Source organism: Delphinapterus leucas, chromosome 16 (assembly GCF_059928025.1).
Source record: "Delphinapterus leucas isolate spDelLeu-1000000601 "Yukka" chromosome 16, BTC_Dleu_Yukka2, whole genome shotgun sequence".
In the NCBI taxonomy this organism is placed as follows: Eukaryota; Metazoa; Chordata; class Mammalia; order Artiodactyla; family Monodontidae; genus Delphinapterus; species Delphinapterus leucas.
The window spans coordinates 56,814,500-56,933,309 of NC_143144.1; the positions used below are offsets into that span (position 1 = coordinate 56,814,500).

The 118,810-nt window shown below is 43.0% G+C and overlaps 3 protein-coding genes and 1 pseudogene across 3 annotated transcripts; 1 reads left to right on the top strand and 3 right to left on the bottom strand.

Moving 5' to 3' along the window:
- Nucleotides 1–16,857: 16,857 nt before the first annotated feature.
- On the bottom strand, nt 16,858–74,813 carry ARHGAP19 (Rho GTPase activating protein 19). The gene is made up of 13 exons (XM_022569193.2): nt 74,716–74,813; nt 53,785–54,050; nt 52,386–52,466; nt 50,362–50,571; nt 47,922–48,148; nt 46,119–46,205; nt 35,004–35,069; nt 33,557–33,748; nt 30,112–30,210; nt 26,006–26,116; nt 25,364–25,442; nt 24,284–24,302; nt 16,858–21,158 (listed from the first exon to the last, which is right to left on the bottom strand). Exons 1-12 carry the CDS (start codon nt 74,769–74,771, stop codon nt 24,289–24,291), a joined length of 1,488 nt encoding a protein of 495 aa, XP_022424901.1. The 5' UTR covers nt 74,772–74,813; the 3' UTR covers nt 16,858–21,158; nt 24,284–24,288.
- LOC111172447 (large ribosomal subunit protein eL33 pseudogene) lies at nt 28,531–28,989 on the bottom strand (annotated as a pseudogene).
- Nucleotides 74,814–89,408: 14,595 nt separating the features above from the next.
- FRAT1 (FRAT regulator of Wnt signaling pathway 1) lies at nt 89,409–92,313 on the top strand. The gene has a single exon (XM_022569194.3). The coding sequence runs from the start codon at nt 89,914–89,916 to the stop codon at nt 90,751–90,753; it is 840 nt and encodes a 279-aa protein (XP_022424902.1). The 5' UTR covers nt 89,409–89,913; the 3' UTR covers nt 90,754–92,313.
- Nucleotides 92,314–99,996: 7,683 nt separating this feature from the next.
- On the bottom strand, nt 99,997–102,582 carry FRAT2 (FRAT regulator of Wnt signaling pathway 2). The gene has a single exon (XM_022569197.3). It carries the CDS (start codon nt 102,092–102,094, stop codon nt 101,396–101,398), a length of 699 nt encoding a protein of 232 aa, XP_022424905.1. The 5' UTR covers nt 102,095–102,582; the 3' UTR covers nt 99,997–101,395.
- Between the last annotated feature and the right edge of the window lie 16,228 nt (nt 102,583–118,810).

Here is a 118,810-nt window from a genome sequence, read left to right on the forward strand (position 1 = left end):
GACATGTGGGATCTTAGTTCCCTGACCAGGGATCAAACCCACGTCCCCTGCATTGTAAGGCAGATTCTTTACCACTGGACCACCAGGGAAGTCCCCGGTGATGTTATATAGGTTTTTGCTCGGCATCTTCCCAACCATCTGGCCTCCCCACAGCTACTTCCCACGAGGAGAAGAGCTGGTGACTTGCTGCCCTGCTCTCCATCTCTGCGACCAATTACGAGCCTCCTGTGGGACGGAGAGAAAGTACGACACACGTGCTGGGACAGCGGAAGTGCGGCAGGTCCCAGGGCAACCCGTTCCTGATGGGCAACACAAACCCAGTTCTCGCCATCTCTGCTCATCGAGAACGGCATCCCCTTCCGGCTCCAGCTGAGGTCCCAACCAGGAGGCCTGCAGAGGCCCAAGTGGCTTCTCAGGCTCCAGGGTCTCCCAAGCTCCTTCCACTGGCCCCAAGTCAAGCCCTAAATGAAGGAGTGCTGCAGAGAGATTTCCTGCGTAACAAGCCAACTTTCCACTCACCAGGGCCAGGCTCTGCTATCTCCACAGCTCCTGGCCAGAGGGATGAGGGCCCTGCCCTGCCCCAAGCCACGGGGCTGTATCAGTTTCCTGGTGACCGCCTCTGGAGGGACCATTTGCAAAACTCTTAGGGATCCAAGATGTGTCTGTGGAACACACTGTATCGCCACCAGGCCCCTCTGGGGCTCTCTTCCCATCCCTCCTGTACAGATGTGCTGTTTCTTTAGGGAAGAAGGGCTGAGAGCTGCTGGGTTGGATTAACTGCCACAAACACTGACTCTGTTCCTGCACCCCCATTGCCACCACCCTGATCTCAGCTCAAGGCCTCATGATCCTATTCAGGACCCCAGTGTTAGCCCATCCAGTCTGCCGGCCCCCTGGCTCTCATTTCCCACCATGGATGGCCAAAGGGGCTGCCTGGAGCACACGTCACTCCTCCGTTTGCCACCTTTGATGGCGCCTGGATCTGAACAATCCAAACCAGTCCCCTTGATGTAGCTGGCAGGCCCCTGTGCTCTGGCCCCCACCTTACATTTCCAGCTGTGCCTTCTCAGCAAGCCAAATGTATCATGCAGGCTTTGCCCAGAGTGTCATACACTCTTTTCATCCAAGATTTTCCCAATATGTGCCCTCCTTGTGCATTACTTTATTCATTAAATAATGAATGCCTACTATGTGCCGGCCCCTGTGCTTGGCTCTGGGATGTGATGGTGAGCCACACAGCCACTCCCCAGGAGTTCATGGTCCAGTGAGGGAGGCAGACATCACTGAAAAACCAAGAATCACCAGAGTTCATAATAATCACCCAGAGTAGTGAGAGCTGTGAAGGAACCATGTGGATGCTGAGGAATTAACAGAGAAGTGTGACTCTGCTGGGAGTCCAAGAAGGTGTCCCTGAGACGATGCTCACCCTGACATTGGATAAAGAGTAGGTGCCATGCGGACAAGGGCTTGGGGGAGGGGGAGAGCTTCCAGACAAAGGCCCTGAGGCCAGAGGGCACCTGCAGGCTCTGGGATCTGAGAGCCTAGGTGGCAGGTGGGCAGAGAGCGCCGAGATGGGCTGGAGAAAGAAGTGGTTACAGCCAGCCAGCCAAGAGATTGCCCTTGACCCAGAGGGCCTGGGGGAGCCCTGAGGGCTTCGAGGAACTCAAACAAGGCTCGAGCCCTCTGGACCAGGAGGGGTAAGAATGAAAACAGAAAAGCCCGGTGAGATATGATACAGGCTGGACTGACATCACCACAGCAGAAATGCTGGGTCAAAGGGGACTTTATTTTTAAACTTTGTATTATGGAAAAATTTTCTAATATATAAATGTGGAGATAACAGTATAATGAACTGCCCTGAACCCCTCATCCAGCCACTTCAGCAATAATCAACCCAAGCTTGCTTCAGCTACACCCACCCACGCCGCTCACCCCCACTGGATTATACTGAAGCAAAACCCAGATGCCATATATTTCACCCATAAATATTTCAGTATGTATCTCTACAAAAAAAGGACTCTTTTCAATCATAACCACATCATCACACCTAAAAAAAATTAATGATAATACAAAGGGAAAATTTTAAGGCTTGATACTTATTGCCAAACTACCATTCAGAAAAAAAGTCATCCCCCCCATCTCCTTGCACCTTTGCCAGCACTGGGTGTTAGAAGAAAGCGATTTCCTCACGTGGTTCATCCTAAAACCTGAGAGCTAAACCTCCAGATTCATTTCATGAAAGGAGGAAGCTACATTAACAAGTCTGTGGAAATCTAATGCACACAGCCAGCTGATAGCCACATGTGGACAGCAAGCAGGGGTTCTCAGGACAGGAGATGGTGCATCTCCACAGCCCCTGCTGGCTTCCCAGGGCAGGCCTGGTGCACAGCCTTCCTCTCCCACATTTGCCAAAGTGGTCCTGAGCCAATGCAGCAGATTGAAAAAGGGCTTCCTTAGAAGTGAGAGAGGGACTTCCCTGGTGGCGCACTGGTTGAGAATCTGCCTGCCAATGCAGAGGACAAGGGTTCGAGCCCTGGTCCGGGAAGATCCCACATGCTGCAGAGCAACTAAGCCCGTGCGCCACAACTACTGAGCCTGTGCTCTAGAGCCCACGAGCCACAACTACTAAGCCCATGCACCGCAACTACTGAAGCCTGCGTGCCTAGAGCCCGTGCTCCACAACAAGAGAAGCCACCGCAATAAGCCCGTGCACTGCAACGAAGAGTAGCCCCTGCTCGCCACAACTAGAGAAAGCCTGCACGCAGCAACGAAGACCCAACACAGCCAAAAAAAAAAAAAAAATAAGTAAGAGATTCCAGAAATGGTCAGGTCTGCCCACCGACACCTCCACCCAAGGTTTTCCTATTTGAGCTGAAACCCAGGGACTCCCTGTCTTGCCCGTCCTCAGGTTTGTTCTCCCCCCTCACAGTGAATCACTGGCCTCACGTTCACTCAAATATACAAAATATACAACCTGCACAGATGGATTTCCAGGTTCAGGGAACGGTTCTATCTTCTGCAGTGCAATGGCAGCATGCACAATTCCAGAACTCTCTGCCTAGTTCCCTGAGCTGCCTGAGCCCTGGCGTTATCCAGTCAGGGTGGACCTCCTAGTACAGCCATCTATCCTCAGCCCCCGATAGAGGCAGCTTTCCTTCTTCCATGCTCTCCATCTATTTACTGAGCCCTGCTATGTTCCAGGCATTGCGCCAAGCCTGGGAGATGCAAAGGTGAATTAGACCCAGGCCCTTCGCGGAAGGGGCTCACCATCTCCGAGAGAGACAGTCATATAAACACGGTGCAATTTGATCAGAGAGAGAGATGCATTCAGGGTGCTGTGGGAGTTCAGCTGTGGAGCAAAGAGCTCTGTCTGTGAGAGGAAGGCTTCTTGGGGAACGTATCTTTTAAGCTGGGTCTTGAATGACACTGGGGAAAGTCAAGGTAGGGGAACTTGCCCCATGGATCCAAAGCAAATAATGCTCTTTGGACACGAGCAGCAGAACTAAATTACGAACGCAGAACATTGTATTTCTTTGATCCTGCAATTCCACTTCTATAATTTACCTAATAGATTTACTCACTCACATGTGAAATGACATATGTTCAAGGCAACTTAATACAGCATTGTTTGCAAAGCAAAAGATTAGAAATAATCTAAATATCCATCAGTGTGAAGATTCATTTCCTGTAGCTGCTGTAACAAAATCTACAAACTTGGTGCTTAACTCAACAGAAATTTATTCTCCCATAGTTCTGGAGGCCAGAAGTCTGAAATTAATATTGCTGGACTGAAATCAACGCAATGGCAGGATTGTGATCCCTCCAGAGACTCTAAGAGAGAATTCTTTCCTCTCCTCTTCCAACATCTGGTGGGGTTGCTGCTGGCGTCCCTTGGTTTGTGGCCACATCACTCTGCCTCTGTGATCACCTGCCTCCTCTTCTTGGTGTCAAATCTTCAATCTCCCTCTTTACAAGGACACATGTGATTGCATTTAGGGTCCACACAGATAAGCCAGGACACTCTCCCCATCCAAGAGCCTTAATTTAATCACATCGGCAAAGTTCTTTTTTGCCATAAAAGTAATATTCACAGGTTCCAGGACTTAGTATGTGGCTATCTTCTTGGGGGCCATTATTCAGCCAACCACCAGATGCACCCACACAATGGAATATTGTGCAGACATTAAGAAGAACGAGGTATCTCTCTGTGTACTAATGTGAAATGGACTCCAAGGTATATTTAAAAAAATTAAAATTTATATAATTTAAATATATAAAGTTTAAATAATTTTTTAAAAATTAAGTGAGAAAAGCAATGAATTCAAGGATTGTGAGTAGCTCATAGAATCAAGAAAAGAAAAGCAAGTACAGAATAGTTTGTATGGTGCACTACCAACCTACATAAAAACTACGCTATGTGTGTGTGTGTTTGTGTGTCATCTCCAGCAGCACACACAATACATTGATAATAACGGATACTGCTGCGGGAGGGAATGGGGAAGTGGGGGAACAAATGCAGGGCGAAGATTTTTCTCTGAATATCTTTTTTTTTTTAAACCAGCCTTATTGAGATATAATTTACGTACCATACAATCCACCCATTTAAAGTGTACAATTCAGTGGCTTTTTAGTATATTTGCAGAATTGCACAACCATTACCACACTCAATTTTAGAACATTTTCATCACCCCAGAAAGAACCCCCTGACTCATCAGCACTCACTGCCCACTTCCCCCAGCGCCCTGCCTCCAGCCCTAGGAGACACGAATCTACTTTCTGTGGATTCTCTTGATGATAGATTTACCTCTTCTAGACCTTTTATATAAGTTGAATCATATAGACAAAGTCCCAAGAGTCACTGTATCCATGTCCGGCCAACAGTCACAGTTTCCATCCCTGAAAGGGTTAGACTACTTCTCAAATTCAATGCCAGTCCCCCTTGAGTACATTTGTAAAGTGAACTTACAATAATACCCATATATAAAATAAGAAGAAAAGAGGAGAACAAAGAAATTAGTTAATACACTAACAAACACACAGAGCAAGTAAAGGAAAAAAATGTGCATGGCTGCTACATAGAGTCCCCAGTCTGCAGCTGGTCGCAAGTCCATAGTTGATATTCATAAATTCCTGCTTCCTTTACTCATTCATTTAGGTTCCCTTCGCTGCCTACCAATACCTCAGCTGGTCAGGGTCCTTTACTTGGCGGACCTTCATTGCTGAAAGATCTGAATCCTCAGTGGCCCCATCTTTTGTTGGTTGCTATAGTTTTCCATTAACTTCTACAATTTATGTGGAAGTACTAAGAGGTGCCCCAAAGTTGCAGATATAGTTGTTCTGCCCCGTTGCATAGCAGCACCCAATTTTTCCAATTTTTGGTTTGAGGAGCCCAAAATGGCCAAGTGGCAGACTCAGTTCAATGGAATCATTGTGGTGTCCCCTGACGGAAGCATTCTGCCATCAGAACTAAGGCCTTCAAACCAGCAGAACTCAAAGTTACACAGACAGGGGGAAACAATTCTGCAGGTAAGTTATTAGATGTAACAGTGAGAGGAGACCCTCCCATTTCCACCCCTTGACTACTGCGGAGAAACAGCCACAGATTCAAAGCACATAGTGCATCCCGTAAGACAGAACCCCAACTTTTCAGGCCAACTGGTAACATAACCGAGTCTTCAGTAGGCCATCCCATAGTTCCATCAGGCCAACTGCTTCTGGGTTTCATGGCATGTGGTGGGACTAGTGAATTCTTATGTGTATGAATCTGTTGCTGCACTTACATTGCTCTGAAATGTGTTCCCTGGTCAGAAGCAATACTATGTAGAAAGAATACCAGGACAGTGAATGAAGTTTGCTGTGAGCACACAGATGGTTGGGTTGGCAGACGCATTTCAGGAAGAGGTAGCAAATCCATATCCAGAATAAGTGTCTATTCCAATGAGGACCAAATTGATGCCCCGCCATGATGGAAGAGGTCCAGTATAATCAATCTGCCACCAGACGGCTGGCTGACTGATTCCCTCACCTCCAGGAATGGTAAGCTTCTAAAATGTCTGGAGGGCATTTCTTTCCTTTTTTTCCTCATTCACTCAACAATTTTCTGAGCCCCCCTGGGCCCAGTCTGTAAGTGGCACTGCAGGGGCTGGGCTCTTGGCCACTGTGTCAAGCTCAGGTTTTTTTTTTTCTCATGTACAAAGGGATATGAGAAACAGTATGGCTGCAACTGTCTCAAACAGAATGGCACAGCGAAAAGAGCACTGAACAGGGAGTCCAGAGCACCTGACTTCTAGTTCTAGGTTGGCCATCAACACCCATGGGATGTGAATTGCAGCAAGTTGCCTCACTATGCTCAGTTTCCCCATCTTTGAAACAGAACAAAAGCCCCAGGATAGCAGGTACCACTGGTAGACCAAGGGTGTGATGGTTGGACCAGCTCCCCTTGGATGCAGGCCACAAGGGAGTCAGTTGTCCACAGAGGATTTTTTAAATTGTCAACTATGGGGAAGGGGGAAGGGTAAGCTGGGCCGAAGTGAGAGAGTGGCATGGACATATATACACTACCAAATGTAAAATAGATGGCTAGTGGGAAGCAGCTGCATCACACAGGGAGATCAGCTCTGTGCTTTGTGACCACCTAGAGGGGTGGGATAGGGAGGGTGAGAGGGAGGGGAGATGCAAGAGGGAGGGGATATGGGGATATATGTATACATATAGCTGATTCACTTTGTTATACAGCAGAAACTAACACAACAATGTAAAGCAATTATACTCCAATAAAGATGTTTTAAAAAATTATCAACTAATAGTTGATCTGCTTTTTATTATCGCCATATACCTGCAGTTCTAAAGAATGTCAATGAGAAAATACTCCTCACCAAAAATGCCTTTTGTTTGCCTAAGTTCTAAACAATTGCTACCATTACTATTGTTTTACTAACATATGTATAAGCTTTATATTAGCATGCTTTTACTACTTATCCTTTAATAAACATATTTTACATGGATATTAACTTGGAGAACTCCCAATTATTCAATTGCCCCAGACACACATGGACCCAGCTACATGTGTTTATTTCTAGAGTAAGTTTATAATGGAATCTTTTCAGCTTACTTCTGGCTAAAATTTAAACAAATAAATTAAAGACGGAGATTGAAGAGTGGTTCCCACCCACCTGATCGCTAACTCCTAAGGCATTAACTGGGGGAAGGTCACCTGCGCCATCTGGTGGCCGAAATGGTGATTACAGGCACATGTACCTGGACGGTCTTATCCCCGAAGGCAGCTCAGGGGAGTAGTGTAGTGAGATGTGGTGGCTATTGAGCTCTTGAAATGTGGCTTATCAAAATTGAGATGTGCTGTAGGTGTACATAACATACTAGATCTTGAAGACTGAATGCAAAAAAACGTAAAATATTTCACAATTGTTTATAATGATTAAATATTGGTTTTATATTTATTGCATGTTGAAATGATAGTATTGGCGCAGGGAAAGCAGCAGGGAGGTTTAATTAGACAAGCCAGGCCCAGGGCTGATTGCATCCCAGGTCTGTCTAGACAACAATGAGCATGTCCCTTCACTTCCCAGGGCCTTATCACATTTAATCATCAAAATCATGGGATTTTGATGATTAAATGTGATAAGGCATGTAAAACTCCTCAGGTGCAGTGGGTGCTCAATAGAAGTTGGTTTCCTTCCTCTCAGAGCTGATCAAAGTGCCAGGAAAACTAGAGGAGGTGGCCTCCCCTGAGCACCAACAGAGGCTCTTGATTTGCTTCTCTTTTCCCACATTATTGCTAAGTTGCAGGTGCCTTAGCTGAGTAATCAGGCTCCCTAACTGTGGAGGACCAGCTCCAGCTGTGGCCCTCCTGGGCAGCCCCCAACCCTTGGCACCAACTAGGCACTCTGCACCCTTCCAGGCAAGGCCGAGTCTGCCTTTCTGCCTAGGTGTCTCGCACTCCACACACCTACTCCTCCCCTTCCCGCAGTGAGCTGCCCCTCCCCTCCAGCCCCTGCATTCCACACCCACGACTGGTCGGTCACAAAGTGCTCACTCACTGCCACCTCTACATCAGCAGTTCTCAGTGTTGTCCCTGGTCCGGCAGCATCAGCATCACCTGGGAACTTGTTAGAAATGTAAACAGACCAACTGAATCAGAAACTCCAGGGGAAAAGCCAGCAATGCTGCAACACATCCTCCAAGTGATTCTGATGGTCAAGTTCAGAGCCACTGCTCTACAAAACCCCGCTCAGCCACCAGGCCTGTTCTCAGCTCCTATGTCAGGTCTCACCTTCTCCCCTGCCACCCACTCCATCCTGTGACCCCCATTCTATTGTGGAGAAACTCTCCCGATACTTGAAACTATCCTATTCTCTTCCCCTTCACCACCTTGCCCACAGTAATGCTGACCAAACCTCAGTCATAGCAAACCTCTGTATTTCTGTCACACAGGCAGGCCACTTTTCTATTTCTTACTCAACAGTTTTAAATTTGACACTAGTTCAAATATACACTTTAGGGACTTCTCTGGTGGTGCAGTGGATGGGACTCAGTGCTCCCAATGCAAAGGGCCCAGGTTCGATCCCTGGTCAGGGAACTAGATCCCACATGCATGCCATAACTAAGAGTTCACAGGCCACAACTAAGGAGCCCTGGAGCCGCAACTAAGGAGCCTTCCTGTGGCAGCTAAGACCCGGCACAACCAAAAGTAAATAAATAAACAAATATACAGTTTAGCCTGGCCCTAAAGAATCTATAAATTCAGACAGAATACAAGTTATATTTTTCTGTTGCACATTAAAATAGGCACTATAAAATTTGGAGAGTTCATCCAAAGTACCACCTAAAAGTCGTTTTGGGGAAACAGTGCCTTAAGTGTGGCCTGGCTCTCCCAAAACACACTCTACCCACCCTGCCCATCCCCCAGAGCCTCAATTTCTCCTTTGCCTCTCATCTAACTCCACACTTCCATCAGTACTACCTTCCTGGACCACTTAGTCCCACCCTTTCATCCACCCACCCATGACTCTGACATCCCTGAGGACTCCCCATGAAACATCACCAGCCCAATAAATACATACGGGATGACTGAACTCTGGGCCACCAAGATGTCCACGTCTGCTCCACAGCACCCCAGACCCCCATCCTTACATACTCTGCTCTATGCAGTACCTCCAGGAAGTGTCCCTGGGCCTCCCTGCCCCAGTCTTTTCACCTTCTCTCTAAGAGCTAAACCCTTAAATCATTAGTACACAGTTAAAAATAATTTCCTTCATGCCCCTCAAAATCTAGTCCAGGCTGATCTGGACTAGACACACGCACACACACAGATTTTCTATTAGGGTATAATATACATCGAGGAAAGAACACATAAGTGTACAGTTCAATGAATTTTCACAAACTGAACACACCTCTGTAACCAGCACCTGAGAACTTCCTCTTTCCCACTTGCCATTAATTACTGCCCACCGTCCACTCCCACCCGAGAGTGAGCACTCTATCTTCTAGTAGCATAGATTCATTTTGCTCATTTTTGTATTTATATAAATGAAATCATATGGTATGCACTTTTATGTCTGGTCTTCAGCCATATTGTTATACATAATTATAGATCATTTGTTCTCATGGCTGTGTAGTATTCAAAATTCCACTATTACTTTCCTATTCCTGCTGTAGCAAATCACCACAAATTTAGTGGCTTAAAACAACACAGACTTATTATCTTACGGTTCTGGTGGTCAGAGGTCAGAAATGGGTCTCCTTGAGCTAAAATCAAGGTGTCGGCAGGGCTACATTCTTTCTGGAGGCTTGAGGGAAGAATCTATTTCCTTGCCTTTTCCAGCTTCTAGAGGCCACCCATATTCCTTGGCTCATGGCCCCTTCCATCTTCAAAGCCAGCAATGACTGGTTGACTCTTTCTCATATCACATCACCCCAACTCTGATCCTTCTGCCTCCCTTTTCCACATTTTAGGAATCTTATGACACTTGGCCCACCCTAGTAATCCAGGATAATCTCTTTAAGGTCAGCTGATTAAGCCCTTAATCCATCTGCAACCTTAATTCCGCCTTGCTATGTAGGATAACATATTCACAGGATGTGAACATCTGGGCGGTGGCCTTATTCCACCTGTCACATCCACCACGCATCTGTCCATTGTACTGTTGATGAGCATTTGGGTCCTTCCAGTACGAGACTGTTGGTGAGCATATTTCTGTTGGGTTTAGACATATCAGTGGAATAACTTACTTACAGGCTAGGTGGCCAGCTTTAGCAGACACTGCCGATTTTTCCCAAAGTGGCTGAACAAATATAACACTCCCACCAGCTACATATGCATTCTACTTGTGCTCTGTGTTGCAACACTTGCTATTTTCCATGGCTCTCACAGACACCAGATGCTTCCTTGCCCCTCTGCCTTTCTTCATGTCTGCAGGGCCCAAAATGTTTCACCCCCAACCATCCATGCATTTCCATTGCTGTTTCCAGGAAGCAAAACATTGTTGGATAAAATCAGGCCATCTTCTGACCCAAATTACAAATTTGTGTGGCTACCTGTGGGCACTTATGGCCATTCAACAAGCCTATTACTTATAGAATCTTACGATGACAGCAACTTCAGGGGCCACGTATACTCCATCCTCCCACTCAGAGCAGTTATATCACATGCACCATGATTGGTCTCTCATGTGCCCTCCAGAAAAGCTTCCCCAAATCTCTCAGCTGGACTCTGTGCCCCGCTCTCTGCTTCGACAGCACTCAGCTCTACCTTGCCACCTCCCACATCACATTAGAATCCACTGTCTCTCCCAGTGTGCTGTGTCACAGGGGCAGAACCCAGATGATTGGACACAGCTCCTGCCCTTGCATCTATCGCTCAAGGCAGGAAAGCTCAAGTTCTCCTGTGTTCCTTAGTGACAGGCACCACCACTCTCAGCACATTTTCATCCAGGAAGGAACCAAGCAGCTTCTCCAACAGATGATCTTTCTATTATTGGACAGGTCTGATCCAGTTCAGTACATTTACTAAGAGCCTCCACTGTGCCAGGTGTTGTATGAGGCATTGTAGAAACAATATGAAGAACAGCTCCTGCCTTCAAGGAACTCAGGTCTCCAAAAGCCTCACTCTTCTCATTTCCTGCCATGGGCCCCAAAAACAAGGGTCCTCCCTCCTCCACCTCAAAACAGATACAGTCAGCCAGGGAGTGAAAGGAGGCAGAGCCAACACACTAACTACAATTTAGGAGATGGGATTAGTGACAAAAATAATCTCCAGTGATAGAAATGAGATGGTAGCCTGGGGCAGGCACAGGGGGACTGACTGTAAAGTGGAACAAGAGAACTATCTGGAGTGATGGGGATGTCATACCACTTAATTGGGGCGTGAGCTACGGGGATGTATACATCTGTCAAAACTTATCAAACAGTACGCTTAGTAGAGTTGATTTTAAAAGAGAGATGGTTTCAAGTCTCCACACTGCCTCTCACTGCCACTCACTGGATGGATCATCTCAGCCCCAAGTCACCATCTTTCCAAATCTGTTTCTGTCTGTAAAACGTTGTTTGTGAGCTAGTTCAATGATTTTCAGGACTGATTTTTAAAAATCTTACTCTAAGCCAGAGACAAGGGAGCTCCCTGGCTGAAGCGGGCGTGGGGAACCTAGTGTCCTCAGACCCCCTTCCCTCCTCACAAGGACCCTGAGGGGGCACCATTACTGCTAAGTCCCAAACAGATCTGACTGGCTCTGATTCTATGTCTGTCTCTGCTTCAGACTAAATATATCTCCTTTTCCTCCAAACCAGATGGTTTCCAGATTCCTCTGGAAAGAGCAGACTTGGGAGAGGGAAGCAGAGACCAAGAAGAGGACTATCCTCTCCTCTCCACTCTCCTCCTCTTTCCTGGTTCATTCAACGCAATACACACAGCAAGTGTTCAAGAAGTGGCTGCAGTACAAGACCCCTCATTAATGGTCAATTTCAGCTACATTCAAGGACTTCATAAAGCCTGGATTACTGGGGCATGAGGTTTCCACTAAATCCCAGGGGCTTTTCATCAGGGAGAGGCAGAAGGCCCTGGCCCTGGGCCTCCCAAGCTGAACAGAATGACTAATGGGTCCTTATGCCCAGGACAGTGGGTCATGGAGGAGGGAGGTTACATTTTTAATGTTTTCTCTCCTTTTCTGATTAGCACAGCTTCCCTTTCTGCTTTCAGTAGTTCTCTGCATCTAGGAATAGAAAAGGCCTTTTTTTTTCTTTTCATTAGACCTTGTCAGTTTTATTCCAGTGGGTTTTTTAAAAAATGAAATAACAACTTTACTGAGATATAATTCATATACCATACAATTAACCCATTAAAAATGTACAATTAGGGCTTCCCTGGTGGCGCAGTGGTTGAGAGTCCGCCTGCCAATGCAGGGGACACGGGTTCGTGCCCCGGTCCGGGAAGATCCCACATGCCGCGGAGCGGCTGGGCCCGTGAGCCATGGCCGCTGAGCCTGCACGCCCGGAGCCTGTGCTCCGCAATGGGAGAGGTCACAACAGTGAGAGGCCCGCATACCGCAAAAAAAAAAAAAAAAAAAAAAAAAAAAGTACAATTAAATTTTTTTAATATATTCAGAGTTGTGCAACCATCACCACGATTGATTTTAGAACATTTCATCATGCGCAAACAAAACTCCATGCTCATTAGCAGTTATTCCTCATTTCCTCCCAACCACCCCAGCCCTTGGCAACCAATCACGAATCCACTTTCTGTCTCTATGGATATGCCTATTTTGGATATTTCGTAACAATGGAATCATACAATATGTGATCTTTTGTGTCTGGCTTCTTTCATTTAGCATGTCTTCAAGATTCATCCATGTCATACAGTATATTAGTACTTTATTCCTTTCTATTGCTGAATAATAGTCCATTGCATGGCTATACCACATTTTGTTTATTCATTTGTTGATGGACATTTGGGTTGGATCCACTTTTTGGCTATGATGCATAATGCTGCTTTGAAGGTTTGTGCACAAGTTTTTGTGTAGACATGTTTTCATTTCTCTGGGGTATATATCTAGGAGTGGGGTTGATGCATTATATGGTAGCCTTATATTTAACCTTTTTTTTAAAAAACAAGCCTTCTTAATACCCACAAATTTCAGTTTCCACACTTCATAGCTACATTTTCATCCATATGAAAATACAGGACACACACACTACCTACAGTAAATTCATTAACTTAAAAAATATTTTGATGGATCACAACATAACAAACACTAAACGGCAGCACCCCTCTGGGAGAGAGGCAATGCTTGGCATACACCCTGACAAAGTCCCCTTGCAGGAACCCCACCGCCCCCAGGGCGGCAGCCCACTGGTACACACCTGTGAGCTGGATCACACTGAGGATTCCCAAAGCCAGCCATGAATGGCAGGAGCCAATCCCAGAGAAGCCAAAGGATAAACCTGTCACTGCTTTTCCTCTGTCCTCCCCTCTCCTCTCCAGGGCAGTCTCAGGACTAAAAGAAAAGAGAAGATGTGGCCACAGAAGTTGATGGAGTTGAGGAATAGGTTCTGGGGGAGAAAGGACAGACTAGGATTAGAGCCCCAGGGGGTGTGGAAAATAGTAATAAAAGGCATATATGTAATTTAATATTTTCTAGCAGCCACATTAAAAAGATAAAAAGAGATAAAATTAATTTTAATGGTATAATTTTATTAACCCAATATATCCAAAATGTGAAGAAGTAATCAATATAAAAATTATTGAGACATTTTTATATTTTCCTTTTCTTAGGAAGTCTTTGAAATCTGAGTGCATTTCACCCTGAGAGAACATCTCAGTTTAGAATGGCCACATTTCAAGTGCTCAATATCCACATGTGGCCAGAGGCTACCATATTGGGCAGTGCATATGGGAGAGCAAAGAAATGAGGAGACTCTCCCTGAGTAGTGCCCAGCAGTCAGGGGGGTGCAGGGAAGTGTGTTTCAGTGGACGCCCACCCTCCTGTGTCTGGACACCATTCCTGGAAGGCACACAGCTGCTGTCATCCCAGGGCCAGCACTGAGCAGCTCTGGAGAACGTGCTGTGCAGAACTGGGACCCAGCCAGAAGCAGCACAGCAGCGTGCAGATGCCACGTGGGGCTCATACGCCAGATCCCAACCATGGAGAACTTGTGCTTGGCTCCCATGTGTTTTTAAATCTCTTGAAGTGGTTGTCGTTTTCATGACTTTACATTTCCTTCCTGGCTCCTGTAGACATTGGGGTACGTAACCCCTGCATAAGACCACGGTTCCTGAAGTCGGGCAGCCCTGCATGTTAACCTTGACTCTACCACTTTTTAGTTGACAACAGATATATTAAACTCTTCATATGTGTCTTTTACTATAAAATTGGAGGTAAGAATACTTCAGAGATGTATGATTTTAATGAGACAAGGAATTAATTGGCTAGTACAAAGCTTGGTGCATAATAAGCACTCAATAAATTGTGGCATTCATTTCTCATTCACAGACATGAATTCCTTAGAGTCCATACTATTTTCCTCTTCCAGTATTGGAAAACTAGGAAGTACATGCACAGGAAGAGTTCTTAAAAGCAGCCCCCACTTCTATACATTGACATTGAGGAATGGCTTCTGTGCTCACAATTTTAAGGCAGTCTGTTTCCCTTCTCTGTTGCCCACCAGTATGGCTCTACTGAATTAAGCATTCTTCAGTACCGAGGCATTGAAAAGACTGATTTCCAGGAATAAAAGGGGAAAGCTAACAATGACACCAAGGGCCCCTCCTGCTAACCTCCATGCTGGTTCCAAGGTCGAAGTCTCTGGGGATCTGGGCATTGGATGCTGCAGATAAAGGATAAGATATTAATGAACAACTTGGCCATTGTTCAACCCTAATTTTTGCTTTCTGTTTTTGCTTTTTATGGGGAAATTAAGAGGCTGGGACTTAAAAGAAGCATCTAAACAAGCTTGATGGTCCCATCATGACCCTCTAGCCTGGGGCTCAGGCTTCTTCACCATTCCTACCCGCCCCATGCAGTGTGCTTCTAATTCAGGAATGTAAGTGGGAGCAAAAGTGGGCAGCCCGCCACAGGGCACAAAAGCCCTGGAAGGGGGGAAACTAAGGAAGATTCTTTCTTCCCAGTTCTCTCTTTTCCCATCACCCCTTCCCACTGTTTTTTTGTTTGTTTTTGTTTTTTTGCCACACCGCGCGGCACATGCGATCTTAGTTGCTCAACGAGGGATCAAGCCCACGCCCCCTGCGTTGGAATCGCAGAGTCTTAACCACTGGACTGCCAGGGAAGTGTCCCACTTCCCACTGTTTAATGCACGTCTGCTTCTTCATTCCTTTCTGTGATTCATTATTAATGATTATGTGCTCAGCACTGTACCAGGCATTTTGATCCTCTTTCTGTTTTCCAGAATAACTCCTGTCCCTCCACCCCTTTTTCTTTTGCATTACTCTTGTTTCCCGTGTACTATCTCTAAGAGTCACTCCACATTTCACTCTAAAAGAACAGAACTGGCTCCTTCTTCTATAGTAAATAATACAAGTTGGTCCTTAGGGGATGAGGAGAAAAGGGACAGTTTGAGCAGCACCTAGGGAGCTAACACAGCTCAAGAGGAGCACATGGGCGGTAAGGGAGCAAAGACAGCAGCAGAGTTTTTATTTCTATTCCGAATTTAAGTAATTCCTTTGTTATCAAAAATAACTATGTCAGCATCAATAAGCTGCTGATTATAAAATGTATCCTTGGCAGAGAGAGAAAGAATTAACATTGAATGGATACTTGCCATCTGCCAGGCACTGTGTAAGGCTAGTGGTTCTCAGTATTTAGTGGTCAAGGACTCCTCTGGGATTCTTGTGGAAGCTCTGAAATCTCTCCCTTAGAAAAATTCAAACATACACAAAATTTTACATAGAATTACAGGAGCAAAAGATTCCTGAAGCACAATCACAGCCTCCAGATTAAAACCTTTTATGCTAAGTCCTTACCTCTGAGAGCATGGCATCATTGAGACGATATTGTTATCCCCACCTTACAGAGGAGGGAACATGCCCAAGCCCATATACATAAGTGGCAGAAACAACATTTCAACCAGAGTTGTCTAAACACTACAACTTGCTGGCCTAGATGAAAATGTCACTTGGTTTTTACTGTTACTATAAATATCACTCCTTATTTTTAAACGAGGAAATAAAGATTATGTGTGAAACTAAAATCTGTGCAAAGCATTCTAGACTCAGCCAAGGGAAATCAGGAAGCTCAAAATTCCCGGAGGTTCCAATCCCATTTCCTATCAGCCAAAAGCCCTACTCCCCCTGAACCCACCCACCCAGCTGGAAAACAAACCAAAGACGCACTTTTCTTAGATTTCATATTCCTCAGAACAAGAGGCAACCTCTATAATAATAGCTCAATTAAACTCAAAAAAAAAATTTTTAAGAGGCAACCTCTCTTTAAAATAATCCATCAGGGACTTCCCTGGTGGTTCAGTGGTTAAGAATCCGCCTGCCAAGGCAGGGGACACGGGTTCGAGCCCTGGTCCCAGAAGATCCCACATGCCGCAGAACAACTAAGCCTGTGTGCCACAACTACTGAGCCTGCGCTCTAGAGCCCACGAGCCACAACTACTGAAGCCTGCGCACCTAGAGCCCATGCTCCACAACAAGAGAAGCCACCGCAATGAGATGCCCACGCATTGCAACGTAGAGTAGCCCCCGCTCGCCATAGCTAGAAAAGCCCACACGCAGCAACAAAGACCCAACGCAGCCAAAACTAAATAAAATAAAATAACTTTATTAAAAAATAATAATAATCCATCAGTCAAATGTGAATTAAGAGACCAGTCAAAGCCTATAGATATGAAACAAAAGAAATTTAATTTCAGAATATTACATGAATATAAAAGAAAAACAACACATATGTTTCTTTACAGTTACATATATATATATAAATATATATATATGATATAGTTGAATAAGAATGAAAAATAAAAAATGGTTAGACAGTTAAGAAACCTTGTTTCTCTTGTTGAGCAAGCTTGGGGATAGCGAAAAGGCAATCCTTGCTATGAAGAAAGGACCCTGGGGCAGGAGTGTTTTTCCCAACCAGTTCTGCTGGTCCCCAAACATGTCTGGGGGAGTGCTCAATGGCTCTTTAGCACCTGCTGTGGCCACGCACACTCCAGTTTCCATGGTAACCCAAGCACTCAGGCTATTAAGTACTTACTCCACCTCCTTGCTAGCCCACGCATCCACTCTCCACCTGTGGAAGGAGTTCAGCATTACCTGTCTAGGAAAGCCAGCTCTCCTATAGTGAGTTTTAGATTGGATTAATTACCACTGGTCTGAAAAGATTGTGCATCTTAGAAACCCAAATCTTCCCCAAATTCTAGAGCAATACTGCCAATTGCTAGTATCCAGTTTGGATCAAGGTCCTGTCTTCAGTACCAAGGTTTCCAGATGCAGGAGGGCAGGGATGAGGCTCTCTCCTGGGGAAAGGAGTTCTACTTAGAAAAGACTTCAGAATGAGAGCCGTCAGTTTCAAGCATCTGTGCGAGGCCCTGTATGAAGGAAGCAGACAAAGTCTAGAGAAGTCATTCCTAAGATGGCTTCCCCAGTTATGCATGGCCACATAGCTAGTCACTCTGGGACCACAGGTTCTCCTAGAAAGCAGTGTTTTAAACCGTATCCTAACACAGGTTTCTGTGAGAAAAGCTGAACAGAAACATTGCTGTTCCAGAGAAGAGAATGGCCCTGCTCTGACACTCTGGAACCACTGGCTTTCTTACAAGCCAGCAAAACAGCCACCTCTGGAACACCCAGTGGTCAACAGTTAACCCTATACTACTCCATTTCCCAAGGGTACCGCCTCGTCATTCCTAACTCTGGAAAGACATTCAGGGTAACGAGCTTGTGGAGGATCAACTGCGGTTTCAGTTATGATCAGATACCACCTCCTTTAATATGTTTTGGCACTCAGGTACAATCAGTATCACCTAATCCTCTATTCACTGCTGCAGTGGAGTCTTTCAAACCAGATTCATTGGTCCCAGTGCAAAAGTCAACCATTGTAAAAGGTTAGAAACTCCAGTGCCCATGGTTTTCACTGATTCAACCAGTATAGCTCGCCCAGTACAGATGTGAATCAAGGAAGTGGTCTGCATTTTTTATGCTTGAGCCCTCTGGCATAAATACACTGCCCCATATTGATATCACATCAAAACCCATTGCAACTGACCCCAGAAAGAAATGAAATTTTAAAAGCAACAAGAGGCATTTCCAAAGAGATTGTTCCAACACAAAAAATAAACATAGAAAACAGAGTTTTAAAATATTATAGATTTTAAAAATTGTTAAATACTGGCTCAAAAATATCTGCCCACCAAGTCAGAAGGGCAACAGTACCCTCCTGTTGCAAATGCTGAAGGGTTTTTGTTTTTGCAAAGATTCCGCAGGATTAGAATAGTTACATATTATAAGGCAGAAGGTTACGCTGTTTATTTCTCAAATTTGGATTCCAACTAGTTCACAGCTTCTGTTAAAAAAGAAAAAAGAAGGAAAAGACCTATCATACCCTTACAGCAAGGGAAATCATATTTAATAAATACTTTAATGAAACACACATACCCAAATACCCAAATAAACTGCCCAAGGGGGCAAGCTATATAAAAGCATGTGACAGACATCTCTCACCACCCCAGCCCTGGAACACGAACCTGGATCACCAGTTGCATTCAACCAAAGAAAGTCTCCTAAATCTCAGCTACCTCCCTTAAACAGAACCACAGAACAAACTCGATGACAAGGAGGTATCAGGTCACTGCTCTGCTCTCTCCACCTATGGCAGACCACGTTTAACAGACCACACCACTACGGAATGAGACACTTAGACAAATAAAGAAAGCAAGTATCAAGTTAAGGGAGAACACACTTTAGCCTAGGGGCTTCCCTGGTGTCGCAGTGGTTGAGAGTCCGCCTGCCGATGCAGGGGACACAGGTTTGTGCCCCGGTGGGGGAAGATCCCACATGCCACGGAGCGGCTGGGCCCGTGAGCCATGGCCGCTGAGCCTGCGTGTCCGGAGCCTGTGCGCCGCAACAGGAGAGGCCACAACAGTGAGAGGCCTGCGTACCGAAAAAAATAAGAAGAACCCTACACAAATGAACTTGCTAATAAGTATTTTTAAGAATTATATAAAACTGCTCTAGAGAAAGGGGCTTCTGAGCAGTTTTATACTCCTAACCATCTATTGTTCACAATCTATCAAGTTGGACAGCCAAATTTTACATTTTTCTCTACTACTGCTGTTACAGCAGCAGAAGAAACAGAAAATACGGAAGCCAGGACTGACATCCGGATGCAAAACCAAACTGTGCTCCCCAGACTCATCTTTTGTTTCAGCAACAATACAGCATTTCAACTGTTTAAAAATAGGTCAGCAAGTCATGGTTTGCTGGGCAACTACCCCCCAACTGAGGCCTGACTCAGTTCCGGCACACAGGGTGAGAAAGGTTACACACCTAACAGAGCAGGCACAGACTAACATTCCCACCTGCCCTGATGCTCTCTGGGCAGTGAGTTCTCACACTAGATCAGAGCCATGCCACTGCTCACCTCAAACACATGTGAACATCCCAACACGGTCAAAGCTCCAGCCCATCTCCGAACAACTCCCTATGCCCATCTTGACAAGGAGAGGGGTGGGCCAGCAGCCACCCTTGAACATGGGTGATAAACCACAACTGCTTCCAAATAAGAGCATTGTCTACTTTAAATCTCTCAGCCCCATGGAGACTGATGCTCACTTCCTCCCTCTGACTCCAGCTGGCTCTCAGGAGACGGTCCAGCCTGCACACCTGATCCCTTAGAAGGATGCAATATAATCCCACCCATCAAGAGTTGTCCTGGCCATAAAGCCAGCCCCATCCTAGTCCCTCTCCAGAGCTTCCACTACATACAGGAGTTTCAGCAAGTCTCAAGTAAGCTGTTGATGATATTCCTTGAGTCCCAGTGATTTGTCACAGAAGTACTGGCACCACACTGGCACCAGAGATGTTTTAGGCGAGAGGAAACTGAATGAAGGAAAGGAGTTCAGCAACCACACAACTATTTTTTTTGCGGTACGCAGGCCTCTCACTGTCGTGGCCTTTCCCGTTGCGGAGCACAGGCTCTAGACGCGCAGGCTCAGCGGCCATGGCTCACGGGCCCAGCCGCTCCGCGGCATGTGGGATCTTCCTGGACCGGGGCACGAACCCGCGTCCCCTGCATCGGCAGGCGGACTCTCAACCACTGCGCCACCAGGGAAGCCCCACACAACTATTTTGACATCACTGAGGAAAGGGGAAGAGAAGAAAGGAGAGAGAATGGAGGGAGGGAAGAAGGGCCACAGTTTAATATTATTTGTTTAAATATTGTATCATTCTGAATTTTCCTTTTTTGATACTGCAGGCCAAATACCTACAATCTCAGGCCCAAGAAATAATAAAAAAATTTCCAGGAAAGCTATAAATTCTTTGGACAAAAATAGGTATTGAGGAGTAAAGCCTCATAAGTTAAAGAGCTTTCCCAAAGCTTAAGGTGAAAAAGAGAGGAAAGACATCTGGCTTAGAGCCCATTTTGATTTTTTACCTTTTAAAATACACAAACAACAAATAAACAAGAAACAATAACCAAAACATCCCCCAAAACTATCGAAATAGAGAAAAGCCCAAGCTATCAGTTAAAAATAACATCAATCCACCAGGACTGACAGCACTTTTTAAAAAAATCACTGGCAGTTGAGCACAGATTTCAAATGTTTTAAAAATAGAATCTGCCTAAACAAATACATGGAATGAGCACAGGAGTCTGCCTGGTTCTACTCATTTACTGTGCTGTCTAAGCCGATTTGGCTGGTTAGTGGTTTCCCCATAACGTTTTTTTTAAAGAGAGAGAGAGAGTCGCTAGCACTGGTTCAGCAGGCAGAGTCTGTAGATGTCACCCACTGAGTGGGGCTAGAGGCGTCAGTCAAGTCACAGGATTAGTTGGCTTTCACAATTCAACATGCAGCAAGCAAGCTGCAAGTCCAAGCTTCTCTGTGAGCAGTAATGGCACCTGGCCCACAAAAGAGAAAATTCTGGGTGGACAACAGGAAACCTCTGGATCCTTCAGAGGAATCCTAGGCTGAAAGAGAAAAAGGAGCATTAAACACATTTATAAATATTTATTTCTGCAAACATTCCACCCAAAAGCTAGAGAAATCTATACTTATTATTTTCTAAACTGAGGGAGAATTGTTTACTCTCTACCAAGTACACATCACTTTGTCCTCTTGCTCTAATCTCAGTTCATTAAATCATCTTAATGGCAGTAACAGCTACCTGTACTAAGTGCATAATTTGTGCTAGGTGTTGCTCTGAGTTCTTTATGTATATTGCCTCATTTACCCTCACAACAACCTGTGCATGAGGTAATGCTCTTGCTAGTTTACAGGTGAAGAATGTGAAGCCTACACAAATAAACTTGCCCTAAGATATACAGCTATTAAGGCTGGGAACTGAGGTTAAGAATCCGCCTGCCAGTGCAGGGGACACGGGTTCGAGCCGTGGTCCGGTAAGATCCCACATACCGCGGAGCAACTAAGCCTGTGCACCACAACTACTAAGCCTGCGCTCTAGAGCCCGCAAGCTACAACTACTGAGCCCACGTGCCACAAGTACTGAAGCCCGCGTGCCTAGAGCCCGTGCTCTGCAACAAGAGAAGCCACTATGATGAGAAGCCCGTGCACTGCAATGAAGAATAGCCCCGGCTCACCACAACTAGAGAAAGTCCGCGCACAGCAACGAAGACCCAACACAGCCAAAAATAAAAACAAATAAATTAATTTTTTTTAAATTTTTAATTTAAAAAAAAAGGCTAGGAACTGAACTCAAGCTTAACTGAATGCAAAGCTCATGTTCTTACCACCACTACACCTCACCAGCGAATGTTTACTAAATGCCTACTAGATGCAAGGCAGTCATTACTGGGGGGAAGAGAAGAAGACGGGGGCCACGAATATATTAAGTCTGGCCTTTGTCTTCCAGAAGAGAAACTAGCTACAGCGATAAGACAATACATGTGAAGCAAATATCTATGATAAATCACATTAAATGTCAACATTTCAGTAATGTCAATAACAGTTCAAAGGAAAAGCTATATCTGTCTGGGTTAGCCAAAGAAGGTTTAGAAGAGGAGGTAGGGTTTAGGCTGGGCTTTGAACAATGGGTAAGATTCTGACTGTTGAAAATAATGCCCATTAATAAGGAGGTGCTGAATCAGCAGTTCTCATCAGGGAGTGATTTTGCCCCCTCCCATGAAGGGGACATTTGGAAATGTCTGGAGGCATTTTTGGTTGTCACAACTGGGGGAAGGGTGCTACTGGCATCTAGTGGGTAGAGACCAGGGATGCTAAATATCATACAATGCACAGGACAGCTCCCCACAACAAAGAATTATCTGACCTAAAATGTCGATAGTGCCACTTGAGAAACCCCATGCGAAATAAAATGTCTTTGGGAGTACACTATTGATGATAATAAAATTGCATTATCTTCTTCAAAAAATACTTGTTCCTGGGCTTTCCTGGTGGCGCAGTGGTTGAGAATCCGCCTGCCAATGCAGGGGACACAGGTTCGATCCCTGGTCCAGGAAGATCCCACACGCCGCGGAGCAACTAAGCCTGTGCACCACAACTACTGAGCCTGCGCTCTAGAGCCCGTGAGCCACAACTACTGAGCCCACGTACTGCAACTACTGAAGCCTACGTGCCTAGAGCCCATGCTCTGCAACAAGAGAAGCCACCACAATGAGAAGCCCACGCACCACAATGAAGAGTAGCCCCCGCTCGCCGCAATTAGAGAAAGCCTGTGCACAGCAAGGAAGACCCAACACAGCCAAAAATAAATAAATAAAATAAATAACTTTTTTTAAAAAATACTTGCTCTTTTTATAAAATCACCATCAAAAAAATCTTGGATTGTATTCTTTATGTAAAACAAATAGATGGCAGGCACTTGGATCTCGGGGCTTGGAGACTGAACAGAGATATCAAACAGAGAACAGAACTGAGCTGCAGAAGGAGACCAAACTGCTAAGAGGGGGACAAGCAAGAGCAGGAACAAGCAGAGAATTTAAGACAGAGCACTGAAAAACATGAAGAGGTGGAGGGGGAGGCAGACAATAGTAAAGCACTGCAGAGATGAAAAAAATTAAAGAGGAAGGAGGAGAAGGAGAATAGTGTGAAGTCATGACAGCCACAGGTGTTCCTAGTTAGAGGAAGTGGGCAGGGAGAGGGTAACGTGAAAATGCCACTGCTTAATCCAGTGGGAGGTCATGCATTATCTGTGGGCCTCCACTTTTCTGAATCACTATCATTTTTAAGAATCTTATAAAAACTATATAATCTCTCCTCCAGAAAAATGTACATATGCACCTACACATAAAATTCCATCAACAATACCAGGAACTTTATTAGAGCCCTTAGCAAGTCCACAGTTAACAGGAAGAATCCTGCTCTAAAACGTCTTGGTAAAATATTAAACTGACTTTTTTTTTTTTTGGCTGCGTTGGGTCTTTGTTGCTGCGCGCGGGCTTTCTCTAGTTGCAAGCAAGCAGCGGCTACTCTTCGTTGCAGTGCGCAGGCTTCTCATTGTGGTGGCTTGTTGCAGAGCATGGGCTCTAGGCATGCGGGCTCAGTAGTTGTGGCACACAGGCTCAGTAGTTGTGGCACACGGTCTTAGTTGCTCTGCGGTATGTGGGATCTTCCCAGACCAGGGCTCAAACCCGTGGATTCTCAACCACTGCACCACCAGGGAAGTCCTGACTTATTTTTTTAATGCATTTCTTTCTTCCAAAAGTAGAGCTGTCGACATAGAAAGACATTTCTTATCTTCAAAAATGAAAGCAAGAAAAGGTGTAATTGATACAATGTATCCTTCAAAAATAACTTATGCTGGGACTTCCCTGGTGGTTCAGTGGTTAAGAATCTGCCTGCCAGTGCAGGAGACACAGATTTGAGCCCTGGTCCGGAAAGATCCCACATGCCGCAGAGCAACTAAGCCTGTGCGCCACAACTACTGAGCCCGTGTGCCTAGAGCCCGTGCTCCGCAACAAGAGAAGCCACCGCAATGAGAAGCCTGCGCACTGCAACGAACACCCAACGCAGCCAAAAATAAAAATAATAAAAATAAAAATAACTTATGCTTGGTTTTGACTTATGAAGATACAGGTAGAAATATTTAGACACAGAATCCAAACGCCAAACTTACCTCAATCAGACAGCCCAGCCTAGAAGCCAGAGGCAACAAGGAAAGAAAAGAGAGTTCAGATAATTCATTCAAGGATAAGTAAGAAGACCATACTGAAATCTAACTTCCTAGAAAAGAACAAAGATTTATCTATAAGGATTGGGCTTGTGTTCTCTTTCTATTGCTGATGTCTCAAATAGTAATTATGCTCATATCTCTGGTAAAATGAGCATATCACACCAGAGATCGCTTCATCTGCAACACAGGCCTTATAAAACAAGACCAAGCCTCACCCAGTTTTCTTCAGTAACAATTACTACTACTTGTTAATGCTTTAACAATCACAATGTGCTTCCAAAACATAATTTCAATTGAGCCTCATAAGAAGTCTGGGAAGTAGATATAACTATTATCCCCATTTGCAGAGGAAGAAGTAGGCTGAGAATGAGTGGTTTTCCCAGGCCAGAGGAATGATGCCTCAAATTAGGTCTAACTACAAATCCCCTGGCCTTTCCAGTTAGCCACATGGCTTCCTCAGAGGAAAGCACAGCAGCCACTGCACTTCACCAACTGAGCCTCCGACAATCAGCAGTCCCAGCACTAAATAATCCTTTTTACCCTAAATATCCTCAAAAACATGTTGTATGATATGATTTCCAGGGTCCTTCAGCATGAGCTGTTTATCTGGAAAGCTTTATTGAATAAACAAAGCTAAAGTCTGCGCAGAAAAGGAACATAACTGTTCCATGTTTACTGAACATCTTCTCAGCACTCCTGTACTTGGTTTCACAAGTTAGTTTACACTTGCTTTTAATTTGCTTAACAAGTATTCTTAAGATATTTTTCACGTGTCCCATCTGTCCAAGAATGCAGGGACCGTGTGGGTCTGTGTTCACAGCTCTGCCCCTCAGCACCTGGGACAGTGCTGAGTAGTTGCTCAGTAACCATCTGCTAAATGAACTCAAGGGCAGGACCCAGCCTTATAATTTTTACATCTCTTCTGACTACAACCATACCACACTGGGGATTCAAAATATGCTACTGACTAGAGACAGAAAGGAACTACATTCATAAGACACACAGAATAAGTACAATTAGTACCTTTTTTCCCCTCTTTCTTCCCCTCAGACCATTTCAGTCTTGTTGGTGTCATCATGACAGCTGGAGAGCCAGAAAATAACTGTAACAAGAAAATTTTATAGTGGCTTAAATGTCCTAATGTCATTTCTATAGACAGGCTTTACTAACAGAGGAATTATTTACTTTTTCAATTTCAATATGAAGAGTTTTAAAAAAAAAAAAAAAAAAGAGTTTTACCAACGTATTTAGATCTCATTAATCTTAACTGTTTTATTTCTGGCTTAATGAAGTAACCATTCCTGGGATAACTTGAAGGACCACTCCACATGTACTGCAGTGCCGAGCAGGCCTGGCTCAAATGTTACCCACCCTGTGGAGTCTCCCAGTAAAAACTGCTCCCTCGAGCACTTTGTGTGTGGAGCTATTTCACTGCATTTGTCATTTCTGCTTATGACTGGCTATATCTTCCTTGAACTCAAAATGTTTGTTGAATGAATCAATGAAAACCTACAGAAAGAAGTCAGCATAAATGAAAAGACTGGGGAAAAGGCATAGTTGAATATGGCCCAAAGAAACACAGTAAAACAGACGACAGTATATTAATTTTCTTCCTTTCTATAAATGAACACATACAAAGAGAAAGTACAAAGAATAGTATCTTACTAAATTTATATTTTCTTTGCTGGCTCTCTTCAATTCATCAATGGCTACAGATTCTGGAGTAGGGTACTTGTTTTTCTTTTCTGACATCATCTGATTTCCCAGGACCTTCCGCTGATTTAGGAAGAGAAAATATTTGATTTATAAACATCTACAATATCTATATTATAATTATACTGGTCTTCAAAACTATAGTTTCTTAGGTTAAAAAAAATCTCAGCTCTTTGATAAATTCCCCCAGGCATCTTATACAAGAGAGGTCAAAGCATGTTACTAAAAAACCTGAGATCACTGCCTTTCTTTAGGTGATCACTATTCCTCTTTAAACCAATTAAAGGGCTAAAATGTTAAAAGCAACTTTATAGTTGATTTAAACCAACTAATACAGGCCAATTACAGTGCTCCTGAGGCCATAAAAGAAACACCAGTTACCTACCAGTATAATTTTTTCCCTAAAGACATATTGTCTCTGGCACCTTTTAAGAGTCCCCTCCTCCCCCTCCCCACTAAAAGACACTTACACTGGGTCCACTCAAAGATTCTGCTTCCCTGTCATGTCCTCCTCACACAGGATTGGAAAATTTGGAGAAATTCTCTAAGAGTTTCTAGTACAGCCATAAAAGGGTACGGGCCTTCTTAAAAGGGTCACATGATTATACAGATATTCAGAGCAAGACTAAAAGCCCTTTCATCTCTGAACAGCTTAAAAGCTAATGTAACCTACTGTATCAGTTGACAGTGACAATTCTACCATCTTTGAAGAAATCTTTCTTTTTTCCCCTTAGAGAATAAATTTGAATTCCAAAAAAAGGAACATATCAAAACTAGAACATTAAACTTTAAAATATAAATATTAGTAGGAATATTCTGTAATAAATCATTTACATGAGACGAATTTTGGAGGAAAAAAAGTCTAGCCAAAAACAAAGTATCAAAGCAGGATAGAAATCAAACAGCTAAAACACAGAAGTGCTAGAAAAATAAGGCCAGTACATCTTCCTTTCAGAAGTCAGATATCACCTCAGAGTAAGCTGAACTGGGGATACCAGGAGCCACAGGACTAGCTATAAAATTCAGCTTCCAGTGAATTTTTTTAACAGAAATTTCATTACTCCTTTGCTATCGAGCAGAAACCTGCATCTATTATTAGCTTGAAAGTCTCTTCATTTATAATGAAAACAGTTTACCCTTCTGTCCTATAAAACTTGCTAACATTGTGTTTAAAATTATTTTTCTAAAATGTTTTCTCCTGATACAATTATAAACTCTTTTATAACTCTAAAGTTCTAAATGCTCTGAAGAGGGCAGCTGCCAAGAGGATACTATATTTTTACATTTCAAGCAATAATTAGCAACACTTCTAGAACCAACTGCAGGAGAAGAGCTCACTATGAAGAGAAAACTATACCCATCTAACTTCAGTTAAAGAAACATGTTTGACTAACACACAGAGAAACACTTATTGGACTGTAACTTTTCTTGTTACCAACCATCTCTATGACAGGAAGTCAGAGGGAATGACAGACTTCCAAGTAAAATGAACCAAGGATGCTCATTTTACTTGCCACGTCTAAGCAGGTGAATACACTTTTGGGGTTCTAGCAAAGGGAATTTTTTTAAATTATGGTAAAATATACATAACATAAAGTTTATCATTTTAACCATTCTCTGGTGTACAGTTCAGTAGTGTAAAGTACAGTCATATTGCTGTGCAACCATCACCACATCCCAGAAATTTTTCATCTTCACAAACAGAAACTCTGTACCCATTGAACAATAATCCCAATTCCCCCCAGACCCTTAGTCCCTGACAACCACCATTCTACTTTCTGTTTCTATGGATTTGACTACTGTAGGTACCTCATATAAGTGGAATAATACAATATTTGTTCTTTTGTGACTGGCTTATTTCACTTAGCATGATGTTCTCAAGCTTAATCTATGTTGCAGCATGTGTCGGAACTTTCTTCTTTTTTAAGGCTGAGTACTGTTCCATTGTTCATATATACCACATTTTGTTTATCCATTCATCCATCAACGAACACTTGAGTGGCTTTCGCCTTTTGATTGTAAATAATGCCACTACAAACATGTATACAAATATCTGTTCATATCCTTACTTGGAATTGCTTGATTATATGGTAGTTCTATTTTTAGTTTTTGAGGAACTGCCATACTGTTTTCCATAGTGGTTGCACCATTTAACGTTCCCACCAACAGTACACAAGGGTTCCAATTTCTCCACATCCTTACCTTGCTATTTTCTGTTTTGTTGATAATAGCCATCCTAGTGAGTGTGAATTGTTATCTCATTGTGGTTTTCATTTGCAGTTCCTTAATGATAAGGGATATTGAGCGTTTTATCTTCTTCAGAAAAATGCCTATTTAAATCCTTTGCCTTTTTTTTTTTTTCTTTTGGGCCATGCTGTGCAGCATGTGGGATCTCCGTTCCCTGGCCAGAGATCAAACCCATGTCCCCTGCAGTGGAAGCGTGGAGTCTTAACCACTGGACCACCAGGGCAGTCCCTGCACATTTTTTTTTTTTAATCCACACTTTTATTTATTTACTTTTCAGTAAGTTTAAATCCTTGAAGGGTACAGCATCACATGGATTCTGTGTCCAATGGCCTTAGCAGGAAGGTTGCTTTGGAATTTGGCACAAACCATGCCACTGTTTCCATGAGCACGAGTTATCTTTCCCCAGATTACTCTGGTTTTGTTAGGTTTTCCACCAGGAGTTACTGTGTTGTTCTTTGCTTTGTACACGTAAGCACATCTCTTGACTAGATAGAATTCAGTTTCATCTCGAGCATATACACCTTCAATTTTCAGAAGAGCTGTGTGCTCCCTCTGGTTCCATAGATCCCGCTTATAGCCAGCAAAAATGGCCTTGGACCACAGCCTTCCAGACATATTTGTCATTTTAGAAGTCCTGTTCCCAGCAGGCCTCCACAGGGTCCAAGATGGCTGAAAAAAGCCCTGCACATTTTTTAATATGGATTGATTTTCTTTGCTGTTGTTGTAAGAGTTCTTTTTATATTCTGGATATTAACCGCTCATAAGATATATATTCTGCAAATATTTCCTCTCATTCTGTGAGTTGCCTTTTCACTCTGTTTGATGTCAAGCAAACCTAATGTCCCAAGGCTACTGGCCCCAGTGGATAGGATTGAGTGAATTCTAAACTGCTATTAATGATAATAACCACAACCAAAATTAGAGTAAGATGAAGTTGCAACTGCTAACAACTACAGTTTTAAAAATATACACACACATATATATATATATATATTACAAGGTATTTTTTTTTAAGAGCACAACTTTTAAGCAAAGATCTCCTTAATGTCGCTGGATTTATAAATGTTAATAATGTTAAACAATTTTAAAAAGAAAACTTGTAGAACACAGAACAGTGCTAATCTCTCTCCAAGTTAACTAGTTAGAACCTTGCCTTTGTTTATGCCTGGAAATTTGAACCCCATAATCAGCTATCTACTGCCACCTGCTGGCAATATTCCTTAACTACAAGTTCAGATCATCAATGAAGACTCAAATAAATTGAACCTACAGACAGCGATGGTAGCAACATCACAGAAGTACATATTGCATGTTTTAAAAACAAGATTTTTAAAGAATTTGAGACAAAGGAAGAGAACAAAACAACTGATCAAAATATTAAGCTCACAAAAATCTGAGTTACCTAAAACTCATTAGCCTATTAGAAAATCCATTTCCAGTCTCTGTCAACTTTCTCACTTTTCCATAACTTTAGCAAATTGCACAATGAAGTATGTGGCACAAAGCAGGTCATGAACCAAAAGAGATTCTCTACTCAGGGATGAGGACTCTGTCCTCAGCCCCAGAAGAGACAAAAGGACCTTTATTTCCTTTATCCCTTACTTCTCCAATCATAGAGCCCCTTCTCTGATTTGAAACACAGAAAAATGCTTTGAAAAATAAAAGCTTTTCCAAATTCTATTCTTTTCCCCTTACAAGTGAAGCCTTCATAGAATCCCAAAGAACAGAATAAAACTGTTTATGCATAAGAAGAGTCAGGCTGTTAAATTTTCTCACGATCAATGCTGAAAATGACAGCACAGTGTACCTACCTTAATAAGGCCACTGAAGGACCGTGAACGGGCCCTCTTCTGCACCCGGAGGGTAGAAGGTTCTCGTCCTGGTGTTTGGGTCTCAGAATGCTTATTAAACTAGAAAACATAAAGAACATTTTGTTAGTAGTCTCCCATCAAGAGATAGCATTCTGTGACAATCAATAGCTAAGTGGAAATACCCAGAAAAGCCCAGGAATAAGTGAATCTGTACATACATGGATTAGTAGGTTGGCAAGCAAATCACAAAGGCAAAAATTATGCCACCAAGAAGAAGTCAAAATGTATTAAACTAGCCTGAAGGTAAATTAAATTAAATTAAATAATACACACCCCAAAACAATCAAATTGGAATCAGATCAAGCTTCTGGAATCAGATCAAGCTTCTAGAATTAGATCTAACTACCAGTTTATAGCAAATACAGAGGACTAAGAAACATCTTAAGTAATACCACAGGGATGCAATCAGCAAAATCCAGACTGTGGGAGACAAAGAATCTGGTTTCTTTCACAAACAAAGTGCAAAGAGAGAGGATGGTTTATGTGTGTTTAAATGCAATGTGCTATCTGTATTGGATCCTAGAACAGAAAAAGATATTAGTGTTAAAACTGGGAAAATCTAAATAAAGCCTGTAATGTTACTAGTAATGTACTAATGTTAATTTATTAGTTTTGACAACGTTAGCATTAGGAGGAACTAGGTGAAGGATATGTGGGAATTCTGTACTTTCTTTGCAATTTTTCTCCCAACCTAAATTATTTCAAATTGAAAAGTTTATTCAAACAAACTTCAGCAATTTTTAGGGAGGAAAAAAATAGGAGGGGAAAGAAGGATGGACCTATATATTAAAAGAAACCTAGTAGCTGTAACAGCTCCAGAAAACGCATACCCTTTGGTCATGCCACTTCTAGGAAATAATCTGCAATAAGAATACTTATGAACAAATATGTATAAACTGAAAAATGACCTAATTTCTTTTTTTTTAAATTTATTTATTTTTGGCTGTGTTGGGTCTTCGCTGCAGCGCACGGGCTTCTCATTGCAGTGGCTTCTCTTGTTGCAGAGCACGGGCTCTAGGTGTGCGGGCTTCAGTAGTTGTGGTGCGCGGGCTTAGTTGCTCCACGGCATGTGGAATCTTCCCAGACCAGGGATTGAACCCGTGTCCCCTGCATTGGTAGGCGGATTCTTAACCACTGTGCGACCAAGGAAGTCCCCAAAATGACCTAATTTCCCCTAATATGTCCAGTAGAGGACAAACTGTATATATATATATCAGGTTATATACAATAAAATATATGCAACCATTAAAAATGTTTACAGTCTTTTAATGACATGGAAAATGCTCTGATATAATGTTATATGAAAAGGGCAGGATAGGGCTTCCCTGGTGGCGCAGTGGTTGAGAGTCTGCCTGCCGATGCAGGAGACATGGGTTTGTGCCCCGGTCCGGGAAGATCCCACATGCCGTGGAGCGGCTGCGCCCGTGAGCCACGGCCGCTGAGCCTGCGCGTCCGGAGCCTGTGCTCTGCAACGGGAGAGGCCACAGCAGTGAGATGACCGCGTACCGCAAAAATAAAAAAGGGTAGGATATTTTAAAAACTGCATATGTATTATGATCTCAATAAACAAAAAAAATATGAAATACATATTCATGGAAAGAAATACAAGAAGGAAATACTCCAAGATGTTATCAGTGGTTATCCTGGATGATAACAGGTGATTTTTAATTTCTTCTTGACACTCTTCTGGAGGTTTCAATGTTTCTGTAGTGAGTACTCATTATTTTTATAATCATGGAGAATAAATTATGTATAATCATCAAGAACAGTAAAAGTATAGTTTCTTCAAAAATAAATGGCAATATTTTAAATGTATGTGAGGAGTTTGTAAGCATGCATGAGAAAATGCTTAGGCTGTAATGTTTAATGAAAAAGGGAGAAATAAAAGAAAGTATATGGTATGATCATAACTACGTCAAAATATTGCCTTGGCCAAAAAGTTCGTTCAGGTTTTTCCGTATGGAAAAACAAACTTTTTCCATATTCCAAAATATTGCATTGGCCAACTAACTTTTTTGTCCAACCCAATATATCCACAGGAAAAAGACTGAAAGAAATACCCAATATGTAAGCACTGGTAGGATGAGTGATTTATTTTCTTTTAATCCTTCTCTATAATTTCCTATTTTTCTAAAAAGAGCAAAACTAATGTTTTTTCCTTTGTATAATCTTTAACCCTCAGTGTTCTTGATGAGGGAAGTCATTTACACCTGTCCTACCTGAATTACTGGCTTAGTTTCTACCAAGAATTAAATCACTACACTGCTTTAAATCTGTTAATACTACTTGGCCAACACCCTCTAAAATTCCAGTCATAGCACAGTTTGCTAGATCTCAAAGTAACTTCAAAGAGAGTGACAAAGGGAATTCCCTGGTGGTCCAGTGGGTAAGACTCCGTGCTCCCAATGCAGGGGGCCCAGGTTCAATCCCTGGTCGGGGAACTAGATCCCACATGCATGCCGCAACTAAGAAGCCCACATGCTGCAACTAAGACCCAGTGCAGCCTAAATAAATAAATATTAAAAAAACAAAACAAAGAGAGTGACAGAAAATTTCTCTTAAAGGACTTTGTCAATTGTTAAGAACAGCTCAGTTCAACATTTCTAAGCACTTGTTTCTGTCTGGCCCCATGCTTGAGGTTAGATATAAAAAAATAAATAAAAACACAGACATCCCTCAAGAAAGTTCCAGTCGAATAAGAAGTAAGCGGCTGACCTTGCCTGTTTAGCCAAAATTCAAGAGGGGCTGAGACAAAATAAATTTCCTGAGAAAGAAACTAACCAAGTCATCAATATTTACTCAAGCTATACTTTGAGTCTCAAGATAGCAAATGAGAGACCTAATTTTGCTCCCATAGCTCCAAAAAAAACAAACTCAGCCACTAGAATTCCTATTTCTAGTATCACACTAGGCCCTTGATTTAGTGTTTTCTAACTGCAAACAATGTCACTAGTAAGAACTACCACTTTTTCTCTGCTATGGCAGCCACTTTACATAGATTCTTTCTAATCTTTACAACCATGAAACATGGGCATTCCAATTACCATTTTACAAACAAGAAAACTGAAATTCAGCAAGATTAAGTTATTTGCCAAGAAAATATGAAGGGTTTAAATGTCATACATGACCAAATTAGAGAAACTAACCACATTGGATCCTTCTGCTTACTCTAGAAATCCAAGAGCCTCCACCCCTTTCTCTAGTGGGGCAATAGTACAGAGATCACCACTGAGGTTCCATAGACAAGTTTGCCTTCTTGGCTAAACCAAAGCTTGGACCAGTAAGAGACAAAAATTAAATGAAATTCTTAATAATATTCCCTAGTGATTCTACAAGCAAAAATCACATTCCTAAAGCCCCGTCACTGTCTCCCTGCATTTGGCACCTGTCTGATAAGCTGTTTCTTCTTTGCCGACTCTGGCATATTGTGAACATGTTGGAACAATTCTCTTAGTGCCTCTCCTGTACGCTGCTGGGTCTCCTCCTGATGAAGGCAGGAATCTCGCCGGTTCCATTTCTGAGATCTTGTCACTTGGAAGGAGCTGGTATGACACGAAGCTATCAGATCAAGATCATCCTATGGAAAATTTAAAAGAAAAGTGAATTAATATATCCTGCCAGCTTTGTTTCCAGATTCCCACCACACTGGAACAAAAAAGGGGAAATGTGGGAAACATGGTATATACTCTTACATGTAGGAACGAGAAAAATCTAAATACTATCATCAGATAAGGAGAAACCTACAATTATAGACTATATCAACAGCCCATTCCCATGACCTGCCCAGAAAACCTAAATTCATTTAGAATATTGTCACCAAAAATTATATTTATATAATAGTCCAGTTTTCAGAGCATCCTTTAATCTCACGTAATTTTCATTGGTATCCTATGAGTTAAGCAGTGAAAGTATATTACTCCCATTTCATTGAAGAAGAAATTGAAGTTAAGCTATAAGTTTAAAATCATCTAAAAAATCATCTAGATACTAACGTGACAGACCCATCTTAGAGACCAAGTACACTGGTTCTTGGCTGGTGCTCACATGACAATATGTGATAACTACACAGCAGTGGTAGAGGAACAAAAACAACTCTCTAAGAAAAACCATACTCCAGTTAAACTAGCTGAAATAAAATACTGTTTTCCTGGTCACACCAAATATTTGCTGAATGAGAGGTAGAAACCAACAGGAGCAGAAAAAAAAGCGTAAGATGACAGCTTAAGTTTCTAATCAAGACAGACTAAAAAAAAAATCATCAAAAAGTGCTTGTGATGTTTTTTTAAACTTCTCACTTTTAAAACTCAATAATCATGTAATCTTGTTAATTTAATAAGCATCACACATTTGCTTTCTAAAGCTCATAAGGTCTCAAGTCTTCTAGACATTTCAGAGTGTTACCTTACCACCAAACTTGAAAGAATGTATTACATAAAACTACTTTCATAACTAAAAATATTTAATACATTTGCTATTTACAGACTGTTTTTTTCAACTATAACACATTTTATCTTCTTATGTCTTTACTTTGATTTCATACTTTGTTTTAAAACTCCACTAATTTGGGCTTCCCTGGTGGCGCAGTGGTTGACAGTCCGCCTGCCGATGCAGGGGACATGGGTTAGTGCCCCAATCCGGGAAGATCCCACATGCCGCAGAGCGGCTAGGCCCGTGAGCCACGGCCGCTGAGCCTGCACGTCCGGAGCCTGTGCTCCACAACGGGAGAGGCCACAACAGTGAGAGGCCCGCGTACCGCAAAAAAAAAAAAAAAACTCCACTAATCTTAACTAGCTCTCTCCTTGTTTGGGCTAAGAGCAAATTCCTATTCTTACCTTTGATGCTTGCGTTCTAGAACCCAAATAGTTCAATCTGGCACATTCCCGAATATAAGCAGGAGCCTGGGCAGGATATAAAAGAAAAACAAGAACAAATGGTTAGCAGAATCTAAAATTCTTTCAGGTCATAAGGACAGGGGTTCTTAAAATGATCTGACTGGCAGATTACTCTGGAAAAACAAAAGATCCTCAAAATACCCTATTTCATAGTTTCCTTTTTCTTGCCACCAAAAAGATAGCTCAACAAACCCAACAGGAAAACTGTGACAAGACACTACTGTAGTTTTAAAAATCATATATGGCATATGTGTGTGTATATATATAATTTTTTCAAATTAGCCACGACAGACATTTGTAGTAATGTTTATATTTGACAGAAACTACCCCCAAATCCTTACAAATTTCAAGTGGTCCCTAAATCACATTTTAGAATCACTGTATAGAAAATACCATTTAGAATTACTATGGAGTAACAACAGACAAGGAGGAATTTAGCTTATTGGTATATTACCCAGAATCCTGTGATAAGTATCCTGATACAGTCCTAGTAGAAGTGTAAATAATGCAACCACTATGAAAGAGAATTTGGCAGCATCTAAAAAAATTACATTTTCATTTACCCTTTAAACCAGAAATTTCACTTCTGAAAATCTATCCTGAAGATATTACTCCAGAAATACAAAACATACTTGCATAAGATTAATCAAAATATTAGACACAACCGAAATGTCTATTAATAGGAGGATGGTTAAATAAACTTTTATACATCCATACAACACAGTACTATGCAGTTATTAAAAATGAGAGAAGGGAGGGAGGGAAGAAACACTTTACGAACTGATATGAGTGATTTCCAGGATCTGCTGTCGAGTGAGAAAAGTTACAGAGCAGTGTATAAAGCACTTGTGTAAGGAAGAAGAGGAAATAAAAATATACACACATATACACAATAATTTGTTTTTACAAAAAGAAACACAAAGAAAACACTAAGAGAATAAACCAGAAAACAATGAAAATGGTTAGGGAAAGGACTGAAATTTCTCTAAATATACCTTTTTGTGTAGTTTTGACTTTTTAACCATATAAATATACCAGAGGTTCAAAATATAAAATTAAACCCAAAAGGAAAAGAGGCAAACACTAAACCTGTACAACAACAACAAAAAAATATATCTGCGTATCAAATTGAAAAAAAAAAAAAGGGACTTCCCTGGTGGTCCAGTGGCTAAGACGCCATGCTCCCAATGCAGGGGGCCAGGTTCAATCCCTAGTCAGCAAACTAGATCCCACATGCCAAAACTAAGAGTTCGCATGCCGCAATTAAAGATCTCGCATGCTGCAACTAAAGATCCCGCATGCTGCAATGACGTTCCCGCATGTCATAACTAAGATCTGGCACAGCCAAATAAGTAAATAAATATGTTTTTTTAAATGATAACATAAGCACAGAGAAAGGAATTATTCCACCTCACTTTTGAAAACTGTATTCTGACTATACAACCTTAGTGAGATATATTCAAGGGAAAAGGAACTGTAAGGAAATCCTAAACTTCCATCAACAGATTTACAGAAGTTTATTGTTAGTAGTAATAGTTGTATTATTTTGAAATTAATTTATTATATTGTAGGATAAAGCAATTAACATATATAAATGCTATTAAAATCTGGAATTTACAATGTAAAAATTTACATTTATACAAATATAAAGTAAAAGAAGTCAAGAAAAAGCTCTGTAGTGTTAAATTATACTCCAATAAACATGTAAAAAAAAATCCTCTGAACAACTATTTTAATCCTCTATTTTACTTTGAGGAAGATATGAAATTATTTTTTAGGATGTCTCAAATAGAGGGAAAAAAAGAAACCCTGATAAAGATTGAAGATGTATCTAAAACTACTGTCTCCATCAACAAAATCCATGTAAATACCTAAAATTCAGTGGAATAGCCAGTACATACCTAATTCACAGCCTGGAACTTCTGAATACATCTGACCAATATATTTTTTTAAAAAACCTTCAAAACTATGTCAACAAATCCTGTTAATGTCTTGAAAATCAGAGTCCTGCTGTCAAGTCTCTTAAGCTATCCCTTATCTCTTTCCACTCAGCCTAGTGTCAAATATAGATGAGAGAAACATAGTCATTGCTACTAGCCTAAGCACATGTACTTTCTCTTCACAAATGGTATGTAATTATTTTGAGCTTAAAATAAATGAATAACAATATTATTTTTAAAATTTTTTAAAAATCTGAATTGGAAATACTAATATGAACTAATGATTTCTTTTTAAAAAAATTTTAATTCTATTCCTTGCCCTCAAAGAGTCTAGAAGCAATGACACCCAAGAAACAATCAGTACATATGCCCAGTGTCAGTGGAAGAAACTAGGGCTCCCTGAAGAAAATAATTGATTCCAGGCCCAGGGTAGAGCAAGTATAAAGTAAGCTGGGGACATTTATGCCAGGATGGAAACACTCAAAGACTAATGGAGTCCTGTCAAAAAGACACAGCAGGAAGCAGCTTACAAGGACTATCACAGGCCAAATTTGGTACAATTTGAATATCAAAATTAACAACTGAAATTGACTAACACTTTGAATAACTAAAAATCCATGAGTCTACAGAGACTCATAATAAAAGAGACTAAGAGAGAGAAGGAAAGCTCTTCTCCAAAGAAGAAAGTCAGCTAATAAAGATTAATAATATAATTAGAAAATCACTGTTTTGTGATACACAATATAGTTATACTGTCCAGCAGGATTATCAGTGGATGCTAAACCATTATATTAGTTAATTGCCCTGCAGGTTACTTACTACTTGCAAAGGGGAAAATGTACCTTTATAATTGAGAGATGTGGCAAGTAGCAAAATTAGCATTACTGAGAGAAAGACAATCTACATTCTGTGCCTCCTAATGTGATGCAATATGATGTATACAAACATCACCTATGAATCTTTGCCAAAAATGCTTAACCTGAATCTAATCAAGCCTCTAAACCTAACTTGTGGTTTATAGGAACTACATAGAAAGGGATAAAGGAACAGGTTAAATAACCTTGAAAAAACAGTAAGACAAATTTAAAATGTGGAATATTCTACAATAGGCCTGAATGCTTCAACAAATCAATGACATGAAGATAAAGGGTAGTAATTATTCCAGATTAAAAGTGATATAATAATCGAAAGCAACACATAAGGCTTGATCAGTTTATGTTTTGTTTTGGTTTTTTACATCTTTATTGGAACATAATTGCTTTACAATGGTGTGTTAGTTTCTGCTGTACAACAAAGTAAATCAGCTATATGTACCCATATATCCCCATATCTCCTCCCTCTTGCATCTCCCTCCCACCCTCCCTATCCCACCCCTCTAGATAGTCACAAGGCACCGAGCTGATCTCCCTGGGCTATGCGGCTGCTTCCCACTAGCTATCTATTTTACATTTGGTAGTGTATATATGTCAAGTTTATGTTTTTTATATATTTTTAAATAAATTTATTTATTTATTTATTTATTTTGGCTGCATTGGGTCTTCGTTGCTGTGCACAGGCTTTCTCTAGTTGCGGCGTGTGGGCTTTCTCTAGTTGCGGCGAGTGGCGGCTACTTTTTGTTGCAGTGAGCGGGCTTCTCAATGCTATGGCTTCTCTTGTTGTGGAGCAGGGGCTCTGGGCGCGCGGGCTTCAGTAATTGTGGCACGCAGGCTCAGTAGTTATGGCTCGCAGGCTCTAGAGTGCAGACTCAGTAGTTGTGGCGCACGGGCTTAGTTACTCTGCAGCGTGTGGGATCTTACTGGACCAGGGCTCAAACCCGTGTCCCCTGCATTGGCGGGTGGATTCTTAACCACTGTGCCACCAGGGAAGTCCAAGTTTACATTTTTTAAAAAAGCAGCTATGAAATACATTCTTAGGACAACTGGGGAATTTAAATATGAACTGAATATTAGCTGATATGAAATTCTTGTAAATCTTCTTAGATGTGATAACAATACTGTGACTGTTAGGAGAATATTCGTATTCTTAGGAGACGCATGCTTAAGTATTAAAGGACAAACTATCATGATATCAGTGGTTCAGGCAAAAAAAAAAAAAAAAAGCATGAATATATAGAGGACTTCCCTGGTGGTGCAGTGGTTAAGAATCCACCTGCTGACACAGGGGCACATGTTTGAGCCCTGGCCCAGGAGGATCCCACATGCCACGGAGCAACTAAGCCTGTGCACCACAACTACTGAGCCTACACTCTAGAGCCTGTGAGCAGCAACTACTGAGCCCGCGTGCCTGGAGCCCATGTTCCGCAACAAGAGAAGCCACTGCAATGAGTAGCCCACGCACGGCAATGAGAAGCAGTCCCCGCTCGCCGCAGCTAGAGAAAGCCTGCACGTAGCAACGAAGACCCAACGCAGCAAAATCAATCAATCAATAAATTAATTAATTAATTTTTAAAAATATATATATAGAGAGAGAGAGAGATAAAGCAAATATGGCAAGTGGTGACATTTGTTGAATCTGAGAGTTATCTGTTTCACTATTTCAACTTTTCTCTATATTTGAAAAACTCCACAAAGAAGTTTTCAAAAAAGAGTCTCATGACAAAGACATTATGCTATATATATAGTTTAATTTTTACCTTGGTAAATTATAAAGCAGAGCCAAAGGAAATTTCCTCCAAACAAGAATATGACAGCCCACATCACCTATTCTATAACTTCATTTAAAAACAAAACAAAAAAAAAACCTCTGCCCCAAAAAGATACTATGAGCTGAAGGGATACTCAGAAAGGGAGCCAGAAGCAGACAGGTTTAAATGAAAATCTGAGGGTCCGAGGTATTTTACAGTTCATAAGACTTCCCAGATAAAATGGGAATTGGCCTCAACTATATATACGTCATAATTCCCTAGGAAAAGATGTGGTGACTCCTATTGAAAAGAGAGAAAACCAGACTAGGTCAGATGGACTGATAATAGTAGAGGATAGAACTATAAATAGTTAGGAATAATTTTAGAGAAAAAAAATTCAAAGAACACAGAATGAGGCAACATAGAATCTGAGGATTAGGAGGTAAACTGTCCACCCAAGGAAACCTGAGAACAAGAAAAAGACAACAAAGGGACTTCCCTGGTGGTCCAGTGGGTAAGACTCCACGCTCCCAATGCAGGGGACCCAGGTTGGATCCCTGGTCAGGGAACTAGATCCTGCATGCATGCCGCAATTAAGAGTCCGCATGCTACAACTAAGAAGCCCACACACCACAACTAAGAAGCCCGCATGCCGCAACTAAAAGATCCCACACGTGGCAACGAAGATCCTGAGTGCCGCAACTAAGACCCGGCGCAGCCTAAGTAAATAAATGAATAATTTTTTTTTAATTTATTAAAATAAAAAGGAAGACAACAAAGCACAAGAAGAACAAATCTGGGGTAAAGTTGGACCTCAGAATAAGTATAGAGCACACAGAACAATCAACAATTTTTCATCCAGGAACAGCTCAGGGAAGAACCTACTCAGCCAAAGTGGTGAAGCAGATGCCCACAAGGACAATGATTCTGACTCAAATCCAAAGAGAAAAGTCCTGAGACTAAAATAAATCTCAAAAAAAAAAAGACATTCTTTGTCTCCTTTAGAGATAAACAGAGGCTCAAAGAGTGCTCACACTAGCCTGGAAACGAAGGTAAATAGCAAATAAGAATCAAAACCCCAAGGATGAGGAGCTAAAAGAGGGATCTATGGAAGAGAAAGGAAGAGTAAAAATAGAGAATGTCTGAAAGAATCTAATAATTAGAACTTGTACCAAGCCAAATTACATCTAGGAGACTGTACTCATGTTTTATCTCTAAGGTTTGTACAATCTGTATTCTCAAGATCCTCCACAGTGATATGTTATCTGACATAGTAAAAGGGACTTTGCTGGTGTGATTAAGTTAAAGACCTTGCAATGGGGAGAGTATCCTAGGCTATCCAGGCAGGTCCACTATAATCACATGGGTCCTTAGAAGCAGAGAACCTTTCCCAGCTGTGGTTAGAAGGAAACATCACTATGGAAGAAGGATCAGAAAGACACAACATTGCTAGCCTTGAAGATGGAGGTAGGGGACTATGATCCAAGGAATGTGGGCAACCTCTAGAAGTTGGAAAAGGCAAGTAAACGGATTTTCCCCTAGAACATCCAGAAAGGATTGCATCCCTGCCAACACCTTAATTTTAGCCCAGTGAGACTCATGTCAGACTTCTGACCTACAGAACTGTAAGATAACAAATTTGTGTTGTTTTAAGTCACTTTAAAAAAATCCTTCACAGTGAAGTACAACTTCATTGCATATTTGAATTGTACTGGACAATGAGCAAGACAGAATGGGCTCTACAGGTAAACAGATCAGAAGGTGGAAAAGCTAGAAACCATGAGATTCAATAAGATCTCTGAGAACCCACCTCTCTTTCAACTTGTGAGTGGTGGGCTATGAAAAGTTAATCTCATATCAGTGGTAACAAGAGAACTCAACAGAAGGAGAGTTCTATTAGGAACTGCACCTAGAAATTCCCCATCTTGATTCACAACTACTGTCAGTTAATTGCACTCTCCGTACACACAACTCCTCTCAACTTATTCCTATAAATCCATGCTTTGGAACTAGCTCTTCCCCTAAATGAGAAGTATATAAAGAACTGGTTTTAAAGATCTTTGTTCATCATTAAAAACCATTCTTTCTCCTGTTGTCCTATGTCTACTGCTCTAATTCACTTACCTAGATCTTGATTCTAATTGACCATGATCTTTGACTTCAGCACCTAAGCCCCAGATACATCCCTGACCCTTTGTTTTACAGCCTACTAAATCAAAGATTCTGATCTGTCATTTCTAAACTCTGGACATTGGATCACTTGCCATCCTGTAGTGGGTAAATCCTACGGTGGCCTCCATGTTCACATTCTGCATAATTCCCTCTTCCTGAGTGTGAATGGACTTGTGACTTGTTTCTAACCAACAGAATATTGATGACTGAATGTTGCTCCTGTGATGATCAGGTTATATAATATGCTAAAGTGATGGGATGGCATAACTGTGATTAAATTATGATATATACATTTATAATACATTATATATATAAAATATGTATTATATATAAGATATATATAAAATATATCTTTATCTGAATCTTGTTAGCACATACTAGAGAGACTCTCCTGTTGGCCTTGCAGAATCAAGCTACTATAAAGTAAGAAGAGAGACAAATTGAAGGAAAAACTATGTTAAACAAAAAGGAACCAAAACTAGCCAGAGCAACTAGGCAAGAAAAAGAAATAAAAGAGAGCCAAATTGGAAAGGAGTAACATTATCTCTGTTCATAGATGATATGATCTTATATGTAGAAAACTCTAAAGATTTCAAAGAAAAATTGTTAGAACTGATAAACAAATTCAGCAAAGTAGCAGGATACAAAGTCAACACACAAAAATCAGTTGTATTTCTATACACTAACAATGAACAATCCAAAAAGGAAATTAAGAAAACAATTACATTTACAATAGCATCAAAAAGAATAAAATACTTAGGAATTAACTTAACCAAGGAGATGAAAGATTTGTACAATGAAAACTACAAAACATTGCCGAAAAAAATTAAAGTCAACATAAATAAATGGAAAGACATCCCCTGTTCATGGATTGGAAGACTTAATACTGTTAAAATGTCAATACTACCCAAAATAATCTACTGCAATCCCTATCAAAATCCCAACAACAGTTTTTGTAGAAATAGAAAAATCGGGACATCCCTGGTGGCGCAATAGTTAAGAATCCGCCTGCCAATGCAGGGGACACAGGTTTGAGCCCTGGTCCCGGAAGATCCCACATGCTGTGGAGCAACTAAGACCATGCACCAAAACTACTGAGCCTGCACTCTAGAGCCTGCAAGCCACAACTATGGAGCCCACATGTCACAACTACTGAAGCCCGAGCACCTAGAGCCTGTGCTCCGCAACAAGAGAAGCCACCGCAATGAGAAGCCCACGCACCGCAACCAAGAGTAGTCCCCGCTTGCTGCAACTAGAGAAAGCCCACGCACAGCAACAAAGACCCAACGCAGCCAAAAATAAATAAATATATAAATAAATTTATATATTAAAAAAAAGGAAATAGAAAAATCCATCCTAAAATTCATATGGAATCTCAAGGGACCCCCAATAGCTAAAACAATCTTGAAAAAGAACAATGCTAGAGGACTCACATTTCCTCATTTCAAAACTTACTACAAAGCTACAGTAATCAAAACAGTATGGTACTGGCATAAAGCTAAACATATAGACCAACTGAATAGAATAGAGTCCAGAGATAAACCCTCAAATATACGGATTTTCAACAAGAGTGGCAAGACTATACAATGGGGAAAGGACAGTTTTTTCAAAAATGATGTTGGTAAAGCTGGATATCCACATGCAAAAGAATGAAGTTGGACCACTACCTAATACCATATACAAAAATTACCCAGAATAGATAAATGTAAGATGTAAAACAATAAAACTCTTAAAAGAAAGTAAAGGGCAAAGGCTTCACAGCATTGGATTTGGCAATGATTTCTTGCATATGACACCAAAGGCACAGGCAACAAAAGAAAAAAATAGACAAATGGGACTTCATAAAAATTTTAAAATTTTGTGCAGCAAGACACTATCAACAGAGTAAAAGGCAATCCACAGAATGGGAGGAAATACTTGCACATCATAAATCTGATAAGGGATTAATATCTAGAATATATAAAGAACACCTGCAACTCAATAACAAAAAAGCAAACAACCCAATTCAAACATGGGTGGGAATTCCCTGCCGGTCCAGTGGTTAGGACTTGGTGCTTTCACTGCTGTGGCCTGGGTTCAATCCCTGGTCAGGGAACTAAGATCCCACAAGCCGCATGGTGCAGCCAAAAAAAAAAAAAACGGGCGAAGGACTTGAATAGACATTTCTCCAAAGAAGATACGCAAATAAGCAACAAGCACGTGAAAAGATGTTCAACATCACATCACTAATCATTAGGGAAATGCAAATTGAAACTACAATGAGTTACCACCTCACAACCATTAACACAGCTATAATCAAAAAAATCCCCAAAACAAAGTAACAAGTGTTGGTGAGGATGCAAAGTAATGGGAACCCTTGTGCCTTGTTGGTGAGAAGGTAAAATGTAAGCATTATAGCAACTATGGAAAACAGTATGGCAGTTCTGTTAGAATTACCATATGATCCAGCAATTCCACTTCTGGGTATAGAGTCATACCTCAGGATCCAAGGTTACTGGTTCCAGGATTTCCCCATGGATACCAAAATCCACAGATACTCAAGTCCCTTATATAAAATGGCACAGTATCTGCATATAACCTATACACATCTTCCTGTATACTTTAAATCATCTGTAGATTACTTATAATACCTAATACAATGTAAATGCTATGTAAATAGTTGTAAATACAATGTAAGTGATATATAAATAGTTGCTGGTGTGCAGCAAATTCAAGTTTTGCTTTTTGGAACTTTCTAGAATTTTTTTTCCAAATATTTTTAATCTGCCATTGGTTGAATCTGTGGATGGGGAACCCACAGATACAGAGAGCCAACTATATACCCAAAAGAATTAAAAACAGAGTCTAGAAGACATATTGTATGTCCATGTTCAAAGAAGCATTATTCACAAGCACTAAATGTGGAGGCAACCCAAGTGTCCTCAACAGATGAATGGATAAGCAAAATGTGGTATATACAGTGAATGAAATGTCAGCCTTAAAAAGGAAGGAAATCCTGACAAATGCTACAACATAGATGAACCTTGAAGACATTATGCTAAAGGAAATAAGCCAATCACTAAAATTGATTGATTCTACTTTTATGACATACTTAAAGTGGTCAAAATCGTACAGACAGAAAGTAGAATGGTGGTTGCCAGGGCCAAGGGGAAGGGATGAATGGGGAGTTATGTTTAATGGGTATAGCGTTTCAGTTTTGCAAGATGAAAAGAGTTCTGGCGATGGATGGTGGTGATGGTTTACATAATAATATGAATGTAATTAATGCCACTGGCCTGTACACATATAGTAAATGTTGTCATATGTATTTTACCACATTTTTCTTTTTTTTAATTGAAGAAAGACAAAAAAAGAACCAGAACTGAGTGATCTTAAAAATTCTCAGCCTTGGGCTTCCCTGGTGGCGCAGTGGTTGAGAGTCTACCTGCCGATGCAGGGGACATGGGTTCGTGCCCCGGTACGGGAAGATCCCACATGCCGCGGAGCGGCTAGGCCCGTGAGCCATGGCCGCTGAGCCTGTGCGTCCGGAGCCTGTGCTCTGCAACGGGAGAGGCCACAACAGTGAGAGGCCCACATACCGCAAAAAAAAAAAAAAAATTCTCAGCCTTTCCAGATGGCAAAAGATGCTAAAATTAAGAAATTCACCATCAGGAAAGTATACTCTAAAGAAAAGGCCAAGGATGTGACTATGCAACTTTTTGCTAAAAATCTTAGAAACATTAAAAGGTCAGAATATTCAGTTACACAAAGGGCCCTTTCAAAGAGTAAAAGGTATGCCTACCAGATACTCTCAATCCAACCAGAGGGCCTCCAGGAAGCTTAAAGGTATTGTCCCTCAGCCTTCTCAGCAAGAGTCCAAGAAAGAGATGGGTTTATCTTTAAATTTATCTTCTGAGTGAATCCCACTAAAATCCACAGAGACCCACTAAGTTATTGAGAAAATCATGTTGACAGACACACTGCTAGTTTGTACTAAAAAGGACAATAAATACAAGATGAAAGGAGGCTGTCAAAATTCTACTGGCTGGAAGCAGACAGGATAAAAGTACTCTGCTTCCAACATCTGCTGTCTTTCATGAAAAAGGAAGGATGACTCGGGCATGGAGCCAATTGCCCAGGGGGCAGAGCCCTACTCAGCTTCTAGGTACCTCCATATTCTTCCCCACCTTAGTTGTTCCCTCTGAGTTTTACCACTGTCCGATCTGGTTTCCATTTCCAGTCAGGGCCTTTCTTATCTAGTCATCTTTATAGCCCTCTCAGGATCCCACCGTGTTCCATCCTCCTTGTCCTGTCACTACCCAAATCCCATTCATTACCTACCTTAAAAAGTTTCTGAGAGTGTTTAATCATAAAAGTCATCCCATTGTTTAACTTTGTGATATTCTCTTGAAGGTCATTTGCAGTGACCTATTCAGAGCAAAAGAAACCAAAAAAGGGAGTTGAAAAGCTGGGAGGTAGAAGGCAGATATTCCCATTTACTTATCAGTAAGCTAATTCTTTCAAACATATGATAGTTTCTATCTCCAAGAAAGCTGACTCTAATACAACATTTAATTCTGGAAAGGTTTTTTGGTTCAGCAGGTTTCCACTAGAGATGATATAATCTAGGAAGAACCATGTGTCCCTGAAGTGATCAGGAAATCCTTGAGAACCAATCTTCATTTCCTAATTCTGCCTGATAATCAGACATACATGCAGAGTTACTAAAGAAGATCTACCCTGGGAAAAGGGGAAAGAAGAATAGAATCTGTAACAATCACCAAGGACATTGCTCTCTAGAGAAACTACAGTTTCTCCAAAGACGAAAGAGAACTGTCACTACTAATTGATACCAGAGGTGACATCCGTTTCTTAAAAACACAGTCACATGGTCACTGATTACCTTCTGTTGTTTCCCCTGCCTTTTTTTTAAGCACTTCAGCATATCTACTATCCCAAAGCCCGCATCCTCAACATGTATCTTTGTTACTTAATGTTTGCTTATACTAAGACCTCTCTCACAGGCTTCTCTTTACAGTCAATGCTTCTCTTTACAGTCATAGATCACTCACTCCTTTTCAGTCTCAGTGAGCTCGTTCTAAAATTCTTTCACTATGAGGCTTTATCTCCTTAACATGGACAAATGTCGGTGTGTCTTTTTCTTCTCACACACCTCCCCCTCATCAACCTTTCTCTGGGCAGAAGCTCTTCCTGGCCCAGAACTTTATATTATTTTTTCACTAGTTGCTTGTTAGGCAAAACATCTTACACAACCTCTCTCCTTTATCTTCCTTTTCTCATTTCCTATAATCCCCAAAATCTTTTATAAGTCACTATATCCCATCTATTTCTATTATCTTCCCAACAATCCTGTCAAGTAAGTGGAAAAGGTGCTATTATGCCCAGCTTACAGAGGAGGAGCCTACGCATAGAAAGAGGAAAGGACACAGTTAACAGGGGTTTGCAGCTTCCAACCCAGTTATCCTGACTCTAATTCCATCATACAGTAAAACCTATTTTATGAATGGACAGGAATATGAAGCTATGTGCTTCCAGGCCAAGAATTAGTTCAAAAGCCTTTAGATAATGTACTTCTCGTGTAAGTCACTAAGAAGGGCATGGTCTCAGTAATAAGAAGCATATTCAGCTTTATTTAAGGAGAGTATATCTATAGGATATAGAAAAGCTACAACAAGGCAGGATTGCTCTCTGTGTCATTTTATCTAAAAGCTCAGTGACACTATCCTGTAAGATCATACAGCTCTATTCTAAATTTATACCATTCAATCTTCAGAAATCAATTTGATTTCCCAAGAAGGCTTTCATGTTAAGAAGGAATTTACATTGACCAGCCAAAATCAGTATTCTAGTTTATTTAGTAGCTATATTTTCCACTAAGAATTTCCACTAATAAATTGCTAATCAGGTCTGTCAAGAGATTGACTTATAATTTATAAGCAAGATTAACAGGAATTGGCCCCCTCAGGTTTAATAACTCTTAAATGAACTAATAAAGGAAGTTCCTAGCCTTATAAAGCTGAAGACTAGACCTTGGGCCCTTGATAACCTCACCAAGGTACAGCCATAGGACGAGGGCCAGCCCAAGAAAACCAAGCAGTCTTTCCTTTTTCCCTCAACACTTACATTTTTTGGCCACAAGACATGGGGCGCAAACATAAGGGCAAGGTTATAGGCAGACATCTTATTCTTGTCTTGTTTCTTTGCTGTCTGGTACAGGAGATCAAGCAATAACTTCAGCAAGTTACGATTGGGTGGAGGGAGAATGAGGAATAGCAACTGAAGAGCCTCAATTTGCCGCTCTTTATCTGGTACATTGGTCTTGTTTCCTTTATCATCAAACTGCATCAAATCTTGAGGACAAAAGAGGCGATTGCAAAGGAGGGAGAAAATACAAGCAAGAAAAAAAATCAATGCTCCTACTATTTATTATAATCAAAGAAAGAAAAAAAAAGAATCAAGCATAAATAGAGATTATAGCAAAATATAATAACAAAATAATGTCAATACAACTCAATAATTAAAAGAGAAAAACCCCATCAAAAATGGGCAAAAGACTTAAATAAACATTCCTCCAAAGAAGATATACAAGTGGCCAGTAAGCATTTGTATACTCAGTATCATTAGCTATCAGAGAAATGTAAATCAAAACCAAAATGAGATACTACTTCATAACCGGAGGTGTGGCTATAGTCAAAAAGACTGACAATAACAAGTGTTGCCAAGAATGCTGAGAAAATTAAACTCTCCTACACTGCTGGTGGGAATGTAAAATGGTGTGATCACTTTGGAAAACTGTCTGGCAGTTCCTCAAAAAGTTAAACATAGAGTTACCATATGACTTAGCAATCCCATTCCTAGGTATATACTCAAGAGAAATGAAAACATGTCCACACATATCTTTAATAATGCCACCCCCTTCACATTTCCTCACCAAGATATTTTACTGCTAAAAAAATATGAGAGTGAATTATGCCCTGATAACAGGATGATCCAGGCAGCTCCTTATGGAGTCAGAATCATTGTTTCTCCCCTAACAAGCTACACAGGTTATCAATAAAAACAGTCCCCTAGATAATCAGAATTTCAAAAGACACTGAAAACCATTTGGGTATAATTCATATAGACCTGAAAATGATAACAACGTGTTGTTGAAACTGTTTAACTTCAAAAATAATTCCAGGTTTAGGAAAGGCAGATAATATTTCTAGAAACTGTTCCCTGTTAATATGAAATTGAAAACAAAAATCCCTCCCAGTTATCAGCAAGGGGTACCAAACGATACACCTGTGCCATACCTCAGTATGATATCAAAGAACAGTGAATCATGGGGTGGTGGAGGGGCGGTTTCAGATACTGCACTAAATAAACTCAACAGGAAAGCAAACAGAACAAGCATTCTTCATGTTAACCCTTATAAAAAGAACTTATCAATATTTCCCATATCTTTTTCAAATATCCAACAACTTTATTTCTCCCCCAAAATAACTGTAAAGTTATGTAACATTCTAGTAATATTTTCTCGTTTGTATCATCTAAACTGTTCCTGAAAGTGCTAAAAAAAAATCTAATCTTATTAGATTTTAGAAATTCAAAACTCGGTTTTTATTTTAAGTAGTAAAAATTATTCAAAAGAAAAAAATTTTCTATTTATTTTCCTTAAAATTAGAAGCAAGAGTAAAAGACTCAAGGGTAGAAAACTAAGTAAATATAGTATGGATGTGGATGCTGTGTGCACTTAGAGCCTACTGCAGCATAACAGCTGTGCAATTTAAGAATGAATAACACAAGCACAAAGGAGAAAGAGGAAACTATTTATGAGCTGAAAATGGAACATTCTCCAAAACACAGTAAATGAAAAAAGCAAACCACAGAACCATGTGTATAACACCCTACCATTACATAAAAAGAAAGAAAAAGAATATATGTAGGTGTTTGTAAGTGTCTAAAATATCTCTGTAAGGATACATTAGAAATCAATAGCATTGGTTCCCTCTGGGAAGAAAAACTGAGTGCTGGGAACAGGAGTGGGAAAGAGGCTTTTCACTGTATACTCTTTGAACCTTTTGAATTTTAATTCATGTGAATGTATTGCCTATTTAGAAAACAAGTAAAATTATTTATAAGAAGCAAATTTCCAAGAGTAGAGATGATCTCAACTGAGGCATATTAATACTTAGCAAAAGCCTCAAACTAAGGCAAATATACAAAACTGTGAGTACTGATTTGGGTAATTGATTTGGGTGTGTCAATCAATCCAGTGAAAAGCATACATTAATTAAGCAACTAAAATGTTCACAGCACAATGCTAGGATCCATCAGGAATACAAAAATAGGTAAAACCCAGACTTTATCTTCAAAGAAGTTTATTCCACAAAAAAAAATTTTGACCAAATCAACCATAACTAGCCAATGCTTATGAGTATTCAGAGAGCCCAGAAATATCATGAAGTCAAACAATATTAACAGAAGCATTGCTGTGGGTTACAAACAACAGAATATTCCAGATGACTTTACTAAATTGAAAGAAATGTATTCACATCTCTTTCTCACCTCCTATACTCACCAGCAATTTTGAGGTGTGCATGGAAATGTTTATGTGTCAGCAGGGGCTCAGGTAACTCTCCTAGAAACATCTTCAGCAAGGTAGCAACATCATTTGAGTGAAACTCCCCTGATTCCAAGTCGATATCAGTTCCATTATTGAGAGCATCCCTTAAAATCTGCTGTCGGACACTATTCCCTGGTACTCTAAACAAACCCTCTACTCTCAAGTCTGTTCAGCATGGAAGAGAAACAGAGGACATGAAAAAGGAAATAAAAAGAGGAATTATGATTAAAATAAGTCATCTAAAAGACTACTTTATACTTGAAAGACCCTTTACAAAGAACTTGAAGGACGTTTCTGTCTTTCTTCCCAGATTAGTTTAGAACCTACTGGCCCCTGAGGAAACATATCTGAACATTCCTGAGTACCCAGAGATCTCCCAGACTGAGACGTGGTCCACCCAGGAGTCACTGAACCTCCTGAGGCACACCTGGAAACTGAATTTAACCTTTTTTTTTTTAATTTTCTGTTGAAATATAGTTGATTTACAGTGTTGTGTTAGTTTTAGGTGTACAGCAAAGTAAGATATAGATAGATATATATATTCTTTTTTAGATTCTTTCCATTATAGGTTATTACAAGATATTGGGTATAGTTCCCTGTGCTATACAGTAGGTCCTTGTTGGTTATCTATTTTATATATAGTAGTGTGTATATTGTTAATCCCAAACTCCTAATTTATCCCTCCTCACCCCCTGAATTTAACCTTAATAGTCAGAATGGGCTTGAAAAATAAGTTGGAAGAAAGCCAAATCTCCCTGAAGGCCCCTTCCCGTGGGTCATCTCAGACTTTGCTGGAGGGGCCGAGTTCATCTGTGGGGGTTCATTGCTCCTGTAAAACAGTTTCCCAGCCTAAAATGAATCTAGAGTCTCTGTGCTGCCCCAGGAATTAAAACTCTAACCTATCAGATCACCTTTCAGTCTAAGAGATTCCCAGAAGCTCAGGGTCATCCCAACTAAACGATTCTTCCCTCCCACCTATATTTTAAGCTAATCTAAGGGGATAAAAAAGATGAGACATATTGTTTTGGTTTGACCTGGAAGAAGCATGAGAGTTATGTTTTCAGCTTAGGTCCATATTTCTTTGTATAACCCCCTAATTCAGGGGTCCAAGTTCAAATGCCTACAAGGCCAGGCTGGTAACAGTAAATGAATGAACAGGAACCCTAACAAACTGAGGAGCACCTACCTGTGCTCCAGCTGACTGTGTCCAAGTGGCAACAGGGCCCAAGGATGCTAGATCTTCCTATTATTTCCTATTATCCAAAGAAGTTGAAAACCTGGACTGTTTCCATTTTAAAAGACTGATAAGTTATTTTATTTTTAATTTAATCCTTTGCCAAACAAACAAAATATGAATATAGATGACTTAAACTCTTAGGCTGTCAGTTTGCAACCTCTGCTCTAGCTCCTAGCACAATGTCCCATATAGAATAAGACATAAATAAGTGTTAGTGTCAAATTTATCAAGACATCACATAAAGCCACACATTTCATATACACTCAGCTCTGCCAAACACTTAGAGCAATGAAATAACCAGTATGACTACTAAAAAAATGAAAAAGGAATTAAGTGAAGAGTATATTTTAATCAGAGAATTCTAGAGATGAAAAGCATCTTTGGCAATAAATTATGCTCCCTGGAGTAAATGTTATAAAGGAGCAACGTTTTTTTTTTTTTTTTTTTTTTTGAGCAACGTATTTTTACAGAAGAAATGTCTCTTTCAGTCAAGGGGAAATTGTGATTTCATAGACACTATCTAATGTATATATATCTTTAAGAGTATAAAAGAAATCAATACATGAGATGAAATTTAAAAGGAAATATATTTAGAAACATACCACCTGAAATTATCATTGATTAGTGTCTTTGTTGATGGTTAATTGTCACCTAACAATTGCTAACTCAAGGATGTTAGCTCCCAGTAGAAGACTGACAATTCTTCATTAACAAAGAATGACAAAATTTCAAGTAGTCTTACTTTTGTGTAGATATTCAATCAGTTGGTATATACGGGCAATGCCTTCCTCTGTCAGTGGGGATCCAAATATTACTCCTTTTTCTGAAAAAAACCATACAATAGAACAAAGCTATATTTTCCACAAATAGTACAAAATCAGCATACTTAAAAGCAACATACCCCTCAAGTATATTATGTTACAGTTTAGCAAGTATTTTCACAGGGTCAGTAAACAAAAACCTTAAAGTTGGAAGTGTACCAGAAAATGTAATCAGAAAACTCTCAATCAACTCTCTGCGAGTTTAATCTTAGATGGTAGGTTCCTTGAAGGCAAAGACCATCTTCTTATTTAAGTAACAATACCTAGAATATTGATATGTAATTTAAAAACAAACAAAAAATAGAACTTAGACCCATGATTGTCAGAGCATGATAGATTATCCACTAGAGTTGGTATAGGGTCTGATCTGTTATAATGTTTAAACTTTTTTTGCTGCCCTCAGGATTTCCTAATATTTAAAAAAACAGGGGCTTCCTTGGTGGCTCAGTGGTTAAGAATCTGCCTGCCAATGCAAGGGACATGGGTTCGAGCCCTGGCCCAGGAAGATCCCACATGCCGTGGAGCAACTAAGCCCGTGTGCCACAACTCTAAGCCTGAGCTCTAGAGCCCGCGAGCCACAACTACTGAGCCCACGTGCCACAACTACTGAAGTCTGCGTGCCTAGAGCCCGTGCTCCGCAACAAGAAAAGCCACCGCAATGAGAAGCCTGCGCACCGCAACAAAGAGTAGCCCCCGGTCACCGCAACCAGAGAAAGCCAGTGCACAGCAACGAAGACCCAACACAGCCAAAAATAAAAAATAAATAAATAAATTTATTTTAAAAAATAAATTAACTAAAAAAAATTAAAAAACAAAATAGTACCTCTTTAACATCTTATCAAAAGCAGTGTTAATAGTCATAATTTATTATATATATCACTAATAACTTATTTCTGAGAAGGCTTTTTTTGGGTGATTCATAGGTATTTGCCTTATCAAAGCATTCCATGGAATGAAAACATTTGAGAACTACTGCAATAAAAAAATGTTCAAACTTTCTTTACTGTACTCACCAGCTGTGAAACGTTGTATCTTTAATATTATTTTAGTATAGTATTAATAGGGCATGAAAATCAAGGTGCCCCTGATAACTACCTAAACTAATCATGTTATGTCTTGGGGACTGATATATATGCTTTAACTTATCTAGACCGTTTTTATAATTTTTATTAATATTACTTAATGTTTTACTACTCATGTAAATGAAAAATGACAAAAAGTGCTTTATAATAATAGAAACTCCTCCATGAACATGCAGATGTTCAGAATGAAGCCCAGGGAGCAGCTGAGACCTGCCCCCTTCACAGATACATCTCCTACCCTTTCGCTTGAGAGACATTAGAGACCGGAAGAATCCTGATGCCGGGCCGGCCCCACCAGGCAACTTAAGGTCCACTTCTCCCATCAGCTGAGCCAACTCAGTTCCAGGCAAGTCGATGAGCCTTGTGATATTGCTGACCACCAACTCGGTGAACACCTCAGGTTTCTCATGTCGGAGTTTCTCCACAAAAAAGTCAGGATTGAAGATAATGGGCTGACTTCGAAGGGAAGAGTCATTGCAGATAACAAAATTGCAGATGGCATCTCTGAAAACAAGAAACAGAAGAATCTTTGGGGGGATAATTTTTAATATGGGTTTCGCATTCCCTCTCAACCATACAATTATTCATTCTTTCTGTGGGCTAATCTACAGACTGGTCTTTTGAAAACCTAATCCCCAATCTGCTGACTGCATAAAAGAAGACAATTTGGGCTTGTTGCTGTTTAGGTTATATCCACCTAGATACTTAGAATTTTAGTTTAAAGAAAAGACACCAAATAGCCTCTATGATATGACCTGAATTTGCCTCTTAATTTTAGGCATTCACTGCAAGAAGATAGAGATCCTTACAGCCTCCTGAGTCTAAAAGTATATTAGAACTGGCAGTCACATAGACCACTTTCCTTATTAAAACAGTCAAACCCTAAACTATTACCATTAAATTCTTGTAAAACATCAGACCTGCAGCTGTTCCCCCAACACAGCAATGGGTAATCATTAAATTAAGGCCTTCCTGGGAGTATAGCCAGCACTGTATGGTATTTTCCATCCAGTGATTAACTGCTGACAGTAACACAGGCTAGTCGCAAATGCCACAGAAACCATGTGACAGTGAGCATGAGACTACTGAAGAGCTAAAACTATATCTAAACAGTATAGTAGACATTTTGAAAACATTTACTCTACCCTTAGGCTTCTTTGGTCCCTGGGTCCCTACACAGGCAGGTGTTTCCTTATAATCAGTCCCCTTCAACTGAGCCAGGCGCTTTGGATTCTGTTCCTCATAACCAAAAACCCTTCACTAGAATGGAAGGCACTTACAGGTACATAAAATAGATATTAATTCAGCCTTGCCAAGGTTCAGAAACGGGTTTTATTTTAAAATCCTTCATTCTGGATGGCTTTGGCCCATCGTCTAAGTCCAAACTTTGCTCAGACAGGTTCTTCCTCTCTAAGGCACTTAAAAATATTCTGTATTTTGCTTCTAATTTTACTCTTCTATCACTGAGTAATACTCAGCAGATATGTTCTGTTGGCCCCTGATCTTAGCTGGTTTTCCACTCCTAAATTATTTGGGCTATACTTCTAGCAAAGCTCCTCTGACTCTCAGAAATATTTTCTTCCCTATTGTTTTCTAATTTTAACATGTTACATATAAGAACTGTATTATTCCATCTCTTGTAGCAGACACATCACCACTTGTTTGTATCCATTATCAATCATCTCTAATGGCTTATTCTAATTTTCATTATATAAACAGCCATCTATTATACAACCAATGAGTAAATGTAACACAAGCCAGAAAGGACAAGTCATCACATCTGTCAGACAAAGCTGAAATCCACCTGACTCAATCAAACATTCCCACAATAAAAACAATCACAACTTAAAAGTTTCCACAACACCCCAGGTACCAAAGCACTGTTCCAGGAAAAATGATATCTCTAAACATTAAATATAACTAATCTTTAACACACTTTGCCAATACTACATGGAACTTTTTTTTTTCTGGCCACACCACATGGCATGTGGGATCTTAGCTCCCCTGCAGTGGAAGTGCGGAGTCTTAACCACTGCACCGCCAGGGAAGTCCTACATGGATCACTTTTAACATGGTATAATGAAAACAAGGCATGGGTAAATTTCAAAGTTCATCTCTACTTCCCTGAAAAGTTATTACATAATTTTATTCAACAGCCCAAATCTTCAGTTGGTGGCTACTAAATTTCTTTTCTCTAAAATGATAACACAAGAATTTACATAAAAATTATGTGTATTTTCAAGCCAAAAAGTCATTAAAGAAAGAGAACTTAAAATGCTGTTTCCTCAACCTTTTTATACACTAAGGTTATTTTTCCTGTATAAATTCCTGTATAATTTTCCCTGTATAATCACTGGCAAATGATTATAATACAAGCCAAATAAAATCAAAAGCAATTTCATCCTAAGCATTGACAAAGCCTTTCTTTTTAATGTCAGCTTATTTCAGTCAAGAAATGAGTCAATAGACAACTATTACTTATAATCACTGCCAATGAGAAATTACTACTCTACTGAGAGAGCCAGAAAATCATGAAATGGGTTAGCACCGAAAAGAGTCTTATAATTTATCAGATCTAAGCTTTTATGGATGTCACATCCCTTTTAATTCTGAAAAACAGAATTCAGATCAAATTAATTCTAACATATAAATGTACATGAATAGCATCCATTATATTCTTAAAGTAGAAACACATACATACATATAACCTCCAGATCTTTAGTTTACTAATATCCAGAGTAAGACTCAGTTGAGATTCCAAAACTTATATCACAGTTGACCTTCAGGCACTAAACTGGATCAAATAGACAAGTAGAAAGGAGCCGGAGGCACAAAACCCTACTACATCGTTTCTCAACAGAATCCTTTCTACCTTGCGGTCTGCTCCCTCCGAAATAGGTAGAATAGGTAGGAGAATAAATAAGTTCAAGGCTGCCCCCACCTATTCACAAGGAACACAAGAAAGAGACACCTTAGGAGTCCTAATACACAAGTAACAAACAAGCAATCTCAGTTTCTTTTCCCCTTCTGCTTTTTCTCCCCTTCATTCCCATAATCATTCACTTTTGTTTTGTCTCACTTTAATTTCTTTAACCTAGTTCTTTTTTTTTTCCTCTCCTTCACTTTTTCTGAGTGGAGCATGTGGTAAAACAAAAAGTAAGGGAGAGAAGTGGTTAAGAAAAGGAAGTAAAATGGAAGATAAGAGATGGAAAAGACAGATATAGTAGGTTATGTTTTTAAATTATCCCCATATCACAAAGTCCGCTAATCTCTTTCCAAGGAATACATAGTACCACAATATAAAGCTGAGAATATCACAGAACATGGTCAAGAACTTAAGAGAAGGGCTAAAGAAAAAGAAAAATACTATTTTTAAGCAAAAACAACTTCCTCCTCTACAGTATCTAATTTTAAAACAAACTCTAAGTTTGCTCAAGTTTAAGAAAAAAATTAATTTCTTACATAAATGCTGAAAGCTTCTGATGAGGCATTGGTAAATCGAAGAGACAGGAAAAAAGCTTTCTCCTTGTTCGTTGTAACAAAGAAACCCTCCTTTCCCTGCCCCATCACAGCCTACACAAATTCCAGACATGTTAGAGGACACAAGGGCACATTATGGGGCCTGAAAGGCAGTACTTATTAGGACTCTAAGCACTCATCTGCAAGTAGGAACAAAACAGAAATTAAAAACTGGACCAAGTGAATTGTATTTGCCAACACATAGATGAAACGCAAGAGCAGTCTCCCATCACACTGAAAGTTGTATTAGACAAAACAATCACACAATATAAACAGTATAAGGACAAGCAGTTTTATAATATAAAAGGAAGGGTGATCCCTACCTCACGTCATACACAAAAAATAAATTCCAGACAGAATAAAGATCCAAATATGAAAAGCCAATTTTTAAAATTTTTATTGGAATATAGTTGCTTTACAATGTTGTGTTAGTTTCTGCTGTACAGCAAAGTGAACCAGTTATACATGTACATATATACATTCTTGTTTAGATTCCCTTCCAAAAAAGTCAAACTTTAAAAAGAATAAATTAATGAGGCAGAAAAAAGACTTCTTAAACATGACATAAAATGCACAATCCACAAAGAAAAGATTGAAACATTTAACTACATTAAAATTTTAAATGTCTGTTCAACAAATAACATTATAAACAAAGTTCTCAAAAAATGAAGTCACAGTGCCTCTGGAGAGAGGAACTGGATGAAAGAACAGGAGTGGGAGAGAAACTTTTCACTGTATGCTTTTTTGTATTTTCTGGATTTTTGACTCGTGAACATACTACCCATTCATAATAAATAAATAAATAACAAATAAATGTAAAACTTTAAAAGTAATAATAAAAGACAAGCCATAAACTGAAAAAAAATTTGTCAAAAGATAACAAAGTAATTCATAGAAGAGGGGTCTAAATGACTAATAAACATGAACAGAATCTTAACTTTAGAAGTTATCAGGGTAAAGAAAATTTAAAAATGGTATCTTTCCCCACCCATCATTTTGGCATAAACTATCAAATTCAGGCGATATCTTCTTATTCTTAGTTTGCTAAGGGTTATTTATTTATTATCATGAGTCTGTGCTTAATTTCATCAAAATTTTTTGACAATCATATAATTTTTCTCCTTTATTTTGTTTATGTAGTGAATGAATGATTAATGTTAAACCAGCTGGGCATTTCTAGAATAAACCCAATATTATAATAATGTATTATCATTTTTATATATTACCGAATTTGGTTTGCTAATAGTTTGTTTAGGTTTCTCCATTTATGTTCATAAGTGAGATTATCGTGGAATTGTTCTTTCTTATATTGTCTTCATTAGGTTTTGTATCAAGGTTGTGCTGGCCTTACAAAGTGAGTTGGGGAGTGTGTCCTATTTTTCTGTTTTCTGAAAAAGTTTGTGTCATTTCTTCTTTAAATGTTTGATGGAATTGGCTGATGAAGCCATCTGGACTTAAGAGTTTTCTTTGTAAGGTTTTTAATTATATATACTCAATTTATTTTGTGTTACAGAACTATTCAAATTTTCTATTTCTTCTTGTATTAATTTTGGTAAGCCAGATATGTCTAGGGTTTTGTCTATTTCACATAAATATTCAAACTTTACTGGCATAAACTTGTTCATAATATCCTCTTAGGAACTTTTTAATGTGTCCAGGTTCTGTAGTGATGTCCTCCTCCTTGTTCCCGATATTGGTAATTTATGTTTTCTCTCTTTTTTAATTTATGAATCTTATTAGAGATTTAGCAATTTTTATTAGCTTTGTCAAGGTTCCAGCTTTTGGTTTTACTGAACTCCTCTATTACATGTTTGTTGTTTATTTCACTAATTTCTGCTCTTATCTTTATTACTTCCTTTCTTCTTTACTGGATTCAGGATAAGGTGGCACTGCAAATCAATGGGGAATGAATGACTTTTTCACGAAATGGTGCGGGGACACATGGACATCTATAGGGGGAAAAAATGAAAATTGACACCTATGTCACTATACACAAGGTCAATTCCAGGTGAATTATAGATCTAAAGGTGAACAACAAAACAATAAGCCTACTAGAATGTAATATAGAAGAATATATTATTGAACTCAGGGTGGGGAAATAATTTTTAAATAACACATAAAAAATGTTAACCAAAAAGAAAAAGATCAATACAATTGACTTCATTAAAATGAGAACTTGTGTTTATCAAAAGACACCATCAAGAAAGTGAAAATGACAGGCACAGAGTGGGAAAATATATCTACAATACATACAGCAAAAAAATGGCTCATATCTTGAATATATGTAGACTTCGTATTAATCAATAAGAAAAAATAAATAGCCTAATAGAAAAACAAGCATGAGATTTCCATAAAATCTCATTTAAAAAGCTACTCAATATCATTAGACACCAAGGAACTGCAAATTAAAGAACAATGACAGGGCTTCCCTGGTGGCGCAGTGGCTAAGAATCCGCCTGCCAATGCAGGGGACACGGGTTCGAGCCCTGGTCCGGGAAGATCCCACATGCAGTGGAGTAACTAAGCTCGTGGGCCACAACTACTGAAGCCTGCACGCCTAGAGCCCATGCTTCGCAACAAGAGAAACCACCGCAATGAGAAGCACCGCAACGAAGAGTAGCTCCCACTCGCCACAACTAGAGAAAAGCCTGCACGCAGCAACGAAGACCCAACACAGCCAAAAATAAATAAATAAATTATTTTTTAAAAGACAAAAAATTGGGCTTCCCTGGTGCGCAGTGGTTGAGAGTCCGCCTGCCGATGCAGAGGACACGGGTTTGTGCCCCGGTCCGGGAAGATCCCACATGCCGCGGAGCGGCTAGGCCCGTGAGCCATGGCCGCTGAGCCTGCGTGTCCGGAGCCTGTGCTCCGCAACGGGAGAGGCCACAACCGTGAGAGGCCCGCGTACCGCAAAAAAAAAAAAAAAAAAAAAGACGAAAAATACAGTGTTTAGAGATACAGTCTCCAACTTACAATGGTTCAACTTACGATTTTTCAACTTTATGATGGTGTGAAAGCAATATGCATTCAGTAGAAACTGTACTTCAATTTTGAATTTTGACCTTTTCCCAGGCTAGCAATATGTAGTACAATACTCTTTCGTGATGCTGGACAGCAACCATCCTGTACCCATACAACCATTGTTTTTTCACTTTCAGTAGAGTAGTCAATAAACTACATGAGATATTCAACACTTTATTACAAAATAGGCTTTGTGTTAAATGATTCTGACCAATTATAGGCTAATGTAAGTGGTCTGAGCATGTTTAAGGTAGGCTAGGCTAAGCTATCATGTTCAGTAGGTTAGGTGTACTAAATGCATTTTCGACTCCATCATAAATCAAGGAAGATCTGTACTTGCTTAAGTAGCAAAATTGTAAAGAGAAGCAAAGATGTATTTACCATTCAGGATAATGGTTACCTTTGGGGGTTAGTGATTATGAGGAGGCCAGAGGGCATAAGGGGAGTTTCTAGGGTGTTAGCGCTGTTTTTGTGATAAAGTATTCAGCTGGGGGAAAGGGGAGTGGTTCATTTGAGGTAAATCTGGAAAATGTTAACATTTGTTGAAGCTGGGTGTTAGAAAGAGTACTGATTATATTATTACTTGTATATATAACCAACATCCTTGATGACAAATTTTTTTAAGAAACCAAGTATTTTTGACCTAAGTCTTGCTACAACTTGATGTAAATATCACAGAAAATCTAAGTACAGTATATACTAAAGGTTAATTTCCTCATCATAAAGGTTTTTGCATAAATGTCTAGAACCAGGAGAATTAGTAGTTAAGTATACAGGCATACAGAAATAGCAAGGACTCCAGTATTTAAATGCATATACTAGGCAACTATCCCAAAGAGTAATAGAGGCAAGACCTACCCCTCAAACAGGGTATTTTTTATTACCTATAGTCTGCAATGATTACTTTTACCACTAGATGGAACTCTACATGTAAGGTGATATGCTTAGTGAAAGGACTGGAAACAAAATTCACAGCTGAAAAATCAATTACATAAAAATGAAATGCAGGTGCTTTTGAGGCATGTTGAACCCATGAATCTGCAAAATTCAAGGCAGTGGGAGAAAAAAACAAAACCTGTATCCTGCAGATGTATCTTTTGGCTGACTACTACCAAAACTCCATACCCACAAAACTAAATGTTTCCTCCCTAGTGAATTGCTTAACTTGATTTGTTCTCCAAGAACCACAATCTTGGCAACATCTATCAAAATATGAGCTATATTTAAAGTTGTCTAAACCTGACTTACCACCCTGAGAGAAGTATGCACTCTCTTACTACTTTTTCAATCTCTGGCTCTGAAACATGGCTTTAAATGTGTCACTTTATTGGAAAGCTGTTAGATATGAATACAAGTATTAAAGAAGAGGCTATTATTCTTCCCTTTTTCTACATGCCAAAGTTAAACTGGTATTATGAAAGTTGTACATAAAAAGAAAGGATAAAAGTAGGTCCCGTGTGTCCAAGCTGGCAGGGTTTTTATAACAGAAACAGTTTAAAGTTGATAAGTAGTACCACAGTTTTTCAGGAAATAATATACAATTTCTTAAACAAAAATTTTGAAACACTTACATCCCAAGATCTGCCCTTAAGAGTAGCTGTCCAAGGTTTTGTAATATGGACCTCTTATCACTAATTTAGACTCCAATCATCTACAAAAATATATTTGGGGCTTCCCTGGCAGCACAGTGGTTAAGAATCTGCCTGCCAATGCAGGGGACATGGGTTCGAGCCCTGGCTCAGGAAGATCCCACATGCCGAGGAGCAAGTAAGCCCGTGCACCACAACTCCTGAGCCTGCACTCTAGAGCCCACGAGCCACAACTACTGAGCCTGCGCGCCTAGAGCCCGTGCTCCGCAATGAGAAGCCATGATAATGAGGAGCCCCAGGCACTGCAACAAAGAGTAGCCCCTGCTCCCCGCAACTAGAGAAAGCCCGCGCACAGCAACGAAGACCCAACACAGACAAAAATAAAAACAAATAAATAAATTTAAAATATATATATATATATTTGGCCCCTATATTTATTTGATCCCAACTTGAACTAATTTCAGACTACTAGAGCAACTTGATCTGAATTAAAGTGGCAGATGAAGGAATTCCTGATTGCTTACCCTCTTAACCTAAACATTCTGGAAATGTGATCAAGATTTTGCCCTATGAAATGACGATGAAAACTTCTCAGTCAAGAAGGCTAATTATTCTTCCTACGAGCACCAATAACACAAGTTTATTAACATATATTTAACTTGTCAATTTTTATCCCTTTGGGTGTCACAAGAATTAATATTAATTCTGTTGCTGCCACCTCCCTTACTTTTTCTCCCCCTTTCTTTGGAAGAAAGTTTACTTGTATTAGAAAAGTAACAGCAAAATTCCCTATTCATTTGGAGAAAGTTCTATAGGAATCTTCACTGACAGCACAGTGTCTCTCGTATCATTATCTTAAAGCTGTTTACCCCTCAAAAAAGTATAGTCAAAGCTTCAGGAGACTATCTTTTCCTACAGACTTTAAATGCCATGAGCCTCAAGCAATTAAAACCAAAGTATTTCTACCTAGGGTCAGATTAGGTTCCAAAAGACTACTTCTAAATCCACTTGTTCCAAAGTCCAGAGTGATATTAATACTATCCAAGAGACAGCTAATGCTTTTGCTCTGGCATATGACTTGTTCATATCTATATAACTTCACATATTGAAATTTTTTAAGAGCTTTAATCTCTTAGTCAGTATTCTACGAAACTAATCGTAAGTCTCTTCATCAACCATCATAAGAAGGTGAATTGCTTTTCTGAGGCACATGTTAGCCAAACAAGAAATCAAAGCCACTCATATGTCATTTAAATTCAAACTAACCGTGATCTACTGAGTGCTTTATAATTTTAAGAAATTGTAAGGTACAGGAACAAGAAACTAAACTAAGTCTCTGGCATCCAGAAGCTTAAAATTCACTAAACACTACAAGATACTATGTTTTTTCCACTATGTCTGTTTTCAAAAATACAAGTGGTCAATTACAGGTGCAATTAGCACATGGGCACCCAGAAGACCCCATGAGATGACTTTAAAAATTGGGTTGCGGGGCTTCCCTGGTGGCGCAGTGGTTGAGAGTCTGCCTGCCGATGCAGGGGACACGGGTTCATGCCCCAGTCTGGGAAGATCCCACATGCTGCGGAGCGGCTAGGCCCGTGAGCCATGGCTGCTGAGCCTGCGCGTCCGGAGCCTGTGCTCTGCAACAGGAAGAGGCCACAACAGTGAGAGGCCCGCGTACCGCAAAAAAAAAAAAAAACATTGGGTTGTGAACAATTTTTCTTTTATTGCATTTGCACCTAAATGTTAGTCTTTTAAGTGTCATTATTTTAAAGAGATCTTGGGCATTTTGCTAAAACTCCTTTGAAACTGGAAGCAAGTATGAGACTTTTTTCACTGTAGTAAATCTTAAGCAACCACCACTTTGGGGAAACACAATACAATACGCTTTCCCACTCAGCACTGTGAGTGACACCAACTGTTGAGATGATGAGATATTGAAAAGACAGATTCTAATATATGAGATTTTACGGTACATGAAGTATATTAATACTTTTGAAATGAAATTTTTACAATTTAAATATTCAAATTTCTTTTCAACACTTTTATTTCTTAACACCTAAAAAGAATCTATTGTGTCAGCTAAAATATTTATGCTTTAATAAATTTAGGCTTTATCCTCTGTACAATCTTTTTTTTTTTTTTGCTGAGTGCAGGCTTTCACTAGTTGTGGTGCGCAGGCCTCTCATTGCGGTGGCTTCCCTTGTTGCAGAGCACAGGCTCTAGGTGCACAGGCTTCAGTAGTTGTGGCTTGCGGGTTCCAAAGCGCAGGCTCAGTAGTTGTGGTGCACGGGCTTAGTTGCTCCACAGCATTGGGATCTTCCTGGACCAGGGATTGAACCCATGTCCCCTGCATTGGCAGGCAGATTCCTAACCACTGCACCACCAGGGAAGCCCCTCTGTACAATCTTTTTTTTTTTTAATTTATTTATTTTTGTCTGTGTTGGGTCTTTGTTGCTGTGTGCGGTCTTTCTCTAGTTGCAGCGAGTGGGGGCTACTCTTCGTTGCAGTGCGCGGGCTTCTCATTGCAGTGGCTTCTCTTGTTGCAGAGCACAGGCTCTAGGCACGTGGACTTCAGTAGTTGTGGCACACGGGCTCAGTAGTTGTGGCTCACGGGTTCCAGAACGCAGGCTCAGTAGTTGTGGCACACGGGCTTAGTTGCTCTGCAGCATGTGGGATCTTCCCGGACCAGGGCTCGAACTCATGTGCCCTGCATTGGCAGGTGGATTCTTAACCACTGCGCCACCAGGGAAGCCCCCCTCTGTACAATCTTAATATACATACCCTGGGTTCAAATTTTCAATGAAAGTTTAACACAATGACATAACTGTATGTTTCACATTGGTGTACTTATTTTTAATATTTAAAAGCCATGTTTATTCGATGAAAAACACGGATTGAAAGATGATTGATCTCTTGCTTAGGGTCATCCTAACAAATGAAGCAGATTGAACGGCAGATCTAATTAAGGAGAGCTTGGTCCCAAGGACAGCAGCCACAAAATGACGTGACCAAAAGAAAAAAATAATGTAGACCTTGTTACTTGAGTGAAGAAACTATTAGTGCAAGCAATGCAGGGACTGTAGGGATTCCAAAATTCAGAAAACTTAAAAATGCTAAATAGACTTAAAAATACAAAAGCTAGCCACATTTCAAAGGGCTTATTATAGTGCATGTAGTGTTCTCTGATTAAAGTTTGACTTTCTTAGAGAGCAGAAAGTATTTGATGATAACATCAAGAATGTTACTAGGGCTTCCCTGGTGGTGCAGTGGTTGAGAGTCCGCCTGCTGATGCAGGGGACACGGTTCGTGCCCCGGTCCGGGAAGATCCCACATGCTGCAAAGCGGCTAGGCCCGTGAGCCATGGCCGCTGAGCCTGCACATCCAGAGCCTGTGCTCCGCAATGGGGGAGGCCACAGCAGTGAGAGGCCCGCGTACCACAAAAAAAAAAAAAAAAAAAAGAATGTTACTAAATGATATTCCTGTACACTTTCTTGGTTTCTCATCTTCCCCTATTTGTTAGTTTCCTGTTATTTGGTGAGTTTTTCTTTGGTGTCATTGTTTTTACTTACTTGGTTTTATCCTTGTAATTGTGTTCAGCATAAAAATAAAACAAGTGGGACTTCCCTGGTGGCACAGTGGTTGGGAATCCACCTACCAATTCAGGGGACATGGGTTCGGGCCTTGGGCCAGGAAGATCCCACATGCCGCGGAGCAGCTACGCCCGTGCGCCACAGCTACTAAGTCTGTGCTCTGGAGCCCATGAGACACAACTGCTGAAGCCCACGTGCCGCAACCACTGAAGCCCAGGTGCCTAGAGCCCGTGCTCCACAGCAAGGGAAGCCATTGCAATGAGAAGCCTGCGCACCGCAACAAAGAGTGGCCCCCCGCTCGCCGCAACTAGAGAAAGCCTGCGCGCAGCAACGAAGACCCAAAGCAGCCAAAAACAAATAAATAAATTTAAAAAAATAAAAAATAATAAAACAAGTGAAGACCTTCATTATGTAATCCCAATGTCATTCTTTAGTTACAATTCCTAAATTAATGAGGTTCCCCCCTCCCCAAAGGTACAATTAAAACACATGTAGCAATTGTAGCTGTCATAGGGCATGCAATTACAAATTTAATATTAAGAACCACGTGATTTCTATATTTCATTCATGAATTTTTTTTCTCTTTTCATTGATACTGATAGAACCCAACTGAGACATCTTTATCTCTAAACGGATAACATTATTTTAAAGCATGTCAAATAATGTTTTACTTCTTTATTGTAACACATTTCAGAAACTTGGACAAAGATCAACCAAATCATTTTAATTTTCTATGGTGAAAAATGAATGGAGCAAAAAAAGAAAATTAGGATCATATAATCAGGAACATTTTTGAAATAGATGTAGCTTTACATGGTATGTTGGACAATATTTTCTGTTGAAGTAGGGAAAGTTTATCTGTTATAGCTTGGCTCAGATCATTATCATACTTTGTAATCTTACTGAGTCCCAAGAAATTTGTTTTATGCTATGTAATATACCCTGGTCAGTAAGCAAAAGAAATAAGGCCCAAACTTAATTAAACTTATATGCCTAATCTATATACCTTTAAAGGAAGCATCTCATTTTCATACTTTTGAGTATACACAATATTTTAATTACATATTAATTTTTCTAAAACTTAAGGGTTAATAAATACTACAGCATAATAAAACTCAGCTGGCAGGAAACTGAATTTTTCTGTGATTCTAACTGTTTCATTCTTGCAATAACAAAAAACTGGTGTCTAGCTCTCAGGTAATAGTTCAGCTTGACAAATCATCTGTATTTAATTTCATAACTGATATTGTTATTTATGTTTTCATCTGATTATCTTAAAAGCTATGGCTTTATACAGCGTTACAGTTTGATACTAACACATTTCCCATTATAAATGTACTGTCATTAACGCACTCCATATTTAAATAATTATTTATAAGGTAAATCACAAAACTTGTAAGCTTCTGACAAACTCACTCTTTTTTTACCCATCACTATAGTTTTATACTTAACTACAGAAAAGAACAATGGTTTTCCTACAAGATTTTAAGTAGTGGCTAAAGACTGTAACACAAAAGATGATACAAGATCATTAACTGCCACATGCATGGTACAGTCAATGAAAGCTCTAAGAGTTCAGAGTTAGGAGAGAATTTTTCACCCTTATACAAGAGTTGAAATTTGAGGTACGTCTTAAAGATGAGAAGGGTTTGACAGTGGAGGAAAAAAAAAAAAGATAGGTAGTACTTAATTAAAGGGCTTTTTTGTTTGGTTTTTTATTTGGTAGGTTTTTAGGAAACATAAAATGCTTTCTCCACACATTAGTGGCAAGCCCTTTTCAAAACGAAACTTGAAGCAAAGGAGGGTGCACAGGGGAGTTATGAAGATGGGTGTAGTGGACAACTGCCGTTTGAGCTTCCCACATCTGTTTTCCCGTTTCCCCTTGAGCAACAACCTCTTCCGATCCTTTAATTTATGTAGTTTGGTGGGCTGACCCTACTCCCTGGCCACCAGTGTGAGCATATGACCCAAGCTCACCTCATCGGAACATTTTATCCTCCTCACTGATTCAGACAAAGGCCCGCAAGTCAAACCAGGACAAAAAGACTCAATTCCAAGACTCTTGCTAGATGCTAAGATTGCTAACCAGATGGAAGATTGAAGCTGTTGGTGGTCCATTTCTGCCACCTTTTTGTGAAGAACCTGCCCTTTTATAAAGCAAATACAGAGATCAGATCTAAGAGAGTAAAAAGCAGATGCCTGGGACATTGAGATTTGAGATCTTCAATACAGATTGAGCTGTGCTTGATCTACGCCCTGGACTTTTGTTTCCTGAGCTAAGCAGTGTCTCTTTGTGCTTAAGCTAGTCTGTTTCTGTCACGTATGCCTGAAAGAGCCCTAACACACAGAGATGTGTAAGAGTGTCTGCCCACAGTACGAGCCCTCCTTTCCGTGCCTCCACCTCCTGAGGACAGAGCGGGCTTCTTGAGTACTCTGCCTCCCTCCTCCTCCTCTGGAGCCTCAGTTCTCCAAGATCAGTCTTGCAGGCTTCATCACCGCTGCCTCCAAAGCCTGCCCCTGCGGCCGTGGCTGGCAGCCTCTACTATTAAGTCACCCTCTCTTCTTCATATTTTCCTTTTTTAATTTTTGTCTTTTCCCTTGCACTTCTCCCTTCCACACCATTTTTCCAATGCTTCCTAGTTTTTCACAAGCCAGTCCTGTTTTTTTGTACAAATTGGAACTTTTCAGCCAAATCACAGCACATAGCATGCAGCCTTTGGTTCTTCAACTGAACTCATTTCAGCTATTTTCACTGTTCCACGTTACTCAGATTCTTTAAAAAAAAAAACCAAAAAAAACATAAAACTTCCAAACTTAATGCTGTTATGCCAAATTTAGAGCTAAATTCTGGAAAAGAGGGTATTACTCCAACTGATAATTACAACTGGAAGCTACTCTGGTGCAAAAGATCCATGTGCAATACCCAATCCTAGAACTAGACCAAAAAAACATTACTGTACGTTAGACCTTGGCAGAAATGTAGTAACTCTTTTAAAATTATATATATTTCCCATCATTACAAACACAAATTTCTAAAACCTCATATAACTACATGCCAGTAACCCCAAGTAAAAAGATATGAAAAGTTAAAGTAGCTTGCTCAAAGGCACGTACTGCTTTAACTGAGGGAAAAGTATCAATAAACAACGTACCTGCTGGAATCTTTGCATGTTTGAAATTACAAAGACCAATAAGGTAATACTATATATCTTAGACATCAGCCTCGCTCAAAAAAATAAAATCAGATAAATTATACTTAACCTAATAACTATTGTTTAACAGTCTTGCTTCAGGCTCTTTATTCCAGAAAACTGTCATTCCATTTGGAATGCATATAGACCTTTACAAGATTACACACATAAGTTTGTCCGAGCAAATTTAAGCACCAATCACCTTCTTGTCCTCTGACTTGTTTCTGTCCCTCCTCATTCATTCAGATCCTACACACACCTCATACTTTTCTATAGAATAGACTTACGTAGTGTTGAAGCAAAGGGAAGCTAGGAACTTGGAGATAAGATGATTCTCCATGTGCCAGTTATCAATTTATTGCCTCTCACCCATCATTGCCTACTCTGCAAAAATGGAGCCAGAGACTTTTAAGTTTTCCTTTTCCAGCTGGCACAACGTTAAGCATTATGAATAAAGAACACTGCAGAGACAGTGTAGGAGGCAGGGCCTTTCCCTTTCCGGTTCCAGGCTGCTCGTCTAGGCAAGCTCCTGCAGCACGCACAGCTTCTCCACTGATAGACTCCAGTTTACAGCAGCCAGCAGCACCCACAAGCCAGTTACTTCCCCGCATGACACCTCCCTATTAACAGCTTTCCCCAGTGTCCTAAAGTGTTCTGGCAGGTTCCATAAGGTGAATTTCCAACAACTTCCACCACAGCAACTTCTCTGCCATTCTGTGAGCCACAGCCATGCCTTCTCCAATAAGGTGGGATCTCTGCCCTAGGGTGCCTCTTCTTAGTACATTCTATCTCAGCCCTGTGGATAACAGTGGATTCTTTTCTTTTTTTCAGCTTTATCAAGCTATAATTGGCAGACAAAGTTATAAGATATTTAAAGTGTACAACATGACGACTTGGTATACACAGCTGATTCTGATTTCTCCCATTTGTATATTGTTTAGAGAGCTCTTTACTTCTTATTAGCCAATCCCTTGTTACTCCAATCCCGTTATAATCAATAATTCTTTATACTAAACTTTCTTTATTCAAATTACTGTATAGTTTCTGTGTCCTAGCTGAACCCTGACTGATATAGCAGGTAAAAACTAGCAAAACATCAGCACAAAATAGATGGGCTCTGGCATTTCTAGAAACAGCCCATTCTAAAAGATGTTTAATAAAACGTAATTAAAAGGGTTCACTCCAGGTAGCCAGACAGTATCTTCAGGAAGAAAGTACTGATAAGTGCTGATTTGAAAAAAAAAAAAAGGGAGGGACTTCCCTGATGGCTCAGTGGTTAAGAATCCACCTGCCAATGCAGGGGACACGGGTAAGAGTACTAGTCTGGGAAAATCCCACATGCCACGAAGCAACGAAGCCCATGCGCCACAACTACTGAGCCTGCACCCTAGAGCCCGTGCGCCACAACTACTGAAGCTCATGCACCACAACTACTGAGCCCACGTGCCACAACTACTGTGCACCTAGACCCCGTGCTCCACAACAAGAGAAGCCACTGCAATGAGAAGCCCGTGCACCACAATGAAGCGTAGCCCCCGCTCACTGCAACTAGAGAAAGCCCATGCACAGCAACGAAGACCAATGCAGCCAAAAATAAAATTTAAAAAAAAAGGAGAAAGCAATAATCTAATCAATCAGCTGTAATGTGTCTCTTTCAAGGATGAAATGGGAAAACCTGACATACATATCAGGTATATTCTTTTTTTTTTTATTGAAGTATACTTGATTTACAATGTTTCAGGTGTACAGCAAAGTGATTTAGCCATATATATACATGTATATGTATATATACTCTTTTTCAGATTCTTTTCCATTATAGGTTATTAGAAGATATTGAAGATAGTTCCCTGTGCTATACAGTAGGTCCTTGTTGGTTATCTATTTTATATATAGTAGTGTGTATCTGTTAATCCCGAAATTCCTAATTTATCCCTCTCCCCCATCCTTGCCTTTCCCCTTTGGTAACCATAAGTTTGTTTTCTATGTCTATAAGTCTATTTCTGTTTTGTAAATAAGTTCATTTATATTCTTCATGCAAATTACCTAAATTGCCTTTATCGAATGGCTTGTAAGCCTGAATAGAGTCAGTCCCCAAACCCATCTAACGGATAAAATAGTTTCTGGACTTGCAATAACAAAAAAGACTGCCACTCTCTGAGGACTTCCACACAACCACCCAGCAACCTCCCTCTTTTGCACTGTTTAATCTCACAAACTCTACAGCTAAAGGTTAGAGGCAAAGAAAGGTAGGCCACTGACCAGTTTATACAGATTAACTTTAAAATTCTATTTTCTTCTTCCCCCCTCCTTCTACCAAGACTGGCCTTGTCTATAAATATAATGGTCAAACTCTCTAAGCCAGATAACTGATAAAAATGTAAAATAAAAAGATTCAGATTCAAGAAAGACCCCTGAAGAATCTATTCCTCATTACCATTCATAGAATTTCACAGTACAAATAAAACACTGGATTCAGGGAGTTCCCTGGTGGTCCAGTGGTTAGTTAGGACTTGGCACTCTCACGGCCATGGTGCCAGGTTCAATCCCTGGTCAAGGAACTAAGATCCTGCAAGCCTCCAGGGTCGGCCAAAAAAAACCACAACAAATTGGATTCAGACATTTAAACCATGTTTTCCGCTTGTACAAGCGAGAACAGACAATTTTTCCTAAGATCAATAGATTCCATCTACCACTTTTCTCAAAGGACCACACTGCTGTCTTATAAGAGAAAGAACAATATAACAAAAAAGACTTCAGGAAATCTACGGGGTAGGTAAATCAGCAGGATACAGGACACTTTCCCCATCTTCAGGCACCTTCCTTATCCTCCAAAAACATTTCCAAAATGGGATGTAAGTATCCCAAAGTCTGTTCCAAAGCTCCCTAAGTTCCATGGGCAGGCTTGGGCTCCAAAACTTAGACGCTGCCGGCCTATTAACTGTCTCCAGCTTTTCACAAGTGCTATCACTTCCACGGCTTGCTCTGCCTCCCTCCACCCCTATATGTTCCCGTTTGCTTTTTCTGGTTCACAGTGGGTTTCTTTTTTTCCAGTGAATATTGAGGTTAGAAAGCCTGTGACTCTTTGTTATCAATTTCCCCTCTTCATCTAATAATAGTTAGTACTTTCTTTTTATGTCGTTTTTCAACTCAAAAAGTACTGAGCTGTATTTCCCTACTGCCGATTGCATGGGGAGGTGGCTATATTTCTTTTCCTGCTTTAGCTTTTTCTTTTTCTCTCTTTGGCCCTTAAGAGTCTCTATTATTTTTATACCACTACTGGTAGAGTAGACACCTTCTATTTGTGGATTCTCCTTATTATTAGGTGCAGGCTTAAAATAATAATGAAGAAATAGAAATAGAAAGCTAGACAGTTCTGAACAGACGATCATATATTCTCCAACATGCAAATATGTGTTGATCTGTGCAAATCAGACTCTTTCCTCTTCTTTATGGAATACAAGGGGCCACACCACCAACAGAATATTAGAAAGGTTAATATCTGCAGAACATAAAATAATTTGCATGGCATTTATCACCACAAGGTAATATTTTATATCTTAAAAATGACAAAAACTATTATTCATTCATTATTGACCACCTAGACAAAGCTAACTGTTGGGAATTCGTAATAAAAATGTACGTGTCTCGCCCTAAAAAGTTTTAGAAAACTCAACTTCTCTTTTACAATATGAACAGTTTCAGGTTCAGATAAGATTCTGGGAATATCTACTGATCATGTAACTAATACTATAGCCCAAAATTTAAATTCAAACAGCAACTTCCTTTAAAGAAATTCAAACAGTTCCCACTACAGAAAGGTATTTTGTCTTCAGATTTTCATCACAATTCAAGATTTGAGAGCAGGCTGAAGGATGATCTAATCAAATTTATCAACCCCCTCTATGGTTTCTGGGCAAAAAAAAACGATCAACCATTTATAGGCAGCTCCAAGAGGAAAAACCTCTTCCCTATAAAATAGTAAATAACGCATTCAACCACTCCCATCTCTGCTAAGGAGGGATTCCAGTGCCCACTCACAAACCCAGCTTTCCAAGATTTGGAATCTCCTATTCAGTATAAACAGCACCAACAGACACAAAGCCGAAGCACCAGGGCAATGTAAATAAGCTCACTCTACTGAATTCTAATATACATTTACTCAATTAAGACAACTGAGGTCTCAAAGCTGGGGTAAGACCACCTGGAAATTCTTTCTAGGAAAAGCTAAATTTCAGTGTGCCTGCTTAGGAGAAAACACTCTAAAAATAAAGTAATGATTTCCTAAACTGCAGATCCCTCTGATCTGGTCTTTAATTATTCTACTAGGAGAAAGAAAACGTATTACATATGGAGTGGTTATTATCTACTAGGCTCAACGCTAAGAGCTTTAAAAGGATTGTCTGATTTAATTCTGACATTCTCTGGAATAGACATCATTATGTCCATTTACAGATGAAGAAACTGAAGCTGAGAGAAGTTTAAAAATTGGCCCAGGGCTTCCCTGGTGGCGCAGTAGTTGAGAGTCCACCTGCCGATGCAGGGGACACGGGTTCGTGCCCTGGTCCAGGAAGATCCCACATGCCGCAGAGCGGCTGGGCCTGTGAGCCGTGGCCGCTGAGCCTGCGCGTCCGGAGCCTGTGCTCCGCAACGGGAGAGGCCCCAACAGTGAGAGGCCCGCGTACCGGGAAAAAAAAAAAAAAAAATTGGCCCAAGTATTTTATTCTTTTTGGTGCTACTGTAAATATGATTCTTTTCCTAATATACTTTACAGATAGTTCATTCTATCTGTATAGAAACACAACTGATTTTTGTAGGTTGATTTTGTGTCCTGCAATTTAAACTTGTTTATTTCTAACAGTTTTTTTGTTAGTGTCTTACGGGTTTTCTCTATATAAAATCATGTTGGGACTTCCCTGGTGGTCCAGTGGTTAAGAATCCGCCTTCCAATGCAGGGGACGCGGGTTCAATCCCTGGTTGGGGAACTAAGATCCCACATGCTACAGGGCAACTAAGCCCACGTGCGGCAACTACTGAGCCCGCGCGCCACACCTAGAGCACCCGCATGCCGCAATAAAAACAAGAACAAAAGACAAGTGTTGGTGAGGATGGGGAGAAATTGGAACATTTGTACACTGTTGGTAGGAAAGCAAAATAGGGCAGTGGTATAGCAAATAGTATGGAGGTTCCTCAAAAAAATTAAAACTAGAATTACCATATGATCCAGCAATCTCACTTCTGTGTATTTATCCAAAATCGCTGAAATCAAGATCTCAAAGAATTATTAGCACTCTCACGTTCACTGAGGCATGATTAACAACAGCCAAGATGTGGAAACAACCTAAATGTCCATGAACATACAAACAGACAAGCAAAATGTAGTATACACATAGAATGGAATACTACTCGCCTTTAAAAAAGAAAATTCTGCAATATGCGACAACATGGATGAACCCTGAGGACATTATGCTAACTGAAATACGACAGTTGCAGAAAGACAAGTGATTCCACTTATATGAGGTATTCACTTACATGAAGTATCTAAAATAATCAAATTCACAGAACTAAAGAGTGGAATGGGGGTTGCCAGCAGCTGGAAGAGGAGGAATGGGGAGTTACTAATTAACAGGCATAAAGTTCCAGTTAAGCAAAATGAACAAGCTCTTGAAATCTGGTGTACAACACTGTACCTATAGTCAACAGTACTTATTGTACTCTTAAAATTGTACCAACAGGGTAGATCTCATGTTAAGTGTTTTTACTACAATAAAATTTTTTAAATGTTTAACTGGCCCAAGGACTCAAACCCATTTCCAACTGACACTCAAATCTGTGCTCCGACTTAAACAACACAAACTGCCTCGGAAGAGATTAAAAAGTACTGACTGACAGCGTTCTCTCTGCGCTGTTAGACGTTAGGAAATTCGCTTAACAGCTCTGGGCTTGAGTTTCCTCACCATCAACATGAGTCTCAGGGCAAAGGCAGGCAGCGCTGCCACCACCAACTGGTCGGTTTGCAGCCAACGCCGCTGGTAGTCCCCCAACGGGCATCAGCAGGACCAAGCGGGGGCCCAGCTGGAGCCCAGCGTCGCGGCCGGACCACCGCACCTCAGCTCCCGCAGGCGCGAAGATGAGAAACGCCGCGGGAGAAAGGAACAAAGCCCGGCCCCGCTGGGTCACCGTGACCCGAGGGAAGGGCATCAGTACGACCAGCCCACGGCCTCGTTTCCAAGGCAGCTGGACCAAGAGCTTGTCTCACCTCCGGCCAGATTCGCCGGCTGGCACCTCCCCTTCACTCCGCGCCTCAGTCGCCATCTTAGTCAGTAAACTTCTTTCACCACCCCCATCCCCGACCCCGCCCCCCTGCCTTTGGATTGGCTAAGGTGTTTCCCCATCTTTTACACGATTGGATGACTTGACCGGCCCTCCTCAACTTAAACAGCTTCATGATATTATAGGTCTATTCAAATAACTAACCGTCCTTGGTCGCCCCCAGTCTTGGCGGAAAAGAAAGGAGGGGGGAACCCAGCCCCGAGGCCTGCCGGGAGTTGTAGTTTCTCATTTTGATTAACCCTTCGGATTCCACCGACTTTTAGGTTCAAGTCAGAAATACCAAGCCAATGCTCAAACTTTGTCCTGATGTATAAAACTCAGAATTACAGATCTGTTGAACTTGAAAGTGACTTTAAGAGTCACTTTCTAAAATGCAAGATTCGTTTTCTGTCCTGATACAGATTGATATACCCAGAATTGTAGGTACAGAGTGGGAGCCAAGAAGTACCTATTATATTTAGTTCACAGCCTGCTTTCTTTAGACAGCATACCGGGGGGATCACTTCTTCATTCCACCTACTCCCTTCCAGCTTCCCAAAGAACCCACAGAGTTTGCCTCTCTGATCTGAATCATGGAGATAAAACCTGCATAATTTTGTCCCTGGCTGAGCTTTAATCCTCAGTGGGAGAAATAACCATAATTATGCTTGCCCTCCCTGCCTCACGGGCTTCTGGTGAGGATTAACTGAGGCAACAGATGCGAGAACATTGTAAACTTAAAGCATTAATTTTTTCTCTGTATTATTTTTCTCTGCTGGATTTTTCTAGGAATATTTTTCCTGTTGTTCCTTCTGCATCCTTTCACCTGAAGATCTCCCAGCACTCTCCTTCTCTTTTACTAAGCTCTATCCACATATATTTTAGTTTCTCAAAAGCCTTTGCTCTGTTGTTTTTCTGGCTGGCCTGCTTTATTACATTTCACATCTCAGTTTAAAAGTCACTGGTTCAGGGAATTCCCTGGTGGTCCTGTGGTTAGGACTCTGCACATCCACTGCCAGGGCCTGAGTTTGATCCTTGGTAGGGGATCTAAGATCCCGAGAGCCGTGTGGTGCAGCAAAAAATAATAATAATAAATCAAAAAATAAATAAAAGTCACTGGTTCAGATGCCTTCCATGCCCCCCCCGAATAAATCAGTTCCCCTACTAAACTTTCACATAGCACTTGTACTCTTCCTCATAGTTCTTATCACAACTTATATAGTTTGTGTGACCATTTGTTTCACGGGAGTGTTCCCAACTAGACTTCCTGCCACATGTGGGTGGAGGCTACATCTATTTTGCTCCCTGTGGCATGTGGCACATAGTGGCCTTCAAAAAATATTTTTTCAGCAAATGAATAAGTAAATCCTCAGGCTCTATTATCCAAATCAAAAATTGAATCAAGTATTCTAATAGATTATTTCAATTGATGAATTTATAAGTTTGGTAAAAGTGTCTAAATAAAATTGCATTTAGTTTTATGTTTAATAAATTGTCCTTATTGTACAAATGCATGGAAAGAAATGCAAAATTCAACAAATACATATCAGTGAAATTTTTCACTGAACCCCAGACAGCCTTGGAAAATCCAGGTTGCATAACTGCTGTATATACAAAGCAGGGAACCCAAGGCTCAAATTCTGCCCTTTCCCTGAAGTGTGAACAGGTTTCCCTCCCCCCCGCTGGCCCCATGACACCCAGGACATCAATTAATCGACTGACTGAATTAAACTGATGCTTTCACACAGAAGAAATATTCAAAACTTTAAACTATTACCACTACAACTAGGAAGAACACCATATTTCTGGTTCATCTGTTTTGCTGACATTTTTTACACAAAGTCCTTCATGTTTGGGGAACTACACACCGTAGTTAAAGAGCATGGGCTCTGGAGTTAGTGAGCCTAGGCTCGAATCTGGCTCCATCACTTCTAGCTGTGTGACCCCAGACAAGTTACTTAACTTTCTGATTCTATTTCCTTTTCTGTAAAGTGAGGACAATGGTAATTCTCAGAGGCGTATTGTGAAGATTAAGTGAGATAACCTCTGAGGAGCTGCTTCACAGCAGAGTGTCTGGCACACACTAAGTCTAGATAAATGTTCAAGGTGAGATGATGAATATTAAGAATGCTAAACTCCACGGGAATTCCCTGGTGGTCCAGGGGTTAGAACTCCGAGCTTACACTTCAGGGGACACGGGTTCGATCCCTGGTCAGGGAACTAAGATCCTGCATGCTCCGCGGGTGAGGCCCAAAAAAAAGAATGCCAAACTCCCTTCTCAGATAACACTTCTATCTCCATTGCTGTGTGATAAGGACCATACATTACACTTGAGGTTACAGTTTAATCGGTTAGCCTGGAGAGGGGAGTGTCCCTCCTCAAAACCAGCTGTCCTGTTGTGACTTCTGATTACAAGAAAGTATCACTGCTGAGTGCTCTAAAAGTACCCCCCAGCTGACAAGCCTGCACACCCTGTTTCTGCGAGGATGTCACGGCTCCCCTGAGATCATCTTCCTTACCCGGTCTAGTTATTGATTGTTAGAGCGACGATAAGCACAGCTGTACAGCAGGCATTCTTGAAAGTTCAGAAAGTCCTCTTGTTTCCAACAGCCTGGCTGAACAAAAGGTCACAGAAAAGTGGCCCCAGCCCTCAAGGAGTTTACAGTGAACTCAGGGAGACAAAATGGACACACGTAAGTCACATACAACAAAAGACAGTTTAGAATTATGAAAGACTAAATACCAAAGTAGAGAACAGACTCGCAAGAATTCAGAAGTGTGGAGAAGGGAAGAAGGCCAGGGCTCTAAAGGATGGTTGAAGAGCAGAGGCATGGACGTGAGTCTGCCACAAATGTGACTGCAAATCCATCTACCTACCCCAACAGACCTGGAGCTTTGGGCAGATGTGGTATTTGAATCTTCTTTGTGTTTCCAGGCCCTGGCCTCAACGGGGGCGGTGGTGGGGGGAAGGAGGAGGAAATATAGGAGGAAAGCAAAAGAAGGAACAAAATGGAAGAGAAAGAAAAGAAGGATCTGCCCATGACCCCAGCCCCAGCATCATCCTCTCCCCTCCCCACCTCTAACCCCACCCTCCAACAATGCAAGTGACTTGGAGTCCCCAGATGCATCTGTTTGCCACTTTTGTTCTTGCTGTTCCCTCGGCTTGAATTAAAGCAGGACATTTTGATGCCCACACCAAAATATAAAAATATCATATGTACAATAAGCATTTCTGAGCCTTACATTAGTAATGAGCCTAGATAGGGATAGGGTGAGGGTGCTTATTGAACATTAAAAAAAGAAAAATGTCTAAAAAATGCAATGATTTGTTCTCTTGTCAAAAAGGCCAACAGTCCCACCAAAATATCATGTACTCACCTGTAATATCCCTTTCTTTCTTTCCCCCTTTCCTTTGCCAGAAAACTTGTATTTGTTATGATAAAGTCTTTGGAATCATTATTTTAATGTCTTTTTCATCATCTGTTAATATTTAGCTCTTTTCTTTTTATATTGTTTAATTACACAAGAAATACATGAAGACATTTTCCTTGTTAAAAAAAATTCAAATAATACAGGTAAAATCTCCTTTGTTGACCTCCCCCGACATTCTAGTCCCTCCTCTAAGAAACCACTATTTTCTGTTTGTGTCTGTTCAGATCTTTTTCTATACAATACATTTATTCAACAAATATCTATTGAATGCCTACTACGTGCCAGGCACTGTTCTAGGCCTGGAGATACACGCATAACAAAACATCTCTCTCTCATGGTGTCTCATTCTAATGGTCATACGTACATACATAGAGAAATGCATAATTTTAATTTTTAGATAAATGGTGAAATGCTGTACATATTATCCTTATACATGCATCTTAGAGATTTTTCCGTGTTCTATACCTAAATCTGCCATTACTCTTCCTTTTTTCTTTTTTTGGCCACGCCACCCGGCTTGTGGGATCCTAGTTCCCTGACCAGGGAGAGTCCTAACCACTGGACCGCCAGGGAATTCCCTGCCCTTACACTTTGAACTGCTGTGTAGTATTCCACATTACAGATGCTCCCTGGTTTATTTTAACCATCCCCTCCAGGTGTACATTTAGATTTATGTCAATCTGGGTGGCAAGCACTGGAAACTGACTTTGGCTACCATAACAGAAACTGGATTTGTTGGAAGGATACTAGGTTGAAGAGCTGGCAGGAAAGAAGGGGACTAGGGAGCTGGAAACCCAGCCAAGGTCAGTCCATTCAGTGCCACTTGACTCTAAGCATAGTCACCCCTCTGCTGATTTCCCACCTGTTCGTGGGTCCCCACGTCACCCCTGGAGAGGCAGAGTCATCAGGGAGAACATCTGATTGACTTGGCCTAGGTCGCTTGCCTCTACCCTTCTGCCTGGGGGAAGCTCTGTCTCCCAACAAAGCTCTCCCAGTGGGGAATTACCTACAAAAATGGGAAAAAATTAAAGGACAAATGTGTGCTACAAATCATTCCCAATTTTTTACTTCCTGGGGCACCTGATTATTCTGGGCTGGGGCAGAGCTTAACCCTTCAGTCTCCCTCAGACACAATAAAGACTAACATCTACATTATTCCACATGTTGAAAAAAGAAAACTGTCCAGCTCTGCTACAGAATCCTCTTCGAGATTGGCCACAGGGCCGGAGAGCGGGGGAGGGAACTCAACGAGATGAAGGAAAGAGGAACCAGTTCTGTGCAGCTAAAAGTGACCGAGTTCAGGGCTGGAACCTCAGAGTAAACGTTCTGGGGTTCATTTTCCCCAGCCAGGATAACAAGCTGGGAAACAGCCAGGTCAGTGGCCAGAGGCTGGCCGAGGAGGACTGGAAGCGAGCGCAGCCCCGGGGCATTTCTGATTGGAAGTCACCATCTGTCAGGTACTGGGCTCAGCGCTGGGGCTACAGAGTTGAATGGCCCATGAATCCTACCTTCCAAAAGCTCAGACTGTAGTTGGAGGGCAAGGGGGCCAGGCTCTCTGGGCCACAGCAGAGGCAAGGACCAAATTCTCTGAAAGCCTGAAGCTGCCTGGCCTGACGTGGGGCGGGGTCTGAGGGAGGCAGCAGTGGTCCTGAGTCTTACAGGGTGAGTTGGAAGACCCGCAAACCGACCAAATCGTTTTGAATTGGAATCTCTCTGGTGCTCTAATCAAAACCCCCAAACCTCAGGTGAGGAGGCCCCATGTGCTGATGGTAAGTTTCAAAGCAGTAACATACATGTGATGTTCAGGAATGGGCCAGTACATTATGAACTCTCCGTGCTGGGTGTTATCTCCACTGTCATGTGAGCTGAAGCCTGGAGGGATCCTTTTTTCCTGCCACTATAACCCATTCTTGTGGAGGCTGTTTCGGTATAGAGAGAAATTTTGCACATAAAGTTTCTACAGCAACTAAGAAGGGTAATGAGTACATTATGAACTCTCCATGCTGAGTGTTATCTCCACTGTCATGTGAGCTGAAGCCTGGAGGGATCCTTTTTTCCTGCCACTATAACACATTCTTGTGGAGGCTGTTTTGGTATAGAGAGAAATTTTGCACATAAAGTTTCTATAGCAACTAAGAAGGGTGAAGGTCAGCAAAGGCCCAATGGCTTCCCCACCTCTCTGTCCTGTAGACAGGAGCCTTCAGAGGCAGCTTCAAAGTGTCCCCCAATCAAAATCAGAAAGGAAAGGAAATTGTCCTTTAGCCCCCTTAGGCCTCTGCAGTCATCCTCAACCATAGGATCCATCTTCTTTCAAGGCTGTAGGAAGAGAGGGCTGCCCTGCTCATTCATTCACACTTCAGTGTGAATTAAACCCAAAGGTACCTCTTCTGGAACATGCAAATTTAAAGGACCACTTTAATTGTGAAATAAAAAGCTTGTCACCCAGTTAAAATAATTTACACAATCATGTGGATTAGGAAACCTGAAAACCTTCTCGGGAGGATTCAATAACCGTGTCTCAGATTACCGTTTTATATTTGCTGCATTTCTAGATTTGTTTATATGATTGATTCGTTTTGGCTTCTCCCACGAGACTGTATGTTCTGTGGGTTAAGGAGTGTATTTGACTTTGCTCACTCAACTATTTATTCAATGAATAGAGGATCAAGTGAATCAAATAAATCAAAGAAGTAATAAGTGAAATAGTGAGGTCACTCGGGTCTTGAAACTACATCCCACCACTACTGGACATAAGTTTTTGTTTCAATGCACCCAGCATCACTTTAGGGGTCCTCTGCTCTTCTATCCTCTGTGCGTTTTGTGTGGCATTGATGCCATCTCTGGCTAAAGGAGTGGGCAAAATAACTCTGGCCAATCAGAGGACTCTGGATTTTACAGCCTAGGCCAGCCCAAGTAAATACGGAAAGGAAGTATGCAGTAAGAGCCCCACTGGGGGAAATGAATGGGGTGGGAGGGCAGAGGGCAGGAGGAACCACTGCCCGTTGGAGGAGGTTTGTAGCTGGACTGAGTAAGATTTAGATGGGTAGAAGTTTGGGGGGATGACATTCTCTGCAAAAAGAACAGGACTAAACATGGGGAGACAGGAACATATTAGATGCATTTGGAAGCTGGCAAGGGCCCAGTGTGACAAGAGCAAAGGGCTTCTGTAGGGTCAAGATAAGGTTGGATGAGTGGACCAGGGCCAGGCCTCTGAGTTCTGAATACCATGTTAAGAAGCTGAGGGTTTTACTCAGGAGGTAATGTGGACCTATTCAGAGTGGGGGTGGTGAGTAACCTGAGCAGGGCTGGGCATTAGGAAGTTGACCTGCCAGAAGAGTGGATTAAAGGGAAAGAAGCTAGGGCCCAGACACAAGTTGCATGAGCCCAGTCAAGGAAACATGAAGAGCATGGGCAACGGGACCAGAAATAAAGCATGAAAACTGGCAGAGGCACTGGAGGAAAGAAACAGACCTTGGCGAACAAGAACCAGGCAGAGTTAAAAGACCAGATTGCAGAACCTGGGTAACAGCACCTGGGTAGTGGTTTGAGAAGGTCAGGCTTTGGCATCAACCAAAACTGAGTTTGAATCCTGGTTCTGGCTCTGGTAGTTTGTGTGACCTTGCACAATTTTTCTTAACTCTGGGCCTAGGTTTTCTTATCCATGAAAAAGGATAATACTAAACTCAGAGGTTATTGGAAGATTAAAGAAAATAATATCTGTAAAGTGCTTTTCTGTATAGCTAATGGATACAAAGTTTCTTTGGGGGGGGTGATGCAAATGTTCTAAAATTAGATTATGGTGATGGTTGCATAACTCTGTTAAATATACTAAAAAACATTGAATTGTACATTTTAAACGTGTGAAATTTATGGTAAATTATATCTCAATAAAACTGTTAAAAAATTAATCAATATATGGTAGTTACTATTATTATCTGCTTCATTTCCTGATCTGAGTACTTCCCACAGGCCTTGCCTGACTGGCGTTGCCCTCCAAATCACCTTTGAAGATTTTCTGATTATATTAGCATTGTCTTTTAAAAGTTCCTGGTTGACTTAAACAAAACAGAATGTTGGACTTCCCTGGTGGCGCAGTGGCTGGGAATCCGCCTGCCAATGCAGGAGACACGGGTTTGAGCCCTGGTCCGGGAAGATCCCACATGCCGCAGAGCAACTAAGCACCTGCGCCACAACTACTCCGCCTGCACTCTAGAGCCCGTGAGCTACAGCTGCTGAGCTCGCGTGCCACAACTACTGAAGCCCATGTGCCTAGAGCCCGTGCTCCGCAACAAGAGAGGCCACCGCAATGAGAAGCCCGTGCACTTCAACGAAGAGTAGCCCCCGCTCGCCGCAACTGGAGAAAGCTCGTGTGCAGCAACGAAGACCCAACGCAGCCAAAAATAAGTAAATTAAGTAAATAAATTTTTTAAAAAAGATAGAATGTTATTTCTTTCTCACATAGAAGAGATCTGGAGGCAGGAAGTCTAGGACTGTATTTGTGTCTTCAGACCTCGTTTGAGATTCCTTCAAATTCACTGCTCTTTCATAGTTCAATATGGCTGCTAGAGCTCTAACCATCACATCCACATTCCAGGAGACAAGATGAAAGAAAAAGAGAGGCACTTGGCCCCCTTCCTAATAGCGAGATTTTCCAAAAATACCATACACTTCCCACTTACACCTCACTGGCCAGAACTTAATCACATGGCCCCATCTAGCTGTAGGAGAAGCCGGAAAATGTGGTCTATGGCTCTGGTGCTGCTACAACTTGGTGTTGAAGGGAAGGATAGTAACTGGGAGGCAACCTGCAGCTTCTGTTAATAACTACTATTTAACGAAGGCAGAATATAGAAAATATATATGTAAATGCATAAAATATATTTGAAAAGAATATACAACAAATGCTAATATACTTTGCCTCCAGGAAGGGAAACTGGGTGGCTGGGGACAGGAATGGGGGGAGGGCTTTCTTTCACTGTACTCATTTTGATCTTTAGAATTCTGAACCACGTGGCTGTATTATCTATTCAAATAAATAAAACTAAAGTCTTTTTTAAAAATTCTGAATTATACTACCTGACCATGTCTCTCCTGATTTCCGATTCTGTTGACACTCAGGCATCCAGACAGACACAAAGCCTCTGCAGATCCGAGACTGTCTTCCCTTGACACCTATAGCCAATCACTCTGTAAGTTCGAGTATCTACTTTTCCATTCCCACTGCCATGGTTTGGCAAGGGCAGTACAGTCTTTCTACAGTCCCAGAAATAAAAGCGTTAACTGCATCAGCCTATGTAGGATCATCCTAATAGTCCCTGTAGAGATGTGTTCCTGACATGGCCATTTTTTTACCCATGATCAACATACAATGAGTGTGTGGGGCGGGACTTCCCTGGTGGCGCAGTGGATGAGACTCCACACTCCCAATGCATGGGGCCCAGGTTCGATCCCTGGTCAGGGAACTAGATCTCACATGCATGTCGCAACTAAGAGTTCACATGCCATAATTAAGGAGCCCGCCTGCCACAACTAAGGAGCCCTGGAGCAGCTAAGGATCCTGTGAGCTGCAACTAAAAAGGGCCTGCCTGCCACAACTAAGACTGAGCACAACCAGATTAAAAAACAAAAACAAAAACGTACAACAATGAGGGGTACTTCCCTGGTGGCGCAGTGGATAAGATTCCACACTCCAAATGCATGGGGCCCAGGTTCTATCCCTGCGCAGGGAACTAGATCCCACATGCATGCTGCAACTAAGAGTTCACACACCACAACTAAGGAGCCCTGGAGCCGCAACTAAGGAGCCCGTCTGCCACAACTAAGACCCGGCGCAACCAAATAAATAAATAAATATTTTAAAAGATACAATGAGGGTGTAGTGGCCCCTTGTCTTTTCATCTCTTCATTCTTTTTTCCTGTTCTAATGGTAGATCGGGCTGGGCCTAGTATTACTCAAAATCCATCAGAGAGGCTCTCAGGCCTTCAGTTATTCCATTGAATCTCCATAGCTTACACATTTTAAACAATTCCTTGAAACTGCTTGCACTAGGTTTCCCAGGGCTGCTGTAACAAATTACCACAAACCTGGTGACTTAAAACAACAGAAATTTATTTTCTCACAGCTTTGGAGGCCAGAAGTCTGATATAAATAAGGTGTCGGTTGGCAGGGCCAGTTCCTTCTTGGGGATTCGGCAGGAGAAGCTGCTCCATGCTCTCTCTTAACTTCTGGTGATTGCTGGCAATCCTTGGTGTTTCTTGGCTTGTGGCAAACATCACTCCAATCTCTGCCTCTGTCCATACATGGCATCCTCCCTGTGTGTCTCTGTGTCCAAATTTCCCTCTTTTAAAAGGATACCAGCCACTGGATGAGGGCCCACCCTAATCCAGTTCGACCTCACATTACATTGATTACATCTTCAAAGGCCCTATTTCCAAATAAAGTCACATTTACAGATTCCTGATGGCCATGAATTTGAAAGGGAGCCTATTCTACTCAGTACATTACTCCAGTCTCCACCTCTGGGGCTGCATCCCTCTAAACCTTCTTTCCAATCTTGAGTCCTTTCTACTTTTATAAATGGCAAAATACTCCACACTGTTGCACCAGTGTTAGCCCAATCCTTTAATCCATTTTAACTACTGAGTTACAGACCTGACTATTCCTAGCACCCCGTTTAACCAGTGGACAGTTATCTCCCCTGCCCCATAAGCAGTCTCTAAGACATTTTCAACTTCTGCCTTCCCAGTGTTTCCAGCTTTCTGTAGCTGCTACTCTACAGAGAGGTGTTTAATAACTCATTAGCACCTCTTTGCATCTCAGTGTGAATCCCCTAATCTCTTAAATTCTCTCAGTACAAATCCCTCCTCCCCAACCAGCCCAGCTCCTAGAGCCTCCCTGTCTGGGAGCTGGAAGGCAATGAAGGGAGGGGAAAAGGAGCAAGCCTGTGTCTGCTTTGCTGCTTCCAAGGCCCATCACTCGGGGATGCTGCTGGTCTCTAAAACAGTGGCAAGCCCCAATCCTGCCATACAGTTGGAAATCCTCCACATTGGGCAAGAATTTAGTCGACGCGCAGCAGATTGTCTACATCTTTTCAACCCTGGAGTGTGAATCCACAGGATTGCCCTGTCAGGCATTAGGTAACATGCCAGCAGGGTGTACAGTTTCTCCCTTCCTTCCCAATAGTCAGCCTGGAGCCAGCCCTCTGCGCCCTGGGCAGTTCTAAAAGCAGTCACAAAAGTAATCACCCCCTTTCTGTGGCTTATTTTTTTCTAACATTTATTTTTTTCTAAAATTTTTCAGTCAACAAAATTGAAGGAATTTGACAATGAACAATCCTATTACCCAGCACCTAATTCTACCCAGATTCTACCATTAACATTTAAAAAATTAAGCTATACCTCACAAAACATAAAATTCACTTTAAAGTGAATTTTAAAGTGTACACTTTTGAAGTGTGTGCTTCAGTGGTTTTAAGTGTATTCACTGGATTGTGCAAACATCACCACTAATTGCAGAACATTTTCATCACCCCAAAAGAAATCCCACGCCCATTATCAATCAGTCCTAATTCCCCTCTCTTCCCAACCCTGGCAACCACTCATCTACTTTCTATCTGTAGATAGAAAGATTTGTCTATTCCAAACATTTCATATAAATGGAATCATACAATAGGTGGCCTTTTGTGTCTAGTTTCTTTTGCTTAGCGTAATGTCTCCAAGGTTCACTCGTGCTGTAGCATATAACACTATTTAGCTCCTCTTTTTTTTTTTTTTTTTGCGGTACGCGGGCCTCTCACTGTCGTGGCCTCTCCCATTGCGGAGCACGGGCTCCGGACGCGCAGGCTCCACGGCCATGGCTCACGGGCCCAGCCGCTCCGCGGCATGTGGGATCTTCCCGGAACCGGGGCACGAACCCGTGTCCCCTGCATCGGCAGGCAGACTCTCAACCACTGCGCCACCAGGGAAGCCCTATTTAGCTCCTTTTAATGATGAATTATATTCCATTGTAGGACTAGATAACGTTTTATCATCCATTCATTTGCTAATGAACATTTAGGCTCTAGCTTGGAGCTATTATGAATAATGCTGCTGTGAACACTCGGGTACAAATATTTGTGTGAACATGTTTTCAAATCTCTCATGTATATACCTAGGAGTGGAATTGCTGGGTTATACAGTGACATTAACATTCTACTATACATGCTTTATCATATACCTACCTGTCCTAACCATCCTTCTATCTATATATCAATCTATCTCACATTTTTATGCACTTGAGAATAAATTGCAAACATCAGTATACTTCACCCAGCATGTCTATTAACTAGAAATCAATATTTGTGTAGTTTTTACTTTTCATGTAAAATTTACATACAGTGAATTCTAAGTGTACGATTCAATGAGTTTTTAACACATGCATACACCTGGGAAACTTGGAATCAAGATATCAAGATATAGGACTTGCCTGGTGGCGCAGTGGTTAAGAATCCACCTGCCAATGCAGGGGACACGGGTTTGAGCGCTGGTCTGGGAAGAGCCCGTGCACCACAACTACTGAAGCCTGCGTGCCTAGAACACTGCTCCGCAAGGAAGACCCAATGCAGCCAAAAATAAATTAAATAAATTTTTTAAAATTAAAAGAAAACAGTATGACATCATTCTATATCAATAAACACATATCACTGTAAGAGGAAGCATCCACTCAACAAAATAAAATCAATTCTTTTTCTTTATAGTTGTGGAGAGCAGGGGCTACTCTTTGTTGCGGTGCATGGACTTCTCATTGAGGTGGTTTCTCTTGTTGCAGTGCATGGGCTCTAGGCACACGGGCTTCAGTAGCTGTGGTGCGTGGGCTCAGTAGTTGTGGCTCGTGGGCTCTAGAGCGCAGGATCAGTAGTCATTGGCAGGCGGATTCTTAATCACTGCGCCACCAGGGAAGCCCTGAAATCAATTCTTAAAAAAAAAAACAACTGTCAGAACTTTTCCCAATGTGGGTGTACCATTTTCACACACACAACGATGCATGCATTAGCTTACAAATTTTGAATCAAAAAATAAAAACAAAAATTTTAGACTGCTGCTAATTATTTTCATCTAAAAATTTTAGCTAATTAGGTTCAGAATATTCTAGCTAATAAGTGCTGCTTTGACCACACTCTCAAATGAATGACTGTAAATGAGGGGATGCCTTAAATTTACACAAGGTTATATGTCAAATATATTTCAAATAAAGAAATAGAGAGGATGACCCGTTCATAATAAAAAATGCTCAACAAACCAGAAAAAGAAGGGAACATCCCCAACCTGAGTAAGGCCATCTATGAAAACCCAGAGCCAAGGATTTCCTTGGGGGCGCCATGGTTAAGAATCTGCCTGCCAATGCAGGGGACACAGGTTCAAGTCCTGGTCCGTGAAGATCCCACATGCCGCAGAGCAACTAAGCCCATGTGCCACAACTACTGAGCCTGCACTCTAGAGCCCATGAGCCACAACTACTGAGGCTGCGTACCACAACTACTGAAGCCTGTGCACCTAGAGACTGTGCTCTGCAACAGGAGAAGCCACCACAGTGAGAAGCCCCTGCACCACCCCGAAGAGTAGCACCCTGCTCGTGGCAACTAGAAAAAAAAAAGCCAGCAAGGGAGACCCAACGCAGCCAAAATTTAATTAATTAATTAATTTAAAAAAAAAAAAAACAGAGCCAACATCAAACTTAATGGTGAAAGACTGAACGCTTTCCCCTAAGATCAGGAATAAGACAAGGATGTCTGCCCTCACCACTTCTCTTCATCGTGGTTCTAGGGGTTTCAGCCAGGGCAATTAGGCAGGAAAAATAAAAGGCATCTAGATTAGAAAGGGAGAAGTAAAACTTCATCTCTGTCTGAAGATGATGTGATCTCACATACAGAAAATCTTAAGGAATCCACTCAAAGGAGGTGATGATTTTTATGACACCCTGTGGAAGTCTCGATCCCCAAGATTTAAAAATTCATTTGCTGGGGACTTCCCTGGTGGCCCAGTGGTTAAGACTCCACACTCCCAATGCAGGGGGCCCGGGGTGCGATCCTTGGTCAGGGAACTAGATCCCGCCTGCCGCAACTAAAGACACAGTGCAGTCAAAAATAAATTAATTAAAAAAAATTCATTTGCTTTCTTCAAACTGCCTCTTCCCCTTTTATTCTCACATTCTTCCCTCCACACCTGACAAAAATAAGCCCAACTCTTTTTTTTAACAACTTCCCACCTCTTTCCTCCATCCCATTCTTCCCGAAAAGTTTGCTCCTGTAATTATCATCTTGGAACTGCCCACCAAGACCCTTGTTTCTACTTATCTGGATCCCCAGGCTCCAGTCTCTCTCTTTCTAAATCATGCTACTCCCCTGCTCCATATTTTAAAGTACTCTCTACTGCCTGGTTTCTGTGTGCATGCTTTGCAGCTAATTGTTAAAACAGCTTTATTGACATATAATTTGCATGTCATAAAATTCACTTATTTTAATGATTTTTAAAACTTAATGGTCCAACCATTACCATAATCCAGTTTTAGAATATTTCCATCACCCCGATACTATCCCTTCCCTGTAAAGGTTGGTCCACCAAAAATCTACCTACAAGTGTAATGTTTGGAAGTTAGGCCTGAGGGTTTGGGATCTTGAATAAAGATTTTAAACCTCCAGGCAACGTGACGGTAAAGGATCGTTTTCTACCTCTTTCTTTTAAAAAATGAAGTCTTGGTTAATCATTAAGCTAACCATGATATCATGAAGGGTGACGGTGGCCGTATCTCCATTTCCATCCAAATAGCTGACCATTTTCTTCTCTTGCTACCCCCTCAGAAAGGATACTCCCCTACTGGGCTGAGGCATTCTTCTTAAAAGAACTTTCTAGCTCGCCGCCCCTCCCAAGACAAGCAACATCCTCTCAAGTAATGACAGCCCCAGTCCAGGTCCCCACATGCCCACACTCCTGATCAAAAAAACATTAATCAGTGGCCTTTCTTTGCCAATTCCCAATCCTCCACCCCCATCGCACCACAAGGTCTCCGTCTTCCTTTTCATCTCTTTCAGCTTCGTTTGCCTAATCTCCAGACAGATCCCTAGCCTGACGCCTTCTCCTCTCCGTCACTCGCTTCACTCGCTCTGCCATCACTTCCCAAATTGCCAGCATCCCGGACCTCAAAGGTGCAAATGCCAAAAAGAGATGAGTTGACGCGCCTAAGGGAGAGAAGTGTGTGGGTGGGTGGGTGCAAGTGTCCTTGCTTGTGTGTGGAAGAAACCAACAGAGGCCACGCCGGTGTCCATCTTCTGGAAATACCGATCACGCCCGGCCGAGAGAGCGAGGATCGGCTCCCCAGTGCCCCCCGCAGACAGCATTCAGGGCTGTAGAGCTCAGAGGTATCAAGGCTTCACCCGGGACCCCTGCCCAGAGGGCGCCCCGCCCCTCAACGGTACGGCGCAACCCCTCCCCGGCGCGGTGGTAGGGGCCGGCTGCAACGTCACCCTTTGTTTACAAATCAACCCGAGCCGGTAGGATTCCGGCTCCCGCGGCTGCTGGCGCGCGGCGAGAGTGCCTGGCGGGCTCCGGCTTCCGCGTCCGCCCCGGCTCCGGCTTCGGCCTCAGCACCGCGCCCGGCTCCGCCGCGGCCCACCGAGCCCCGGGGGCAGCCGAGCCGCCGGCGACTCCCGCAGAGCTCCGGGTGCCCGCGCGGGGGGCCATGCCGTGCCGGAGGGAGGAGGAAGAGGAAGCCGGCGAGGAAGAGGAGGAGGAGGAGGAGGAGGAGGACAGCTTCCTCCTACTGGAACAGTCGGTGACTCTGGGCGGCTCGGGCGAGGTGGACCGGCTGGTGGCCCAGATCGGCGAGACGCTGCAGCTGGACGCGGCGCAGGACCGCCCTGCCTCCCCGTGCGCGCCCCCGGGGCCGCCACTGCAGCCCCCGCGACCCCCGGCGGTGGTGCGGGCGGACAAGGCCCGAGCCCCGGCTCTGCCGTTGCTTCTGCCGCCCGCCTCGGCCGAGACTGGGGGTCCGGCGCCCCCGGGGGCCCTGCGCTGCGCCCTCGGGGACCGCGGCCGGGTGCGGGGCCGGGCTGCGCCCTACTTTGTGGCCGAGCTCGCCGCAGGCCCCAGCGCGCTGTCCCCATTGCCCCCTCAGCCCAGCCTTGATGGGCCTTCGGGAGCTGACAAGCGAGGCGCCCCGCAGCCGCTGTCGGGTCCTTGCCGGCGAGGATGGCTGCGGGACGCCGCCGCCTCCCGCCGCCTGCAGCAGCGACGCGGGCTACAGCCTCAAGCCCGCACCGGCGACGACGACCCGCACCGGCTTCTGCAGCAGCTCGTGATCTCGGGGAACCTCATCAAGGAGGCCGTGCGCAGGCTTCATTCGCGACGGCTGCAGTTACACGCAAAACTTCCCCGACGCCAGCTCGTGGGCCCTCTGTCGGCCCCAGTGCATGAGCCCCCTTTGCCCCGCAGCCCTCGCGCGGCCTGCAGCGACCCTGGCTCATCTGGGAGGAGGGCGCAGCTCAGAACTGGCGACGGCGTTCTAGTCCCCGGCAGCTAACACCCCGAGAGTGGCCACAGCGCCAGCCTGTGCCTGGAGGGCAAGGGGTTCCCCCTGAGGGCTGCGTCTCTACTCAGACTGGTGGACTCGCGCTTTTGGAAGCGTGAAAATAACTAATGAAGACGAGGAATCGAAAAATCGCGAATGTTTTCGTGGGAACTGAGGTCGAGGGCCCCGATGTGGTTGAAAAACAAGACTTCGTTGGTCCTATTTAAGGCAGATTACAGAGCGCACCCCAAGCTCACAGTCAGCAGGACTCCTCATTGGCGTGACCAGTCCTGGTGGCGCAGCGTGCAGTTCCACGCAGCCTCTCCGGGCCGTCCAGCCTGACGACCATGTGGTCACAGCCCACGCTTCTCAGGATCGCCGAACGCCCAAAGGACGAGGATGATCCCAGTTACTTGCTTTACCTTTCCAGGGCTGGTTCCTGATCCACTTTGGGGGAGAGGAACCTGTGTAAATCCTTTCAGGGAGTACCTCAAACTGCCAGACTTGAAATTTTACGACACGTAAAAAAACCCATCTCGTGTATTTTGGGGTGCTGGTTCTTGATACAAAACACGCGGCACCGGGAAAGGACGTTTTGGGGAATTGAATAGACGTAACCTTTTCTCTGCCCCCGCTTTGCAACTGCCTGAAGTTCTCTGAGTGGCGGGGGAAGGCGGTGCGCCTGTGATGCTGATGGGAGGTGGGGGCGACAGGTGCTGGGGAAAGGGGAGGGCAAGGCGCGGAGTTGAACCCTCGGTCCCCTCGAAAGTGTATTTTCACAGCCTGTCCGCCCCTTCTCGGGTTCAAGATCACTGTTTCCTGGGGGCACACGAGATTGCGGGGCTCCAGCAGGGGAGAGTCGCCAGGTTCCGCCTGTACTCGGAGTAGAGCGCGGGGTTTTGCAAGTGCTGGAGTCTCCTGAGGACACGCGCACCGCTGCCACCGCGGGTGTGAGGAGGCGGCGACGTGCTGGGCGCCGGTGCCTCCCGCGGGCGGCCGCGCCCCGGGCTTTCACGGAAACTGCCCTGAGAAGTGGCCTCGGGTCCCTTCTCTTCCCCTCGGCTCTGCTGTCCTACTCTAGCGGGTGGCGCTGGCGCTCCTGGGGGCCCCGAGCTGGGGGCTGAGGAGACACCACGTGATGGGGCACTCCAGGGACACACAGCCTAGCACAGCAGCTTATAATGGGCTCTCCGGGGCCTTTTGCAATAACAGCTGCAATTCCCTGGATAGATGGAGTTGATTTCCTCCCTTTGCCCCTCCCCCAGCCATGCCAGCTCGCCTTTGTAAGTGAAGGAAACCGAGTAGAAAATGTGACCCTCCAAATGGAGAAGCTGCAGGCTTTGCCATTGTGAACCTGGTGAAGTGCTTGTAACATAACATTCACTCAGTCTGAAGGATCTAAGACGGTATTGTTGGTGTTTTAGTTTTATAAGATTCAATGGCATGTTCATCATCCAGATGTGGCTATTGACATACCTACACTTCGCAGCGGAGTGTCTGGAATTGTGGCTATCCTGATTATAGGATGTTAACTTAACTGAAATATCTGTTTTCAATAAATGCGTTGGGTTTTTTGTTTGGTTTTATTTTATACTTGTCGTCGGTGGGAAAGATGCACAGAACACGTTTCTCTGATCTCCATAAACATGAAAACACTTGAAATCCTTGTCAGCCTGGCTTGTGGATGGTAATTAGAGCGCCTTTGTGTCTGAGCAGCTCACTAGTTAGACAGGGCCTGCGTGGCTGGGTGTGTATTGGTGCTGGCATGAAATTAAATGAAAGCGAGGTCAGGTTTTGGACCAATCCCATTCACTAAAGCCTTAGAGCCTTCTGGATTACTAGTCAGTGCTGGAGAAGCTCCTTCTGACTGTATTAACAAAGGACATCAGATCAGTCAGTCACTTCAGACTGGGAGGCTTATCACTTTTTTCTTTCTATGGCCATTAAGTGGACTTGTTCCACAAGGTGGCCCTTTAGGCTGGGGCAGCCCTTGGTTAGGGACTGCTCAGGATGCAAACCTGCAGTGGGAAAGCCAACTGGGAGGGTATGAAAGGACTCCTCTCCTCTCTTTGCCCTTGGCACGTTCACTCCCATTCTCTCCCTAAGCAGTGACGGAACAGCCCATCTCTGTCCCTCCTGTTCTCAGTTACTTTGGTCTGTTTCCTCCAGGAAGGAGCCATGCTGGCAACAGGATATCCAGGGTTCAAGTCCCCTTATTAAGTGGGGACCTTGGGCAAGTTGCTCAACCTCTGTGAGCTTCGGTTTCCTATCTGTACAACAGATGAGACATGAGATGATGAGAAAAAGGCTCCTTGTGACTGGCACATCCTAGAGATGAGTGGTCCAGTCCCTACCCCTTCCTTCCCAGGACTGTCCCTTGGCAGCCAATCGACTGGGTCCTCGGTTTCTCATAAAACAAGGGCATGCTGTGATCCCACAAGTGCTTTCTGGATTGAGTGCTGTATGATTTAGAGACCTGATTTTCTAACTCCCTTTTGGACTCAATGCCTGTTGTTTATACCTCCCCATTCTCTCTCTTCAAATACACACACAGACCCTGATGGTCTCTGAGAAGTACCTCCAGAACACACCAAGCCAGCCATTTCCCACAACCTGCCCAGGAAGGGTTGTGGAAGACTCAGTCCAGTGCCACCCAGCAAAGGAATGGTGACTATGGAGGCTCTAACACAAACTGAGGAAGGGGGGTCCTCTAACAATGCAGTGGGCTACCACCTCTGAGCTCTGAGCGAAAGGAAAGTGGTCAGGTGCCGACTTCCCCTGGCATTGGAGGAGCCCTGAAGTCCTCACTTAGATGAGGTGGGATTTCTTGGAGGGCAAAGAGTTAGGAGCAATCCAGGGCCAAGATGGCCATGATTCAATGCCACTGCCCCAAACGTGCTGGCTTCTTGTAATGATTGGTTAAGGCTAGACTCAACCATAGGGTTCACGTAATACAACCCCCTCCTTCAAAAAGGAAGACTGGAGAAAACTAATGCCTACTATGAGGTGCTTTAACTGCACTATAACCCTGTAACCGCCACAGGGTGTAAACCGTCCATCTTTAAAAATCCTGCAAGATCTTACTAGTCACCCCCAAGACATATTTTGGAATAAGTCAGGGTTTACATTAATGATTTTAAAAAGTTATTAGACCATTTTTCCTTGGTGGTCCAGTGGCTAAGACTCTGCGCCCCCAGAAACTAGATCCCACATGCCGCAACTAAGAGTCCGCATGCCACAACTAAAGATCCTGCGTGCTGCAACTAAGACCCAGTGCAGCCAAATAAATAAATTTTTTTTTTAAAAGTTATTAGACCATTTTATAGGTGGAAAAATATTCCAGGAAGGGGGCAGTGCAGAGTGACCTACAAAGTCATTTACGAAGTCAAAGACCTAACAGAGCCTAGAACCCAGGTCTCCAGTCATCCAGCTCAGGCCTCTTTCCAATAGCCTGATACCATCATACATAGTCCAATATTGTTCACTGCAGAAGTCCACACATATACTACAATGTAAACGATACCCCTGCAGTTGTCCAACATGATGATCCTGCCATTGGAACCCTGGAAAACCATGCCCCAGAACCCTAGGCTGAGCTAGGGAAAGCCAGGTATGCGGTAACCATTTTCTTACGTTCAGCATCCTATGAAGACAGCTGGCCACAGAAAATGGCCTGGGTAAGATAAAAGACCACAGCTATAAACTCAATGAAAAAAACACTAAATAAACTAAAAGACGGAAATTGACAAATAAGTGATTTGGAGAAAAGAATGCCACACCTCACAAAGAACTCCAGAGTCTGCCACCCCAAGATTTCATTCTAAATTAGGCATATATGCTACAATATTTGAATTCTGTTTTACCCTTTTTTGCTCTTTCCTTTTCCAGCTCAGAAGCAGAAATATGGAGTGCACATCAGACACCACTTTCCTATCCAGCAAAGTCTGTGTCAAACCCTGTGATCCCTACCTTCCAATCAGGAAAGAGTTACCCTGGCAACCAAATTACTAACTCACTCAATTAGCTCCCCCCTCTTCCACTGATGCTCAGTAATCACAGAATGTCAGCCCCGGGAGAGCTCAGCCTTCAGTGGTCTAGTGCTACCCCCTCATTTAGAGATGGAAGCACAGGGAGGTTTCCACTCTGAGGTGCACTCCATTTGAACACCAGGAAGGCTGGTGCAGACAAAGCAGCAAAACTCTCCCATGCAGCGCTTCCTCCTGGTTTTCCATCCATAACTGAAGGGAAAACAAATGACCTGCCCATAACAATGTGTCCCAGGAGGTGTAATACATAAGAGCGTGGGCTCTGCAGGCAGCCCTGCATTGTTAGCTGTGTGATTTGGGACAGGATCCTTAACCTCAATAATCTCAATTAACTCACCTGCTAAATGGGGATAAATATAGCACCTACCTTGAAGAAAACGGTGAAGGTGAAATTAGATCATGTATGAGAAGCAAAATAGCCAATAAACACTCTTATAAAACAAAACATCATTCCTGGAAGCTACCGCATTAAGGCCACTACTTTAAGTCTTTTGTGGAAAATCCTGCCTTTTATTGACTTCTTCAATATGTTTCTTAAAAGGCATAAACCTGTTTGCTCTGAAGATAAGACGTTTCTTAAACATGCACCCCTGTTGTATAAAGTGCGAAGGGAAGTGTAGAGGAAGGGAATAATCAGTCTAGAAGAGGTTTAATCAGAAAAGGGTGGAGGTCCCCTTCAAGCCAAATCTTGAAAACAGCTCAGGACTGGGACTCGTAGAGTAGGGGCAGCAGGAATATCACAAAGGGGAGGGTTGGGCTTCCCTGGTGGCGCAGTGGTTGAGAGTCCGCCTGCCGATGCAGGGGACACAGGTTCGTGCCCCAGGCCGGGAAGATCCCACATGCCGCGAAGCGGCTGGGCCCGTGAGCCATGGCCGTGGAGCCTGCGCGTCCGGAGCCTGAGGTGATCTTCAAGTTCATTTTGTTCTCACTCTTCATTTTATTTACTGTCATTATAGGGTTATCTCAGGGGCTCATACTTTACTCAGAGTTTAGGCACCAGGTGATAAGGGTCTCGGCGCAAAAAGACAGAAAAAGACAAGAAGGGAGACATTTCGAAAAGAAAACCCGTAGTCCTCAGTACAGTACCAGGTAGCTGTTAAAATACAGGCTCTGGAGCCAGACTGCCTAGGTCGCAATCTCAGCTCTTTCCTTTAAAGCTCCTTCCTGTGACCTTGGGCAGGTTACTAACCCTCTCTCACCTCCCATTCCTTGTCCGCCAAGTCTGATAATAATAAAGTTCCTGCCTCATCAGGTTGTGACGATTCATTGAGCTAATGCTAGTAAAAATGCTTAGGCCACTGTCTGAAACATGGGTGCATTTAGCAACAACACCTGGGTATTGGCATTTAGTAAATATTTGCAGAGCAAACAAACGGGCAACTTCAACAGACTTGTGGAGGCTAAGAGAGTGCTTGGGGCACAAATGATGAATTGTGGTGCCTAGAGGAGAGGATGGGAAAGGAGGGACAGCAACTAAAAAGGGAAAACAGAACCAAAGGAAGGTTTGCTCAAGCAGGAGAGACCTGCGCTCATCCCACTGTGGTTGGAGGACAGTGGCAAAGGGTGGAATTGAAGGGAAGATGCTATAAAGGATAAGGCTCCTAGAGGGGGCACGAAGGGATGGGGCACTCAGTCTGGGTAGGTTTGAAGGGCAGGGCTCAGGGAGACCTTAGAGCTGGTTGTCCCCTGTGACAGCACTGTAAGTCACAAACTGTCCTACCACAGGGAGGCCAGGGACCAGTTGGCTGTTGAAACAACCTTGTATAACCCTTCACGCCTGAGATGGCTGGGTATGTTTTCGTGTGAAGGAATCCTTCTTCTCTGTACCTTATGCTACAATAGAATGAAATCTAAATCTGATACCAAGGGGTTTATTAACTGCTCCGTTTTATCAATTAACTGACTCACAGGAGGTAAAATTCACCACCCACAATTGATAGGCTGTTCAGGGAGTTTGTTTGACTTATTGATTTGGGTGGGTTAAAAAAGAATCACAAGCTGGTTATCATCTTGTTACCTTTGCCCTGCCTTTTGCCCGTTTCTTTTTTTACTGTCTAAATTAGATTCGGTTTCCTAGGTTTTCCTGAAAATCCTCCCCAGACACCGGAGTCATAATCACCTTTCTCCAAATGCACCATAAATAGTTCTTCTCTTCAGCTGGGTTAAGCAGAGCAAGAACTCACAGTGCAGATGTTCGAAACACTGCTTAACGGTGCTGATAAAGAGAAGCTGAATAACTTCAGGATTAAAGAAAGACAGTGAAGGTCACTGAGCAAGCTCTGATTCCATATACCCTGGACCTGACCACGGAGGGTATACACAGTGATCACATAGCTATAGCTCTGCGTTTGTGTGTGTGCACCTGTGCATGTAGACACACATACCCAACCATCCCTTACAGTTCACCCTTCAGCCTCCCTTGGCTTCTCTGGGTTCTACTATTGGTCTTTGTAAAGTGCTTAGCACAGAGCCTGGCACATGGTAAGTGCTACGTACATTGGCTAGTGTTTTTCCTTCCCAACTGACAGCATCTCCCAGGCTCCGTCCACCCCTCTTAATCCTAACTGCCAAGTCTTTATCTTCAGCCCTGATCTCTCTTCCAACTCCTAATCACTTAGGAGGCACCAGGCTGCGGTCCCTGTAACTTCCCACATGAAACTCCTAATCAAGCCCCTCCCCGACCACACACACTCACACAACCAGCTCCTTGCAACTTCCCTATTACTCTTGTCCTTCTGGACTCAAGACTTGCAGAATGTTACCAGGGAAACCTAGACCTTGGATCCTTCAGAAGATGGAGTTGTCTCAACTCTGCCCATGCCCATGTCCTCAGTTCTGTGCCCATCCACTCCAAGGGACTAGGGATATCCCAGCCACAATCATCCCTGGGCCAAGTACTAGGAATGGGCTATCCCAAGCCGCAACACCTTGAAAACGGCCAATGCCTCCTTTGCACAGACACCTCCCCAGGCCCAGGACTCTGCTCTCTACAGCCTTTGCAAATGGCTGATCGGTAGCTGGGGCTGAGGTTCGTGAGGAAATGTGTGGGTAGGCTCAGACAGGAGGTAAGAGGTTCAGCTTAAGAGTCATGAGTTCAGATCCTGTTCGACCACCCACAATTCCTACCCCTCCCCATTGTAAAGAGTGAAGGGCCATTTTGTAGAAGGTGCCTACCAGGGCTTCCCTGGTGGCGCAGTGGTTGAGAGTCTGCCTGCCGATGCAGGGGACACGGGTTCGTGCCCCGGTCCGGGAAGATCCCACATGCCGCGGAGCGGCTGGGCCCGTGAGCCATGGACGCTGAGCCTGCGCGTCCGGAGGCTGTGCCCCGCAACGGGAGAGGCCACAACAGTGAGGGGCCCGCGTACCGCAAAACAAAAACAAAAACAAAAAGGTGCCTACCAGGGTTCCTGCCCAAACAGGGCTCAGTCCCCTTTCTCCCTCTCTCCACCTCGCTTCTCAGCTCCTGAAGATCTTCAGGTCCTGTCAGTCTACAGTCACCACTCTAATTTCATTCCTGAGTGCTGTCCTGGCCATGTTGCAGACCCAGAAGACAGCTGCATTGGGTGAGACCTCACCATCTTGGCCCTATGCCCTCATCTTACAGACTTGAGGTTCTAAAAAAAGCAGCCATCTACCATTTGTTATCTGTGCCTCTCTTATGCAATTCCTATTACCTTATGTGAAGGTCTCGGCCCCAAACCTGCTTATGGGTTCTTCCAGGATGTCTGAAACCCTGCCTCATCCCAGATCCCCAGCACCTTGCACATATGTGGCTGGCCTGCAAGAAAAGTTTGAAAATGGTGATGCTATTGTGTTGAGGCATTTATTGGGTCAAGGTTTTTGTGGGATGCTCTTAAGAACTTTAATAAATCCAACATGGGAGAAAATGGTGTCAAGAAAGTCTCATGGAGGTGGTACAGCATGACTGGAAGCTCTGGTTAAGGAAAGCAGGAGAAACTAGAGCCACACTGCCTGGGTTCAAATCCCAGCTCCTTAACTTAAAAGGTGGTGACTTCAGGCAAATCACTTAATCTCCTGGGCCTCGGTGTTCTCATTTATAAAATGGAGAAAATAGTGCCTACCTCATGACGAATAAAGCCATGACATAATGAGATAATGATTTAAAACACCCAGAACAGTACCTGGCACGTGTGTCAAGTGCCAACCCCCGGAATGATGACAGCAGAGACAGACCATCTGGAAGGTGTGTGGAGGTGGCCTTCTGGAAGTTCAGGAAAAGGGACTTATATGATACAGAAGCAAAAGAGGTGGCAGTGACTTGTGCTCACAGTGGAAAGGAAAGGGTGGCTGAAGTGTTAGGGCACGTGGGGCACGGTGAAGAGACAGATGGGGGCCACTGAAGGAAGAAGGGCCAGTGGTGGCAGCAAGAATCAGCAGCTGTCATTTTTTAAGCCCTTAAGTGTCCCAGACACCTCAGGTCCTCGTTTTACCCTCCCAACCAACCTATGAAGTATTATTGTTTTATACATGAGAGGAGGAAAACGCAGAGAGCTGTGACTTGCCTACTATGACACAGCTGCTGAAGAGCGGGGCTGAGTCAAACTGAGTCACTGAGCAGCCTTCCCCTGCAGCCCGTGTGAGAAGGTGCTGGGCAGGACAGGTGCCCCTGGGGCTGGTTAGCAGAGCTGGGCTGTACCCAGAAAGGTTTCCTTGTGGGAAAGGGCCCCAAGCCTGGGGAAGATAAGACTGAGGGCAGAACCAGGAGGGCCACTTAATTAACTGAACCCCCATCTGCTCAAAACACCCCATTTTACAACTACCAAATACACTGCTATAAAACCCTATTGTCTTTCCCTAGGCCACAGCTCAAGACTGGGTCAGTCTCAAAGGAGAAAATAGGCAGGCTCTGTCACCATTCTTCAGACACAAAAAAATCAGAAAATTCACCTCCCTCCACCCTCCTCCAGATACAGCAAATTGCTTGGCCTCTGCCCTCCAGCCTAGAAAGTTTCTGGACTATGTTCTTATTCCACAAAGGGCGTGAAAGCCCACCTAACATGTTTTTAAAAACCTGGACTGAATTTTCTGATCTTGTGGAACATCGACCCAGAAGCACTCATCGACTGCAGCTCCACCGGTCTCCATCTCACACCTCGACCCCAAAGTCCCCTCTCCATCACGACTTCATTATGAAAGGTGTCCCCTCTGTGCTTTTTCCCCCACCTTCCACCAAAAAGCCAAAGCATGCTCCAAAACAAAAACCAAATTTATTCAGCAGACACTTTAATTAAGAAATCCTATAAATCAGGACCACCACAATTTCAGACACTCCGGTGCGAAGTGTACGTCAATAGCTACATCTGGAGGATGAACAAGCCATTGAATCTTTTTAAAAAATTAGTTTAGCTCCTTTACAGTTTGGGGGTGGCACCTTACTTAAAGCACCGTCAAGTTTCATACGGGTAAAGCCTGCGGTTTCTCCTCTTGGAGAGTCCCATTTAAAAAACGGTTTCGGTCACTCACAAAGAGCTGGTGGCAGAAGGAAACTGAGGGGTGAAGACCCACGGAAGCTCAGGCCTATGGCTCCACAGAGGGCCAGAACAGAGCAGAAAAACAGCCGGGGTCTCATCCATGCAGTGAAGACATCAGAAAGGGTGGAATAAGAAAGGCCAGCCGGGAGGACAGGAAAAGAGACATAAGACATTGTTTATGCCTGTTTCTGAGAAAGCTCATGGCACGGCCAAGAGTGGCCTCACGGGAGGAGGAGCAGCCCTGGACAGAAGGAGAGAACAGAGAAAAAAAAATAACTCTCCTCGCACAGCCCTCTCCACCTGTGTGTCCTCTGGAGACGCTAGGAGGTGGCGAAGCACAGACAGGGCTCTTCTTGGAGCAAGAGAAAAAAGACACAGCGGTCAGTTAGCTCTCCCAGGAAGCCCACAACCTTCGGTCCAAGCACACCGTGACCTTGAAACACAGGTGGCAAGGTCAAGTCATTTAAAAGTCCACATCCACCTCGACCCACCTTCAAAATTCACCACCTCCCTACCCCCGACAACTGGAGCTCACATCTCCCACCTCGACCAGTCACCGATGTGATGGGAGAAAGGGGGCGGGCGATGCCAACACACCCACCACCAGGCTTTTACATTCTTCTTCCTTCCGGAATTTCTTTGCACAGCAATTGTAGCACCATTTTCACTAAGTTCCTCCACCGGAAAATAAAATGTATTCGTGTCATCAGTTTTCAAGTATTCTTACAAAGCCCTCGCGATTCTCGCCCCTTGGAGCCGTATCTTTAAACAATCCAAGCACACGACACCCCCAAGGGTTAAGTCAGGTACAAGTTGATGCAAATAGCTGCCATAGTTCTCCCAGTTTTACCCCAGGTTCCTGTCCCCGAGGTGGCCGGGGAAATTCTCACGCGACACGTACGCGCCCTGGCCCGTGCATTTCTCCACGCTCAAGTTTTCGCCGACAGCCTCGCCGGGGCGGGTAACTTCTCGGCTTGAGGTCTCTCCCCACTAGCTTCCTTGCAGCCTAGGCGGTCGCTCCCAGGACGGCAACGGCGGCTTCAGCTCAAGGTTGGGGAAGGCACAGGACGCCGTTGGGTCCCCGCAGCGGCTTCTTCCTCCTCCAGGGGCCCTGGGTCAGTGCAAGGCGCCGGAGGGCTGAAGGGCGACAGGGTCCGGTCGGCTGCGGCTGCCCCCGGGTCCGGGGGGTGCCGCGGGGCCCGTGGCTGCCACCGCGGCGACGGCTCGCTGGAGCCTCCGCACGGCCTCCTTGATGAGGTTCCCCGAGAGCACCAGCTGCTGCAGGAGCCTGTGCGGGTCGTCGTCGTTGGCGCGCGCCCCGGCTGGGGGCCATCGTCGCTGTTGCAGGCGGCGGGAGGCGACAGCGCCCCGCAGCCATCCTCGCCGGCACGGCCCGGGCAGCGCGCTGGGGCTTGCGGCGAGCTCGGCCACAAAGTAGGGCGCAGCCCGGCCCCGCACCCGGCCACGGTCCCCGAGGGCGCAGCGCAGGGCCCCCGGGGGCGCCGGACCCCCAGTCTCGGCCGAGGCGGGCGGCAGAAGCAACGGCAGAGCCGGGGCTCGGGCCTTGTCCGCCCGCACCACCGCCGGGGGTCGCGGGGGCTGCAGTGGCGGCCCCGGGGGCGCGCACGGGGAGGCAGGGCGGTCCTGCGCCGCGTCCAGCTGCAGCGTCTCGCCGATCTGGGCCACCAGCCGGTCCACCTCGCCCGAGCCGCCCAGAGTCACCGACTGTTCCAGTAGGAGGAAGCTGTCCTCCTCCTCCTCCTCTTCCTCCTCTTCCTCGCCGGCTTCCTCTTCCTCCTCCCTCCGGCACGGCATGGCCCCCCCGCGCGGGCACCCGGAGCTCTGCGGGAGTCGCCGGCGGCTCGGCTGCCCCCGGGACTCGGTGGGCCGCGGCGGAGCCGGGCGCGGTGCTGAGGCCGAAGCCGGAGCCGGGGCGGACGCGGAAGCCGGAGCCCGCCAGGCACTCTCGCCGCGCGCCTGCAGTCGCGGGAGCCGGAATCCTACCGGCTCGGGTTGATTTGTAAACAATGGGTGACGTTGCCTCCGGGCCCTACCACCGCGCCGGGGCGGGGGGGACAAGCGAGGAGGTGGCGCAGCGCGGGCCGTCACGGGCAGCGCAGGGCCGCGGCCGGAGCCTTCTTGTGTCTGCGCTGGGTGTTTGCTTAGGAGGGGATCTGGGGCATGGGGAGAGCTTCGTACTTCCCCGGCCGGATTAGCAGCACAGGACTATGGAGACTCTGAGGTGGCCACGATTGGATTCTCCCACTAACGGACACACCCACCCACACACCCAACCACTCATCCTCCGACGCTTCCTCCCTCCCCACGTGTCAGCAAGACTTGGGCGGCCCTGCTCCCCCTCCCGCGCACCCGCAGTCAGCGGGGCCCGGGAGTGGTGGGGGAGGGGCGGGCCCTGCGACCAGCTGGCTTGGGAGGGGTGGGGCTGGGGAAATTGGGGGCGGGGAGGGGGACTTCGCAATGGAGGGCGGAATCGCCCTGAGGTGGAGTCTCGGTGCCTGCTCCCTCCGCCTAGTCGTCAAGCGCTACGACCCAGCGCGAGAGAAAGACGCGCCACCGCCTGGCTAAAGAAGAGCTGACTTTGTTCATTAAAAAAAAAAAAAAAAAGCCGCGCGGCCAGTAAAAAAAGATTTAAATAGAAATATAGGGCGATGAAAAAAACCTCTCTAATCATAGGATTCAAACATGCTTCACATATTAAAAGTTTTTCTTTTCCAGCCTTTTTCTATAAAAGTGTTATACAAACAGCCACTCGTATACAACGTTATACACTTTTCCACTAGCATTATCCCGTAAACGGTGTTCGTGTTATTGCATGCGCCTTGAGAACATGTAATGATTACGCAAGTTTCCATTAAGTGGCTGTACCATAACTTACTAAATAATTCCTTTAACGTTTGCGGTTTACCTCATTTCACCGTTGTAAATAAGTGCGTGACTAACATTTTTGTGTGTAAAACTTCTTCCGTGTTGATTCTTTCCTAAGAACATATTCCCAGGAATGGGAATTCAGGTCAAAGGATATGGATATTTTAAAGTTTCTGATAAATGTACCAAATTGCTTTCCAACAGTTGGGTAAATTTACTCTCTCATCATTCATGTGTAAGCATACATTATTCGTTGCGCCTTCACTGGTATTAATACTTGAGTATTATAGTTATTTTTCTGATTTTGTAGGTGAAATGGATCTCATTTCAGTATTTATTTCTTTGCCTTTAGTTAGGTAGAGTAGTTTTCTAAATGTTTGTTAACCAACTGTACTTCCTTTTTTTGTGAATAGTTCTCTAATAAGTTTTTCCTATTGATTTTTTTCTTTTGTATTTGCATGACTCCTCTACATGCCAGTTCACTCTTTTCTTTCATATTTTGCTGTGAATATTTCTTCGGTTTTTGTTGGCCCTGTGTTGTTTTTTTTCACTAAAACTTAAAATTTAATATAGTCAAATCTACATAAAGTACCTTCCTTTGAAACTTCTAACACAATGCTAAATTTAGTCTTCTTGCCTCCAGAAAGTTATTAAATATTACGTTCTATTTTCCTGAGATTTTTCTAGTACCTTGATTTTTTTCAAATCCATCTGGATTCATTTTGGTCACTGGTGCAGGGAGATGATACGATTTTTTTCCCACCACAGAGCTTGTCACGCAGGGCTGTAGTTCTTCAGGACAGAGGTGTTTGGGCACTGTAAACACAAGCTCTGCCCTGAGCAGCTCCCAGCTGCTGGTTAAGCCGAAGGTTGTAAGGACTGGGTGGGGCTGGGAATATTATGATCAGTCTGTGTGCGGAAGTCGAGAAAAACCTTGAACAGGTTGTACCAAGACCTAAAGAGATTCACGTCTCATTCCTGCCGCGTCTGGGTGTGTGACTCCTGGCAAATCAGTTTACAAGCGAAAACACATGTAAAATGGAAAAAATAATCCCAGCCCTGCCTCCCTCTGAGGATTGCTTTCAGGATCAAATAAGATAATGGGAGCAGGCTTTGTCAGGCATTACACAAATGTAACGTGGGATTAGGTCCAATGGTTTACTCACAGAGGCCTGGCTTAATTCCAGCGATTCCCTGAGGGAATCAGCTAATATATTCATGATAAAGTTTCCCCCTTACAGCCCACTAAGTAAAACGTACCCCCAAGGCATTACTTCCTTGAACCTGCCTTGTCCCTGAATTCTGCCCCGGGACCACCCTGACCTGGGATTGATTAAGGCCTTCTTGAAGTCAGCCCAAAGGCTCCCAAATCCCAAGGTGTGACCCCCTACAACTAGTTCTGCAGGTTTTGCTGACAGATCCTTTCCCAACAAGCAGCCTTCCTCCTGCATCTCTGTGGAGGGCTCTTCACACGCTTTACTGATGAGGACTGAAAGCCATTTCCCCCAGAGAGAGTGATTTTCATTTTCATTCTGATGGTACTTACTGGAGAATTTCAAGGGGAATGAAAATTAGGGGAGGGCTTATGGATTTCAGCAGAGTTAAATAAATGGGAATTTTTTTTTCTCCTCTCTGTAAGATGATGCCTGCCCGTAAGCAGAGAAAAGCAGTTTTATGCTCCATTGACTTTAAACATTAATGGAGCTGGTGTAGCTATTGTCTCTAACCCAGCATCCCTGGAAGTCGTTTTTCTTTTCTTGTCAGGGTAATTCCCATAGTGTTCTTAGTACTAAAGGAAATGGAGCTGAGATGGCATTCTTTTAAAAATCTTCCCTTTGTAATGTTGCTTTTGTGTGGAGATTGCTATGTAAATATGCCGGGACTTGGATATTATACTATTCATTATAAAGATGAATTCATTACAAAAGACCAGTTCCATTTTCTGGGGGCACTTCTCTGGAGAGCTCTGAGAGGAAAGTGCTGTGCTGGACCAGTGGGAGGCAGAGAAATGCCCTGAATTAGGAATCAAAATACAAGATGCTAGAGAGGCTCAGATGCAATTAAAACTAATGAGAGGGTATCAGAAAGGGAAGCGATGAGGGCTATGTGCCTGGCACGCTGGGCACCTGCCTGGAAAGAGACATGGAGGGTATTCAGCATCACCCGTGGAAGGACACAGAATTCAAGGATTTTCTGAATTTGTTTGGACTTCATTGAAATTCTTCGCAAGGAGTTTGCTTTCCACCTGGACTTTGTTTTCAGTAACCTGTACTCAGACACACCAGCGGGGATGAAGAGATAGACTCTAGGCTTGGAACTCCACCTGCATCCAGCCATGTCATCCTTCTGTGCCTCAGATCCTGAATCTGTAAAATGGAGGGTGATCCTTTCTTTACAAAATTGTTATATTACATAAGAATATGTATGGGGGGCTTCCCTGGTGGCGCAGTGGTTGAGAGTCCGCCTGCCGATGCAGGGGACGCAGGTTTGTACCCCAATCTGGGAAGATCCCACATGCCGCGAAGCGGCTGGGCCCGTGAGCCATGGCCACTGAGCCTGCGCGTCCGGAGCCTGTGCTCGGCAACGGGAGAGGCCACAACGGTGAGAGGCCCGCGTACCGCAAAATAAAAAGAAAAAAAAAAATGTATGGGAAGACTTATCACATGACCTTGGCAGGGGTGATGTTGGAGTGAAGCTCTGAGAAGCAGAAATAGTCTTAGTGATGTGTAAGCCTAAAAAAAGGGGAATTCTATGCTGTGGTCCATGAACAGATGAATAAACAAGCTGGGGTATAGCCATGCAATGGAATATTACTCAGCCATAAAAAGAAATGAAGTGCCGATGTGCTACAACATGATGCTCAAAAACATGCTAAGTGAGAGAAGCCAGAAACACAAGGTCATGCATGTGAAAATATCCAGAATAAGTAAACCCACAGAGGCAGAAAGTAGGTTGGTGGTTGCTTAGTTCTGGGGAACGAGAATGGTGGTGGCGGCGGAATGACTGCTAAAGGGTACGAGGTTTCCTTTTGGAGTGCTGAAAATGTTTTGGAGCTTGATAGCGGTTGTGGTTGCACAGTGCTGTGGGTGTACTAAATGTCACTGAATTGTACACTTTAAAATGGCTAATTTTATGCATGTGAATTTCACCTCAGTAAGAAAAATTCTATGCTGTATCTGGTATTTGATCTAGTTCTTTCTTTTTCTATAATTGTAACAGCAATCTATTTGGGGATGTGAAGTCATCGCAACTTCACCATGCTTCCAATGCAGGTCGCCGCTCTTTTTCGACTTTGAAGTCACATTGAAGATGTCAGATCAGCTGATTCCCTCACTCCTGTTGCATGATTTTCTGGCCAAGGTGAACTGGGTCTTTGTTTTCCCCCGGTAAGGAAGCAAAGGCTAGTCCAGAGGCAGCCAGGGGACCACGGTGGGCCTGATAAAGATCTTCAGTCATCCTTCCCATCCCAAAGTTTTCTCCTGGTTACCTTCTTCTCTCCTTTGTGCTAAGGGTGTTGGTTGGGAAAGTGGATACAGTACAGTGCCTAAAGGGAAAGGGGTTATTTTTAATAAAATTACGACCTAGGTAATCATGATTAGAATTTGCCTTGGAAAAAACTGTAGGTTCAGATCACAGATCATTGGTCGCCAAAGGTTCAGTTGGTGGAGCGGAGGCTGTGACTACAAAGACAAGCACGGGAGTTTTGGGGGGCAATGGGGGGGCGATGGAATTGCTCAGTGTCCTGACTGTGGTAATGGTTACACACATCTACACCGGTGTTAAAACTCAGAACTGTACACCCAAACAACAAAACAAACTGTAAACACACACACCATATATTAATGATGATGGCAGATGCATGGGTGTATATATTTGTCAAAACTCAATGGACCCTTCGGACTTCCCTGGTGGTCCAGTGGTAAAGAATCTGTCTTGCAGTGCAGGGGACGCGGGTTTGATCCCTGGTCAGGGAACTAAGATCCCACGTGCCGTGGGGCAACTAAGCCTGCGCGCCACAACTACTGAGTCCGCACACCTCAACTAGAGAGCCCACATGCCGCAAACTACAGAGCCCACATGCCCTGGAGCCCTCGTGCCGCAACTAGAGTGAAGCCTGTGCCACAAGGAAATATCCCACATGCCGCAACTAAGACCCGACGCAGCCAAAAAAATAAATTAAATAAATAAATGTTTTTAAAAACCTTAAAAAAAACTCAATGGAGGGGCTTCCCTGGTGGCGCAGTGGTTGAGAGTCCGCTTGCCGATGCAGGGGACACGGGTTCGTGCCCCAGTCCAGGAAGATCCCACATGCCGCGGAGCGGCTGGGCCCGTGAGCCATGGACGCTGAGCCTGCGCGTCCGGAGCCTGTGCTCCGCAACGGGAGAGGCCACAACAGTGAGAGGCCCACGTACTGAAAAAAAAAAAAGAAAAAACCTCAATGGACACTTAAAATGGGTAAATTAATTATATGTGAAATATAACCGCAATAAAGTTGATTATCAAAAATTTGCCTTCGGGGCGACTTCCCTGGCGGCGCAGTGGTTAGGAATGCGCCTGCCAATTCAGGGGACATGGGTTTGATCCCTGGTCTGGGAAGATCCCACATGTCGCAGAGTAACTAAGCCCATGGGCCACAAGTGCTGACCCCATGTGCGACAACTACTGAAGCCCGCGCGCCTAGAGCCCGTGCTCCGCAACAAGAGAAGCCACCACAATGAGAAGCCCGTGCACCACAACGAAGAGTAGCCCCCGCTCACCGCAACTAGAGAAAACGCACGCACAGCAATGAAGACCCAACACAGCCAAAAATAAATAAATAAATATTTTAAAAATTGCCTTGGAACATGAAAGACATATGCTCTATAAGTTCTCTATAAGTCACATCATATGGGAAAGTAGGAAAGATGACAAATGGGCTGTTGGTTGTGTGACAGACCAGGCCTCATGGGGCGTGGGAAGTCCTGGCAGGGTCACCACAGCCTGGAGCTCAGCTTGGGAGGCTGTAACCTCCCCCCATTCGCTTCAAGTAGGCCATTCTGGATTTTCCTCCTGGAGTAACTTTGCTTCTGGTTTCTTGGGGGAGGGAAGGCACAGGTGAGTCCAGCATCTACAGACCCTGACACACAAGTGCACTGAGGCCTTCTCTTTCCTGCTTCAGATTCGTGCAGGAAAACACCAGACCTCCTTGGAGACAGTGCTGGTCTCCTCCTCAGAAAAAGCACATGACTTCATTTGGGAAAACATAAGCCCATTTGGAAATACAGACTTGAGAACATTGTCTAAATTCATTCTTACCCGTCACAGGCCTGTGCCCCTAGGTCTAGTGAGCTGTCCAGGGCCCACAGCCTTCTGGTCCTGACGAACTTTAGAGGGGGCACCACGTTGGGAGTTGGGTGACTTGGGTAGTAGTCTTGGTTCCTCCAGTACCTGGATGCTGGGGACAGCAGTCCCAGCTCTGGGCCTCATGGTCCCATTTGCAAAGCAAGCGGTTTGGACTCAACTCCTGGAGGCTGCCCTGGCTCTAGGATGCTGCGTGAGCAGCTCGGCTGTGATATCCAGGCCCATAATCTCTAACGCTTCCTCGTACTACTCTTGCAAAATTAGGATGGCCAGCAGCTAGTGCCGAAAAAACTGACAAGGGCATTGGGAGACTTTGTGCTTTTTACTCTGTTTCCAATTCTGTAAAATGGACATAATAAAACCATCTAATTTAGGAGCTGTTCTAAGCAGAGAAGGAGGAGCCAGCTGCACCTGGTGCTCAGCTTGACAGCCCCAAGTAAACCACGGCCCCTCCCTCTTAATCCAGGCCCTGTGAATGTACACTTTTAGAAACCTATTAGCCTTGATTTGGGGTTCATTCTTTTCTCTCTACTACTATGTGGTTTTAATATTTTCTTTTCTAGCAGTCTTGCCATATATTTGGCTTTTATTATATAAATCTGTGGATACAGATGGACTATACATTTAAGTAAAATAAAATTGCTGTCTCCCCCAAAGAACAAACAAACCTTCAAGGTTAAATTAGATAAGAATTTAGGTAATAATTCCTAACATTTATCTGTAGTTATTATTGTGCCATGTACTGAGCTTAATGCCTTACACATACATTTTATTTTATCCTCAAAACAAATGTGTGAGTTAGATATGATCATCTCTATAGTATAATATAGAGATCTATAATATAAAGAGGATATTCTCTCTAGGGAAACTGAGGCACAGAGAAGTAAAGTAACCAGCCCAAGGTTACACAGCTAGCAAGTGGGAGACTGGCCTTTGGGTGACCGACCATCCCAATTTGCCTGGGACCCTCCTGGTTTTAGCCCTGAAAGCCTGCTGTCCTGGGAAATTGCCCTAATCTCAGGCCAACCAGGATAGCTGGTCGCCGTAACTCAGTGGTCCTCAACACTGAGGGCAACGTGGCTCCTCAAGGGACGTTCTGCAATGGTAGTTGTTATAGTAATGGTAGTTATTACTATTTGTATTACTATTACTATCACATATAATTTTTTAACTTCTCATCCTCCCTCTTCTTACCACCATGATATCCCTACAAAAGTATTATCAGTTCTACCAAACCACTTCCCATGCTTGTAGGAGGAGGAAGGGTGTTGATTGGGAGTACCCAAAGTGAAAGACACCTACTTTTACTTTTTTAAAACTCTTTTTTCCCTTGCTTTTGGAGCAATTATTTATTTATTTATTTATATTTTTTGGCCACACCGCGCAGCATGTGGGATCTTAGTTCCCCGACCAGGGATCAAACCCACGCCCCTGCATGGGAAGTGCAGAGTCTTAACCACTGGACTGCCAGGGAAGTCCCTACTTTAAAAAAAAATTTTAACCAGAACCCACTTTTCTGGCTCAGCCAGTGTTTTTTTTTTGCGGTACGCGGGCCTCTCACCGTTGTGGCCTCTCCGGCTGCGGAGCGCAGGCTCAGCGGCCATGGCTCAGGGGCCCAGACGCTCTGCGGCATGTAGGATCTTCTCAGACCAGGGCACGACCAGTCTGCCCTGCATCGGCAGGCGGACTCTCAACCACTGCGCCACCAGGGAAGCCCTCAGCCAGTGTTTAATGAGAGCTCCGAGCCTGCCCCATCCCGTGCAGCCTTCAGCCAGGAGAAGAAGGCTGGCTGCGGAGCAAGAGCAAAGGCAGCTGAATACATCAACGAGTAACCCCCCTGAGCTGCTGCTGCTGTGTTTTGTGCTTTCTTCCAAACCTGGATCCTCAAAGGGGACTTTGCTATTCTCTTTTCTGAAAAATGAAAGTACATTGTAAATAAAATCATTTCAAAGCATGGTTGCTTAGTGGTTTCTACACAAAGGGAAAATCCTCTAAAAGGTAAACAGCCCAACCAAATGTAAGGTAGGAACTTTAGGGGCCAAGGATCCTTAATTAGTGGCCCCTGTCCTATAGAAGTGGTTCTAAGCCTCAAAAAGTTAAACAGAAATACTATATGATCCAGCAATTCCACTTCTGGGTATATAACCCAAATTGAAAGAACTGAAAGCACCACATTCATAGCAGCATTATTCTCAATAGCCAAAGATAGAAACAACCCAAATGTCCATCCAGATTTATGAATGGATAAACAAGTGTGATATAGTCATACAATGGATTATCATTCCTCCATAAAAAGGAAGGAAAGGGCTTCCCTGGTGGCGCAGTGGTTAAGAATCCGCCTGCCAATGCAGGGGACACGGGTTCGAGCCCTGGTCCGGGAAGATCCCACATGCCGCGGAGCAACTAAGCCCGTGTGCCACAACTACTGAGCCTGTGCTCTAAAGCTCGAGAGCCACAACTGCTAAGCCCGCGTGCCTAGAGCCTGTGCTCCGCAACAAGAGAAGCCACCGCAATGAGAAGCCCGCGCACCGCAATGAAGAGTAGCCCCCTCTTGCGGCAACTAGAGAAAAAACCCGTGCATGGCAAGGAAGACCCAATGCAGCCAAAAGTAAAAAATAAAGTAAAAAAAAAAAAGAAGGAAGGGAAATCTGACTCATATGACAACATGGATGAACCTTGAGGACAGTATGCTAAGTGAAATAAACCAGTCACAAAAGAATAAATATTGCATGATTCCACTTATATGAAGTACCTAAAATAGTCAAATTCATAGGGGCATAAAGTAAGACAAAAAGGGGCTGGGGGAGCGGGGGAATGGGAGTTGTTTAATGGGTATGGAATTTCAGTTTGGGATGATGAAAACGTTCTGGAGATGGATTGTGGTGATGGTTGCACAACAATGTGAATGTACTTAATGCTACTGAACTGTACACTTAAAATGGCTAAAATGGTAAATTTTGTGCTATGTATAATTTATCACAATGAAAGAAGTGCCAGTTGCCTGGAAAAAGGAAAAAAAAAAAGACAGACAATAACAAGTGTTGGCAAAGATGTGGAGAAACTGGAGCCCTTATACATTGCTGATGGGAATGTGAAATACTGCAACAGTTTGGCAGTTCCTCAAAAAGTTAAACATGGCCTTAGCATATGACCCAGCAATTCCACTCCTGGGCATATAACCGAGAGAACTGAAAGCACATATCTATACAAACACTTGCACAAAAATATTCATAGCAACATTATTCATAGCAGCCAAAAAATAGAAACAACCCAAATGTCCATCAACTGATGAATGAATAAACAAAATATGGTATATCCATACATGGAATGTTATTTAGCCTTAAAAAGGAATGAAGTACTGATACATGCTGCAACATGGATAAAACTTGAGAGCATTATGCTCAGTGGAAGAAGCCAGACACAAAAAGCCACGTGTTATATAATGCCATTTATATAAAATGTCCAGAATAGGCAAATCCATAGAGACAGGAAGTAGATTTCCAGGGGATGGGGGAAGGGAAGCAGGGGATGGAGGAAGGGAAGCAGGGCATGAGGAATGACTGCTTAATGGGTATAGGTTTTCTTTTTGGGGTGGTGGAAATGTTCTGGAATTAGTGGTGACAGTTGTAAAACATTGAATTGTGTGCTTTTAAAAGGTGACTTTGGGGCTTCCCTGGTGGTGCAGTGGTTGAGAGTCCGCCTGCCGATGCAGGGGACACGGGTTCGTGCCGCGGTCCGGCAAGATCCCACATGCCGTGGAGCGGCTGGGCCCCTGAGCCATGGCCGCTGAGCCTGCGCGTCCAGAGCCTGTGCTCCACAACGGGAGAGGCCGCAACAGTGAGAGGTCCTCGTACCTCAAAAAAAAAAAAAAAAAAAAAAGGTGACTTTGGGGAATTCCCTGGCGGTCCAGTGGTTAGGACACCGTGCTTTCAGTGCTGAGGGCCCAGGTTCAATCCCTGGTCTGGGAACTAAGATCTAACAAGCTGCAGGGTGAAGAAAGAAAGAAAAGAAAGGAAGAAAGGAAGAGAGAAAGAAAGAAGGAAAGAAAGAAGGAAAGAAGGAAAGAAAGAAGGAAGGAAAGAAAGAAGGAAAGAAGAAAGGAAAGAAAGAAAGGAAACAGTCTGGCAGTTTCTTAAGAGGTTAAACATAAACTTAGCATATGACCCCGGAATTCCAATCCTAAGACTCTATCAAGAGACATGGAAACAAGTCCATAAAAAGGCTTGGGTGTGAATGTTCCTAGAAGCGTTAGTCATAATAACCCAAAGGTGGAAACAATCCAAATGGCTATCAACTGGTGAATGGATAAACACAATGTGTGTATACCCATACACTGGAATACTATTCAGCAATAAAAAGAAATGAACTACTGAATCATGCTAAAACATGGAGGAACCTCAAAAACACTATGTTAAGTCAAAGAAGAACTATGTTAAGCCAGATGCAAAACACTACATATTACTTGATTCCATTTATGTGAAATATCCAGAAGAGGCAAACTTACAGAGACAGAAAGCAGACCAGCCCGGGGCTGTGGATGGGAGCAGAGAGTAACAACAAAGGGGCACAAGGGAAGTGTTGGGGGTGATGGCAATGTTCTAAAACTGGAGGTTGTTGATAAATTATATTAAAAATCATAGAACTGGGGCTTCCCTGGTGGCGCAGTGGTTGAGAGTCCGCCTGCCGATGCAGGGGACCCGGGTTCGTGCCCCGGTCCGGGAAGATCCCACATGCCGCAGGAGCGGCTGGGCCCGTGAGCCATGGCCGCTGAGCCTGCGTGTCCGGAGCCTGTGCTCCACAACGGGAGAGGCCACAACAGTGAGATGCCCGTGTACTGAAAAAAAAAAAAAAAAAATCATAGAACTGTACATTTACAGTGGGTGAATTTTATGGTATATAAATTATATATCAACAAAGCAGTTAAACGTTGCTTTAAGGAAATTTATTGTCAATAAAGGAAAACTTTAGAGCTGTGGTCCCCAGCCACATAGGGCTATTCAGCACTTGAAATGTAGCTAGTCTGAATTGAGATGTGCTGTTTAGTGTAAAATACACTCTGGATGGGCTTCCCTGGTGGCACAGTGGTTAAGAATCCGCCTGCCAATTCAGGGGACACGGGTTCGAGCCTGGTCCAGGAAGATCCCACATGCTGCAGAGCAACTAAGCCTGTGTGCCACAACTACTGAGCCTGCGCTCTAGAGCCCGCACGCCACAACTACTGAGCCCATGTGCCACAACTACTGAAGCCTGTGCACCTAGAGCCCATGCTCCGCAACAAGAGAAGCCACCACAATGAGAAGCCCGTGCACTGCAGCGAAGAGCAGCCCCTGCTCGCCACGATTAGAGAAAGCTTGCATGCAGCAACGAAGACCCAACGCAGCCAAAAAAACCCCCAAAAAACAAAAAACACACTGGATTTCATAGACTTAGCATCAATAACAGAATGTAAGCTATTCATTAATAATTGTTTACATTATTACATGTTAAATGATAATATTTGGATATATTGGGTTAAATAAAATATATTACTAAAATTAATTTCACCTTTTTTCTTTTTAAACGTGGCTACTAGAAAATTTTCATAGGTGACTTGCATTATACTTCTATTGGTCAGTGCTGCTCTAGAAGCAGGTCTAGCTTCAGATGAACCTTGATCTAGCAGCTTAAAAATGTCACTAAAGGCCTGATTTCTTTCCAGTTTGCTCTTCCATGGCGTTGGTTTCATCCTGTAGCTAGCTACTCTCAGTGTTGCAGCCAGCAACTCTTAGAGGGACCTGCTTCTTCATCCAAGAGTAGAGAGTCTGGGTATCAGAATCTTTCCCAGAAGGTCTGGGATTCATGCATTGGACTGGCTTAGTTCACATGCTCACCCCTGGGTCAATCTTGTGGACAGGAGAGACTCCGTCGATAGTTCACATGCCCTACTCCTACAGCTGGTGATAGAGTTGACTTCTCCAGTATCACATTTCTACCAGAACTGAAATCAAGAATGTACGGAAGGGAAAAGAATGGAATGAATGCTGGGGAAGCAACCAAGAAATCTCCACATTGAGAAAGAGACCACAACAACACAGTGTGATGAGAGAAGTCACAGAGGTATAAACAGATTGCCTGTGGTCTGTTCTTGCTATTGTTTCTGCTTTTTCTTACTCATACCTTGTCTCCTAGTATGCAAGGTTATCATTGATTGAATACTGGACATTGTATTTTTTTTTTTTTTCCTTTTTTGCTGTACGCGGGCCTCTCACTGTTGCGGCCTCTCCTGTTGCAGAGCACAGGCTCCGGACGCGCAAGCTCAGCGGGCATGGCTCACGGGCCCAGCCGCTCCGCGGCATGCGGGATCCTCCTGGACCGGGGCACGAACCCGTGTCCCCTGCATCGGCAGGCGGACTCTCTACCACTGTGCCACCAGGGAAGCCCCTGGACATTGTATTTGAAAAATTATTTATACAAATAATTTGGGAGCTAGGATGATGTCATCCTCCACATAGGATTTTTGTTTGTTTCTATCAAATTCCTGGGGACCCTAGGAGTCTGGAAACACCTTACTCCAAATCCTAGCCTCAAGATTCCCTGGGCCACCCAGGCAACTTGATGGTAGTTTGCAAGTGTATGAGACATACCTTAGATTTATCCTTAGTCCCAGTTTGTAGTCCGTTAGGGTACCAGTTTAAGGTGTGTGTATAATTTATTTGGGTCTCCACTCTTGGTGATTCCTAAACTCAAACTTTTGTCTCCTTAACCTCATGAGGCCCCTAAAACTGCATTTCAGCCTCACAACAGACTCTTTGTAATTTGCACCACCACCCAAACAAAAGTTTCCCTTTTGCTGGGCTGAGTCCTATCTACTCCTGAGGCTTGGTCAGGTAATTCCTCACTATACTGTTAGCTTTTTGTTGCTTTTAAAAAGTTATGTCTTTTTACACCAAAGTGGGAAAGTGATGGTGTGATGAATTGGGAGATTGGGATTGACATATATACACTAATATGTATAAAATGGATAACTAATAAGAACCTGCTGTATAAAAAAATAAAATAAAATTCAAAAAAAAAGTTTTGTCTTTTTAAATGTTTCATCCTACTTCCTTTATTTTTAGCAATAAAGTACTTTTTAAAAATAAATTTACTTATTTAGGTCTTCGTTGCTGCGCATGGGCTTTCTTTAGTTGCAGCAAGGGGGGGTGCTACCCTTCGCTGCGGTGTGCGGGCTTCTCATTGCGGTGGCTTCTCTTGTGGAGCACCGGCTTCAGGAGCGCAGGTTCAGTAGTTGTGGCTCACAGGCACTAGAGCACAGGCTCAGTAGCTGTGGCACACGGGCTTAGCTGCTCCTCGGCATGTGGGGTCTTCCCGGACCAGGGCTCGAACCCATGTCCCCTGCACTGGGAAGCGGATTCTTAACCACTGCGCCCCCAGGGATGCCCCAATAAAGTACTTTTAAATTAAGGTATATACGTTGTTTTTTTCAGACATAATGATATTGCACACTTAGACTACCACATAGCATAAACATAACTTTTATGCACTGGGAAACCAAAAATTTCATGTTACTTCCCCCCACTCCCCTTTTTCTCTGACCCAACCGCATGGCTTGTGGGATCTCAGCTCCCCGACCAGGGATTAAACCCTGGCCCTTGGCAGTGAAAGCGTGGAGTCCTAACCACTGGACAGCCAGGGAATTCCCCTGTGTTACTCCCTTTATTGTAGTAGTATTTGCTTTATTGTGGTGGTCTGGAACCAAACCTGAAATATCTCCAAGGTATGCCTATAATGTTCTTAACAGAGTTTGAAGTCAGGGTCATGCTAGTCTCATAAAATGGGTCGGGGGCTTCCCTGGTGGCGCAGTGGTTGAGAGTCCGCCTGCCGATGCAGAAGACACGGGTTCGTGCCCGGTCTGGGAGGATCCCACATGCCGCGGAGCGGCTGGGCCCGTGAGCCATGGCCGCTGAGCCTGCGCGTCCGGAGCCTGTGCTCCGCAACGGGAGAGGCCCGCGTACCGCAAAAAAAAAAAAAAAAAAAAAAAAGGGTTGGAATGTTCCCTTTTATCTACCGTATGAAGGAATTTGTGCAAGATTGATGTAGTTTTATTTTTAAATAGTTGCTGCTGAAGCCATCTGGACCAGGAGTTTTCTTTGTGGAGTTCCAACTTTTTAAATAGTTATAAAGCTATTCAGAATTTTTTTTGCAATTCAAAATTTTTATAGATTATACTCCATATAAAGTTATTATAAAACTGACCATATTCCCTGTGCTGTACAATATGTCCTTGTAGCTCGTTTATCTTATACACAGCATCCTACTTTTTTTAGTTGAACGTCAGAGAATTTTGGACTGAATTGCTACAGAACTCCTCACCAATGACCTTCGTATTACTAAATCCAATAATCCTCACCTTACTTGAACTTTCAGCAGATTTGATGCAGCTAATAACCTCTTTTTCCTTGAAATGTTATCTTCACTTAGGATACCATGTTCTCCTGTTTTGTGTTTTATTTTGTTTTGTTTTTTTCTACCTCACTGGCTGTTCTTATCTGCCCTTAATGTTGGAGTGTTCCAAGCTTAGCCTTAGATGTGTTTTCTCTATCTATACTCACCCACTTGTTGATATCCCAGTTTATTTGCTTGAAACAGACACACACATGTTCCCAAATGAATACACCTACCCTGGGAGCTCTCCTCTGAGTTCCAGATTCATATATCTAGCTGCTCTAGCAGCTCCATCTCCATTTGGACGTCTAATAGCCATCTCAAACTCAATTATGTCTAAAACTGAACTCCTGACTCTCCAGCTCCCAAATGCTTCATCTGTAGTCTTTCCCATCTCAGTTGATGGCCACTCCAGATCATGTGACCCCTATGTTCACCGTCTTCCAATGGCTCCCCTTTCCACTGCAAGGAAAATGTCAAAGTCCTTACAGTGGCATATAAGACACTACGCCAGCTCATCTCCCTCTTAACTCCAACCACTTTTCTTTGAATAACCCGAGTACATGCCTACCTCAGGGCCTTTGCTCTTGCTGCTTCCTCCATCTAGAGGAGTTATCTAAAGCCTCAATTATTCAAGTCCTTAATCAATTTAAAGTTAATTGCCCAATTTAAAGTTGAAATCACCCCTCCTTCCCTTTCAATACTCCCCGTCCCCTTTTCTGCTTTATAATTCTCTGTAACACTTATCGCCAGCTAACATACTTCAATTCCATATTTCTTTTTTGGGTTACCCCACTGAGGCTAGGAGTTCTCTTTGTTTTGTTCTTTGATGTATCCCTAGTGCCTAGGACAGTGCCAGACATATAGGGAGCAATGATAAAAAAGGATTGAATGATGGAATGGATGAAATATGTCCAGGCCTCGTGGTCCAGAAAACAAGGGGCCCAGCTTCCCTCTACTGTGGCTGAAGATCCCTCCACGAACAGCACTGAACTTCATGTGGTAGTTTTCATACCACTTAGAGCCATTTCTCACCATCTCCACCACTGACGCCACCACTCCCCACCCCAGTGTAATGCACCATCCCCTCTTGTCTGGACTGTTAACAGCAACTTCCCAGCAGGTCTGCTCATTTCCTCTTTTTTTAAAAAAATTTATTTTTGGCTGTGTTGGGTCTTTGTCGCTGTGCGCGGGCTTTCTCTAGTTGCAGCGAGCAGGGCCTACGTTTTGTTGCGGTGCGTGGGCTGCTCATTGCGGTGGCTTCTCTTGTTGCGGAGCACAGGCTCTAGGTGCGTGGGCTTCAGCAGTTGCGGCACGTGGGCTCAGTAGTTGTGGCTCTCAGGCTCTAGAGCGCAGGCTCAGTAGTTGTGGCACACGGGCTTAGTTGCTCCCTGGCACGTGGGATCTTCCCGGACCAGGGCTCGAACCCGTGTCCCCTGCATTGGCAGGCAGATTCTTAACCACTGCACCACCAGGGAAGTCCCCGTGTGCTTTATATTTATTTTGTCTGTCCCCTCCTCATAAACTTTGTGAAGGCCAAGTTCCTGTCCGCTTTGCGTACTACTGTATCTCCCACGCTTCCCAAAATGTTTTTGTAGAAGGAAGGAAGGAAGTCCTTTGTTCAGAGTAAATGCACAGTGCAGGTGTATGAAGAAAATGATGGAAAGGAAGAAAGAAAAGACTTGCAGGCTGACTCCACCCCTCCTTGAAAGGGTACAAGGAAGAGGAATGAATACCCAGCAAGCAGCGCTGCCCCACCCCACCCCACCCCACCCCACCTCACCCCTCCCAGCCCTCCCGGCCCTCCCAGCCCTCAAGAATGTCAGTCCTGGTACAGCTCCACCCTCCCCTCACCAAGTACAAAGAAACCTCCTCTGCAAT

Bases quoted from the DNA above. Each gene is read 5' to 3' on its own strand.
- ARHGAP19 (XM_022569193.2), bottom strand. From the start codon at position 74,771: ATGGCGACTGAGGCGCGGAGTGAAGGGGAGGTGCCAGCCGGCGAATCT. The intron at 35,070-46,118 runs GTAGGTAATGAA...TATCCTGCCCAG, and splicing joins ACTCTCAGAAACTTTTTAAG to GCTCCTGCTTATATTCGGGA. The intron at 30,211-33,556 runs GTGCCAAATGCA...TATGTTTTCTAG, and splicing joins AGAAACAGCTTATCAGACAG to TTTAATAAGCATTCTGAGAC.
- FRAT1 (XM_022569194.3), top strand. From the start codon at position 89,914: ATGCCGTGCCGGAGGGAGGAGGAAGAGGAAGCCGGCGAGGAAGAGGAG.
- FRAT2 (XM_022569197.3), bottom strand. From the start codon at position 102,094: ATGCCGTGCCGGAGGGAGGAGGAAGAGGAAGCCGGCGAGGAAGAGGAG.